General features: G+C 30.3%; 10 protein-coding genes, 1 long non-coding RNA gene and 1 other non-coding gene across 13 annotated transcripts; 6 read left to right on the top strand and 6 right to left on the bottom strand.

The window, feature by feature from the left end:
* Window positions 1-347: 347 nt before the first annotated feature.
* Window positions 348-6,937, top strand: LOC132951431 (lysosomal acid phosphatase-like). The gene is made up of 7 exons (XM_061023238.1): window positions 348-1,216; window positions 1,639-1,731; window positions 2,822-3,064; window positions 3,628-3,807; window positions 3,887-4,016; window positions 5,581-5,786; window positions 6,668-6,937. Exons 1-7 carry the CDS (start codon window positions 1,049-1,051, stop codon window positions 6,818-6,820), a joined length of 1,173 nt encoding a protein of 390 aa, XP_060879221.1. The 5' UTR covers window positions 348-1,048; the 3' UTR covers window positions 6,821-6,937.
* Window positions 6,938-7,065: 128 nt separating this feature from the next.
* On the top strand, window positions 7,066-7,947 carry LOC132951435 (transmembrane protein 80-like). The gene has a single exon (XM_061023242.1). It carries the CDS (start codon window positions 7,496-7,498, stop codon window positions 7,916-7,918), a length of 423 nt encoding a protein of 140 aa, XP_060879225.1. The 5' UTR covers window positions 7,066-7,495; the 3' UTR covers window positions 7,919-7,947.
* LOC132951430 (adenosine 3'-phospho 5'-phosphosulfate transporter 1) lies at window positions 7,921-11,047 on the bottom strand. Its single transcript, XM_061023237.1, has 8 exons — window positions 10,446-11,047; window positions 9,819-10,000; window positions 9,526-9,722; window positions 9,215-9,439; window positions 9,003-9,153; window positions 8,700-8,911; window positions 8,509-8,634; window positions 7,921-8,178 (listed from the first exon to the last, which is right to left on the bottom strand). The coding sequence occupies exons 1-8, from the start codon at window positions 10,472-10,474 to the stop codon at window positions 8,017-8,019; spliced, it is 1,284 nt and encodes a 427-aa protein (XP_060879220.1). The 5' UTR covers window positions 10,475-11,047; the 3' UTR covers window positions 7,921-8,016.
* An 819-nt stretch (window positions 11,048-11,866) lies between these two features.
* On the bottom strand, window positions 11,867-15,038 carry LOC132951433 (YEATS domain-containing protein 4). The gene is made up of 5 exons (XM_061023241.1): window positions 14,943-15,038; window positions 14,676-14,793; window positions 14,332-14,613; window positions 12,739-12,919; window positions 11,867-12,670 (listed from the first exon to the last, which is right to left on the bottom strand). Exons 2-5 carry the CDS (start codon window positions 14,703-14,705, stop codon window positions 12,498-12,500), a joined length of 666 nt encoding a protein of 221 aa, XP_060879224.1. The 5' UTR covers window positions 14,706-14,793; window positions 14,943-15,038; the 3' UTR covers window positions 11,867-12,497.
* A 2,462-nt stretch (window positions 15,039-17,500) lies between these two features.
* Window positions 17,501-19,825, bottom strand: LOC132951178 (uncharacterized). Its single transcript, XM_061022937.1, has one exon. The coding sequence runs from the start codon at window positions 19,815-19,817 to the stop codon at window positions 17,934-17,936; it is 1,884 nt and encodes a 627-aa protein (XP_060878920.1). The 5' UTR covers window positions 19,818-19,825; the 3' UTR covers window positions 17,501-17,933.
* An 8,905-nt stretch (window positions 19,826-28,730) lies between these two features.
* LOC132951177 (integrator complex subunit 3) lies at window positions 28,731-45,535 on the top strand. 2 transcript variants are annotated; one of them, XM_061022935.1, is made up of 17 exons: window positions 28,731-29,922; window positions 30,138-30,305; window positions 30,986-31,251; window positions 31,319-31,587; window positions 31,655-31,800; window positions 31,858-32,089; window positions 32,790-32,869; window positions 33,835-34,027; window positions 35,258-35,428; window positions 35,647-35,920; window positions 36,613-36,813; window positions 36,879-37,120; window positions 37,190-37,397; window positions 37,468-37,652; window positions 37,724-38,073; window positions 38,142-38,222; window positions 45,397-45,535. In XM_061022935.1, the coding sequence occupies exons 1-16, from the start codon at window positions 29,848-29,850 to the stop codon at window positions 38,214-38,216; spliced, it is 3,135 nt and encodes a 1,044-aa protein (XP_060878918.1). In that variant the 5' UTR covers window positions 28,731-29,847; the 3' UTR covers window positions 38,217-38,222; window positions 45,397-45,535. The 2 variants fall into 2 exon arrangements, with proteins under 2 accessions (XP_060878918.1, XP_060878917.1); XM_061022934.1 differs by lacking the exon at window positions 45,397-45,535 and having other exon boundaries at window positions 38,142-38,541.
* On the bottom strand, window positions 45,443-45,514 carry Trnag-ucc (transfer RNA glycine (anticodon UCC)). Its single transcript has one exon. It is a non-coding gene; the product is annotated as a tRNA-Gly (tRNA).
* A 142-nt stretch (window positions 45,536-45,677) lies between the features above and the next one.
* On the top strand, window positions 45,678-48,985 carry LOC132951179 (GATOR1 complex protein NPRL3). Its single transcript, XM_061022938.1, has 6 exons — window positions 45,678-46,443; window positions 46,827-47,048; window positions 47,107-47,281; window positions 47,342-47,506; window positions 47,592-47,759; window positions 47,829-48,985. Exons 1-6 carry the CDS (start codon window positions 45,845-45,847, stop codon window positions 48,228-48,230), a joined length of 1,731 nt encoding a protein of 576 aa, XP_060878921.1. The 5' UTR covers window positions 45,678-45,844; the 3' UTR covers window positions 48,231-48,985.
* Window positions 48,986-52,912: 3,927 nt separating this feature from the next.
* On the top strand, window positions 52,913-62,564 carry LOC132951088 (uncharacterized). The gene is made up of 4 exons (XR_009665302.1): window positions 52,913-52,958; window positions 53,204-53,339; window positions 57,305-57,978; window positions 62,089-62,564. It is a non-coding gene; the product is annotated as an uncharacterized LOC132951088 (long non-coding RNA).
* Window positions 53,330-54,693, bottom strand: LOC132951087 (uncharacterized). Its single transcript, XM_061022791.1, has one exon. The coding sequence runs from the start codon at window positions 54,077-54,079 to the stop codon at window positions 53,477-53,479; it is 603 nt and encodes a 200-aa protein (XP_060878774.1). The 5' UTR covers window positions 54,080-54,693; the 3' UTR covers window positions 53,330-53,476.
* Window positions 62,565-95,989: 33,425 nt separating the features above from the next.
* On the top strand, window positions 95,990-101,543 carry LOC132949925 (uncharacterized). Its single transcript, XM_061021049.1, has 3 exons — window positions 95,990-97,204; window positions 99,373-99,633; window positions 101,325-101,543. Exons 1-3 carry the CDS (start codon window positions 95,990-95,992, stop codon window positions 101,541-101,543), a joined length of 1,695 nt encoding a protein of 564 aa, XP_060877032.1.
* Window positions 101,544-105,322: 3,779 nt separating this feature from the next.
* Window positions 105,323-108,405, bottom strand: LOC132950366 (uncharacterized). The gene is made up of 2 exons (XM_061021787.1): window positions 107,868-108,405; window positions 105,323-106,804 (listed from the first exon to the last, which is right to left on the bottom strand). The coding sequence occupies exons 1-2, from the start codon at window positions 107,949-107,951 to the stop codon at window positions 105,494-105,496; spliced, it is 1,395 nt and encodes a 464-aa protein (XP_060877770.1). The 5' UTR covers window positions 107,952-108,405; the 3' UTR covers window positions 105,323-105,493.
* Window positions 108,406-113,145: the final 4,740 nt, after the last annotated feature.

Here is a 113,145-nt window from a genome sequence, read left to right as displayed (position 1 = left end):
TTTGGCGGAGGTTTCAAGTAGTAAATTGTATCTAGTTTATACTTGGAGCCTTGAGGGGTCAAAAGTAGAAACTTCCAGTACTTTTTGAAATAATAGGGAAAAACAAAAAATTGTTTCATGTTCCACTCACAATCAATTTTCAATCCTACTCAATGACGAGGTAAGCTTTAATAGCAGAGTAGGGGTGGTTACTTACATGCCGCTTTTTATTTTAAATCGGGCGAGATAATAATAGGTTATAAATTATAATCAGTGATGTGTAACATAGGGTCCAAGTGTTACTCAAGCAACACCTTAAATATGGGTGGGTGGGTATTGATAGAAGAAAAAAGGGAAATTTTATAGGTATGTATAACAGAACTATGAGGGGTAGGTCACCTAAAATTATTTAAAAAACACCAATTTCTTTTTATGATACACGCTACTGATTATAATAATACCTATAGTTGTAATAATATGCATTTTTCTGGAAGTTAATACCCCTTTTCTACAATATTGGGGTTGATTTTATAATAATTTATTTAAAATAAAATATTTTTGTTAATATAATCTAACAATATCAGTTTCTGTTTTAATTTTGCTTCCATTAAAAACGTGAACTCGGTGAAAATCTAAGATGAAGTTAACGTATAAACAGTAGGTACTTTTAATCATTAACAAAAATTGCTTGTCTAGTCACAGTTAGTTACCTATATTATGTTATCTGTATTTAGATTTTAGATACAGTAGATAACCTCCATCACCTGCGCCGAGTTACAAAAAGAAAAACTTACTCGGATCCAATTTACTAGACTCTATAATATAGTCCATATAGTACCTAATACAACATATCTATTGTGTAATAAATTTATCTTTTTAAATTGTGAAAATGTATGTCCTATTTTCTTCTAAGATTTGAACAAACACACAACGGTTTCCACTTATCTTAATAACGCGTAATTGATAATTGGTTTAAGTGCCGGTTTTTGTAAAAATAAAAACAATAGCCAGTTCTATACGCGAATCGGCAACGAACGTCGTATGTTACAACTTTTCGTACGTTCACGGGATGGCATTCGATCTCAAAAAGGTTGCCTTGGTCGTTGGTGTATCTTTAACTGTCATTATTGTCGTCTGCAGTGTCCAGTACGTGTTCACTGTACGATGGAAACAACAAAGTAACAACGTCGTTGAACCAGGACGATTTTCAGACCCTTCACTCAAATTCGTCACCGTAGTATGTATTTATATTTTATAGCAAAATGGTCGAAATGGTACTTCAAAAGCAAAAATATTTCAAAACTTAGTCTAAAAAATGTCAATAATGTACCTACTTCACCTAACTATTTAAAATAATCCTATACAAATTATATTTAGTTCAATATAAACGAATCAAGATAGGTACAGTGAAACTTCCATTTTAAGAAGTCACATGGACCATAAAAAATAATACTTTATAATCGTATTATAAAGAATTTCGTTAAACTTGGAATCGAATAAATTTGGTTCTAATTTAGTTTGGTTCTCAAAAGTATTTCGTTAAACAGAAAATGTTCAAGTTTGTTACATTGAAGTTTCACTGTATTAAGAATTAAACTTACTGCAGTTTGAAAAAAAAAACTATCTAAAATGTAATGCTTCTCAAATAAATGTTTAAAGCTGTTCCGCCACGGAAACAGAGCGTCCGAATTCAAATGCAACACCGACCCACACAAGAATACTTTTCCCGAAGGCAAACTGGAGTTAACTAAAGTACGTATAAATTAATCTTTGCAATATTATAAAAATGTTTACGAGCATTAATAGAAACTAAAATACATTTTTTTTATCATAATACGTCAACAACAATTTACGATTCAGATTCTGAACGAATTGAGAAATAGTTAAAATTTTTTTTTACATTTTTGTTATGATCCTACAAATAATCTTAGCATGCTGAATAGCTACAATAAAGTATTCGGGGGACGGAGTGGCCGAGTGGACTAAGGCGTCGGTTTTGACGCACACCGGCGCTGGTTCCAACCTCGGTTCACGGGCGGAATTTTTCTTTGGGCAAGTCACGGTGTCCGGAGAGAAGTGCCGCCATCCCCCACCCGGGCATGGCAGATACCCACGGGCCACAGGTGCCCACTAAAAAATCTGCCAAAACTACACACACGTGTTACACTTACAGTTGCCTCCCATACACACAAAAAACAAACAGCTAATGGCCATAGTTTCCGGACTTCATGATCAATAAAAAAATAAATAAATAAATAAAGTATTCATTTTTTATAACAGTATAGATTTTAATAATTTAAATCGATTGAAATGAATGATTGTAATTTATTAGATAAATTTATATATTTTATGCTTTGGTAAATATTTAAAACTATTGGTAAAGCTCTGTGGACTCAAACTCAACTGTCCATAAAATAATCAAAATGTATTTCATTAAAATTGGGTACAATATGCCATAAAGGTTATTTTTTTTATTTGTATTTTTTTTCCAATGTTTCCATTGTTTTGAATTAATGAAAGAATCAAAAAAGCACCAATCTATTAAAAGTAACAATACTAAATTAATTAATTTTCAATCGATAAATAAGGTAACAAAAATATTTTGAAACGCCTTTTCTACTAGAAACAATTTTAAAAAAAATGAAAAGCCAATACATTAGGTAGTTACTAGTTACCTACCTAGTAACTACCTAATTCTTTTCGAACACAATCAAAAGAGAATCCAAATTACCTTAACTCTTAAGTACCTCTTGTACCTATCAATACGATATACGAATTACTAAAGTATAGATTATAAAGCTATGTGTTAGGTATTATTTTCTAAACCAGTGTTAATCAACAGAAAGGAAAGCAAAATATGTACAAAAAAGGACAAATATTTCGACGCTTATACAATGGTTTCTTAAGTGATTTATATTTGGATAGTGAGATTTTAGTCAAAACTACCAACACAAGTCGGACGTTCATGTCAGCAGCAATGGTTTTAGCTGGAATGTATCCGCCAAAAGGCTATCAAAAATGGTCGGACTCAGAAACTGTGTGGCAACCTATTCCTATTTACGGCGATTCGCCAGATCACGGAACGGTATGTATCTTCTATAAATACTATTTGAATATATTTTACACTTTAAAAATAATAGATAAAACGACAATAGGGGCGTAGGTGTACCTAAAAATGAGATGATATGTATAAACTTATATTTTTGATGAACTATGAACATAGGTATTTTTTTAGAAATAGTATGTACTTATACTGTGTTAATTATACTTGTAAAATGAAGTATTGGCATTATAAAACCTAAAGACTAATTTACCAATTATCATCTTTGGGACTTGTCTTATTGAATCCATGCTCTTAAAGGGATGTCAGGCGTCGGCAATTTGTTTATTTTCTCTCTTGCCCACGTGCAACAAATTTTTGGTTCAGCGTCTTTGTTGACCCGCTCAATATTCCCTTAACTCCAAGGGTGCAACTTGCATGTTGAAGTACATTTTATAATAAAAATAATATTTGAATATAAAAATGACAGATTAATAATACGCAAAAGTTTATGAATAAATCAAACTTGTAAACGAAGCCTTGTTCGTATAATAATAATCCTCTCATTTCAGTAAACTATAATGATTCATTCATACCATTTTCTGCAGTTATTTAATGAGAGGGGAAAATGTCCGGTTTTTGATTCTATGGTCATCAAGTTACATAATCAATCAGACAACCTTACCGACAAAAATATAACAGCATTAATGTCGTATTTGTCTGAAAAATGCGGACAACCGATTACTCATAAGAATATAATGAAACTATATGACCTATTGTTATGTCGGGTATGTATAACATACATTTAAATATTAAATAAGTACATATAGACTAATTGTATATTGTATTATTATATTATTCCTAAAGATAGCTGATGGTTTACCACAACTGGAATGGATTGAGCCTTACCACATTGAAACAATAAAATCAATTGTTATAAATGAACAAAGTTCAAAAATGTTTTTTGAAAATTATGGATTTCAGAAAATTGTTATAGGTAAGCAAAATGTTTTATTGCAACAATCTAATATATTTATAAATATACATCCTGATATAGGAATGAAGTTAAGTACAAAGTACCTACTTATACCTACTAAATGATAAAGATTAAAATTTTATTTATCTAAATAGTGATGAATTAATAAAAATGTATAGGTACAATGTACACATCTTAAAATACACTTAAGTCTTATGACTAATGTCTTCTTACTTATATTAAGTCTTAAGGCAGTTAAAATTAGTATATACTAAAAATTAAATTGTTGTGTTCTGCAGAGTAAAGTTGTTATCATCCATTTAATACTTTAGTATAGCACTGTAGCAGTGGCGGTTTTGGAGGTGATGCAAGTGAGGCAGCGCCTCACCTAAAATGTTGAAGTAAATAATACTCAAAAAGTATATTTCTTGGCTCGCTTATAGCACATATTTCAATAATAATTTTTAACGGATTTATGATTTTATTTGAGAGAAATTCTTCTTAACGAGGTTTAAGAATATGAATTATCATTTATTATAATTATTATATTGTATATAATTTCGTGTTTATTACAAAAAATAGCGATAAACCGATAAGAAATGCACGAAATAATTATTACGAAAACAAACGCTGGTATTTCAGCCGGGGGCAATGTTCGGATGACGTCAAAATATAAGCACCGTCAAACATCACCTCTGATTTTGTACTTCAGTATACCTTGTGTACATAAATTACACACATACAGTGGCGTGGACATGATTTCTGAAAGGGGTGGATCAAAAAAAGAAAACGACATAGCTAAATGGGAGGGGAAAATTGAAAAATCCCCAACCTTCTCAAAACTTTTTACGCAGATAGAAAAATATTTAACAATAAGGAACTATTAATATAATTTGAATTGATTCAAAATTCACATCAAAGTATCAAATATAATATGGAAGATTATCACTTCAAAGCCAATGGGGGAGGGGATCTAACCCCCACGTAACCTTTTATATACGCTACTGCACACACAAGCGTATATGTACGAGAATGCACGCGAGTACGCGACTGTTAAATAAGTAGAATTGCGCATGCGCAATGATCATCGTGAGGCTCGATTTTCATCGCCTGACGCCTAATATGTATACTTAAAATAGATGCGGTACGGTGGTATATGGTCAGCAGCCTCAGCCGTACCATTGATTTTATAATATACTATAATATATTATAAAATCAATGGCCGTACACCTATGCTACAAGTTTGTTTTATTTTATACAGTTATTACTTCTAAATGTTCGTTTATAATAATTATGTTTGTATTAACTAATACCCTATCCCCACTTCCCCACCACAAATTTATCTTGAAAGGGTAGATAATTTTTGTATATATGTAATTAATAAAGAAAAATAATACATTTAAAAGAATGTAACTACCGTAATCTGCAGTTCCTTAAGATTTCTTAAAAAGTATAATTTGGAAATTGGAATCTTTCCAATATACTAATATAGGTACCTAATTTTTTAAACAATACACGTAGGTATTGGCATAACGAATTTTTAGGTTCGAAATAATAATTTGTAAATTTGTTTATTATGTTGAAGGGCCTCTGCTAAATGAAATTGGTTTGATCATGGAATCGCGTTCAAATAATTATAATAGAACAAGAAAAATGCATCTTTATTCAGGACACGATATTAGTGTAGAAATGACGATGAGCTTTCTAGGCAATACTATTAAATTGCCCGATTTTGGTGCTTCGTTGCATTTCCATTTGCATTACGACGAAATAAATGAACACACTATCAAAGTATGATACCTATTATAAATTATAATTTACCTATGTCGTACTAGACTACATTAGTAATTAATAGCAAAATTTAATAATTACAGCCAGTGGCGTATTTAGGGGGGGGGGGGCACAATTGCCCTGAGTACCATTTTTTTGGGGAGCTTTTTTTCGAAAACAGATTTACAATGATTTAGGCAGTTAAGTAAATCAATGTCAACAAAACGTTAAATTAATATCTTAATATAAACAAAGCTATCCTGTGCAATCAATCTCTATATCTGATAATATGCGCGCGTATTATTGGTTTGTCATAGAATACTTTCACAAATCACAAGACACAAGTTTTTGACGAAATTGATTTTGATTGTTTATGGTGCAACTAAAAAAAAAAAAATCTTAGATACGTGATATTTTTTAAGTTATAAATTATAAATTATTATCATTGGATGGTTTAGTCGTTTTCTATAAAAATGTACCTATATTGATTTTAACCATGATTTGAATGCAATAAGGCCACATTTCATTATGCGGCCCGATGAATTTTTCAAGAAATATTAATTTTTAATATGTTCAGTTTTAAAAATAGATAAAAAAATGAATTAATACATTTTACAATTTGTTTCGATTATTTCATTTTTCGTTGCTACTGAAAGTATTTACGATACCTGCATGATACTATTACCGTATTATATCACATGACTCATGTGTTGTAAGTTTTTTTTATGGTTGAGAAAAATTGCCACTATAAAAAAAACCGGTGGAGAAATGGGCATTAAAAAAAATGTGTACCCAGGGCAGCAAAATCCTAAATACGCCACTGATTACAGCGTACCAAACTGCAACTGAATGTGTAGGTATAACTGTATAAGTACTTACCAAAAAATTAAACTCTATTACAGATGTTCTTTTACGACCGTTGGGACAACGAAGAAGGAAAAGAAGTCTTAATACCTATTTGCGGTAACCCATGTAAATTTAAGGACTTTAAAAATCTTTTGGAAAAGAATTTCTCCGAAGAATGGGCAGAAGAGTGTCAAAAATTAGAAAGCTAATCATATTTATTTTTTTTTGTTCTCCGTATCTATTTTATAAGATTCGTTATAAATAATCTTTAATTATTTTAGATATTTTATTCTAAATAAAAACGATAATTTAAATATTTTACACAATTTTACCTGGTTTATATTACCCATGACTAAAGGTTTACCTACTATATTTAAAATTAAAATATATAATAAATTACTAAATTATTTTATTTGAAAAAATGTTAAAAATCACGTAATTTTAAAAATGGATTATCAAACGCCCTGTATTATATACCTACGCAACGAGAGTTCAGGGGTACTCAAAATTCGATGCGCAACAATAAATATAGATAAACCATAACGATAACGAACGAAAGAAACCTATCGTTTTGATTATTAATATACGTGATGCGAATACCTTAAACACTTAATTCGAAAATACACGAAAACGTGTATTATATTTAGGGTTTAGAAACGAAAAAATGTATATGAAGTTAAAAAATAATTCCCTTGTTTCGAATTGTAACATTTTGAGATACAACCCAGGCAACATTGTAGTTTATTGATTACCAGGGTCAGTCCATGTGGACGAAAATAGCCAGATAGCAATACAGTATTCGAGCGTAATAAGTTAGTAACTGTGCAGACTGCGTGTCACAGCAAACGTTTCTTGTTCATGTAAAAATAATTTTGTAATGCAAAATGGAAGCACCTCTGATGTTCGAAGTGTTAATGTACCTTAATTCCTATTACTTTGGAATGTTTTCCATGTTTGAGTTCTCACTTATATGTGCCAAATCAATAGACGATGCTCAAAAAAAGTCAGTTTCTCTAAATGAACTCGGGACTAATATGACAGTATTTGTGTTTCTTTGTCTCATTGAAGTGTTCCGCACGTTTTTATCACGCCGGGAAAATGCGGCCGACAAGGCAATATGTGTCGTCCTGTCACTCATTCTAACTGTGCCATCAGCCATAGGAGTACTGTATTTTTTGTTGTGGCAACAAAGAACTTTCCGGCTGGAAAATATTCTAGGATGCATACAACTTATGCTTCAAGCAACTCAAGTGTTCTTTGGCATTGTATCATTACTGACATTCAAAAGCAGTGATTCAACAACATGAAATTGTAATTTAAAAACAATAATTATTTGTTACTTTTTATTTGTACATAAACACAAGATATTTTTTATAAAAAATCATCAACTAGTTATTACCTTCATTTATACTTTAAATGTTGTATGATTAGGAACTTTTTTTGATTTAATACGGAAATGACAATAGCAACGTACAAAAACTGAAATGAAAACAAAAACGATTCCGAGTGCAGCCATTATACCAATAGGGTGATGGTATCTTATGCAGGAAATTACTATTGATAGACCCTGAAAAATAATACAAAATATTTTTATATTTGTATTTTAGTTCATTTATAGCATACAAATAGTTGGTAAAATTACCAAAACTAAATATAAAATATAGTCATTACAAGTACAAATATGTGAATGATATTTAGGAAATTAAATATATGTATATAAATTTAATACAGTTTACAACAGCTATAGTCTATTTTTAATTTTAAGTTTAATTAAATTTTGTATTATTATACCTAAACAAACAAATTATGTTAAAATTAAAAAAAACTTGAATAATATTTTATAAAATTAGGTTTGGTAAAATATACTTAAATATTATTAAATTATTGTTCCTTTTACTTGTCTTATGGTCATTATTATAGTCAACACGATTGGTCCAAATTTAGAAATAGTTTTATATATGAATAGTTGCCCACATGCAGAGCTTACAGACAAAACTATACAATCAGTTAAAAATGCTGGATACTAAAATAGAAAATGTGTTACTTTTTTTGTGCATACAATAATTAAAATCAATGTCAATAAAACACCTCTTTAATAAATTCATATGTTTTTTTGAATGAGCCCACTTGATACAGTGGTATAGTTGTAAGGAGTGATGATAATAATGAATTAGCAAACACCATTTGCATAGAAGTAACTTGGTATTGTGTGAACATTTTCCCTTGCCACGTTGATGTGAAGCTGTCTGTTGCTAAGTATCCTACAAGCAAGATAACTCCGGCTGCACAAGTTGTGATATCTAAAGAAAAAAAAATATAGATTACAAATCCAAAATGTTTATATGAATAAGGTAATCCCAATTAAAAATCAAAAACGACTACAGTATTTACCTGAATGTTTGTTTTCTGTAAAAAATTGAAAAATAGCCATACCAATCCAAATTCCTATTGCTGTGACATACTCGTAGTATTGGTACTTTTTACCAGACATTAATTTTCCCATTAACATAACTGGGATAATTTTACAAGTTTTTGCTAATACCTTGATAATATTTAGAATATAAAATGGTATAGTAAACATCCTTAAGATAAGTTCTGCATACCTGTGTAGGAAAACTGACATATTTGAGTGACTCATATTGACACCAAGAACTTATAATGTTGGACACAGTACAATAGCTGTATTTATATAAAGGTGGTGATTTCTTGGATCGTATGCCCTCGTTCATAAATAAAAATACACCAGATAAAACTGTAGATAAACCTCTATTCAAAAACACCAACATTTGAGAATCACGGAACTTTGATGCTTCAGTTATACCATAGGACTAATCAAAAAAACAAATCATTATTGAAGAAGAAAATTTAATCAATGATGATTACCTTAAATTATTATTAATAATGCTTCAATTACCTCAGACATCATTTTTTCTTGAATAACACCCCAAATTAAATAAGATACTTGTAAGCCTCCAAAACAGTATACAAAGGTTATTACATCTTTTCTAAAATTAGCTGGTCCATTGTAACTGGGCGATAAAGGTTGTTCTGGTTCTAAGTCATGCTTATCTCCAAACAATGTTTTTAACAATTTACTTGTTAAGTGATTATCTGTTTTGCATTAAAATAGTAATTACAATTTTAACTTAAATTCTTTAAATAATTTGAGCATGAAATTAATTTAAACAATCAACTTTAATACTTTACCTCCCAAATCTTGTTTTTTTGAAAATTTGTAAAGCCAATATCCAGGGATTAATATTAAGCAATATCCAAGACTATTGTTAATAAAAGTACTTAAAGATGATATATTTTGATTAAAATTTGATAATGCTGGTAATACATTTTGTAAAACAATTATTGTAATAATAGATACCAAAATGGAAAACCTAAAAATAATATATAATTTATAAAATTAATATTTAGGTCGTAAATATAATAGTTAACTTTAAACATTAAAACATACCACAAAGTAACTTATTTTATTCAAATATTTATCACTTACAAATTAATAATTACAAGAAAGTAAGCTTTTAAACAAATATCATAAAACTGTATTGATATACAAATTATGAAAAATTAAAATAAATAATTAAGTTTAAGTAATATTTTAATTTTGTTAACTATAAAATATTTTACATACATAATTTTTACAATATATAACATAGATTAAAACAAAATTTAATTTTTCAGTCTTAAACAAAAAAAAAAAAATTAATAAATGCAAAAAAATTAGTACCTTTTATCTAGGTAAATACTTGGTTTTCAGTACAGTACATGCTTAGTTGGGCTAATTAATATAAATTCATAACTATTTTTTCATCAAATACATACCATAATTTTATACATGAAAGAAATGCCATTGCAGATGTGATATTTTTATTGGGGAAAACGAAAAGATGGACTTATTGGTGAACAATCAATTTTCTTCATACAATAATTAACAATTTTAACTGTCAACATTATTGTATTTTTAAACATTTTAAATTGTGTGTATAAAAAGTATTGCAAAAAGTTTTATAATAATTAATTAGGTAGGTATCAAATCAAGTTTTAATTTAAGTAAAGTTAAAGTACATTTTTTAAAATCGACGAGGATGAGACATTCTTTAATTTGAATATTTAATCGATGCTATTATTATATATTAACTAATTAATTATTAACTATATTACAATTTATAATATTAAAGTTAAGTAGTAAGGTGACACTGAATAGTGAATGTTATCTTAGTCCGTGACTATGGTGTCCGTGCCATAATGTATTGATAAGGACAATCAATGCGTAATCACGGCGGCATTGATAATAATTAATGTTTACTCACAGATATATACTATAATTGAAAGGCAGTGATGAGTGGTACGGGGTTACCCCGCAAAATCATAGACCTTATACTTAGTAAAGTGCGCAAAATGTTTGTCCACTACTCCGCTTGTCAAAACTTTAAATACTTATAACTCATAAACTACTCGTCCTAAATTTGATTTTAAGTATCAAAATAATTTTAAAAAATATTCTGCTTTGGAATATGAAATTAAAACTCTATGTTGTCATTCAAAAAAGTAAAAAACTTAAAAATATATAAGGATAAAAAATATTTAATAATATGATTTTTTAATAAAGACGTTGTTTTTTTAACAACTCGAAACTATTTAAAAAACTTACGTACTTTTTGAAATTATGAGTGTTTCATGATAAAAGAGTCACCTTGTATAGTTATATAAATATATAAAACATTTTACACTAATTGGGAAATTGTTTTGATAGCTACAAATAAACCTTCCATTATTGTAATTATATATTAAATCTCAATTCGTATATTTATAAAGATTTCTCTTAATGTGGAAAAACTACTTTAATTATCGTTGTTATTAATTTAATAATAATTTGCTTTATACTAACAAAAATCACTTGCTTCTTAATTTAAATAGTGTATCTTTATGAGTGTCATTATCAAGTTAATAACTGAATAACTTATAAATATAACAAAGACGCATCATTTCAAAACTAACTCCGAACATTATCAGGTTGAGCTTTTGATCTTCCAATTTATATTCATGGACCAACTGTGGTAGAAAATTATATACATTGTATTTTTAGAATAGGTATTTGTAGTTATTTGTATAATGTTAATATGCTATGCAATACATTTATTTTCATAACCTTATTGTTTTAACAAAATATAATACTATTCACAAAATTTTATTTTACATGCATAATATATGAATTTTTTTATTAATAAATACAAACTTAAATATATTATTTAGTATTTTGAATTTTATTTTATACATAGTGTATACCGTATACCTATTACAATACATAAATCTAATATTTACAATGAGCATATTGTGTGCAATATTATAATATGTGATATGACTTGACAGTTGACATACATAAAAGGAAACGGTCAGTAAATGTTGATACTATATAATTTGTTTGGTCTATATTATCATTTCTTAACCTGGACGTTCTTCAGAAAAAATTAAACATGAATGGAACAACTAATAGGACACAGGGGGTATCATATAATATATTATTATATTGTTTTAAATTAAAAGTCGGATAAGATTTTATTTTTATTTTTCGTTTATTGTACTTGTAAGGAAGACATGAGGTCTAAACGCTTTTGTAAGATTGTGTAGTTGACAAGCTACTTTAACCGGTTTGATTTAAATCTGGGTTACATGTTAAGAAAAATATGCCTCACTGTATGTAAAATATATTATTTCATAAAGAAGTCATGAGTTATGTTTATAGTTTATACTGTTGGATATTTAAATTTAAAAATGAACACAGATTAAAATATAATAACTAGAATAAATATGTATCTAATATTTGTGTATTTGATAAAGGATGTCAATTGTCGCTATGGTTCTATTTATTTTTATTTATCGCAAAGTTGATGAACTGCATTGTGATTGCAATGCACAAATTTCATCTTTAAATTTATTTATGGTTTCTCTTAATTTTTTTAGACGTTCTTTGTACATAACTGTATGTTCTTGTACTCTTTTTCTAGATTTTATCATTTTTTCAACTGTGGTCTTCTTTATGCGTTCATCTAAAAAAAATTGTTATGTATAAAAAATTAAGGTACAAAATTAAATTAAGGATAACAAAAGTACATACAATGTAGATTTTTTTCATCAATTGAAGGATTTTTACTCAATGTATCATTTAGTATAAATTTCATGAAAGTTGATGGATCTTGAAAAATAATTTCCTCATAAAATTCTGAAAAAACTGGTTTTTCACTTAGTTCAGAGTCTTGTCCATTGCTGTACAACTTAAGTACATGATAAAGTGTAACCTATAAATTATACAAGTAAATAATTTAAGTTTTTAAATGAAAGATTTCAATTAAAAAAAAAAAACTAATTTTAAAACCATATACCATTGTAAAATATAAGTAAAAAGCAAACATTTGGAACTCGCGTCATATGTTATCTACCGAACCTGTTTGTTAGTGCTATTTGTTATCAACAATCTTTCACCCCTTAATATGTATGTGTCTGTCATCTAAATATTTCTTCATCAAAGAAGTTCATTACATGTCTTCAAAGAATTGTTCGAAAAGGTTCTTGGAGACATTGCGTGAGCTGTAAGCACTACCGTCCACCACTCTTCCATCAATTGCCGTTGCAATAAGTTGGTTGCACCACGTGTTTTATGTCGTAGGTATTTTACTTTGACATGTCTCCATGAAGATTCTATTTTTTGAGTATTGGCCCCTGTTTTCAGATCAATGAAATGTAGCTGGAGATTCACAGGTTCATGCATACTCTGTGGTCACTTAAGTTCCTCCATTCGTCCAAGTTTTGAACCCAGCTTTTACTTTACATTTAATAATGGAAAGTAACCAGGGCCATGGAGAAAAGTCAAAGACCCCAGGGACAAACTAATCCAGGCCATATTAAAAATAAGACCTGGTGGACATAGCCGGACTACGGGCCCTTTCGTAGGGCTTGGAAGTAACGGAGGAGGTCTAACAGTACAGTCCTAACACCCATGGACCCTGTACTCGTGATCCATAATTTTATATGACACTCAACACTGAAGTCGAATGTGTAAAGTGTAGGCTGTGGAGTGTATTATGTATGTTTATAATTGTATGTCAATTATACCGGCAATGTCAGTCTTTATACAACGTAGATATCAGTATATCACCCAAAACGTAGATAACATACGACACGAGTCCCAAATATTTTAATAGAAATCACTATAAAAAACATAAATTATTAAATAATAGTTATGTGTAAGTTTAATTTAACAAGAGCATCTTATATAAAAAACTTTTTAAATAATTATATTTTTCATTTAATTCAAAAATATATTAATTCAACTATTCAAGTATTCAATTCTGATACTAAATATAATTATTGTCATTTAAAAATCAAAAATAGACATTGATTTAGTGTAAAATATAAAGGTAAACAATCCAATAACATAAAAAATGATGAATCAAAACTCTCTAAATTAAAATTTGAACTTTTTTAAATAAAGAATGTTCATTATTAGAATAAAATCTGTATAAAATATGCTATTATCCATAAACTCAACTACATACTAGAAACTTTTAAATATATACATAATTTTTGCTAAATAGGTAAGATAATGAAAGAGTTTTGATAATTAATCTCCAAGTAAAAAAGTAATGTAGGTAGTCAAGTTATGGTGAATACCATATTAAATACATTTTTTTAAATCATGAATTTTTATTACTGGTCTTTCACTTGTATCTTGAAAAAATATCTTGATTACTAATTCAAATTCGCCCCAGCCTGTTTCAGAGACCTCAAATGGAGGTTTCTGCACCACTCGAGTTGGACTTTCATAGCTGTCATGCAATTTGAAATGAACTTTTTTGACCCAGGTGCCAATGTCTTCATTTACATAAGGCCTTACATATACACACCATTTGTGAGTATGACCATCTTCATGTCGTTTTTGACCAAAATATTTAGCAGTATTTCCATATATAATTGGTTTAACAATAGAAGTTCCCTAGAAACAGACAACAAATTATGTTTGAAGTATTTTACACAAAAAAACATAAGTAATCTTACCTTTACTCTAGTCAAATCATTATTCGCCATTTTTAAAGTTTAAGCAGAATGATTCACAATATTGAATGAAAAATCATTATTCTTTATTAACATGGGTATGAGACACGTAAGTCTACAACTAAAACATTCCGTATAATATTAATTATAAACGGTTTAAAATGTAAAAAATTAACTTTATATTATTTGAAATATTTGAATACAATTTTATCTTATCAGTAGACCGTATAAATAAACAACGATTTGTTTATAAAGCTGTTACCTCCTAACCTTGTTATTGGTATACCTTGGTCACGAATTAATGGTTCTATGGTATTGGTCACGGACTCGAGATATATTTCACGGTGAGCAGCAGCAGGCTGTGAAGGCGCCTTTAGTCCGTGGTATTGGTTAACAAATAATATGATATGAGCATTTTTAAATTTTTGGAGAATGGTATGAAGTTAGTAACATTTTTGGAAAGAACTACTGATCACGATTTAACACGATTTAAGATGGTAAATCGTGGGCTGTTCTTACAAATTACAATGTCCGGTTTAAAGGCCAAACTTAACAATGGCGTTTGTAAGAACGGCTCTTAAATATTTTAGACAAGTTTTAATATCGAATATGTATTATTGAATAATAATACAATTATCGATTACACCGCAGCAGCTGCTGTATAAACTATGAATTAAAATATTCGTATATTAATTCGAGGTACCTACCTATACAGTATACATTATAGTTTACTATACTATATACAACTAGTCTGTCGTACACCGTACCTAGTTTAATTCATGACTAAATAGATCTATTTAGTCATGGTTTTATTACTCTGTCTCCTTGATCGTGATATTATCTAACTTATTATCTGCTTTTTTAGAAATACCTCCCTACTATAAAATACCAAAATACTAAAATAATTCTATTATTGAGCTCATAATAATATATTAGTATAATATTATATATTATATTATAATATTATATGTTATACCATATTGGCGTATTCTAAATGCTAAATAGTTACAACTAAAGTTAGTAGGTTAGCAGTGGTGTAGCCCTTTGGGTGTTTACCCCCCCCCCCCTCCCCCACCAATTATATTTCACCCCACCTATTAAATGTATTATTTATATACGAAATCTGTAAAAAAACTTGGTTTAATTTATACTTAGCCCACTCCCCCCACCAAATACATAATCTTAGCAATGCTACTGGGTACTAGGCCTAACTATAAATTGGCAAATACTAATCAACATATTATTAATTATTATATAAAAAATCTACTTCAAAATATGAAATTTCAAATTATTATTAAAACATTGGTATCAATGCTGAAAAGTTCAGATTATAGTATTAAAAAAATACAAATGACTTTACAATGAGGTTTTTTTTAAAATTCACTGTATAGTCTATTACTTCAGCTAGACTATTGTGTATTAGAGATAGTAGATAGATAGATAGATAGATTTATTTTTAAAACGTTTTAGTTAAAATTTTGACAAAATTGAATATATAAATAAAAAAATAACAATTTTCCCTAAAACGTTTTCAATTATTTAATTGTAATTCAAAAAAGGACATGTAACTGAATTCGCTGCTGTACAGTAGGTTACAAGTGGAAGACTGTACTGAGTGTACTGGATGGTGTTACATTTAAATTCAATGATATATCATTGTATACGAAAAACGACTCCAGGACCTGAGGAGACCACGGTTTGTCAGCTTAGGATATTTTATATTATATTTAAGTTAAATTATTATTATTTGTTTATTATTATATTTGTATATAATAGTATAATTAATATAACAATACTTTAGAAGTTTCAAGTATCGACGAATAATATTTTTAAAATATAACACATAACTAAAGTCGGTCTTCCTTGTTTAAATATCTAATTTCGTCCAAATTTTAACATACAATAATTATAAAAAAAACTGTGTTTTTATATATATTACTATATTAGATTTTTTGGTTACAGAATAACCTACTTTACTTACGTTGAACTTTGTTTTAAATTATAATAATTAACGCTCATAAAAATCGTATTTGACTTTCCGGTAGAAAATTCACCGGTGTAAATTATTTTAAGTTAGAAATTCATAAAAATGTTTCTATTTAAATCTAACATTTGTAAATTTAACACAAGATTACTCATACGTTTTGTCTACTTTTACCAAAAAAAAAAAATATCTACTGGAAAGTAAAATTAAATTATGAGTGTTTTAATTATTATCAATTAAAGAATTTTTATAAGTGTTTGAATTCAAGTTTTAAGTACATTGGATATTCACTCGATGTCTCATGTAGCAATGATTTTCTATTATTTTGTTGTAATTCAAAAACGAATAACTGTAGATACTTGAAATTCATATCATATGTTTATTTTATCAATTCCTTTACACTTGATAAAATATTCAAAATATTTTAACTCGTTTTGAGCTGTTTATGGACATTTTCCATTTTTTTAATTTTACAAATGTCAATAAAAATTTTTTTTTTGTTTATTTAAAAAATATTATTCGTGGGTACTTGAAACTTCTAAAGTAAGTATAACATTATTATATACAAGTATGATAATAAACAAATAATAATAATTTAATTTAACCGGCTACCGTATTAATAATAACAATATAAATATAATAGAATATGCTGGGCTGACAAACCGTCTCTGCTCGAATTCGTTTATATGATTATACGTATAAGCCTTAGGTTACTAAGTTATGTACTTACCTGCTACCAAGCTAAAAGTCTTAACGTACCTACAAATAAAATCATAAATTGTCAATCGATTAAAAAATAATGAAAATATTTGTATAATGTAAGTATATTTGAATATGTGTTTACTGTTTAACAATATATTATATGTACCTATGGCTATATATGGCTATATGTTAGCATATACTGGATGGATTTAAATTTAAATATAAAACAGAATTATTACAAAATACAAAAGACAAAACATAGTTTAACCAAAAATATTAAATAATTATTGCTAATAATTGTATAAATTATAAAATATAATCAGAAACGCCAATAAACCTTATAGCAGTTGAGGCGTATTTATAAGTAAAAAAAAAACTATTTCTAATGCTAATTAGTATAATAATTGTTATTAATACAATCACACTTATGTATATTGATTGTAGGTAAAGTATTAAATATTTACAAACGACAAATGAGATACCTTATATAGTGACTTAAGTGAGTTATGGCAACTAGTATAATAGTATATACCTATAGGTAATCCAGCAATGTTTATAATATGTCAATTCATTTTTCAATCTTTATAGGAATAACGCCACATAGAAAGATGACAGAAAAACCTCCAGTCGTACGCTGCTTCGGCTTTTCGAATCATTAGATCAGGATTCATACTTAATGGCAGCGTGGACACAAATAGGTCGACCGCTTCTGCTGAATATCCAAAGCCCGCCAATACGTCTACTTTGCATAGGGTTTTCAGTCCATCCAATCGACATTGTTCATTAAACGTACTCCCTACGTACTCTAAACGAGCCACAGCCGTCTGAAAGCACTCCTGCCGTTCCTCCCACAATTCTCTAGTCACGCCGTCCCAACGACGATTGTATTCTTCGTCCGTCATCGACGCTTCAGTGATTATTTTTTTCCCGTTAATTCTGGTGGTTTTATTTCCAATTTGTTTTGATTTGTCGTAATCTGATGCCATGACTGGTATATCGGTATCTGATAAACTTTTCCTAATCCGGCCCGAAAATTTCCTATTTTTATTCATGTTTAAAATCTCAGTGTCCATTTTAAGTAATTTACCATCGATAACTGTGTTCGATGTACATTGGTAATTATTCATTCGGATACTATCTATGCTATTTCGTTCTGTAGTCCGTTTAACTAATGTACGCATATCCATAGTACTTTTTGTTTTGTTAAGCAATTTTAAAAACTTATTTTTTTTTAGCTTTCCCATTTCACTGAAATTGTCGTTTATTTCGACAAATTTGGAATTATTGTCATCATAGTCATCCGTTACTTTAAAATCGTGGTAATTTATTTCAGAAAACCTATACTTAATCGGATCTTCCGAAGGATTACACATTTTAATTTTAGAAGACTTCCTTTGTCTAATATCTTCTAAACAATTCAATAAACTCTGCCATGTATGCAATTTGTGATTGATAAATTTTGTGTAATCATCCAAAATTTGGGTATCAAATTCATTCTGAGTTCCTCGAAAAGCGTTTTTAAAAAAATATTTAAATTTATTTGACGATCCAAATTTAGTTGATTGCTCATTTATTCCTATGTTTGAGAACAATTTATCCTTCTCATTTAATGATTTAACAAGTTTTCGAACTTTTTGTTCCATTTCTATTGCTTCGAAATCTAGTGAATATGTATTGCAATCATTTATTTTATCACAGTTTACTTTATCAGAATTTTTATTTTCTTTGATATTTCCATCTTTAATATCTATATCTGGATTATATTTTTTAACTTTATCAACTGAGTCCAACCATTTTTTATATTTCCACAAGTCTTCTAGAGTGCATGATGTATAACCATCAAAAATTACTGGTTGTACTTTTTTAGATGGTTTGACATGTTTGCTCGTATTTTTGTAGAAAGAAAATGTTTTCAATTTTTTTTTAGTTCTTTTATTTACTCTGTTGTCAAGAATTGTTGAACTATTTTCATTAGTGATCCCATCTAAATTAATATTTATAGCTTTAGAAAATTCTTGAATACCTGGGTCATCTTCGTATTTATTTATTAAAGAATTATCATTAATCTCAGCGCATTCTTTGTTATGAACTTTGTCTGAAATAATAACATTGTTAATAGTGGCTTTTGATTCAAATTTATTGACATTTCTGTGATAACTATCGGCAAATAAAGACGACGGTGTTTGTAGTTCACTTACTGAATCAGACTGTAAACTATTGTTTACTTTGACTTGTGTTTCGTTTACTTCCCAAAATTCAAAACATAACTGTATAAGGTCTTTTTGATAATTCTCCCAACCGTCTGTAGACAAAAGCTGTGAATTGTTTAATTTAACTTTATTATCTTTATCTGAACCAAGCGGAATTAAACTACATGTTGGTGTGTTATCCGTTATAATACTGTCCATTGGAGGGGTGTCATTATGCGAAATAATCATTCTAGTATCGAAGTTATCCATACTTAAATTAAATTAAGTTTTTATCAAGAAAATAGTCAAATAAATATCATTAAATGGCATGATCGTGTATTAAAACATGTATCTATATTAAAATAATATATCATTATTGTATGGTGGAAATAATATTTTTGTTAGGTAGGTACCTACTTACTTATTTTGTGCTATTGTGAATGATTTCAGTGTACTTTTTCTTCCTACTTAATATTTTTTTTTTTTAATAAACTTTTTTCAATGTTTGCATTTGAATAATCCGTAAAGTATACCCAGTTTTTGTCTATTTCCCAATTATTATAATCAGATTTACTGCATCTCTTTTTTTTCAATGTTTTGGTTAACTCATTTGACGTTTGTAGATGTTCCTTAAAATAACTTGTGTTTAATTTTAAGATTTTATTTTCTGGTGCAAATGATGTTTCAAATTGTTTGATTTTTTCATTTAAGTTATCTTTATTTGTATTATTATTATTATATAAGCCCTCGGGATTGTCGAGTTCAAGTTTATTTGTTATTTGTATTCTTTTTGATACTATATCTTTATTCAGATTATTAAATTTGTTGACAATTTCAGTATTACTACGAGGTTTGTCTACAATGTTTGGATGTGTTCTCTTTATTGGATTATCACTAAATGATTCAAATTTTTTGATTTTTTCTAGAAAATTGTGTTTTATATTGTTTGATGATATATTATCTGTTATTAATATTGATGATGCGTCAATATTGTTTATTTTATTTTCATAATTTATCGAACTGTCCAAAGAATTTTCTAAAATCAACCGTCTTCGAATTAATTGTTTGGTTAATTGTGGGTCCATTTCCGACTATTGTAATTAATACAATGTTTATTGTGACAATGTTCCTGTACCATTATCTGTAACAGAATTAATAATAGTTAATCTGTTAATTATTATGCTAATTGCTAAATAGTAAATATATTGACGTACATCTTGTTTGGTAGGTATATATATAATATAATATGGTAAAGAAATATAAAAAGAAAACTAAGCTCAGGATACACAAGGATGAAATTCCTTTACCCCCTAGTAAACAACACCTCAACCGGCTCAGCCCTGCAGATGAATGCCCTCTTTACTGGCCAGAGTTGAGGTATTTTTCATTTTTGAAAAAAAAAACATAAAAAAACTGTTTTTGTCTGTTTAAATTAAAATCAATTATTCAAGTTTTAAACAGTATATTAAAAATTACTTAATTTTAATTTAATATGTAATTTACTTACATGCCAATATGCCGTTTACTATATAGTACCTATATGTTTCACCGTTTATGTATTACTTATTTTAAATCTTAAAAGTATTTGAAATGTATTTTAAATATTTTCTGAATGTATGTTTTATGTGGACACTATATTATGTAATTAATATTATTATTAACTAGGTATTAAGTGAAAACATTTTAAATTTGGTAATTTATTCAATAAAATTAAAAAAGATTTAAATGAAGAATGGTACCTAATAGATATAATTATTTAATAATTTAACTTTTTTTCTGAAAGAAAATTATTAATAAATTATTATTTACTATTAATATTTAATAACAACCAAAATAACACAATTTTCAATTATATTTTACACTGTTTTAAACGTTTAACATATGTTTTATTCGTTTTAAACAGTGAACAAAACGTTTAAAATAACAAACCTGATACTGGCATATATAGGTACGTCAATAATAATTGTCGGTGGATAAGCAGAGGATAGCGTTTGTCAGGATGGTGGAGACGAATAGACGATACTCGGGCTAAATGAGGCAGCGGAGCGCATCAGATAGGCAGGAGGTGGACGGGTAGGGTATATTTGTTTTTTGTGGACTGAAGGCCAGTTTTTCAGGGTGGTTAGAGGCCCCCACATATGTATAACTAATTATTGAGTGTAATTAATTGTAGGTGACTAAACGTTACGGGACCGCGGTAACTATTTTTTTTCCGTGCGCGGGTGACAGTATTGTGCTAAACAGTTCCCACCCGTTTCCGGTTTTTTTAACAGAAAAAAAAGGTACTTCAATAATAAGACCACTACCACAAACTATATACTTTTATATAGTCTGTGCCACTATACTAACTTAAGCCATGTGGCAGTGGCGTATTTACAGAGGGGATCAAGGGGATCAATCCCCCCCATAGGCTGTATATAATATGCAATATTTTTCAGAGTCCTAAGCTAACTTAAGGCTTCTAGTTTTAAAAGCGGGGCTACTGGCTAAAATAGTAAAATAGCAAAAGTACAAACAGTTCCAAAATTTGCTACAATATTGGCTAAACACAATGTAAAACAAAGGAAAACTATGGCGATTGGTGGGAGGGGGGCAAATTCCCCCTACCCCTGAATCCACCACTGATATATTATATAAAGTTCAAACTTTCAAAGTCGCCGAAATAATAAGAAACATATGATATAAATATATCTACCAACGATCAATATTTACCACCCTCGCGCTCACTTTACCATGCTATAGGTACCTACTGATTAGTAATTTATACTATTTAATTATTTAGTCAAACAGGAACCAATAGGTATATCGTATATATTACCTACTTATTATGACTAGTAATATAATAATATGTGACATACCATACAGTCATGTCATCATGTGTCGTAATCGTAAATGGTAATCTCATTGCCCGTAGGACATAGATAAAACAAACATTCAAGGTTCAGAACATAGAAAAAGATAAGAAAAAATACAAGTTCAGAACCTCTGTTTATTGGTAGGTTTTTCGTGAATCAACTATATAAAAACTATATACATACCTAGTAATATAATAAGTTAATACAAAACAGGTGGTAGGATAATATATTTAGATAACAGATAATATTTTAGTACCTATGTATATACCTAAGACTTATGTTTTTTGACTTATAATACAATATATCATGACGTAATGACGTATACATAATATTGTGTTCATATTTATATTTTTATATTATATTTGTATAGGTATCTATATTTTATACAATTAACAATTAAATATTAATTATTATTTTCATTATAATATATTATTTTATTTTGTCATAGGTACATGGTAATTACTAATGTATACGTCATGTGTTCACATTTATATTTGTATTTATATTTCTGGGCATTTTTCGGTCAACCGTTATTGATACCTACATATTATATTGTTTGTATAAACGGATAATTTATAAACATTTATTGGTAGGTACTAAGTACTAGATACTAGATAATAGATAATACCTATTACACTAATATACTTTTACAGTAGTAAATAAAATGAATAAATTAATAACATAGTCACATATAGAGTACTATAAGTATTTTACTCATGTCGTAGTACTTCCGCTGGGAGGCCTCTACAGTCTGTTTAATCTGCCTTTTTATTTTTATTTTAACCTATTGTTCTCTTGTTTGTAACAGATTATAAATCAAAAAAAAAAGTACATAGTAGGTAATTGCTAATGAGTACAATATAATCTCCAACTATTTAACATAAGTTACTGTTAGATTTTAGCCTCTAGGCATAATACTTGTGCTTATATTAATAAACCTACAGTTATTGAATTAATCAAAGACATGGTTGTTATGAAAATTAAATATCGATACCCAATAGAAAATGTTATAAGTTTATACTCACATATTACTATATTAGACCAATGATGTTTTGATAATTGAAGAAATTTTCATTCGGTACGTACCTATCTAATTGAAATATTGAATAACTGCGTTTGATGTATTTCGGTAGTGATAATAATGTAGGCACTTTTATTTTAGTAGAAAAAAATAATAGGACTTCGTAGAAACATCGTCCGAAAGTATATATTGCTATGTAATTAAGATTTCATTGCTTAAAACACTTAACAATTTTAAAAAACAATTTAAAACACTATACGTTTGAGAAAAATCAATGCATTAATAAGGAATATTGACTAATACAATAATTGATTGTTAACATTGGTAGGTTAAGTACCAATATTCGTACCTATACCTGTAGCTAGGTAAACTATATAAATTATAACTTATAGGTAAGCCACAATGTGTAAATGTGTAATGCTTGAACATAATTCATAACACGTTTATTTATGCCGATAATAGCGGTGTAGGTACCATGTAATGTTATGAAACATGTATATACCTATAGGTACGTGTATAGTTTATTTATTGATTCTATACAGGTATATTCCACAATATAATAATTGTATAAACCATCTTAATTTATTTAATCATTGTTGTCTTTGTTATTATAGTTTGTGTTTAATGCTATTTAATCGTAACACTAATATAAATATTAAATATTTTGCGATTACAAATTAATAATTACAATAGAACTTTCTAGTTTTTATGATGTATATTTTATTTTTAACGCGTTGCGCCGTTGCCTATGCATGCAGTGTTCTAAAATGTATAACGGCTGCTGTTTCATACTTTAATAATGATACTATACCTACGAATGATTTTAAATTTTCATCCAACTAATATGGTAACCTACATATTTTACAGTTGTATGTTTCAATAAAAGTTCAACATATTATTATCTAAATATAAATTTTTCTGTAATTAACGCCATTTGGCTTTGAACGAAATAAGTTTAATATATTGTGCAACAATAACAGATATTATAGTTAAATTATTTAGGTAATTAGGTATAGCGTACAGACGTACCTACATAAAGAAATAACAATAAAATATTATGTCTATAGCTACACATTTTCGTTGGCTTGTCACAATGCACATCATTACTTCATTCCAAATAAACGTTCATTTGCGGCAAAATTAGGCTGACTTACCAGTGGGTAGAAAAAACATAAATCTTAATAATTACTAATTAGTATTGATATTATATAAGAATTAAGAATACCGTGGATGCTGATTGCTGAGACGCTGAGTCGTTGTTATAAACTTGGAGTGTCCATACAACCATCTTCAATCCTAAAATGAAACGATGACCTTGCGCCTGACAGCTAATTTTTCGACCTATAACATCGTTTATAAATTATTGGCCAGTAATTGCTGGCCAAATGGGCAATATTTAAAACAGCATACCTACCTTTCCTTGCAAAATGCAGGAATCGGTTGGGTTAGGGTAACCGGTAGGTAATTATAATTATTTATAATATCCACTTACTATTGTTAATTACGACAAATGTCTTCATTCTTGAGCCTTGACAGGCATTGGTGGAAATCGGAGGGGGTTTGGATGTATGAGATCGAAACCACAGATCACATTGATGTTAACAATTATAGCCCCTTGACATTTTAATAGATTTCTACCCATGTAGACAGGTGACGTTATTTTAAGGCAATAGGTATTCCGGAATAAGTGATTTTGTATTTTATATTCATGCATGACTTTTCACATGTGAATAAAGTTTGCATCTGTGAAAATATTAAATGATCCGGTCTCGAATTTGGTTTTTAATATTTTATACCTTAATCTAAAACACCTCGACATTTAAAACTCTATTTTCAAAAAATAATTTGTAAATAATAAACATAAAATAATATTAAATACAACGTAGGTAGTACACAAAATACTGAATAAATGTATATTATGTTCTTACTTATTTTATAAAATATTATATATTATATAGGTGCAAAGTAGTAAGAACCTGATGGACTGAAACATAGTCTAGTGATATTTTTAAGGCCGGGGGGGGGGGGTAAGCTTAAATATTTATTCCGAATATAATTTATAATATAGTGAAAATATTTCTATCTCTTGTATTATCTAATTTTAAAAAGCCAGAGTGACCATTTTTCCTCTTTTTGAACGCCTATGGGTTGAAGTCCTCCTTATAATATTGACAACAGGCCTCACTTATTTGCGCTAATGAACGTGAATCAGTATGAAGAGTTTTGTTTGAATAAAATATTAAGAATTCTTTTTATGAATATTTATATATTCTGAACACTTCTATGATGAAGTATTGAAATCGTATTCTGAATACAAAAAAAATAATATTCTTTATAAGACTACAGTCTGCAGGTGTAACAGGTATATCATCGTATATGACGTGTATTACTTAATCAAATAATCATCATTCATCAAATACGAGTATACGTGATGCTTCCCATTAGGCAGCTGTTGCTAGAGGCTTCTTAATAATGAGAGGGAATAAGAGGCAAATCATAAATGGTCAGTCTTGGGTAAAATACTTTTGAAAAGCATTTGGAATAAATACTTGAATACTTATGAAAAATAGTATTCCGAATATGTATTCGAATGACGAATACTTGATAAATATAATATTCCGAATAAAGTATTTGGAATACTATACAAGTATTTCGAATACTTAAAAATATTTTTGATAAACATATGAAACGATACCAGTTATAATTTTGATATTGTATGATATTAATAGATATTACTGATTCCAAATTTCTAACTCATAAAATATAAATTTTGTATTTTTGTTTTAAATCAAATGCAAGGGAATAACATGCAAATCAAACAATTTAATTTTCATACTATAAAAGTATTCCGAATATATCACAAAATGCTTTTGGAAATAGTATTCTATAAGTATTCGGAATACTACCCAAGACTGTAAATGGTACATCTTAGTATCTTACTATCTTACATATAATACTTAAAACAGTGGAGTATCATTCCCTATATATTTTACTCTATAACTGAAGTATCTGGGTTCTGAGAAGGAATCTAAGAAAAAAAATCTCCAAAGCTGGTACCTAACTGTTGGATACAACTGTCAAAAATAATAATTAATAATAATAAAAAAATATAAAAATAGAATGATAATAATAATAATATTATTATATTATAATATTGATAAATAGGTACATATTATATTCAATTATATTGCTATATAAATATTTATTTAATTATAAAAGGGGAGGCACCCTTTAGCAATAATAGTACAGTACCAAAGTAGAATCTCAATTTTACAGATATAACAGTGAAATTATATAATATACCTAATGTTTTAAATAAGTTAATATTTTTAAAATTAATCGTTTTCTTGGTTATGAATCCTAACATCTTAAATGATTTTAAACTGAAGATTAATATAATAATATGTAATATATTAAAATTATCAATTTTATGATTATAAGTACCTAATAACATTATCTATAGACGAGAAAAAGTAATAACACTACAATTATTTATATTTAGTGGGAGGTAATTTTTACGGCTCCAAGTAACAAATTTGCCTAGATTTTACTGTAAAATTAAAGTATCAATTGGATACTTTTAATTGTCAAACATATTTAATATTTATTTATTATAATGTAACTTAAATGTCTGATCGGAAACAGTATAATTACTCGAATACGAATTCGATCTATTCATGAAAAGTTGTCCATTTGATGAAGTGGAAACGATAAATAATATACTATGTGTATCAACAAAAACATTTCCACAGTAATATAGTATATAAATATTTAAGTAATTTTATATATAATTAAGATAAATACTAATTTTAAAAAGCGAAAAATCGTACGCTCAGTAGATCACGTTAGTTAGGTATTACAAATTAGAGTGAATTGACCTCTTGTACAATTTAAATGTAAGATTATTATCTAGGCAATACCATCGGCTTTTTATTATATTTTAATTTTAAAGCGATTTATGAGTATTTCAAGATGTAGGTACCTGGTACCTATAGTTATAAAATATAAGTATTTGCTATGTGGATTTATTTCCGATTACCCTGAGAAGTGTTTAGGTACCTACTAGGTGCTCACTACTCGGAGGGCACAGCAGCAATGATACTTGAGTCCGTTGAGTGGTATCAAAATTATATTGACTGACGACTGACGGGGAGGTGACTCGACTGTAAACTTTACTGTAGTCGACTTTGAGTGCATGACAGCATGCCCCTTACACACACACACCGGTTTGACGGAGCGACTTTTGGGAGAAGTGTAAGGTGGAGGTGCCGTAATAAAGCCGATCGGTCACCCGATAGAGTGAGCTACGCTCTCACTCCACTCGCCGCCTAAAATCCATACGTGGATATGTCGCATGTCGGCGACATTGCGACAATACAAATAAAGTAACTAAATTTAACTATATTATTAAACCCTTAACTTTCCTACGACGGTACGTCGATACTTAACTATATAGAAATTAGTAGGACAGCTAGTTATATAGCAGGAATATTTATTAGGGTGTATCATTAAATATGAATTAAACTTTGAGGGAGGGGTGGTAGGTACACTGGTACGGGCAGTTGCCGGTTGGACACAATATATTATAATATTATGTACTTACACATAATTATAATTATTGTATTTCTCAATTTTAGATCATGCTAATTATTTTTTAAATCATTCCCATTCAAAATCCTTGAGCACACCTCTGGTAGGGCAGGTAACGTTGCGACTTGTGACTGCCATAAGACAGAAAAGAAAAATTATATTAGTTGTGTAGGTTATATGCGGTTTTTTCATAAACAAAAAATGATTACGATATTTCTTGTTTTATCGACCTGGGTGGGGAGGAATACAGAAATAATCAGAAACAGAACGTTCGAACAAATATTGAGGGCAGAAGAAAAGAAAATTACGACGGCTACAATATAATACAGGCAGCAACATGGGAAGGCATAGCCGCGTGTAACGTCGTACTACAACACACGTACGTTTGCGTAGTACAAGCATAGAGCCTCTATAATGATTGAACATTGGCGGCGGCGGAACATACGTCGTATGTCGTATCGTTGTCGTCCGTCTCTATTCGGCGATTCGGCCGCCGCGGCCGGAGCTCAACAACCGTAGCTTGGTGCGTCGGTCGAGGCGCTCACCGCTTGGCGCTCAGGCAGTCAGACTCAACACTCAGCAGTCGCCAGTCAGCACTCGCTATCGGGACGTGCGCGTTTTTAGTGTCGTTAAAAGTGTGCGCGCGCACATTCTCTCTCTCACAGTTCACACTGGCACAGTGCGCTATCACAAGCAGCACACTCCCCCTCACTCATTCTTTATCTCTCACCGACGGTTCGACGCGGTGTTTGTTTCTCTTTCTTTCGAAATTTCGGTTTTTTTTTTTTTTTTTATTATCACATTAACATACACAACGCACAACACACACACACGATAATATCCCACACGCGGTGTGGCCGATATCGGGCACCGTCGTAATAATAATATAGGCGCGCACACAATTTTTTTGTGGGACGCCAAAAATCCTCTCTCCTCGCGCCGCTCTCCCACTCGATAGTTCCGTCGCCTTCACTCTGGTCGTCCGCCGAGGACCGAGGAGACGTTATAATATTATTATTATTTATTATTACTATTATTATTATTATTATTATTATTATTATTATATTCATTATCGCACGCACGCTCGCACGCACTTACACACGCGCGTAAGGGTCCGGTCCGGGGCGCGCGCGACGTTATCGTGTTTCGAACTGACTACCTACGGGGAAAAAAAAAACAAATACATAAATAAACGAAAAACGTTTCAGCTAACGTTACCCCGAGTCTCGAAGCGACCCGCTGCCCGCTGGTCGCTATTTGCTGCCAGAGTGCCACAGAACAACAACAACAACAAAACAAATAAATAACCACCGTCGCCGATCGACCGTTGCTGCATTGTTCGCGCACGGCGACCGACAACGATCAACTCTCAAGACGTCCTTGGCTCGATCGTGTCACGCATGCACGTATCGCTTGTGCAGTTCTGCTTAGTGCTTGGCCGACCTGTAGTCATTACTCATTAGTCGTCTTCACTCGTCGCTCGTAGTGTCGTCAGCTGCTGGACCAGTCGCCGAGACGCAACGCGTGCGAGCGCGTCACCGAACCGAGCGACGAACACGTAGGTAGTGACTACTGACTACCTATAATAACGTCATCGAAGACGACGCATAATATCGTGGTCTGCAGGGACCACCGACCGCCCCAGCCGGAACATGGGTCTGGCCACCGAAATTCTGGTGCATGTGCGCGTCGACGATACGTGAGCGGGGCAGCGACAGCAACACGGGTGGTGTGCCGTCGATAGCGCGGGATAGGAGTTGTTGATATTATTATGGTGGCGGTAGAGGTGTTGCGCTATATTGTTGTTTGATGATAGCCGTATTGCCGTGGAACCATGGCAGCCCAGCAGCAGCAGCAGCTGAAGTTGTTCACATATTCGGTGATCGAGCGCAAGGACGAGATCGAAGAGGTAAGCGCAGTCGTCGACGATCAACCGCTCTGTCACGCCGTACCTTGCTCGCACTCTTGTACGCAATGATACTATAACAATGCCGTGCCGTGTGTGTGTGCACGACCCGCACGTCGTCGTCGTATAATATCGTACGTTGTGTGCGCGAGCCGTGTGCGTTGACCGTCGTCGTAGTATCCATCGATATCGGGTCTTTATTTTGTTTTATCCCTTAGAAATACGAACGGTGTTATCAGACCCTCCAGAGCCTAACGACTGGCCTCAACGATCGCGAGTACCATGACGCGCTCACCAGCCACATCAGCAAGGACAAGAGCCAAGAGGAAGTCATCAGTTTAGGTCTGCTGACTGCTGTGCTCCTAGATACAAAAAACGCTGACAAAGTATGTATGAGTGTGCTGTGTGCCATGTATTGTTGAAAATGCTTGTAGTGTGTACCAGATACCTATTTACTATGGGGTATTCAATTCCATTTTTTTTTACAGGCGTGTTGTATAAATATTATTCTTATGGTATTATGCGCCTCATTCATTAAATAAAATTTATACTTATCACACAGTAATTCAAAACTGTTATTGTTGTTGTTTAAACTTTATAATGTGCAAGAAAATTGTTGAACATTACCTAACTCATATTTGTACATGTCTCATTATATTACGTATTCCTAAAAGACAAATATTTAATTTGTATTCGTTTTTTTTTTCTAGAATTAAAGTATATACTAAATAACAACTGGTTCTTAATTTTGGCGGGGTTGAGTAAAAAAAAAAACTATGATATGGGCTCCTTAATATTTATAATATATAGGTCATAGCCCTTGAGTATGACATAGGTCCTATTTTTGGTGTTTAGATGCTTCAGAATTGCTACTAGTTGCTGCTTTTGATTGAAGGTACAATATTTAATGAAAAACTAATTTTATAGAAACCCGCCCAGGTAGTCTGTTTAGCACATTTTCAACTACTTGTTGACAACTTTTATTTGTACAATATTGTACAATTTATTTGTATTAATTTGTTTTTTAATAAAAATTATATTAATTCTACATTTATTCTTTTGACAGATATATAGAGATTTAACTTTGTTATCACGCGATGGTTTGCAAAGTGTTATATCTCATTTACAACAATTTACATTAGAAAAATGGAGTCGACTTCTAGAGCCTCCTCGCAAACAACTTTTGTGGCTAGTCCGCGAAATGGTACGCAACAACATTGCTGGTGTAGATAACCTTTGTTGGAACTTGATGAGAAATGCAGCAGGTGGTGACATTTCCACAACCAATATTGCACTCATTGAATATCTCCTTGATCTTTATCAAGACCATAGGTATGTTTTATATTGAATTATACATTTTAATTACATTTCATAATGTGATGTTTTTTTTTTTTTTTAGAAAATGGTTAGAGAGATTTCCTTGGTTGATAGCTTCTGTTGTGTATTCTTTTTTACGTTTTATTGAAGATCATTCTAGTTTAATTCCCCTACGCAATCGAGAAGTGGCGTTCACTATATCTTTACTACGTGATCGATTCACAGATTGCTTGGTTATTGGTCGAGATCTAATCAGATTATTACAAAATGTTTCACGTATACAGGAATTTGAAACATTGTGGAAAGATTTACTTCATAATCCTCAATCATTAAGTCCAAGTTTAACAAATGGTAGTTAATAGTTATGGATAAGAACGAAAATGGATGTGTTGTTAAAATTAATTAATTAATTTTTTAGGTATTATTCAAATATTAGAAACCCGAACATCTCGAAGATTTTTACAATCACGACTAACACCTGATATGGAACGTAAATTAGTGTTCTTTACTTCTTCAGTTCGATTCGGTCATCACAAAAGATATCAAGAATGGTTCCAAAACAAAGTAAAAAAAAATATTTATTTTATTTTCTTAAATAATATTGTTTTTATTATCTTGCAGTATTTGAATACGCCTGAAGCACAATCTCTAAGAAGTGATTTAATCCGATTTATTGTTGGACTAATACATCCTACAAATGAATTGTTGTGTTCAGACATTATACCTCGTTGGGCTGTTATTGGTTGGCTTATTACCACGTGTACATCAAATATAGCTTTGGCAAATGCCAAAATGGCTCTATTTTATGACTGGGTTTGTTATGATCCAAAACATGATAATATTATGAATATTGGTAAGTCATCAGCAGCTGTTTAAAAACTTAAGAGCATAAAACCCCGTCCAGAACCAAGAAAACTTTTGTGATTGACAATGTTCCTGATTTCCCGTCATAAGCAGTAACATAAATATTTGTCGACTACAATGTCAGGAACATGTGTTTCCGACAAATGTTTCTTGGTCTGGACCGGGCTTTACACCCAAATGTATTGTCTCTGTTTCACAAACCAAACAGCAAATCTACACACTGCATTCTTACTACAATTTTTGATAGTTAATATTAAAACAAATTACATGTTATCAAATTTGTAGAAGATAATATAAACTGTACCTGAGCACAGAGTTTTTTGTCACATTTTTATTTTAAAATTAGTTAAAAATACTTGAATAATTCTTTTATTCATATTCATATAACATGTTTTAAAACATTAGTACAAAGATAACTATGCTTAGGGCCCAGTTTATATTATCCTTTATAAATTTGATAATAGGTAAGTTTTATCTAATGTTACTTAACTGTAAATAAAATCCGGTACATGGCCAAAATATGAGGATGTAATAGCGTCCTCTTAACCATAACTGAGATCTTAATTTAATATATTACATTAAAATGTATTTTAATTATTTAAAAAACTTGATTATATCATTTATATAAAGTAACATAAATTACTTGCATTATAATTATAAAAAATGTATATATAATTTTTTTTTTACAGAACCAGCCATTTTAGTTATGCTTAACTCTTTACGTATTCATCCAACAGTAACTGCCAGTTTGCTGGACTTTTTATGCCGAGTAATTATACATTTTATAGCTTGAGTTTTTTGTAGATTCTGGTATTACTGACATTCTGTTATGTATTACTAATTAAGTTATTACCAGTGATATATTCATAATCATTTTAGGGTAATCACTCAGCGCACATATGTGTATTCAGGGGGGCATCATTAAGGGCTTAGCTCCCTCTCAAAAAAAAAAAAATGTACTACTTACTAACCTAAACTTTGCTTATGTTGGTGTATACTGTATACCCCCGCATATATGTGTACTAATTGATATATCTAGGCCCCCCATATTTTTAACCATATTTACGTCCAGCATCAGATGGAGTTGAATTTACTTTTTGTTACATAGTTCTGTTCTATTTGCTATGTGTAGAGTAAAACAAAATCAATCTCTTTGTACTATATTTGCTAAAATTATAACTATTATTATTATGGTGGGTAGGTTAGGTTAGAGTAGGTCAATAAATTGCACAGATATAATATACAAATTATCATAACTTTGCATCATCAAGCATAAAAAAATCAAGAATAAATGTATGTACAAGAAGTAACACAGCGTGGCTGTATGGAAAAGTCTGTAGTATTTTAAAGAATGGTCTAAGTCCATACAGAACATAAAATATGAGAAAAAGAAAGTTATCCAGTTAATTTTTTTTAACTTGATAATTTTATACTTATAAATATATTCCAAGACGTGATCATAATATGCATAATATTATGTATTACTTATTATTTTTTTAAAGCAACTATTTAATTTACTAATGGAACTCTAAAAAAAATTAACTTAATTTTATGTCATAGTTTTAAAGTATCCTGGATATGTTTTATATTTCTTATTAAATTTATTAGTTCATTAGAAATCTTCAAGTTGTTTCTCATGGTGGGTAGTAGTAAATTGGGCCACTTACAATAGTACATTTTATTTTATAAAATAAATATTTTTATTTGTTATATTAATTATTTTTTCATTTTCAGATTATTCCTAATTTTTATCCAGCTCAATCGGAGCGAATACGCAATGGTATTTTTGTTTCACTGAAGCAAATTCTTGATAAAAGAGTGTTAGCTTCATTAGTTCCTTTGTTTACAAATCCTCGTATAGATGGTGAACTTAGAGCCATGATACAAAATACTTTCCGGGAATTTTGTGATCCGCCTGCTGTTCAAGGTAATATATTTTTCTTATTCATGATAATTTAATTAGTTTAAACCGTAATAGTGAATGTTGTAGCTTATAGGACATTTATTATTTCTAAAAGTATTTACTTTTTTGGAAAATATAAGACATAGAATTCTAACATTTTATGTTGCTTTTTTTTCACCTCTTTAATATTTATATGTGAGCCCACTAATTTTATTTTTTTATATAATCTGAAGTAATATTGGTTTTTTAAAAAATTTGATGTAAAAATTAAATATTTATTGAGTTTACCGACAAACACAATGGTGAAATATATAAATATATAAAATGCCGAAATTGCAAATGAATTCTATATGTCAGAACTTCGCATATCTTAAATGTTCTAAAAAAATCAATTTTTTTCAATATTATAAGTTCACTGTTCAAAAAGGTAGACTAGTGGGTACAACTAAACTGTACAGTAGTTGACGAGTATGTCCTTGTAATGGATATGTTAGATTTGAATTCAATGATAAATCAAGGCATACGATAAACTTAAAATCAGATACTCATAAAAAAATATTGATACGAACCGTAAAACGTTATTTTTTTGACAAAGGTAGAAAAATTTGTTAGCAATCTTCTATTAAAATTTCTTATGTTAGCTTAAAAAACAAAAAATTTATTAATTTCAAACTGAAAAATAATTTGCTAAGTTTCGGTATTTGGATGAATTTAGTCTATAGTTGAATCTACATTTGAAGTTTCAATGCATATAAAAATCATATAGTAATCATGCCTTTGTGTCTTTAATATTTTTGAACTGTTAGTCTAGAAACTTATGAGGACGCTTGCATTACATTTTCAAGCTTTTTTACTAAGTGTAAAATTTTATTAACAATCATTTTCAAGAAAATATTTTGAAAATTTTACTACCATGCATGAAAAATGCTCATTTAAATATTTCGAAAATTGATTTTGCCTAAAAATTCCCATTGTACCTTCATTTTTCTTCCTCCACACTTCTAAATCTAATAGGAAATTTAAATTTTAACCTCCTAAATGGACCAACTACATTCACTTTTCTATCAGAAAAAAAGCTGATGTCAAAAATTGCACATTTTTACTCTACCAAATGTTAATGCCAGAAAAAAAAAACACATAATTGTAAATACAATACATTTATTCTCATCGCCCAGAATCTAAAATTAATAATTATACTGTATAATATTAAATAATAAATATATAATTCAATTAATATAGCAATTTTTATTTCAGGTGATCCGATTAAAAATGATGACATAATGGATAATTTACTTATATCACTTAAAGATGAGTTAATATCAGAAAATGATGATATCTCATTTAGTGATGAAGAAACTGAAACAAGTCCTAAGAAAAATATTATTATTGAAAATAACAGTGTACCTGCTATTAAAACAACCCCATGTATGCTAATCAATTAAAATTACAAGGTTATCCAAATTATTGAAAATTCAATTTGGATAACTTTATTTAATATGTACTCTATTCAATGTGAAATCGATCCTTGGTGAAAGATTAGTTAGTTTAGTCAGAGACTAAAACCTAACTTTTGACGCCAAGATTCTTTTTCGATTTGTTCAGAAAATATATTCGTTTTAATACTCAAATTAATTGTATTTCAGTGAAAGTTAAACTAAAAGAAAAAAGTGTACTTCCACTTGATTTGGATAAAGAAGCTTTGCAAACTTTAACTAAAGAATTGAGACTGGAGACTGAAACTTTATATTTTGAAAAAGATAATGAAAGAAAATGCGAAGCTATGGAGAAAATAGTTCAGTTAATTGTACAGGATGATGATATATATCCAGAAATGATAGCAGCATTAGGCTCTTGTATTTCGTGTTTATTGAAAAATCAAATCGAAGAAAAGATCTTGCCATCTGTACTTAATGATGAGTAAGTTATTATTGTTTATTAAGTTTTTCTAACGCCACAATATTTATAGTATATATTTGGAGACAGTTGAGTAAATATAATAGTACTAATAGGCAAAACTCTTTTTGACCAAAATCTCTGATCTTTGACCTCTTTCTTTTTGTGCAAAACTAAAAAGTTTAATATTTACTTTATTCTATACATTTAATAATGTATTAAAACCTATATAATTGTTGTCATTGATTGTTTGATTAATAATAAATAGAAACATTTTATATATGACTTATTTTTAATACTTTTCTATATTATGTATAAAATAAAGTATGAGCATGCTTATAATTGTAGAAGATATTGATAAAATATTCAAATAATTACTGACAAAAATGATATATTATTATTATTAATTTAAAATATTTTATTACCTATATGCATTTTATACAACTTATATTTTTAATAATTTGTGGTATTTATTATATTTTATTCTATGAATTGTAAAAAACAGCCATGCTCGTACTAACGTGTTATAATACGTCCATGAAATAAATTACTTTATACATCATACAATATTTTGTGCAAATATATCTTTAAAAAACCTTTAATTTAATTTTAGTTAATTTATTATTTGTTTTTATTTATCCATACCTTAAAACCATACATTTATTATATAATTTAATACATACTAATCATTTTTTATTTTATATTAAATTTTATAGTGCATTGGAAGACAGTATTGGAAAACCAATATTTGTTATGTTCCGTAGTCTAACCCAATTTGCTGAAGAAGACTCACGAAGGTTACAACTTTTTTCTTTGCTAGCTGAAATGAGAACACACCAAACCAGAATTGGATATTTATTGCTCTATTATTTGCAAGTGAGCAGCTTAATAAACAACAATGCTGATCGGAAAGTTAAGTAAGTTTAAAATTTAAACATAAATTAATGCGATAATAATATTAACTTAAATGTTTTATTTTAAGTGGTATCAAGTCTCACGTATACAAAGAATTTTGTGAAACTCAAGAAGTTGAGTTGAATGAATGTTTATTAAGTGATCTTCAGTTATGCCAAGAAGATGATGCATCAATGTTTTGTTGGTTAATCCCGGCTGTTTATGATCAGTTTTCAAAGATTGTTGTTGGAAATGAAGATTTCTTACATTTAGTGGTATCTACTATTGATGGCTCACAAATACAAGAAATAATTTGTCTAATTTTACAAGGTAACATTTTTTTTTTGAACACTTGAAAAATATTTTTTTATTAATTAATTTCTTATAATTATTTACTAGGTAAATTAAGCATGTTTCGATCTGACGCAGTACCATCATTAGCAACTAGTTCATTGGATTGGGAAACAATGGAACAATATTTTTTTTGGCAATTGGTGTCTGCCCATGACATTGATATTAAAGTGATATTATCAAATATCACAAAATTAGACTACAATAATCACCCTGAAACCCTAACTAGTATTTTGCTCACGCTAAAAAAAGAAAAGTAAGTTTATTTTATTTTAAATGCATTACATAAAAAATTAATTATTAATATCATCTAATTTATTTTTTAGGCCCACTTTAGATTTATTGAAACCTATACTATGTAGAGAAATTAAACCTTTAAATGACCAATTTGTTATATCTGTGATATCTAGTTGGTATTTGGAACATGGAGATAATGTAGCTAATCTTGTTTCTCAACTTTTAATTAGTAGATGTCCAGTTGTGTCTCCAACCAAACGAAAACGTGGACAAGGTAATTTACTTTTTCATACATAGCTGATTGTTATAAGCTTTTTTGTTATTATATAATTAATTATATTACAGGACAGGGTTTAGGTTCTAGAGGAGGAGTTGCGCCACCCAGTGCTGAGCGAATACTTGGTCACATGGAACGCATTCGAAGTCGGGGTACTTGTCCTGTACTGTTTCGCGCTGAAGGCATGCAAAAAGCTTTGCAAATTGCACAAGCTGCATGTACAGATACACAGCGTATGTTGTTTAGCAACCTTTTTCAGTTGCTCGAAGAAGATGAACCACATACACCAACGACCAATAGAAATTCAACAAGTGGTAAACGTGGTCGCAAAGCAGCTCCTACGTTTGGTAATAGTAACAAAAAAAATGCTAAGTCTGTGATAAAAGACCTTTCAGACAGCTCTGAAGAGTCTAGTGAAGTAAGTCAACCATTTTGTAGAATGTATTTGTTCATTTAAGTATTTATGTGATTTATGTATTCTTTTAGGAGGAAGAAGTTATAAAACCACGACAGACAAAAAAACGGAGAAAAATAAATGCAGTCGCCTCTGAAAGCGATTGATATAAGGTATCTTTACTCCAGGGTAGAATTATTTATACTCTACCATAAGTTATTATACAGTGCTAAACAGACACAGATGTTTTCCACAGTTTAATTCCTCCCCCCCAATTTTAATTTAATTGTAATAATGTTAAAAACAAATTTATATATATGTGTGTGTGTATATATATATATATATACAAAAAAAATCGGTGAAAAATTATTTTCTTAAATTGTTAATCGATTAACATGTTAATACAGTGTAGTTCATTATTTTTATTGTTTGTAATGTGACTGTTTTTGTAAATACTAATATTTTTAACTGAATATATTTAAATGAATTACATTTTTTCATCTTTCATAACCATACATTTTTGTATATCCTAAACAAACAACCTATCACTGATATAGTTAAGTAATGGTTGTAATTGGGTGAGAAGGATCTTTTGTTACTAAATAAGAGTTTATATTCTCGGCTAAAGAAATTTAACTGGTTTTTCAAATCGTGCAAAATAATCTTATTAGATCATAGCAATAAAATTAACATTTTCTCACAATTAATCAAATTTTAAAGTACATTTAAATGTTTAAATATTTTCTCTGGGTATCTATAGTTAATATTTAATACTTCTTTTCTTATCTATAAAAAATAAATAAATAACATTTTTAGCGTAAATTTAACAATTCTTTTTTTTGTGATATTAGTATAATGTTAAAAAAAATAAATAAAAAAGTGAAATGCAGGAATTTGCTGGTGTTTTTAGGTATATAATGTACTGAAAAAAATTATTCTGGGCAGAGATTTGGTCCAACCTAAGTATTCAAGAATTTGTTAAAACATATTCTTTTTTACTATTTGTTCACCGGTTTTTTTTATATGTATTTTGGCAATTTTTCTCAACAAATCAAACTAAAAAAATATTATGTTTTAAGAACAAACTTAATTTACCATGGCACAGCATATCACTTTTTTACTGTTACTATAAGTATTTTCCTGAAATAGCAAGTATATAACATTTTAAACTATTAAGAAATATTCTACAGTTCTACACCTACATTTAAAATTCCACATTATAAAACTCGCAGAGTATGTTACTATTCTTTGATTTTGTGCATTATTTTCACCACCATATGGTTAGTTAATAGCTGTATTATTAAAAACAGTTAAAACCATTAATAACAATAACAATTTATAGTTGTAATTATAATAGATAAATTTAAAAGGGGTACAAGATCCTTGGCAGATATGTGATAGTTTGCCATTTGGGCTCTAACCAAAATATTGAATACTACAAAGCAAAACTGAAACAACCCAAACTATTGTTATATCAAAACATCTGTTGTGATACAAATAATTTAATGTGTTTTAGGTATATCTTTTAGAATTGTTTTTAGTAATAAAGTAGAAAATAGTGAAAATATAATTGATTGCACAACTTATACAACTGGAGAAAATTGAAATGTTAGGTTAGGTTAGAAAAAAACTGGGGAGTTTTGACAAATTACATGGGATGAACACAGTGCTGGGTAAACAGTCTGTGCATTGCACGGGGGCTCTGTTGCTTTGGAATAGTAGGGTATTATGTGTATTAGAATTTAAAGTATCATAAATTACATAAACATAATAGCACAAATGCATAGCCAGAATGTTTTTAGAGGGGAGGGTGGATTTTAATATCACGTCTGGGGGGCTTTATACACTCCCTATTGTAGTAATTAATCTTCATATTAATTATATCAAGTATAAAATAGAACATAAAATATAAAATCATATTTTGTAGAAATCTGAATTATATAGTACATATATTATTTTCCATAAATACAGCCAATGGGGGTCTTTCCACACCCTAAACACCCCTCTGGCTACGCTACTGTAATAACATAGTATCGCATACAGATGACTAGATAATGTATTAGAACTATGATATATTATCTACATTATTTGGACAGCTAAAAATGTATTTAAAATTGTAAACATTGTAATTAATAATAAACCAATCCTTTAATGCCATTATTAATTCCCCAAAATGACCTTTTCACCCTGCCATCCAAAGTTCAAGATGCGCCGCACTGTGTAGACATTGCTTTGTTATTCATGGTTCTACCTATTTTTTATTTTTTTATTGTTGTGTCTGTCATCACTTTTTAGGACAGTAAAAATGCTTGGATATTCTTCAACAGTATCTCTTCTGATAGGAAAGTGAATATTAGCATTCTGATACAAATCTCTAGCATTTTCTGTACACCGTAACATTTTCCAAATATTTTGAACTGTTTACGGACAGTTTCCATTTTTTTTTAGTATATCAATACAATTTTATTTATTGGTTAAAAAAAGCTTGAAAATTTAATAGAAGGCTCCTAGTATAATGTTTCAAAGACAGATGAAAAAAATTAAAACTCCATAGTCACATTTTACAAAATACGTAAATTTCACGAAAATGTGCATATTATTTTGAGTTAGAAATTCATAAAAATGTTCCTATTTAAATCCAAGATTAAAATATGTAATATAAGATTGTCTATCTTTATCAACAAAAAAAATGTCTACGAGCAAATCAAATCAAATTTTTATGAGCGTTTGAAGTTCATATTTTTAAAAGATTGGATATTCACTCGATATCTCATGTAACGATTTTGTTATTTTGTTATTTCGTTCAAAAACGAATAACTGTAGATACGTACAAATTCCACTGAATGTTTATATTTTCATTTCCTATACACCATACAACTTTGAAAATATTTTGACTCTTTTTGAGCTGCTTACTAGCATTGTCAGTTTTCAATTTTATTTAGTTTTTTTTCTATAATTGTCAATAAAATTTTATTTGTTGGGTAAAAATGCGTGAAAATTTAATACATAGGCACAATTTTTTTTTATAAGTATTTAAAGTTCAAATTTTGACAAAATGTAATAATTATTTTGTAGTTAAAAATGTATAAAATGTTCAATTTTTATACCTAAGGATTGAAAATTTAAAACAAAGTTCCACGTAAATAGGTTATATATAAATTACTTTATTCACAATAATATCATCAAATATATACTTATAGTAATACCATAGGCTGACTGATCGTCATCGATCAGAATCGTTTTTCTTATACAATTATATTATATCATTGAATTTAAATTTAACACCATCCATTACAGTGACCCACTTGTACCCTACTGTACAGCAGAGCGACATCCACATGCCCAATTTTTTTTTTATATTAATTATATTTTTATAAAATAATATAACAATTAACAATGGGTGTATAACTACCCTATGCTACCGATAACTGCCGCTGCTATGACTCCTACTCACTATGACTAGATTATGTATTATAATAGTAGTAATGTATAAACATTTAGAATATGATTTAAGACTAAGGAAGAGGTCATACCACTTAATACTGCAGTAAAAAAGAACAAAATGTATGAGCACTTACGCACTTAAAAACCCTAAAATATGCACTCAACTTTTTTTCCTAGTAGGTAGCTTAATTAGTAAATATAAAAATAAATAAAATAAGAACAACGTAATATAAGACACGGACAAATGACAATACATGATCGTATTCAGTGAAGTCTTAACGAGTATACGCACTCAAAAATGCTCACAACAACTATATGCATAGACCGTGGAGGGTTTCAAATGGTTTTCGAACTGATAAGTTTTGATAAGCGTTGTATAAAAGAAAATAATATGCTCCATAAATCAAGGTTTAATAAATAAATAATATGTCAAAAAAAAGCAAAAAAATAATACCTACATCAAAATATGCGTGTGAAGTTGGCCCCCCAATACTGACAATACTTTGCAAATTAATTTCACTGGTTGTTTATATTAGCATTTTCTATACAGGATAAAATTTTCAAAATATTTTTTTTTAGTTTTGAACTGTTAATGGACATTTTCAGTTTACAATTTTTTTCAGTTTTTTTTATTTTTAATGACTACCTACAATTTTTTACAACATTGTATATTTACTCGAATTCTCATGTAGCGATTTTCTTATTATTGTGTAATTCAAAAACGAATAACTATAGACACATGAAAATTTCACTGAATGTTTATATTCTCATTGTTTATACACCATATATAATGTTGAAAATATTTTGACTTGTTTTGAGCTATTTATAGACAATTTCAAATTTCAATTTTTTTTATATTTCTATATCAATATAATTTTATTTGCAAATTCTAAAAACTAATTTGTAATTGTTTGCAATTAATTTGGAAAATATTGACATATTTCACGAATCGATTGGACAAAGTCGGGGGGCTGGCAAAAATACTTGTAAAATTCGCCAAAAATAAAATATTAATTTGAAAATTCTAAAGTTGGCCACCCGTAACGGGTTTTCGCTTATAATATGTTAATGAGTTATTTGCAAATTCTAAAAACCAATTTGCAATTATTTGCAATTAATTTGCAAAATATTGACATATTTCACGAATCGGTCGGACAATGTCGGGGGGCCAACTTCACAAACATCATCAAAATAGCTAAGTATGCAACATAAAATTACAGATTTGGATTTTTGATGATATGAAGCAAATTTGTTTGTATGCTGATGTTGTTAGCTGATCTTTTTTTGTGGTTGCGCAAAACAAATATACAAATGCTGGAAGTCCTCAGTCCTAACTCTTAATTATGACCATAGATGACATTTTTTTATATATTTAGTATTTGTAATAACCAGTATAGTAGGTGGAGGTATTTAAATACAAAATATATTTGCATTTTTTTTTGTTACCTACATCATAGAAGAAATAAGTGCGGTCAACATTTGACTGTCATAAGCATTAAGTATCACTTACTACCTATTAATCATCCATTAGTATATAGTATTGTATACGAAAACGCGTGGTGCATATTTGTTGTATTTTGCATGTTTCTTCATATTGGATAATTCAATATTTGTCTATCAGTGGCGGATAGTCTAATATTTTTTTACCGGGAAGTAATTTGAATAAGGGCCCCGAAATTTTATTTTGATATAACAATACAATACAAAACTATATATAAAAAGTAATATAGGTACTCTTAGTACAGATTTGGGAACGATTTTGGTTTAGCAACTTTTCGATTTAAAATTTTTTTTTCAAAACGTGTATCTAATAAGATGCTTTTTAAGAATGTAAAAAAAAAGCCCGAACAAACTTCGTTTTGAAGTTATTGATGGAAAACTTCAAAAACTAAATATTTTCGTAACGCGCATTTAAAAAAAAAATACTTAAAATTGAATATCGCTCGGACCAAAAAATCGAAAATATCCCCCGATTTGCTTATCGTATGTAAAACCACCTTAGGCAAGCCTCAGAAGTCAGAATTAAACAAAGTTCTTAAAAAGCACATAATGTGATAACGTTGCCACTAGCTCGCTGCAGCGCTGCGCTCGTACAAAAAAATATCGAAAAAACACCAAACACGAGTTCCTCCGAGCAGCATTAAAGTAGTGTTATAATCGCAAACTTTGGATGACTATAACATCTAAAATAATGGTTTCTGCAAAAAAAAAATTCAAACAGTTTCAAAATTAGCGTAAAAAACCACACATTTTGTAAAAAAAAATTTAAAAACTATAAAAGCATATAACCACCGCATTGCAGGTACATTATATAGTACAGCTTTAATCTACCGATATTAAATACGGTTTTCTATAAATCTAATTTAAAAATAAATCTCAATATTCCCAATGATACAGCCGATACGGGGAACAAAAATAAATATTGTTTATAGCTAAATGATTATGGTATTTTTCTTGTAGAGTGGTTAAAAATATTAAATTAGTCAATTTGCATATTTATTAAAATTATTTTCAATCTTCATTACACAAGGTTCAGTACTTGATAAATGGTCTTAGGGCCCCCATACATCAACACAGGATAGGGCCTACCGGGAAAATCATTGTTGCCCATACTTCATAGTTCATTAGTTGGGCGGTACTCTTTTCGCCCAAAAATGACCTTTCGCTTTTCGACCAAATATTTTAAAACTGCTTTCCCTTTTTGCCCAAGAATATTATATAGCACTTTTCAGCCACATTTTTATAATACAAACTTTGAGAAACACTATATCTACAATGGGCCGCTCAATATTTTAATCTTATCTTTATAATATTTGGAAACTATATAAGTATATAATAGTATATATATATATAAAGTTGATTTTGAATTAGCTATTCATAAAGCTATAGAAAATGTCTGGCCGAATACAACAATAATTGGATGCCGGTTTCACTTAACTCAATCATGGTGGAGAAATATTCGAGCTACTATCTGACTGTCCAGTAAATGACAAATTAACAAATTACTGTGACTATTTAACCGATACTTACATATCTGAAGATAGTTTATTTCCACCGAGTATTTGGGCATCTAATACGTCGGAATTAATAAGAACAACCAACGCGTGTGAATCTTTTCATTCTTTTTTTAACAAAAGTTTTAATCATATTTCTCCACCAATAAGTGCCTGGTTAAGTGTTATAAATGAAATTCAAACCGAGGTCTACATTAAATAGTATTCATTTACAAAGGTGTCCCAAAGATAAAAAAATTATAGATCGACAGCGAAAAAATGAGGAAAAAATACAGCAGGAATCCAAACAGAAACAATTAATCGTTATGGTTTGATTAAATCAGTGTCATTTAACTATTCTATCTAATACTACAATACTAACAAATAGGTAATAATATTTTGACGATTTATATTTTTGATAAAAACTTACTTACATTATATAAAAATTATATAAATGTGCAATTAACAAACACAATACATTTTTGGAGGGTAATAAAAGCTCCCTCCTCGTGATACTCTCCGGGTAATGCTAAATGGCTTTATAAAACTAATTTACCTAAATAAATAATTTAAATATAACAAATTTATTATTATGTTAGATATAATTTAAAGTAAGTGTTTTCCTAAGTGTGTGTTATGAAAATGTGGCTGAAAAGTGCTATATAATATTCTTGGGCAAAAAGGGAAAGTAGTTTTAAAATATTTGGGCGAACGGGGTCTTGCCCCATTAGTTCATATTATTATCACCTACTTAATTTTAAGAAATTGCAAGTTGGTTATGTTCATGATTTATGATGAATTGTTGTGTTTATTTTAAGTTTAAAGTTTTAAACTGTAGGTACCAAACAGAGCAAAAAATATATTATACTTTAAAAAGTACTTGTACTATAAAGTATTGAACATTTTCCAGTGTCAATACAAAAATTAACGATATGGAAAAAAATGCAAAAAATTACTGCGATGGCCGGGAATCGAACCCGGATCAACTGCTTGGAAGGCAACTATGCTGACCATTACACCACCAACGCAAGTTGAGAAGAACAGTAGAAGGTGCTGTATATAAATAGATATCACTGTAGTGTATTGCCATGTTTTTGTTTTCAAAAATGATGATAAGAATAATATGGAAACATGTTGAATGTTGTCATGTTGATAACGGAATCCGGTTGACGTCCGACGACGGTACCATACTACCATTCATTAACCATTATTAAATTTAATAATCAATATATATTTATGCATAATACATTAATACCTTTAATTATTCCGCCGGTAAAAATGTCAATCCGATTACTGAGGATAACGTAAAACGACTTATTTCTTTTTTAATTGTCCCTTCGGAAATATTATAATCCAAAATGGCTGCAAACCCGGGACCGGCACATTCAACGTCGTCGGCCCCATTCCGTTTGACCGATTCGGAAACGAATCCGATGTGCATTTATCTGGTGAAAAACGACAGTAAGGGTGACAAATTGTTGTTCCGTTACCCGTTCCACAGTGTCGGTGGACCTGTCAAGGTGAGCCTGAACGATCACAAACGTTCCCTGCACAAAGACTCAGGATTGGTAAAGACAGTGCGACCGCACGATCTCACTATCTTTACGGACGACGTTATATCCAGCTTGTTCGCCGTCAAGATGGAGCTGTGCGACCGCAAGTTTGAACTAAAAGTGAACAATGTTCGATTCATCGGTCACCCAATGCAGCTGGTGACTGGCGGGAGTGATGATGGCAGCGAAGGCGGCAACAAAAAACCACAGAGCCCATCTATTATAATGATCAACATTGTTTTTGCGCTAGATGCATTTGCCCGCCGTCAAATATCCAATTGTTACTACGATCTGAGCAAAGTATTAGGCGTTGCTCTGCGTCATGAAGAAAAGCGTTGCGGGTATCTATCCTCGCAAATAAAAGATATGCTCTACATACATGATACCTTGGCCATGAGTACAAAGTAATATATCTTACACATAATCTGTATGTAATTAATTTATACTGTTAATATAAATTCATGATACCACTACGTGATGATGGGATTCAGAAATTATTTTTTTATTTCAAGTAAAAATCTATTTCAATAACAAAGTGTCAATGTACTTAAAAGCCTTTTCAAATACTTAACATCAACTTTAATATAATTTGAGGAACTCAAGAAGTTATGATGTAGCTATCAATTGCTGTTTAATGTTGTATGTACAGGATAAAATTGTTATTGAAATATCTATTTATTTGTATATATTATTTTTCTAGACTGGTATCTACTTGAAATAAAAATAATTAGATACCCACTAATTACTATTGTTTATGAATTTAAGTATTGATTATTTTTCCTTTTAGTGAATGTGACCTAGACTCATCTGTTGATAATAAACATTTCATAAGTATCCTCGAGAACAGTTCATTGGCACAGGATTTGAAATCTGTGTTTGAAGGTGTTGTTACCAATGGTTTAATCAAGTTAAAAGTGAATGACTGGGTAGATGTCAGCTTCTGTTTGCCACACAAGGTCCATCATTTCTATAGAGACGGACAATACTTTGAACCAGAATCTATTAACAAGTGGGAGCATGTTTGATTTGATGATGTGAATCAGTACTAGTATGTTTTGTGCTTGAAGGTGTTTAAAAGGACTTAGACCATATCATGGTTTGCTGTTGATGGCTGACCGTAAAGTTCTGTTGGACAGCTTGCCACAAGATTCTAGTCCATCAATTGTTCGACTAATCAATATGTATAATCCTGTCAAAAGTTTAGAAACCTTATCTGCTGATTCGGATCTTACCTTGGCTCAGGTAAGACATAACTGTCAATTTGTCTGTTTTAAATATTATTGTAATTCAATATGTTAACAGGTATTTAATATAGCTGGACATTTGATTTATTGGGGTGACGCAATTGTAATATTTCCATTATCCGAAACAAACATGTATGCCATTGCTCCTAACGTTCCAACTGAACGCAACAATAAATTTTCCAAAAAATTTGAAAAGAAGTTTCCTGGACAAAAATTATTGGAGGTAATTGGTTTTTTCCAAATAATTTTACCTTGTATAACTTATATCTAGTAATTTAATGTTATTAACATATTACATTTATAATTAGGTAATGAGTGAATTTTCCTTTCCAACATCGTTGCAGTATAAAATGTGTCCAATTGAAGATAAAAGTAGTGGCTCAACAACAATCCAAATACTAATTTGGTTGTTACAGCACAAAATCTTATTACAATATCATACATACATGTTTTTTATGCCATCCAGTAAAGGACTTGTAAATATTATTATACGTTTTCTAGTTAATATTGTTCTGAAATACCTATATATGTATATGTTTTTGTAGGGTTATTATAATGATGAATCAGAATTTCATGACTACAATAATAAACACCAGTCTGAAGCACCAATGACTACATACCAGACACTATCTGAAAATTGGCTGCAGTTGTCATCAGGGGGATACAGTTCTTCCATGTCAAGTGCTGAAGAAATGTTTCACAGTTTGGACGAAGATGAACAAATAGCATTGATGCATATACCTGCATCAGCAAATCCTGACGATTTTCGTTTATTAATGAGATTGTTAAAACAAGGTTATCTTTCTGGAGAACATCATTTAGAAGAGATAATGTATTTAGAAAATATCAGGCGATCAGAATTACTAAAATTGTTGGATAAGTTCAAAGATGTACTAGTTACTGTTGAAATGGAAGATCCAATAATTAGTAATTTTTATTCTCATTAAGGAAAAAAAAATATCTTAAGTTTTGAAAACTGTTTAGCTGTGCAAAATCCGGAACAAAAAAAATAACGTCTTCAAGTTAAAGATTTTTTTTATATTTTTATAAATAAAATTAAAACGATTAGATTTACTAATATTTAAAATTTAAATTTAAATTTGGGGAATAATAAATGTTTAATTATTTATTTTATTAGACCGAAAATAAAATAAAAATATTTGTTTGTTAGTTAACACGTTATATTGTTTTTGTATTAAATATTAATATAGCATTGCGAGTTGAACAAATTTTATATTTTTATAAAATAATCATGAATAATACCTGTATCATAATTTTTATCACAATCAGTTTTTAAAATACAATTAAATTGTTATTTTTCATGTATATATTATTAGTTCTTAATTCTATATTTCTTGACTCAACAAAAGTGTCTGCAAGAAAATAAAGAGAATTTAAGAGAAAAGTTTGGATCGTGTAGTGGTTACATTTAGGGCTGTGTGATAGTATCGATTAATCGTTTTTAATAATTGATATTATTTATCAAACAGAATACTATATACTATACAAATCGATACTATCGGTAATAACAATAAGGGATATTGTACCCCATTATTGAGTAATACACTAATACAGTAATACGGTTCATAGACCATAGTAGTGTTAAGATTTTTAAGCATCTAAATTAATCAAACATGGTTTTGTTTGAAACATTTAAAACAAATGATTTAAATAACATTAAAAAAAAAACAGTTTTTTAAAACAGAAAAATTCAAAAATATTATTTATATTATAATTTAACTTATTAATACCAAATTGTATACTTTGCCACTAACATCTGTTCCTATTAAAATATTTTATTTGAAAAATAACTTAAAAGTATATACCTACGAGCCTACTTATTAAGGCAAACAATGAAATACAGCGATACAGCAGGCTAGATAAAACTAATTTTGTTTTATATCTAGGTTTGTAATGTCGACTCGTTCACTTGGTTATTTATAATTGGATACTTTATTTATCATATCACAATATTATTAAGTTTGTTTTAAAAAAAATAATAATTGTCAAAAAAGTTGTACTTAATATGACTGGTAGGTGGGTGGGTGCCGGGTGGTATTAACTATTCTTGAACCACCAACTGAAAAATGTCAAAACGCTTCTGCAATCAACTATCGACCACTAGAAATGACTATCACACAGTCCTAGTTACATTCATACATTGAGACAATAAGACAAAAGGTTGAAAAGGAGAGACAGTAAGACCGCATGGTCAGTGGCGTATTTAGGGGAGCAACTGCCCCGGGGCGTCGTTGCTAGAGGTTAAATTGTTTTCAAAGTGAAGTTATAACAAAAAAAATTATTTATTTTTTCATTTTATTGGGTTTGTTGAGAAATTATATTAGTGATAACTGATAACTGATAAGTGACAACATGTATATATATTTTTATTATATATTTTACATTTCTTTAGGTACATATTTATATATATAATGTATTTTATTATATTGTCATATGTACTTGTCAATTTAGTAAAAAAAAGGCTAAAATCTAAAATTATAATTTGTTTTATTTTATTATAAAGGTTGACTTTTTTATTAGGAATAAATGGAGTGGTAATGGTAAAATAAAAGTGTTATCTAAAAGTCTAAACTAAACTAGTGGAAGCATAAGACTAGTGTAACAAGGGGGAAATTTACACATATTGTGGTATCACTTTTAACGGAGAGAAAAAATAAATTTTCTAATTAGAGGGGGCTTAAAATTTTTTGTGACAATGACTTGTAGTAACGTAAAAATAACATAAATATAAAAACGACTCCTGTCGATAATTATATTAAAATGAAAACTGAGAAAAAAAGGGGCGACAAAATCGCAAATAGGCCTCTGCGTGCGGTCTTCGTCACGAGGTCTTATTGTCCGTTTCCCGTAAAAATAATATGAAACTGCGTGTCTGCTTCACTAGAAATTAAAGTTCAGTCCATCACGTCCGAAAGCTGCTAAAATGACTACCCATAATATATATACCTCGCCGCCAATGTGGTTTTTTCGCCGACATCTAACAATAGCAGACACCCCACTATAAAGCATTGGACACAAAACCATCAAAAACCGGTATCACTGTACCAGGAATATGGTATACAGGTAGTTTATTAGGTAGCATATTATGAGAAAATATCGTTATTATTTATTAGTGTCGGTCATGATGAGGTACCTATACAACTATACCAATCCGTTCTGAAGTGTGGCGTAGACACGACGTAGTGCAGTGATGGTCAAACGGTAGGTATAGGGTGGGGGGAAACTCGCATGACCTTTTTTTAATACTTAATAACAATAATATATAATGTATAATATTATATTGCCAACATTCAGTATTTCAGTAATTTAATATTTTAGTTATATAAGTGTACCTATAATACTTAAAACCGTAGAATGATATTTTTATATTAAAAATTTTGAAATTTATTACCTAGGTCAGAGTTTCTCGACCCTGTGGTACGCTATAGTGGTACTCGCAAATTAACAATATAAAAATAACTTATTACTATGACTAATAGAGACTATCACAAAAAAAGCTGCAAACACCATGTTTGACAAAATTTATACTACGATGAGAACTGAGAAGCTGTATTTTTTCATACTGATAATATTATGATGTCCTAATGGTTGTATACAATATTATTGTAGTTAATCGGGTAATTTGGATTCCAATTTGCAATAAATCAGTTTTACTATGAAGTATGAACCGCGAATGTGGGTATCGATTTCATATTAGTATTTTGTATTTATTGTACTAGCCAATACGTGGACGGTATGTTAAAAAATTATGTATTCATTATTATGTATTATATTATTTATATCTTATAATTTTAATACATGATTGAAAAATCTAAGTTAATTAAAATGCACACTTCAAAATCGCAGGGCTTATAATATATTTTTGAACCGTGGGGCCCTGGGCAACTACCCCTTCCCTATTTAAAGTGAAATGAAATTTAATCAGGGCTTTAATCCGACCTGCAAAAAGTTAGATAAAAGAAAATCATTGCTATCAATATTATCAGAATAATATTGAATTATTTTGAGTATTACGATGTATAAAAATAAAGTTTTGGACAAGTATAATTTATTACCTTGTTCCTATAAATTTATAAATATTTAAAATTTTAGAAAAAGGTTGTTTTTTTAACGACTTAAAATCACGTAGAAAAAATATTTGCAAGAACTTTAAAAGTTTTTGAAATAATTAGTGTCTTCCGTTAAAATTAATATTTAATATCGAATTGTCATCCATCGGGTGTACTCACTTTGAACAGTTTGAACCAGCTATAAAGATAATATTTTACTTGTATTGATAATATATTACGCCCTATAATTATAGTGGGCTCAGTATTTGCAGTTCTTACAACATAATATATTTATTAGCTAAGATAATATAATATAATGTAGTATGTACTTACCTACATAGTATTAATAACAATACAAGCAGAATGAACGCCACTGAGCAAGATTGACGAGGATTCTAAATGAAAAAAACCATATTCTAAAATAGAACCAAATACTATAAATATCAATATGGGACAGTCAATGTTAAAATGCTGCGACATAGGATCCCCCCAAAATCGTAGTGGTTGCCTATATGAGAAATCCTTCGGCGTTGTCGAACCAATGATAAAGACTTACAAGTTACAATATGTTTGAAGGTAGGCAACCCATACGTTTTCGGGGGGACAAAATGTGTCAGGAGCGTTTAAATACAGGAATGCACCGCTCATAGTGCGCATGCGCAAAATGGTATCGTCTGCATAACATAGATATTAGATAACATGTTGATTATTGATTATCAGTGATTTAAGCGGCAAACTAAAATTTTGAATAAATACGATATTATGGTGTGGTATTCAAAACTTACCAATTCTTACCCAAACAGGTTTTAGCTATCTTTATGATGCTATTTTATTTAAGGTCACTGGTAAAACACATTTTACCTGACACAGTAACACGCTTATGACATAGGAATTTAGAGTATTTAGACATGTTCTATTTCCAACACATTGATTGAAGTAAGATAATAAAAACGTAATAGGTGGGAATTTCTGAATATGATATACTAAAATTCCATTTATATTAGTTAGTGTAAAACTTTTTTGTACTTTACGATATATTATATCTTTTTACAAATATTACTATTGACTAAAACTATTATATTTCTATATTATTAAAAAATGTTGTACCTACCATAGACTAAATGTACCAAATTGTATCAGTATAACTCAGTTAAAACTTAAAATATACTAAATTCGCAAATTGCAATATTAATAATTTTATTTAAGTTCAATAGGTATAATATCACATTATCAGTTATCACTGAGTTATCAGTTACTATAGTTATGCGGACGATACCATATTGCGCATGCGCACTATGAGCGGTGCATTCCTGTATTTAAACGCTCCTAATGTGTCACGGTTTTTAATCGAACTGCAGCCCCGTATAATTCTTATCTATAGTATTTGATAGAACAAACTAGATAAAAATATAAATTTAATAATTGCAAATCCACGGAGATCAATATTACACGTCATATCATTATTCATTCTTTCCATGATATCGCAGTGTTTTTGGTTTTTTTCGATGAAGGTACCCTTTGTTGATAAAATTTTTTTTCTTTGGTCAAAAATCTTGATAATTTAATACAGTTCCTCGTGAGATTTTACACTGGTTAAAAAAAACCGTAAGTATACCTGAACATAATACATACAATTTCCACAAAAAAAAAACCAAATATTATATAACATAACACACAATAATTGTATTCAAGTTAATTTACATAATATACAATTTACATATACATTATTACAGCAGCATAGCCATAATTTATAATTATTTAGATACCTAGGTATACATTTTTTACACAATATGCCCCCTGTTCGGGGTTACAATTAGATCCACTAACTTCAACTCATATTATGGTTATAGGTGAAAAGGTGCTAGTGGAGGGAAGCAGTAACCGCTAACATACATAGGCGACCACCACAGTGGATCTATGATATAGACGGAGCGACTGGCGTCCGGTTAACACAACAGGTGTTCGGTCGGATACTAAAGTGAAAAGGTGCAACGTTTAATTAAACTTATTACTATAAAAAAGTGTGGTCTGAACTCGGTACGAGCGCTTTAACGGTGTGGGGAGCGAAGGGGGTGTTTGAAATCCGGTGCCCAAATACTTTTTTTAAAACCATATAAACTCATCTATACGTCTGCGTGGTCAATCTCACCACAACAGAACATTAGCCTCACGAATTTCTTGGTCCGGCTCCACAGTGAACGGCGCGGACGACTATGTGTCACTGCAGTTACCGCTGGATCCGTCCCCGCATCACTACGGCCACCGCGGGTAACCGTATCCATTACCACAAGCCCCACGCCGTCGGATAACGGCATCTCGATCCCGCTATCTTCTACAGGGGAAGCTAGTGTCATCAATGTGGCATCGATGGAAACTGGTAACTCCACGGACGTAATTTGTGGCAACCCAACCTCGGGAGCATCGCCCTCAGAAGTTGTACCCACGGCCATATTGAGCAATGACAGACATCTCTTCTTCAGCGGCAAACTATGGAAATCGCAGCTTTCTGACGGTTCCTGTTTATTTTCTTGGAGATCGTTGACAACCGGTAGTATTATATTGGGCGTTGATTTCCATCTGAACTCTGATGATTTGGCTGCGGGATTTCTCCGCACGGTCATGTTAGGTAACGAAATAAACCGTTTGTGCAGCGGCAAACTATTGAAATCGCAACTATCTAACGGTTTGGGTCTATTTGACCGAAGATCGTCAAAAATCTGTTGCATAATTTCGTTCGTGGACACTGGATAACGGAAGCTGTAGGAGCTTAGCCAGACTTGGGTAAAATACTTTTTAAAAGTATTTCAAATACAATAAAAGATAAAGTTATTTCATATAACCATAACAACAATTTATATCCATGATAATTTAAAAATCCTGTTTAATAAAACAGTTAACAGTTATAATAATATAAAATATTATCTTAGGCATTATCTTATAGTCGTGGTAGAAAAAAATAACGTTAATATTATGATTTTAATATGTTTGTACTTAATTACAAAATAGATTATTTATAACAGGTGCTAAAGGGTGGTGTTATACCTTATACCCCCTTCAAATACCCCCATTGTATACGTCACTGGACATGCAACAGCCTACGGGTAGTAGGTGGCCAGTGTGAACATGCGTCGTTCAGCGCTACTCTTAAAATTGTAAATGTTTGCCTCCCTATTAAAAACTGGAATGACGCCTCAGGGGGTGGTTAAAAGGTCATAATGTCCACTTATGATTTATTACAATAACGTGCAACATGCCAATGAATAATATCAAAATTGCAATCAGCAAAATCCTTTTGTTATTTATGGTTATCAGTTTTAATAAGTCAGTAAATCGACCAATTATCAGATATGAGAATAGTGTTAGTTCAGTTAAGAATATTGTCTATGTGCTTTCGTCAGTTATTTTATATTTTAATTTTAAAACGAGTTATAAGTACATTATTCTTATTTGTTAACTATTAAAGTTTAAAAATTATCATAAGTCACTTTTAAATAAAAAATAATAGAAAACCGATGAGAGAATACTGCAGATAATATTCTTACCTTTAACTCTAAGTTTGATATTAAGTTAACTTGCTATAAAGTGACAGATGTAAAAACACCTAAAGGATTCTTAGGCAGCTGAACGCAAATTACCTGTAATATGCTGTAGGTAACTGTAAGACAGCCACGGCGAGATGATAAAAAACCTTGTAGTACATAAAATTCAAACATTTTTTTTATTTTATCACCAAACGTTTGAAAATCTGATACAAAATTCACAGTAAAATGAATTTACTGGAAATTAAATACAAATTTCAGTTTTAAGTCACAATCGTTTTTGATGTGATTTTAAAGTTCAAACTTTGAAGCCATTGCATATTTATGCAATTTTTTGTTATCACTGTTGTCTATTTTTAATTTTTTGTTCTTGCAATAAGCCATGCAAATGGCCAAACATCAATGACGTATAATGGTATAATTAACATTAACATTATACCTAGGTATACCTAATACATTATACATATAAAGTCAGTTTTACGTTTGGGTTTTACGTTTGGCCTACTCATCCTAATTTTTCTAAACGGCATTATATTTTATTAGGTAAAAAGTCCATTTTTCTATTTTCATATGACTTTATGTTTTATATTTAATCGCAGTAAGTAGGTAGGTACATATAATATCATAGGTACGGTTATAATACGTATTAATTAATCAAACATTCTATATGTAGATTTTATATCTCATGCGAGGTATATATAACATATAAACGATGTGTCATTAAAAATATATAAAAATACTGGCTCGTCTTATATAGGTAGTATATATAGGTACACAATACACATCTGTGTAGGTACTTGTACTGCTGGCTACAGGTCTGCATCGGTGCAGCAACCACTGCGGTAGTCCAATGTTTCATATAATATTATATTATATTGTCGACACTCGACGTTGTAGACTCGGTAGTTTTCAATAAAATGTGTACGCGGTAATATTAAAATACGCGTATCTATATGCCTTATTATATATTAATATTGTTGCGTGGTTTACACGCATGCGAAATAATTTCACTTGAGCACGCGATGCTCGACACGGCCGACCCTACACATAAACGCGTATATTATAATATGTTTTTATTTAATATCTCATATTATATATTCACTATTCACACACACACACACACACACACACACACACACAGACACTCACACTCACACATGGTTATTAGTATAATATACTCGTTGTCATTAATATAATATAAATGTATTATATTTTATTGTATTTTTGAACGCTGATATACGCAATACGCGTGATTTCCCTACACAAATATATTATTATAGTTTATGCATAGGCATATATAGGTAGGTATTGTATGTACATAATATTGTAATTTATAATAATAATAATATGTGCGACCAACAGTTATATAATGGACAATACGAGTGTCACGTACCATACGACAATTATAATATACTAATAATATTCTGCTGCAGTAGTGCCTACATGGATACATTTATACTGCTACAGTATACCTATATAATGCGTATAATAAGTACTTACTGTAAATTAATGTAGGTAGGTACACGTTATTATAAGCGCATTTAACGTTTTTTACTCAATGGCTAATAATATAATGATAAAAGTTTATATAAATGCCCATCATGCATGTCGTTATGCTGTATTATTGCGTGTACACGCACGAGTAGGTATCTGCAGCTGAATATGCTTGCTATTATAATATACTATTATTAACGTTGTCATAATATTGTACTTATATACTTGATAATGTATTCAATGTGTATATCACGGGCTGTGTGGTGGTGTGTATATGACTATTTAAAGCTTATAGGTGTTCATTATAATATTATACTACCGTGTCTGCCTGAAATCTGAATACCTGCGGATAGACTTTACCGTATGGCGTGTAATTTGTAATCGTGCTGCAGGTGAAATGTACAGGTATATATACAGCAGGCTACCTATATTATTATACCTAATATGCCTATAATACCACAACAGCTTGTCGCGTTTTAATAGTGCCACATTTTCAGTGGTGTCACTATAAATAGTGAGATATTATGCGACTAATGTGAGGGTGTGTTTTTGCAGTTTCCCACGATTTTTTTAATAGGTACCTCTATGTAAATGCAAACTATAATACGTATTATGTAGGTGGAGGTATGTACCATTTATACTATAGAAATAACGCACTATAAATGTTGTTAGTTTCGTTCTTAGTAAGGGTGATTCTCCTCCCATCACTCGTATTTTTTTTACTAAGCTAATTATAATAATTAATCTATATTCATAATAATTTGGTCGTCGGTAATTTTTTTATATTATTATTGTAATTTACCAACGCAAAAAATATTAAAGTATGTGTTTGACAAAGTCCAACGGTATTTTTTTCAACTATTGTATATAACAACACGAAAAACGTTTAATTTTGTATTCAATTTTTTATATTTGTAGGTTTTAGAAACTTTCAGCTGGCGTCAAGACGACCATATTACATTAATAATTACGGACGATTCTCGACGGTCATATTATGTATGCATAGTCAGCGGCTGCACAGCGACTCTTCGACTTTCGAATCGTCCAGTACCAGAGCAGCTGATCGATTGTAATATATTTGTGTCGGCTGGGAACCGAACAATTCCACGTAGACCCGTCGGTGATTATACCCACCGAGGTCCGAGGCTCTCGTCGTGTGGTATCCGAAAACGGTGGTCATGTATTACAAATGAAAGCTTTCAAGCGGGTGTCTTCAACAGTCATCTTCCGTCTGACCAGATGATCTCTTTATATTATAAACGCGAAGTTTAGTTGTCACTGCCGCCGAATTCCCAACTTAGTACTTTTGGATTTGCATCTTCCATGTTGTGACGAGACGTATATTAGCCATTTGGCCATATAGGATAACGTTCGAATCTGGAAGTTCCCGAAAGCCCCAGCCCGTCGCACCTAACCATCAATTCTACGACTTAACGTGATGGTACTATAATGGTAGCCTGCCACCTGCGATTACAGCGTTTACTGTAGGATATTACACACTTAAGACGTCCCTAACGAATGGAATCTACAAATCAACCATGTTCGAGAATATTAGATGTCTATATTTCCATAAATATAAAATATTATATTAAGTAAGTACCAATATAGTTGTTATTTTGTTTTCCCGCTTAATTTATCAAGATGCAAGGCTAATTAAAATTTTTATACGGTTTTATTAAAGGTGTATCAAGTTAATTCTTAATTCTGTAAGTCATATCGTGGTACCTATATCTCTAATGGTTTATCGTTTATTGAACTATTTGTAAAAAAAATCTTTACAAAAATAACGCGTTAAATCAACAATAATTAAACACAGAAACGAAATGAATGTTTAGTAACCAATTCATCATTATTTTGGCGTGCCAACGAATTTACTGATCCAGGGGTAGCGCTGGAGATAATTTCCCCTCTCCACCTCGTTCACAAAAAAAATAGTATAATTTTCATTTATTATTAAAAACAGAATCGCAAAAATATTTTTAATTAAGTGCCCCCCTCCGTACACAGATTCTGGATCCGCCCTTAGAATAAGAACGGACGTATAAGAATTTCTTATAGAATTTAATTTATAATTATTTAATTTATTATACTATAATATTGAAACATTGTAGGCCCTTATGACAATAAAAAATTATTGTCATCTAGAAAAAAGTTTAGTGTTGCCACCGAATTTACGTAATTTGGTAATGTTTACCGACCGATTTTGTTTTGTATCGTTTTGAAATACGACTATAATTGTATGTGAAAATTGCAGGTCTCTGTAGATTGAGACGAGTATAATCAGTTATTATTAATAGGTAATGAATTAGTTATAATTTTTAAATTTTTTGTGTTTAGATAATTGTCATTTGGTGGTCTAAGAGTCTTGAAATAGCGATCATTCTCAACTATTCCAAAATTATAATATGTCTACGAAATCTGTCTTAACTCTTAACTTATTTACTTATACATATATCCATATAGTGCAATATAATTTATTATTAGAAGACGGAGTGGCCGAGCGGACTAAGGTGTCGGTTTCGACGCGCACCGACTCCGGTTCAAAACCTCGGCCTAGGGCGGCATTGTTCTTCGGGCAAGTCACGGTGTCCGAAGAGAAGTGCCGCCATCCCCCACCCGAGCCCACTAAAAAATCTGCCAAACTGTGTAAACGTGTTTAAACCTACAGTACCCTCCCACACAGTTAAAAAAACCACCCAATGGCCTAAATTGCCGCGGGTTAATTTATAAAAAAAAAAAATCATTTTTAAGCCCCGTGTATGTATAATGTACACACACACACACACACACACACACACACACACACGCACGCACGCACGCACACACATATATATGTTTAATGTTTATATACTTTTTAATATTAAGGGAAAAAAATCAACAAACGTTTTAGAATTCATAAGGTTAAAATAAGTTTTCTATGGATATATAAAACCTAACATATGGGTAATAACGTATGTAGTGTTGTACCTACTCGTATAATAATATTATACAAACGGGTAGGAAGTATAAAAATGTCGATCGGGTTCGCCGCAGTAGAACATTATAATAATATTATATATTATGTGTGAGTGTTGTGTTGTGTTGTCGTTGTGTGTCATGTGCAGCAGTGGCCATTGAGCATATTGTGCGAGCGCACGTAGACGATTGGAAATCGCGATAATACGACGACGCGACTACTACGACGTCGTCCGAGGCGGTGGCAGCCGTGCTATGATATAGCTGCAGCAGTGGTGATCACCTCGTCCTGGGCTCCGGCGCGCCACAGGGTTTCTGCCTCCGTTGATTGGGCACCGTTCATTTTTCATTTATTGGCACGCGGGCTGCCGGTTGTTAAAAACATTAATTTCACACGCGCTATATACCTACCCATGTTATTATAACTGTAGCGCGGTCGCAAGATTCATGACTGCGAAACTCGACACACACACACACACATCACACATAATATATATATTATAAGGTGTATGATATTTTTATTAGTGGCTTTTATCTCCCTCCCGTAATATACAAATATGTTATAAAAAATATATATAATATAATATATACCTACACATTTCGCATCGAGTGGCACACCCCCAGCCCGACTGCAGTGCCGCCGTCGTCCCCGTACCTACGAGTAAACACATCGCGAATTATTAACTGCCGGGCTCGGCACTCGGTGGATTGTTGCTTTTTTTATTTATTTATTTTTTCATTACGCGAAAAAACGCGCTTATAGTTCGATCGGCGACCGGTTGTGAGTACATGTATTATGCCTATATAGTCACCGTATATACAATATACACGTTATCATATTTATTATTAGTTAATATCGGTAAATGGCGGTTTAGTGGACATATATAATAAGAAAATGGCAGAGATAAGCGCTCTCTTCTCTTGTTTTGTTATGTTTCTATATAAGTGCGCCTCACTAGTCACTACTTTCAATATTTCTTTACTGCCGCAACTGACAAGACTGATCATTTTCAAAATTTTTTTGACTCAAATCTACTTTTGTATAATTCTTAAATTGCATTTGACGGTTAGCATTTAGGTATTAGTGCAGGAGAATCTGGTGCTTTTTTCCTGCTATAACTCAATCTCTTATAATCTAATTAATGGTTTAGTATGCAATTTACAGATATAATATATAATTTGTGACTTTTATATTATACTCTTATAACTTCTAGTGCTATATACTGCAAGTGTTCGAGTTCCAGAAATAACATCATGACGATGGTTAAAATGTTATATACTTTAATATGTAATAGCGTCTTCGCATTGCCAAAATGAATTTATCATGTAACAGTGAAAATATGTATTAACATAGTTACATATATATCTTAAGCCCTACTGATAACCATTAAACCGTCAATGCTAAAGAGTAAAGAGTTATGTTTACATACGTCTATGGTGCATTTTTTAGAAATGGATTTCCATTCACTGTTGTATTTACAATGTTTACAGAAGTTTTTCAACACTATATAAAGACAGGTTGTAAAAACGTTTTTGAGGAATCAACAACTATAACAAGGATTTTTTTTTTAGATCATTAGGAATTGCTTTGATGACAATATTCATTGTTACCTAACATTAAATATAGATGAATTTGTTAATATTAAAAAAAAAAAATTACAAAAATTAATTTTACATAATATATTTTATAATATAACAATATATACTTAAATATTTATAAAATAAAACTGCACAATCTCTATTTTTATTGTTTGTTTCCTAATTATAACCACACGGCTCCCTAAAAAATTTCTATAGGTTAGGTTAGGTTCTATATGTTAGTGCTTAACTATAGTGGTAAATTGACCCATATACTGAAAACAATATTCATAAATACACTCCACTGCTACAGTAGTATACTATACGAGTATGTTGGGAGTTTGGAATATATAAACAAATGATTTTCGTTTTTTTAGTAGTTGCGTTTATTTTTATTTCTATTCTTAGTAGACTGATAAAAACCATTTTTCGGCGGTATGTATATAGTATTATACCTGCGTAGTATGTAATATTATTATTTGCCACGGTAGTCGTGAAACAGCGGGTTACCGTGTCCTTAATAATTTTGGCGTCATAAATTTTGCCAGACGAGTAAGAAAAAAATCTTTGCAGCACTCGAATTTGCGTATTATTACCTATACCACTCGTCACATTAAAAAAAAACCTTACAGACGGCAACCATTAAACGAGCGACGAACGTCTATATTAATTTTAATGATTTATGAATCGTTTGCAGTTGGCGTATTCAAACATTGTGTATCGTTCGATATATAAAGTGGGGCGATTTATGTTCAGACAATATGAAAGACAATACTGAATAAAATTATTATATATCAAAATCAGCAGTATGTATATAGGTATTCCGATATGATTTATGTTTAATATGCGTAGGTTAGGTTATATACTTATGTCTTATACCTAGGTATTATGTTGGATCGTTTTATGATTATACTTAAATACCGCAAATGGAATATAGTATTATGTGCATTTTAAAGTTAACAATTTTAGATCAGTATTGAAAGTACTCGAATTTTCATTGCTAGGTATTTCAGTTTATTCTCGGCTCCTTTGTACGACATTACCTACTGGAACGGGTATATTATTTTCGTACAAAATTTTTTTGGCTAGTACCGGATGTAATATCAGCAGTATAGACTAGTAACGAGCAAAAGTTTTTTTTTAATTTATACATTTCTCTTCGTTTCCAGACGCGTTTGCGCCGATCCGCGATCAACTGCAGTAGGTGCCTAACAATAATCGACGTCGGGCCAATCAACAGCGAAGGCAGCCAATGGTGTCTGATGGAATAAAATATCATCCAGGGAAAAAAACAATCTCCCCTCTGGCCGCTGTACCTACACTTTTATACGTACCTTCCATATATATAATAATTATATACACCGACGTAACGAGCGCGATCAAAGATGAAGACGAAGAAATATTGTTTTTTTTTAACTGCGAATGCTGATTATTTGAAATTTATTTATAATCTCCGGATAATGGCGTCCATGCCACTTTTTAATAGACTGCAGCAGGCGAAGATTAATGTGTGTGCAAATATAGGCAAAATAACCAATAAATGAAAATAAAAAAAGGAAATGAGAGTAAGGTAAAACGATAACATTGTTTATAACTTATAAGTGTTATTAGTGCACAGTGTTATAGTCTTGATTGTCATTGGACCGAGTGGGCATTCGTAGAAGGCGGAGGGACATTGTTTTTTTTTTCGAAAACCAGGTACTCTTGTTGGTAGGTACTTACTACTTAGCAGTGGCGTTTAATTAGGAACTTGATGTGGGGGAAGGGGGGGGGGGGGTGATCATACGTTTTTAGCAAACATGAATGGTCATTACCAATACATTGATCAAAATGTTAGTAGTAAAAAAAAGTATCTATCCTCCTAATCCCCCCTATATACGCCCCTGCTACTAATTAGTGTATTAACCCATTAGAGCACAGTGTTCTACGACGTACGCCGTACAGCATATGTTATAATATATTAACTTTGAAGTTCAAATGCTCAATATACAATTTCGAGGGATTCGTGCACTATTACCTAATATGCGCAAATAGAGAGGATATACTGTAGGAGGATTTAGTTAGGTACTATACTTACGCAATACCCATGTACATGAAATCGGCGGCACATTATACGATATAATATAACTATACTGCTATACCTATATAACAGGGGTGGCGAACCTATGGCACGCGTGCCAGAAGTGGCACGTTGACCAAATTTAAGTGGCACGCAAATATTATTCATCTTAAAAAAAAATATTATATTTTAAAACTTTAGTATGAGAAATTTTAAGAATTAAATTTATAAGTTTGTAATAAAATGTGTTTATAAATGTTATAATAAATAATATTTATGATTTTTGTACTCTTATTGCTACGATAGAAGTACAAAGTACCCAACATTCGATTACGAAGTTTATTTTAAATTTACCGATACCGCGACCGGTTGCGACCGGTTGAAAATTGAAATCAACGAAAAATTCTAAATTAGATGAAAATATAAACAATTTTTAAGTATCATAAAATTAACAATTCAGCAGTTCAATAACAAGTTTAGAGATTTTAAAAAGTTTGAATGTAATATTAAGTTCCTCAAATGCCCTGATACTTGCAATTACGATGAATTAGATTTACATTATTTTGAATGGATGAATATAAATAAGTACATTTGAATTTGAGTTAATTGATCTTCAATCCTGTAATACGTGGAAACAAAAATTCATTGACTTAAGACAACCTAATCGAAGAAATAGAAATCAACCGACTTCAAGCAAACATAGTAAAAAAATGCAGATACTGAAATTCTTAAAGTCTGGAATCCGTTTCCAAACATATTTAATACATTAAAAAAAGTTGCTCATTCTATCCTATCGATTTTTTCGTCAACTTATACTTGTGAAAGTTTATTCTCCATAATGAATTTAATAAAAACGAAGCAGAGAAATACATTAATCGATGAAACTAGTGCTGCTTGTGTTTCACTGAAAACTACCAACTATACTCCAGATATTAAAATGTCGTCTTCTAAAAACTAACATCAGAAATCACATTAATAAATGAAATAAAACTTTACATATATATTATTTATTTATTATTTATTTATTAAATTATATAGTATATACCTAATAAAATGTGTGTAATTATTGCATGCTTTTTCTTTTCATCTTACCTAGTAAAATTCATTTTTTTTGTTGGTGGCACGCGAACATATTTCAAAAAACTTGATTTTAAATTTTGGCACTTGACCCAAAAAAGGTTCGCCACCCCTGCTATATAAGATATACACCTATGTCCTGAACATACTTACTACTTTATATTATTGTCGGGTTGAACATCGTTGAATTAGCATTATTATATTATATTTGGTTATTTTATGCAGTTTCTCGTTGTAGTAATTTAACCTTCACACTTATCGCACCATTAATATTATTATTATACCTACAACTGCACGTGTCTCATAAATGTACCTATGCAACACATACTAATAATATGTATAAATGTAAAATATAGTTTTCTCTACTATTCAATTTAAACGGATAACTTCTACGAATATTATATAGCGGCAGTTTAACAATATAGCATAATATTATTATTAATTTTGTTGTATAAAATATACTTATATATAAAGGTATTGTTGACTACAGTATTATACATATTTAAATATACTTTATACACAGATTGAAAGATGTATTATATTGTTATATATAAGTACGCATAGTCATACAGATTATGAAATATTTTCATTTTCTTGTGATGGCGTGTTTTCTTAATAGAAAATAAGAATGTCAGCAAATCATTTTTATTATATTATATTCTTATATTTCATAACATGAATGTTTCAGAATGTTTTCATAATTCCATTTCTACATTTTCGCGTTGTTTACCCAATAAAATTGAATTATATATTTTATAGGGCATTTTAGTTTGACATTTATAGGCCTAATAAATTGAACATTACATTTAACAAATTATCGTTACAATTTAGCTAACAAGAAGGCCATTAGAAGCAATTTTCCTATCGGCGTGTTAGTAACCAGCTAACACTGCTATTGCTAGGCGTAATTGCCCATGTTTTTTTTTTTATTAAGTACCTGTGCAATTATTAATCAATACGTTCGAAGAATTTTTCATTTTTAACAATACTCCTCTTTAAATCACAAAATGACTATCTACATTTAATAGTATAAGAATCTTGTCCATTATAAAATGACGTATATAATCTAACAAAATACGACATATTTTACTACAGTTTTAAATTTTTTTTAAACATTTTAAAATTAAAATTAATTTTTTTTAAATTTCAGTTAGTATACCTAACCTAGTCTATACCTAAACCGATTAAATCTATTGATATTTTTCAACATAATAATCTAGAGTATAAGTTATTGTCATAGTTCAAAACACTATTGTCAGTATTTTTTTAAAATGTTATAAAGACCATATAGTGATACAAGACGTAGTGTCTACATTATATTATATTAATATATAATACGTATCTACTACCTACTATATACGGTTCTACCTATTATACGGACTTCTGCGGCGGCTTAAAACCATAACGTTGTTGTGTTGTCCGCCTCCAACAGGACATTTATATCGTGTTTTCGTGTAATAATAATAAAGCGACAACGGTGGCGACACGAATATTTTCGATACGGCTGCGGCGAGGGTACCTATATAATAATAAACATTATACATGTTATTGCGTGGGATGCATCCGAGTGAATTGTGGACCAATTTGTAGGCAATTATAGAAAAAATGTGTATAATATGTATTATTATTGTCACCATATAGGTAGTCAGAGGTCGGCGGCTAGCAGTGATTGTCATCGTTGAGTGCTGACATTACATAACGTGTCCGAAGAAAAAATTATATTTAAATGCAGGCCTCGGGAGAAGCAATGGTAGGTATAATAGGTACATACATTTTCATATTATTATGTGCCAAATATTTAAAATCATAATTATTGGCGAAGGGCCATGGATAAAATCTTAACATTTGTATCGATTTATCTACAATACAGGTATACCTATGGTTAACATATTTGGTGTGTATAATAGATAGGTACTATAATATATAGATAAATTATATCATTATACACGGTTTGTTTTTTGTGATGTATAGTTCAACGATTGTAGTGGAGTCCATTATTTATTTATTGCTCAAGCAATCAGATCTGTTTATTTCATACGATTTAGGGCACCTAACCTAACCTATACTAACTAGTAAATAGACATCGTCTCAATACCACTGCGATGGTTTGTAGGGTCGGGGGGGGGGCATGACGGTGCAGTTACGCCCACGACCATTTTTCTGTGGGGGCAAAAGTATTATTTTGCACCCACAGAACAGTCAAAAATATCATATTATATTATATTTTATAGCTATAACACAATTGATACACCTAATGCAATTTTAATAATGGATCACTTCAATATTTTGTATTCGAATTACTCAATTAAATTGGCATACTATACAACAAATTAAATTCATTTGTAGAATCAAATGATTTATGAAGCGAGATCAAAATATTAAATATGTTATTTATAAATCATGAATAAAATAAAATTATAAGAAGATAAACTATATTAAATCTAAAGATATACAGACAAGATTCCCAAATTACACAATTATATAATTAATTGTACTCATATGTAATTTATATACATTTATAAACGGAAAAATTAATGTTATTCCTTGTAATGCCGAAATGAGTTTAATATAAGTGGTACTTGGTCCTTTCGCCATGTGATTTTATGATTGGTATAATGTTTAGATGACATAATATTTTAATATGAAATTTTAATTTGATAAAACTGCGTTATTACTAATTTGTAGATTTGTGAATATTACGATGAACGTGCACACCCAGTACCCACACGAGTTTCTACAAAGTATATTTGGTATATATATAGCCCGAATATAGGATATGTCAAACATTCATTTATTGCTATGCGATAATAAAATCGGTTGGTCATCTCCGAGATAACGGTTTTCTGTAACAGTACCTACATAAGTTAGTTAATCATGCATGTAAATATATAATGTATAATAATATACGTATATTATACGTGGATCATGGATGATATTCTGCCACTGTCCCACGAACGATGTACCTATAGTACCTACTGCTCGCAATATAGTCGCCCGCGACCGCGTTGATTTACAATATGTATAATATTGTGTAATATCGCGAGTGTGTATTTTTTTTCGTAATTATTTTCATCCGAGTTATAACGCTCACATTCGCGCATTGCAGTATACCTATACACCATTTATACTGCAGCAGAGTGTAGAGACAGAGTATGTTTAGAGTTCGTGTCAAAATCCCTATCGCATATAGTCGTCGGTATAGTGTGTATATATGTGTACAAATGTACAATATACGTAAGTACAACACGGGTAGAATATAATATATATTATATACCAGTATATATATATATATATATATATCGTATAGCAAACAGCCTTATAACGAGATCCGGATGAGATCGCGTAACGATCAATTATTATTATTAGAGAATATAGTATATATATATGTGTATGTAATGTATGTGTATTATATATATAGTGACGGTGGTACGTCGTCGATCCGACGAATGGGGCATAGTGGTCGCGCGTATAAATTACCGCCAAGACAGTCTATGGGAAAGCATACCGGTCGCGACCGTGATGATACGGCTGCGGTAACCTGCCTACATAATAATAATATAATATATTGTAATTTGTAAATATGCACCATTTTCCCGGTGATGCAGCCGGTGTCTGTTCGCTTTCCGATCTCCGGCCGAAAATCTCACCTCGTGCGAGGCTAAGGAGACTTCAAGCTAATTATTCGAGTTCCACACTGCACGCAACGCCAAAGCCGACGCCATTACCGTATTTAAGATTTTCCCATCTGCAAGTACAATAAAAATGCCTGGTCGCCTCATAATTTTGTTTCGTCTCTCGTCATTCATTTTTCTTGTTCATCGTTCTGAAAGTTCTCTTATTTTATAATCTACGGCAAGTGACAGTATTAGTCTTCCCTATATATATAGGTATCTAATATATAGTATTTAACCGTATATTAATATTAAAATATATAAACTATAAAATGAAATGAAAAATAAAAACTAAAACGACAAATACATAGTTCTAACTTCTAAGTTCTAACCATCAGAGTTCCTCGACTGATTATATTTTGGATACATGTATAAAACCGCATGCAAACGTCGAAAAAGCTTTTTGTACTTGATACATATTTTGGTATTTGCGATCAGCCCCATTTGTGCATAACACTTCCCCGTGGCCACTCCGCATCAATTTGGTTTAGTACCTACTATTATTATTATAACTGCAGTAGGTATATAAAAATATATAGTCGGACGTGATGACGATATTGTAACAATTATTGTTACTTTTTACAATCCCATATCGGGCGGCGAGTTCCCCCGCGGTTGACCGAACGGGGTCGCGCGAGCGCGAGTAATATTTCACCTCGAGCCGCCGCCGCCGTTTGACGGATTACGTGTCAGCTCGGGATAAGATCAGAACGGGCAAGTGCCCCGGACGTTTTGCTATTATTGTTGTTGTTATCTCACACTGCAGTGCTCGTGTACCCGTACAGAAACTCGCGCGTTGCAGTCTAATGAAATATTGTCAGCGACGGCGCTGGACTACCGGTCGTCGGAATTCGATAATGGTTTTCTCGCGCCGCCGTGTCGAACCCACGCCGGGGGAGTAGGAAATAAAAATTATTTATACACTTTATATACTCATACAACACACATACACACGTGTGTGTGTGTGTGTGTGTGCGTATATGTGTGCGCACGACATACCATTCGGACCGATTTAAATGTGGTTCGCGACGGGTGGCCCTCCCTTCCGCCGCCGCGGTCACTGCAGCCGTACCCATTGTTGCCCTGTACAGATTACCATTACATTATTTTAATATTTACCGATTGTCGAGTCTGCAGTCAGAAAAACGCAGGATCCCCCCACCCCCACGAGCCCCGCACACCACGCCTATCGTCGACGATGCGCGTCGGAAATTTGATCGAAATATTATATGTACATAATATTAAATAGATACCTGCATTATGATGTACCTAAATATATAAAATATAATAATATAATATTATGTGTGTCACTCGAACTGCGTTTAGAAGAAGTCTTAGAACTCTATAGGTACTATCCAACTACAGTCCACGGTATAGTTTATAATCTGAATACAATATATCTTTATATATAGTAGCTGCAGGTCTTATAATAATTTCAAGATAACCCTTTTTTGTCTGATACCTAGCATAAATGTATAGGTAATAGTGTTATTTTTTGTTTATCTCAAGACTTAGAAATTGAGAGTATCTTCCTTTAGATAAAATCACGATAAAATTAATTTTGTATAATTTCAAATTTGTTACAAATTATAATTTACATTTTATGGTTCTTATATATATTTCCTCATTTTCATGTTTTTATTACAAAATTAAACATACATAGACAATTGATAAATTGTATTCTGCGGTTGAAAAAGTTAACTTCAGCAATGTAATAATATATTAAAGCTTGTAGAGAATGTAGACTAAAATATAATGTACTTATTTAATGTTCATGTAAATTTAGTATTTTAATAAAATAAAATAATTTAATTTTAAATTTTTTCTGAAAATATGCCGGAGTAAAATAATTCTTGTTGTCCAAAAATAGTTAATTAGTAAATTTGAAAAAAAATTGTTTTTTTTCAATTGGCAGTAGGGAATTATTTATTAAAATATTCTAGAGTTAAAAGGTACTTGATTAAATTATATAAATAGTGATTTAACTATAGGTACCTACTTACCTAATTAGTTAGTTAATACTTAATAGTAATTAATACAGTAGAACCTCGATTATCCGAACATCTGTTGTATACGAACCCTCTATTATCTAAAATTCCGAACTACAATAAAATTAGAGTATTCGAACGTTTGTGAGACTTAGCTGCAGAAAAGCGCGTTGCAGCTTGTCATCAAATGAAAATGGATAATTTTGTCAAAAAAATATCATAAATATATATGTTTAATATAATAATAAATATGTAATACATAATAATGTATAACAGTATGTATATAATATTGAATGTTTTAAAAAAAAAAATTGTTTTTTTAAACAATTTCCAGTATCCGAATTTTAGCGTACCTATCCGAACTAGGCGCGGTCCCAATTAGTTAGGATAATACTAACATTTTACTAACATTTTAATATATTATCATTCTTTAATCTTAAATAGTTTTTTAATATAGGCACTATTGTAATTCTAAAACTTATAATATATTTTCAGCGTTATGATTGTTCCCTTCAACAACGTCTACTAACTACCGGTCCCTTTTTTATTTTCTGAAAAATTAAGAAGTAATAAAGTAATTATTATTAAAGAGTAATGGACAAATAATTACTTGATTACTTCTTACTTTTTTTATAAGTCATTAAATAAATACAAATTAAGTACACTGTACACAAATCGTGTACTTTTATAAATAAAATTATATTAATTATTAATATTAATTTAAATTTGGCAGGTTATTTAAAAAAATATATAAATTATAATACAATACTATTATAATATATTGTATTATAATGTGTGAATTCGTTAATATATTTAAATTTATTTGAATAATATGATTGCCTAATGTAACTATACGTGTCAAATTGTCCAATTATTGCCAATCAAGACAACCATTAATTTTATTTCAAAGAAAAAAACCTGTTTGTAGCGTAGGACGACTTTATAAATTAATTAATCATCACAATTAGTAAAAAAAAGTACGTTAGAGTATCAACTTTCAGTTATGATTTTGTAAACATATAACATTGTACCTATACATTTAAAATTATATTGTGATATTGTGTGATCAATTATGATTTATGATTATGAATAATAAATTTAATTAGGCATTATTAGTATTAACTAGTATAATTAGACACTAGTGATTATTTTAAAAATCTATTAAAAATTCCCTTAAAAATGTGTATGTTGTATAATACAACTTATATTGTTATCTGTTGTGCTAATCTTTCTGAAATTTTATCCTGGACAAGCCTCTGAACGCATCTAAGTTAACTGATCTGGCATCGCATAGAGTCTTTTTCGAATTTAATGATTTATTGACTATCGCTTAATCAAATGTAAAACTACAATACAACGCTGACTTGCAAGACGATTGTCCGTCATTTCTCTGTATGGCGTATATTTAAGTCTTATATTTGTAAATGTTTCTATTTTATAAATAACACATGTACCTAACTAACCATACAAATAGTCGTAATAAAAACTGGCTCAGGTTAAAGTTTAAATAATTTAAATTAGGTTTGTAAAATTAAATAATAATACAATAATAACTATATTTTTTTTTATGTAGGTGATGGAATTCGAAATAGCGTAGCTGCATAGGTAATAATGAAATAGCAATAACGATTTCATATTGAATTAAAATAGCTTTTTCATGCTAAGTAGGTAGGTGAAATTGTATGGACTGGTTTTGCGTGGGATCTGTCCTCACTCCTCGCCGTGGAGAATCTTCATTTAGAATAAATAATACGTGTCCATAATTTTTCAACAGACACCATTTTATTTGATGATTGATTCACTTAAATATTATTAAACCTTATCGAAATACACATGTTTTATATATTACATAAATGTACATAAGTAGTTTTTAATACAAGGATTTATCATGGGCACGTGCGTCGCGTTTATTATCGATGCAAGTGTATAAAATTATAGAAAATTGGCCTCTTCATCTCTATCAAAGAATCTATAACTACCTTCCATGTTTCATATTCATTTTATTTAAAATGTATACTATTAATGCTGTACTAAATTATTTTTAGTTTTTATTTGATAATTTCCTATTTATTGAGTTTTTAATTTTCTATACAGCAGACGCTTTTAAACGTATTTAATTTAATAACATTAAACATCATGGACATTTCTATTGTTATAGAATATCTTTTTTGAAGATTATTCACGTTGGAAATTTAATATTCTTAATATTTAATAAGAGTTGAAAGTTATTTGTTTTAAATAACCGTTGATATAATAGGTATTAGGTACCATAAACTTAAATAATGTCAATCTATGAATAAATGTAGTTCTTATATAATTTAAACTATAGTCAAAGTACTTTCTATTTATTATAATTAAAAAAAATTGTTTTGACTTTTGGTTTTGAAGCGAATTCTCGTAGTCGATTTATGCATTCGAAACATGAAATTCTAACGTTAATTTCGTTTTTTTTGACTGCTGTACTCTTACAATATTATATTATATTTTACACAGTATACAAATATAAATAATATTATATACGATACATATCGCAATTTTCCAAAATTGATGTGTAATGAGTAATGACATTACAGATCAATACATCATACAGTGATTAATAATAATACATAATATTACTATTTAATTATAATAATGTACACCTATTATATAGTACATAAAGCCACGGTAGGCTGATAGTGGCTATACATCACGGTACAGACTATAGGGCAGTAATGACGAATTATGTGGCTCTGTGCAGGAGTGCAGGAGACGGTTCGTGACGTACGTATTTACATTGCAACGATGTCTATATAGCGTCTACACGTGTAATATTAATATACATTTTGTGCTTGTATAATTACTATTGAATTTAACACTACGTGCGCATAACGTTTTCATCACGACTGCGGTGTTGGGCAACCGTTTTGGATTCTGAATTTCTAAGATCTCGGTGTAACCTGGTCATGAATCATGCACTGCACGAGTTAATTACTATCACTTATCAGTGCTAAACGTTTCGCATTCTACAGTGGCCGTTTGTCGAACCGACACGAAGGAGTTGTCATCGTTGTTTCTCGTGTTCGTATGTACCATGGTATTATGTACGTAAATGGGCGTGGTTAGGTAGGGTCGGGGAGTAAGTTTTGATGGCATCTGATTGTATGAGTCTAATTCTTTGGGATTTAACAAATGCACTCGTTATATGTGGAAAAAAAAGAACAAGAGAATACATTGCGATAGGGAGAAAATATCGTTTTGCGAATGCGTTAACCGCATAAACGTGATCTCCCAACGGTTCTTTTCCGTACACGACGACAACAACGACGACGACGAAAAGAACTATATAGTCTATAAACTCCCTACGTCCTATAGGTACTGCGTCTTATAACATTGGCATAAAAAAAAAAATATTGAACGCAGAAGTTTGTATGTACCTATACATACTACATACTATATACCATAAATATTATACATGCACACGTTTGGTGCACAGTTTGTGCATCATACTGCATGCATCACCTGTGGCCTTAATTTTGTGTGCTGGAAAATAATTTTAATGCGTGAATGAATGCTCATGCGACCAAAATCAAGCAAAAAAAAGGTGGATAAGTGGATGTCGCTCTGCTGTACGGTAGGTTACAAGTGGGTCACTGTAATGGATGGTGTTAAATTTGAATTCAATGATATAATATCATTGTATAAGAAAAACGATTCTGAGCGAAAACGGTCAGTCACCCTATGATATTACCAAGTATATTTGATGATATTATTGTGAATAAAGTAATTTATATATAACCTATTAACGTGGAGCCTTGTTTTAAATTTTCAATCCTTAGCCATAAAAGTTAAACATTTTATAAATTTTTAACCACAAAATAATTAATAAATTATAAATTTGATAAATGTTGTCAAAATTTGAACTTTAAATGCTTATAAAAAAAAATTGTGCAAATGTATTTTTAATATTTTTCAACTGCTATTAAAACGATATATCAGGAGTCTAATATTAAATTTTCACGCTTTTTTACCCAACAAATAAAAATTTATTGATATTTATAGAAAAAAAAACTAAAAAAATTGAAAACTGACAATGTCCGTAAACAGCTCAAATAGAGTCAAAATATTTTCAAAATTGTATGGTGTATAGAAAATGCTAATATAAACATTCAGTGAAATTTTCAAGTATCTACAGTCATTCGTTTTTTAATTACAATAAAATAAAAAAATCGTTACATGAGAAATCGAGTAAATATCAAATGTTGTAAAAATATAAATTTCAGACGCTCATAAAAATTTAATTTAAGTTTCTTCTAGACATTTTTTTTTTGATAAAGGTAGACAAACTTATGAGTAATCTTATATTACATTTTCAAATCTTAGATTTAAAAAGAAAAATTTTTATGAATTCTCATCAAAATAATTTGCTATTTTTCGTGATTTTTCCGTATTTTGTCAAAATTTGAACTTTAAATGCTTATAATTAAAAACTGTGATTAAGGATTTTTAATTTTTTTCATCTGCCTTTGAAACAATAAACTAGGAGCCTTCTATTAAATTTTCAAGCTTTTTTACTCAATAGATAAAATTTTATTGATATTTATAGAAAAAAAAACTAAAAAAATTGAAAACTGACAATGGCTGTAAACAGCTCAAAAAGAGTCAAAATATTTGGAAAATTTTATGGTGTATAGAAAATGCTAATATAAACAACCAGTGAAAATTTCATGCATCTACGGTCATTTGTTTTAGAGTTACACCAATAACCAAAATCGATTTTGTTAAAAATCGATTTTGCGTAAAAATTCCCGTTTTTCCTTAATTTTTCTTTTGTTTTTCACATCGCTTTTGAAAACTACTGGGAAATTAAAATTTTGACCTCCCCAATGCACCAACGATATTCACTTTCCCATCGAACAAGATACTGAAGTCGAAAATCGAAGCATTATTTCGACTACTTATCGTGTACACAGACACAAAAATAAAAAAATAAAAAAAAAAACACACATCATTGTAAAATCAATACATTCATCGTTTCACTCAGAATCTAAAATTATATTATATCAAATCCATTTTTTTCTTTATCGCGATACGAGAGAACAAAATACGATTAACAACATATTATAATGTCTAGTTTAGAAAAGGTAATAAAACAAATACAAGTTTATTAGTAATTTATGACTTATATGTATTGTCTAAATATATATTTATGTCGAGTTGGAGAGTTAAAAATATATTAAAGAAGGAATAAACCACCAGTGAATAATATATACATATTATATGCACTGCACGCCTATGTTTAGTATGATGTGCATTATGTTATGGGTATATTATATTATACTTATCTATGGGTATAATATTAATATTTAATATGATATTATATTAGCCAACTACAGACCGCACGTGTATTACGTTCGTATACCGTATACGTATATAAAGCTTGTATACTATTTGTATACTTGTTACATTTACTTTCCATTTGACCCGGACACCCGGGGAATCAGTAAAAAAAAATACGTTTTGAGTGAATACAGTGTTAGATAATTTACAGTGATTATAATATTATTATTGAACGTCATAAACTCATAAGTACGATAAACTATAATATTATGCATTCTATATTCTAAACTGATGTATTTTAATACAGGTCTGATGTAGGTACCTATGTAATAAATATCTTATTTTTATGATTGAATTGTCATAATAATTGGTTGATGTGTAGACATGCATAAGTTCATTATAATATTATACAAGTTGAATTTGACAGGGCATGACGTCTGGTTTTATAACATGCACTACACGTGCTTATTTTAATACGTTTTTAAATCGATCAGTTTTTAATACATATGCGTGTACAATATTATAATATTATGTTGTGTATTAAATATATTAATAATAAAAAAAAATTGTAATAACAGCGGCACGACAGTGTGGCTTAGAATTTTAGACAATGGACACTCGAAAATAATTTATTAAGTCTCATCATAGTGTAGAATGTTTGTTAGAAATTAGTTTATTCCAAATAAGACGTAGGAGGGAAACGTTTTATGACTGTGAATGCCTATAATATGCATAATACCATAATATGAGTTCAATAATATAGTATAGTTTTCGTCATTGGTAATTATACGGTCCATAATCGATAAAATATATGGGTACCCAGGTCTTCTTGAATTTTTATTAGAAATCTATAAGTACCGGTATTTATTTTTATTACCTTTAAGTTACGAATGTATTATTGGAAAAAAAACGTTACAATTTAATGCGTTGTCATTTGTGTCTACGTTTATATAGTCATCTCTTTTTGGTCGTTAGAATTATATTTAACGGCGCTAACTTTCCGTGTCTATTTAGACAAAATTCAGTATCACGTTCAACCATAAAGAGTACCTACATTGAATAATTTAATAAATTCACATATATTCATGTTTTTCAATCAGTCCTCACTACTCAGCCAATAGGTATCAACCATTATATATTTTATTTTATGTTTATCTGGATTCTAGAACCAATGTAGATGTATAGGTACAGCAATTTGTTTTAATAATATAGTGTCACGAAGACGCGAACTCCAAGGTGTCACGTTATAAACTTATAAACGAGTTTCTGATTGTTAAAATGTTTTGAAAGGTTAAATTACGTCTCTGGTAGGTACGTTAATTTAAATGTCAAAATAATAGCTCCCAAATGAAAATATCGATATGTGTTTTGTGGTAATAGTAACTCTGTAAGATTTCGAATCAAATTAAATTAAAGTAAATATTTCATAATAAAAAAAACCAACTAATTTTAAATGTACACTTTTTGTGAAGTGTAAAAAATAATATTAAATTTAAAAACAACCAAATGGACAGCATTCTCATATCATTGCATTACAATATACCTACCTCAAATTACAAAAATATTGATATGTATTACAATTTACATGTCACTATAGCAATGCCTATTTTTTGTAATAATTTTGTTATTATTCTAACTACTCACTTTTTAGTACAAAATATAGTATAGGGTGTCACCCTTTTATCCAATTCATTTCATAAATTGTACCTAATTTTTTATTAATTAAATAATATAAATCTGCCATAAATTAGTTTCACACCTAAAATCCTTATAAATTCGTACTACTCATAACGACTTTCATATTTTAATTAGTACCTATAATTGCAAGTGGTTGTCGTGTGCAATAAAATTAATCAATTACACAAAATATAAAATTTGAAAAATAATAACTATTTTAATTAATTACGTCGATATATTATATACGTATAGGTACATAATATGTATGTATTGAAGTATTGAACATTCACTAAAATACAGTTTTATCGGCTAATTTTGATACATCATTAATTTTAACAATTTATTGCACTGCATATTGTATTAATTAGGCTACATAACTAACCGGCATTACTCACAATTTTTCAGTGAACAAAATATATGTAGGAATTTTAGTTCATTATTTTATGTTTATGTACAATAATATGATTCGATATATTATATCGGTAGCACTTAATTGTTATAAGAATACCTAACTACCATTTGTAGGTATACCATTGAATCCAGTCCAATTATAAATTAAACATTTCGAATACCATTGATTCAAATAGGTATATAATTTAAATTTTACCAATAAAACATAAGTGGTTTTAATATTTTAAACTTTATTTTCATACTGAAACTGTAAAAGTATTTAACTATTTAAGCATTGTTAGTTGATTATGAAAATAATATAATTACATAAAAAATAATGGTCTGGTTGTATTCATGGAAAATAATAATATATAGAACAATATCCCGTTCAATATGCAGCTCCTTTATGAGTTATACGAATGGGGCATAACGATAAAATAATAATAAAATACTTATATACGGTGCCCCCTGCCGGCTGCCACGCGTCGTCTTGTCGTTTATTATTATTTTTTAAACCATCTCCGCATAATATAGTTAGTTGCCCACCGCAACACGTCGACCGAGTAGTCGATTAAGTAATATTGTATATCGGGTTTCGTGACCAAAACGTCGGAGGTCTAGATTAAGTCATCAGGCGGACACGGTCGTGACGTATGCCATCAGAATCCGACGGCTCACCGAAATAATGATACAGCGATAATAGAATAATAAAAATACATATATCCGTAGTAATCCGTGTGCATCAATAGAGATTACCGCAGCCCGTACGCTGTTGTTTCCCTGGCGGAAATTAAATGGTAGGTTACAGTAAACAATTAGTACGTTGGCGCTCTGGGGCAGGAAGATACGCCCAAGGTTTATATGGGAATTTGTGCTTGGGGTCGGCCGGGGTCAGGAATAAAAACGAAATAAAAAAAAACGACCCAAAAAACCGCCTTGGGGACCGGACGTTTTTTTCATCATATTCACGAATTATTATTACATTCCGGCCCGTGTTATATTGTTGGTGTTTTTTTTTTTTTTTTGTTCTCAATGAAACCGAGACCGGACTGACAAAATTCGACGCTGTGGGTATCATCATCTCTTGGGCCTAGATAATATTTTAATGTCCGTGCCCGATAACGATCATCCCATACAAAAATATAAAACCGTTGACCACATATGAAGTCAAAGTCCCACAAGACGAAACGGATCGGTAATAGGTTTTATTTTTCCTTAACAATAGCCCCGCCCTGCCAGCGTTCACAGCGACGCCAGTTTATTAATTTTACTTGGCATTCAGACGTGTCATACCCACGATTATTAAATTCGTTGTTTTGCTTTCTCTCTTCAATATATATATATATACATATTATATTATTTTTTTAAACAGTTCGATTGAATATCATTCGGAAACATTCATACCTATAACCTATTATCGAGTCTCCTATAATAATAATTATAATAATAATATAGGTAGTATGCATATATTGCATATTTAATATTATAAGACGCGTATATAGGTACACTTAAACGTAAATAACTGACAAAATCTGCTAGAAGAGGATAAAAAATAATTTATAATTTAAAAATGATTAGGTACTCTTGTAACGATAGAGTTTTGTATTTTAATATCTACTATTTAGGTAGAAAAATAGTATTTATGTTTAATACATACGTTTTGAAAAGTATGGTTTGGCTCGATTTAATATTTCTAGTAGTTTGTATAGGTAATAAGAATAATTGGATTTCTACAGAATATACTAAATCGACAATTTTTTTGCCAAAAAAAAATAATAATGCTACGGTAACAACTATTGACTCATTCATTTTAAATATCTTTTTTTGTTTTTATTACACACATGTGTATAATTTATTTGTCAGTTAAAATATATGTTTTAAACATCCATTCATATTTTATCCATATTTTATAACCATGAATTACATTACAATAGTTGTTTAATATGTGATTTCAATTCTAAAGTCATCGTATTTTGTGTCTTATTATGCATTTTTTATTTCATTCAAATGTTCTAACCACAATATACTAAAACTATCTTATAAATAATTATTTTTAATAAAAAAATAGAATAAAACCATCTTATTTTCTTATGTTTTAGTTGCTACCAAAGGTTGTTTATTCCGAAATATTTTTTTTTCTATGTACCATCGGTTGTTTCAACGTGTAGATAATCACATACTATAATATTACCACGTTGTACCTACTGAATTTGCTCTATATTTTTGTTTACATAATTATACAACTAAAGAATTACTATTTTGTATTAAAATTTGTGTTAAATAATTTATTTGATTTATTTGACATAATAATAAATAACATAAATAATAACATAATATTATATACTCATCCCAGAATAAAGTGAAAAGAAAATTGTTTTTATTAAATTTTTATAAAAAAGAATATTTTTATTAGTATTAATATAAAAAAGGTGGGTAAGTGGATGTCGCTCTGCTGTATAGTAGGTTACAAGTGGGTTACTGTAATGCAGTGTTTCTCAACCGGTGTGTCGCTGAGCAAGTCCAAATGTGTCGCGTGAAGTACTAAAATTAAATGACAAAATGTCCAAACATCATTAACACTATTAATTATTTTCAAAAATTCATAGGTATTTGATATAATTTCCATGATGAATAAAAATAGATTATCAGCTATCGACATAAAATAAATTGTATTATTATCGTTGGGTTATTATTATTATCGTAATTTTGAATGATTAATCGCGTTCGAATCGCCTATAGTGTGTAATCCCCTCAATCGATAAATGTTGGTTTTTCGATATTTTCGTTTATTTTTAAACAGTGAATACGTATAGTATATTTATACTGAAAACATGCACCGTATCTTTAACTCGCTTTATTTGTATGCTCAGTTGTCATTTATTTCTATAGTCGAATAGACCTATTTTCTTAATTTACCAACAATAATAATTTTTTGCTACTAATTAAAATAAAATGGATACATTTTTGATTAAAAAAATACGAGTAGTAAGAGAGAATACAGATGAAGACGATTTGGAAACAGAAAAAAACTCATCATCTTCTGTAAATGCATCGTCAAGTTTTAAAGAAAAATCAGAAAATCCTTCTAAAAAATTCAAAGGTAAATATCGTCAATACAATGAAAATTATTTAAAATTAGGATTTTTTTGGGTCGGCGACGAACATTGTCCTATTCCTTATTGTTTCATTTGTGATGAAAAAATAGTTTAGAAACCACACATCTTTCATTAAAAGAGGAAGAAGAACTTGCTGAATTAAAAAAACTATCGCACTCTTCAAATGAAATTTAATGAGCTCGAGCTAGGTCAATTTTGGATTTACACAAAAAAAGAATATCCGAGTTTAACAAAATTGGCTCATTCCGTAACATCATATTTGTGCGAGGTAGCTTTTTCTGCTTTGAACGAAATTAAAAACAAAAAAAGGGAAAGATTAATTAATGTCGAAGAGGAGTTAAGAGTCGCCTTACCGAAGATTTCACCACGGATTGATACATTATGTAAGAAATATCAGTCACAAATTTCTCATTAAAATGCCGTTTTATATTATATTTTTCTTTGTTGTTTTTAAGTTTATATATTATTAAATAATTATAAATATTTAATACTACCTATTATTCTTATTTTTTTTTTACTATGTGTCGCAAAGTATGAAATATTTTAATAGTGTGTCGCCATTATACAAAGGTTGAGAAACACTGCAGTGTAATGGATGGTGTTCAATTTGAATTCAGTGATATAATATCATTGTATAAGAAAAACGATTCTGAGCGAAAACGGCCAGTCAGCCTATGATATTACCAAGTATATTTGATGATATTATTGTGAATAAACTAATTTATATATAACCTATTTACGTGGAGCCTTGTTTTAAATTTTCAATCCTTAGCTATAAAAGTTAAACATTTTATAAATTTTTAACTAGGTACAAAATAATTATTAAATTTAAAATTTGATACATTTTGTCAAAATTTAAACTTTAAATGCTTATAAAAAAAAATTGTGGCCATGTATTTTTAATATTTTTCAATTACTATTATAACAATATATCAGGAGCCTTGCATTACATTTTCACACTTTTTTATCCAACAAATAAAATTTTATTGATATTTGTAGAAAAAAAAACTAAAAAAATTGATAACTGACAATGTCCGTAAACAGCTCAAAAAGGGTCAAATTATTATTAAAATTTTATCGTGTATAGAAAATTCTAATATAAACATTCAGTGAAATTTTCAAGTATCTACTATCTACAGTCATACGTTTTTTAATTACAACAAAATAAGAAAATCGTTACATGAGAAATCGAGTGAATATCAAATGTTGTAAAAATATGAATTTCAAACGCTCATAAAAATTTAATTTGACTTTCTTGTAGACATTTTTTTTTCAAATCATAGTCAACATTAATAACAATAATACATATTGCACATAGTCAATAGACAATAATATACGAATTTTTAAAAATAATTATGAATAGTACACGTTTTTTTTTTCAAATAATAATCAATCATACAATTTTTTTTTTCAAATCGTAGTCAATATTAAATAATATCAATAATACACATTGCACAATATAGCCAATATATACTTTTGGCCCTTGTGGCCTTGTCTACAACCATTCGTTTCCCTCTTTCGCTTGGCGTAAACTCCATTTTTCTTAGTTAAACTAATTAAAACAATTAAGCTAAACAAAATACAAACGACAATATTTGGTATAGGTATGTAATGTATAACGTTATTTGACACAGAATAAATATACAAATCGTAATATCAGAAACTATCCTCGTTAAAATATTAGGTATAATAATATTATATCAATACCTACCTACCTAATAATAATGGTCTTTATAAAAATTAACGCGCTCGAAATTTTTCTAATGCTGCGGGCCGACGAGAAAGATAAACATACTAGCTGGCTAGTAGGTAATACACGTTGTCGTCTGGGAGATTTTCTCGGAGATCGGTCTCTGCGTTGGAACATTTGTATTAAGCTCATTACCAATTCTCAATTAAATCCTAACGTACACGTTCATATTGTCTTCATTCAAAAAATAAAAGATGGCAATTAACTATTATAACATCGATCGCGACGCGGTAAACGTCATATTGCTCGAAATCTTAGAAGACACTGTAGTCAACAAAATGGAAGGCACTTACGCTGACGAAAGCGACGAATACCTCGTGCGTTCAGTTACTCTTCTTCTGTCTGCCATTGATACGGGCGCAACTACTGTAAGTGGCGACGATCAGACCCCGGAGTCGGAGCCTGAAGGACAAAATCCGATTCTTGGAGGCGCAGATAGAAAAGAGTTCAACGAAAACGTCGAGGAGTCTGTCTCTTTGCACAGTGATGGATTGCCGAGCGGCGATGCGCTGTCATCTGCAGCAGAGTCGGAGCTTACTCCGATCCCAGAGACAGCACCACTCGGCAACAACAACACGGTCCAGGAAGACGACAATTCGAACATTTCGGAAGTAGAAGAGGACCATTCCGTATTTCTGACGACCAGTTGTACGTCGTCGTGTGGGGACGCGCCGTCCTCGGGAGTCGGGGCCTGTCGATCCCACTCCGACTCCCGAGGGTGGACCGCACGACGACGTTTTGGATGAGAACGACGGACAGGATGACGGCGACGGAATGGGGGGCAGGATGCGAGAAAGAGCACGGACGGTGCGCGGCGGTAAGTCACCCGCGCATGTTCTCCGACCACCCGCGGCGCGACGGGTTCGCTGGCGTAGCGCGCTCGGTCGTCGTTAACGCGCGAGACCCTCTGGCGGCTCGGCGAGCGCCCGACTGCAGTTATGGTCACGTGGAGCGACGGTGACGGAAGACGGCGACGACACGGCGGCTATAGTAGAGGTACCGGCGCGGGCAACGATTCCGCCCCGCCGGTACACCGACCGGTACGGCGGCGATGGCGACTCGGTACGACGACAGCGGTGGAGACTTCGGCACGGGGTGAGTGGTATGGAGATTTGCGTGCAGGAACACGGGGACGTCAGCGGAGCTGGACTCGCGGAAACTTAACTGTTTCACAGGGTCTGGCGGCGTGCGAAGACGCGACCAAAGAGACAACGCCAGGGCAAAAATTACCGAGAGTCAAGGTTCGCGTTGTGGTCCGCTGACTCTCGCCTTTTCGCCCAGCGGTAATCCCACATAGGTCTCTTCGCTTGTCCCCACCGGTTCCGCAGCACAAAATCTCACTTCGCTCGCTCCGCGTCTTGTTCTTCGCTGTCCGTCAGCCGAGTCGTCGCGCCGTCGACCATCGACGCGCACGACATCGCGCACTAGCCACCGTCCGTCGCCGTCAACCGTGGCCGTCTCGGTCTGGCCTCACCGGCTGAGCAAGGTCGTCAAGCGTCAGAGCAAACGCGTCAGTGACACTCGTCAACCCACGGAACAGGTCGGAGAACGTGCAGAGGTGACCAGTGGCCACATTGCATTTCCGCACCAATTCGCCATCTCGCATCCTCCCCCCCCCCTTGTTTATTGTGTCTCATGTCCGTCGTGGGTATATATTTGTTTTCTTTAAATTTCATTAAATTATCCCTAATTGTAAAATTGTTCACATATTATTGTAAATTTCGATTTTTTTCCCTTTTATTATCATGAACATAATTATTATGTAAAATATTATATTTATAGCCCATGTGCTATTTTTTTTGAAAATGATTGCCTATACATTTTCGTACCATTTTTGGTTTATAATTAATAAACATATTTTGATGTGAACAAAAAAATATTGTTTCTTTTTTTTCGTTTTGTTGAGTGTATAATCAATTGTTACAGATTTAACGACTAAAAAATCGTTAAAATATATATTTTAAATAAAAAAAATCGGTAGTCAATTATACAGAGTAGACCTGCAGTATAAACGCTACACGGATATTATAATATGTTCCAAGAAATATTTAAGACATCAAACCCTAAAGGCGACAACAACTGCTGAACAAATCATAAAATAACGCATTACATCGGCGGATACGACATGGATAGTTATATTAACCATACAATAATAATAATATAGGTAATATGCATTGTATATAGAACGTGCGAACGTCAATATAGTCGAATAGTTAATACAAAATAATATTTAAAAAAATTCAAAATTGTATTTTACATAGGTAAAATAATAATATAATTTTCATATAATATAATAGTTGCATATGTCAAAAAATAATATTGTTTGAAAACGTTTCAGTTTAGGTTTGAACCATTGAACCCTCGTGTATACACGCATGTACCAATACCATATTTTCTACATAATTATTGACTCGAGTTGTAATATCCTAATCCGAACAAAACTTGGTACCTATCTTTTGTACAAATTGTACTAGGAAATCACTTTTTGACAGTATGTGAGTTTTGACAGTTGTACAATAATATATTAATTATAGGCATTGCTAAAAAAATAGGTGGTTCGACCTTTATCGATAGTGAAAAATGAAATAAATTTCTGTAGCACGTATGTAACATAAATACATGATAATAATATGAATATAGCGTCTACGCTAAGTGTCAATAAAAAAAATAATAATAATAATAGTATGATTATGTGATATTAAATATAATCATTCATCGAGACATATTATAACACTTTTAAATCTATAGGCTCATAAAAATAACTTTATTATGAGTTACAATTTACAAGTGTCTTTGGAAACTGAAAATGTTCCTAAACAGTTCAAAACAAATCAACATATTTTTAAAATTTTATTGTGTATAGAAAATGCAAATATGAACAACCAGTGAAAATTGCATGTATATACGTTCATTTGTTTTAGAGTTACACCTAAAACCAAAATCGATTTTCTCGAATACAGATTATGCGTAAAAATTCCCGTTTTTCCTTAATTTTTTTTTTGTTTTTCACGGCGCTTTTGAAAACTACTGGGAAATTTTTACTTTTGATCCCCCAAAGTACCAACTAAATTCACTTTCCTATCAGAAAAGATATTGTTGAAGAAAATCTAAGCATTTTCACTGTCCTAAAAGGTGATGACAGACACACAAAAAAAAAAAACTCAGAATCTAATAAATTACAAAAAAGTTCCTATTAATAAATAATAATAATTTATTATATATTTATGTTATTTGTACCTGAGAATTCTAATCAAAAGTATTCACACATTTTAATTTATTGGTAAATACGTTTTCAATAGAAACGCGGTCGTTAACTTTATCGAGTACGGAGTAAATTATTCACACTTTATAATATTGGTTTATTTTTATCTTCAGCATTTCACGAGTCTATAATATGGTAATGGTATTGAGTAAATTTCATCTCTGAAGTCAAATAAATTTTATATCGGAATATCGAATAATTTTCGACTAATTGGCGTTGTATGGAAAAACGATTTATTGATCAAGTCGAGTTCTCGAGTAAATAACATTGGAATATTATATTACATCTAGGAGGTATACGCTATCCGTATCACGAACATGATAGCGTGTACGGTTAAATATTTTGTCGAAAAAGAAAACACCACCATGTGATTATAATTCTGTGGCCATATCGTTTCGATATAATCGATGCGATAATTGATAATAATTGATTGACGCCGTCGCGCTTGTAATTGAATACGAAATGTTGGCTATTGACACGCAACAAGTTGCAGCGCCGGTAGGTCGTACTATGACGGGCGTGTCGTTGTAATTACATGGTAATTATGTTATACAATAATATTCGGAGCCGAGTCGATAAAAATATATACATATAGTAAAAACTATATAGTAACATATGTCGTGTCCGTGTGTGTCTCTGTGTGCAGTACAATATTCCCACGAGATCGCCGTTTGACCGTATGTGTACACAAATTAGCAAGACATACCTACTATATATATAATATATTATATTATGGGTATCCGATATTATATTAGTATATCATCTCAAGGCGTAGAAGAGCCTCATTAAATTTTTTTAAAAAAACTTGGTTGGAAGGAAAAAACAACTGGAATAGTGTGCATAGATCATTTCGTTATCGAATGTTTCAATTATTAAAGAATATAATAGTAATAGTAGGTATATACACGTATATTGTATACAGTCGTCGGTGTGACCTACGGGGCCTCGAATCTTCACTATGCGGTCCGATGATTTAACAATATTATTTTATTTCGGTGATATTTATTAGGTGTTTGTTTTTGAAGGCACCTATGTAGCCGAGTCGGATGTACGTTCGCGCTTTTTCCTCGAGGGCTGATATCGCACGGCTACGTGTACAAAACGTGTTGGGGCTTGTGTTTACACTGTAAATATTATAATATGTAAGCGTGTACAATAATAATATATCACATTACTTATTGTATTTCAATTATGATTTCCAAAACAAACATTCTCAACAACGGCTCGGGGGCAATGCGCTGTGAAATCCCATAGAGTGTTTTGTAACCAATTATCGTCCGTCGTAAATTAAATAAACTTTAATCAATTATTATTATTATTAATATTAATATTATTATATTGGACGGTGACTATTATAATATCATCGTCGTCTTCACTCTTCAGTCGCGGGGGTATAGAAATAGAAGTCATTTGGATTTTATTAGGTAAAATAATTTTTGTAGTTAGGTTTTGATATTTTGAAAAACTTTATACATTTATAACTTACAAATTACAATATAACTATATACAAGTATAAATAGGTAATATACTTACACTATGTTATTTTGGTTATTATACATTAATTAATAATCATACCTATTCGGCTATTCATTACGTCATAATATTATTACCTACTTAATCTATTATAAAATAAACATTACGAATCCGGAATGACTAAACCTATTGTTTTTTGTTATACTACTATGTGTTACCAGTTACTTGTATAGTTAAATATTATTACTAAGCCTATAAAGAAAATTGTTTGTGTATATATTTTGTTTTAAGTATAAACATTAACACTATATAACCTTAACTTTATAAATTTATAATACATTAAATCATAATACTATAATAGAACCTATAAAGTATTTATCGTTTGAGGATAAAATAATTATGCAATACATAAAATTGTGAAATATCGTATAATATAGAGTATAGACAAGGTATGAATGTATAATATAGTTGGGTGGTTATAATATAGCTTATATAAAGTTCAACAAGACCCAACCTTGCTCTTTGTAACTACTAACTAGTATGTGTATCTACTATATAGTGTATTATAGATTATAATATTAAACTAATCATTTCATACGTATTAGTGTATTACGTGTATGGTATGATCATAGTATAACAACCATATTCACTATAAGGTAATCGATTGTCATTTCTTATTCAGCTTTATTTCGACTTTAACTTGTAAGTAATAATACTATGTAGTTCTTATAGATACAAAAGACTCTTGACTACTTTATTACAAGTTAACATAACAATGCCGATAAAAATAAAATATTAACAAATTAATACACTCAATAAATTAGTACAAAATTTGTATAATTGAATTATATATAATATACACTGTGGCCCAGTGGCGGCTTGAACTTTTTTTTTCTTGACTCACATTTAATATTTTTACACCAACCACCCTAAAAAATTTTTCACTGCTCTCCAAAAGGTGAATTCATAGTTTTTTAGTGGATAAGTTATGCCAGTTATAGGTATTTAATTGGTATACACAGTAAATATTATATAACCCTGTATCACCCCTGAACCAATTAATAATTGCACTCATATTACATATCAATATATGCATTACATTTAGAAAATATTATGTAATAATACATTATATTCTAAATGTTAAGTATTAAATGTAATATTTCAACAATAATCTAAACTAAAAATTTTATTTAATGATATTAATTTAAAAAAAAATTCATGTGATACCAGTTTGTACTTTGTATGCACTAACCTGTAGTTATTGACAATTTCAAGATAATTTCTTATTTCTTACTTATTTTAACGGTTTAAAGTCAATTGTGAAAATTGAGTGAATATAATACAGTTAATTAATGTGGATACATTATTAATATAACCATGAATCATGATCCTCATGAGAAAAAAAGTTAACCTGCTCCAACTTAGTAAATTTGAATATTTTTTATTGAAATAATTACATTAAATTGGAATTCTTTTAAAATAAAAGTAAATAACTTATATTATGTTATGATATTACTATTTATTCATTTTATTTGAACATAAGGTGTGATTTTAGTAAATCTGAAGAACAACCAAATCTATTTATAGCTTCTTCAATATTAATATCTATATCCTTTTCACAACTTAAAAGAATAAGACTTTCAAGTCGTTATTCACCCATTGTTGAGCGTAGTCTCGTCTTTCACTTTTATTTTTGTTAATAAAGTATAAAATTCGTCAGTATGACAGACAAATCTCGTAGTGTTCTTTCGTTCTATAACTAATTGCTACAAATCTTTCCAAAACTCTACACCAACTATTATAACTAACGTTAATGTTGGCTGTTACTGTACGACTTACGCTGATACACATGTAGTCCATATAGAGCTGAACATTATATTTCTAATTGAATTACCAACTTTTAAAAATTCTTCAAACTAACTTTCACAACCACAGGACACCCACCCACCCACCCATTAATATTTCTATGAATCACATGATTCAAATATACCTCTTTCGAGCCGCCACTGCTGTGGCCTATGGGTACCTCGTACCTATAATACTGTAGTTTTGATTTGTTATCGCCCTGGCCCCTGTTACGGATCGTAAAATATTATCATTTATATCGTAAGTAATTCGTAACTCTGCCCGCTGTCTGGCTCTGGACAAACGGAAACGCTATGTACTTTGTATACATATAATAATATAATATATAAGCTGATATAAGCTGTGCGTGTAATGAACATTGAACAGCATTAATTGTTTTAAAATAATTAAAATAACACATTCAAAAAGGACATTAAAAAAATATACTATAATATTATATTTTGAAATCAAGTTGATAAAAAATATAGGTATACCACACAGGGTCACCGAACCAACTGATTTATAGTGTTTAGTACTTATATAAGAAATCAAATATAACCATGGTATATAATGCATTTTTGTGTGTCAAATATTATATTATTAAAATCTAAAATTTATTTTAATTTATTAATCTAATTACAAAAAAAAAAATGAACATATATAAATAAAAATAATATAGTTAACTAATATATTTATTTATTGATCCTGTAGATATAAATTAAAAAATGTCATTGTGTATAGTTTTGTATACAGTTTGTAAGAGTATAATGGTTTAGCAGCGTTATATTTTTGAAAAAATGTTCCTATTAAATAATATAATTTTTCGCGCAATTGTGCTAAGATATTATTTATATCAAAAAAAAAATATGTATTTCTTTAGATGAGAAATTATCATATTATATTAAAAAGAAATTTAAAATCGGATCAAAATGAAAATGAAATAATTATATTAATATTGACATTTTAAAAGCTGAAAAAAAATTAATTATAATAACAACTATATTTATAAAAATTGTTTACCATTATAATAATGTTATCATAAATTATTATAACAACAAAATACATAAACAAATAGGCACTATAGGTATGCGTGCGCTGGTTCAAGACCTATATAGTGCCGTGACTGAGGTCTCACGGCAATGTAAGTGGGTGCCCGTGGACCGATAGAAACTAAGCAATGTCAAAAAGAGCACGTATATACATAATAATAATATAAGTATAATAATAATATAAAAGTATATTATAACCAAAGTGAACACGAAGCAGGCGGCGTAATAAGGATACGGTTTGGAGACAAGCAATAAACGATTATTTACGTGCTCCTCAAGTCACAATGTATAATGAAAAATCATATTAAACTTGCATTTTAAATTATAATAATATTGTTATACGAATGCCGCTCCTCACTTGCATATTATACACAGTATTATGTAGGACGGCTGCTATAGACGACGCACGATACGATGCTAAAATTCCCAAGTGGTTGTCATCTCACCGCGGTATATTATATAGGAGAAAAAAATGCGATGATCATAATATTATGGATTTATGGGAAACAACTACCACGTCGATGGTGAGAAGCAACTAAATAATAAACATAATAATATTGTATTGTGAACTATAATATTATAAAGAACAACTAAAAAGTCATATAGTTTTCTTTATAAATCGTGCGTTCTATTTTCCCATCTATATGATAAAAAACTCATTAATAATGTATAAACTATGTTATTGTCTATATAGCCATTGTAGCTACGGTAACCTATAATAGCTTATATTATGTTTCCGGTATATAATTATTTTATTGAATGTAGATTAAACGCCTTACCAACGCCACATTAGATAATAAAATGGTCAAAAGACAATAACAAAAACCGCGATATGGTCATATTATTATACCCAAGTACGCGTATTTAAATATTGACAAGTCCCGTATAATACCTACGGATAAAAACGTTTAATGTAATATTAATTCAGCAACAAAGTTACACGAACAACATTTTTAAATTACATGACAGCTAAAACGTTTTTCCGTCGAATTCGTGTGTATAAAATTAATCAATACGTTCCTTATACCATTATTATTATTATTATGTATATTTTCTTTCGATAAAACTAATAAAATATCCGTTCGAGTTAAAAAATATGTACGAGGCATACAGCACATTGCATGATAAACAATATAAGAGTTAACTGAAACAGAGAGATGCACGCAATATAATATGCGAACAGCGAAAACGAGTCTGGTAAAATCGAGATGCTTGTAAAATATTCGACATAGTATAATAATATTACACTATCGAACGTTAGAACGACTCACATATAATATGCATCGATAAAAACGTAGTGGGACAGCTGTCGGCGGCGCGGACGCATAAACTCGATATTCGCATGTCGCAAAATCGCAACGTCTATGAAAATAACCTTTGTCACTTAAACCATATCGTCCAAAATGTATCATGTGGAATGAAATCGTGGATTATTTATGAATTATGAGTATATTTGCAAGATCTTTTCCGAAAAAAATTCAGAAGTGTCCCCCGATGTTCGATATCAGCCACAAGCCACAAGCCCACAACATCGTCGCCAAATTCACAACCGTATAGTGTATACCTACTACAGTACTACCTACCAGTTAAAATGTACTATACGGAACCAACAGGATATACATAATATTATATATTTATATATACGAAAAACGTTGATTGACAACGCTGAACGCAACAAAACCACAAGCTAGTATGTAGATTACAGAGGACCAGGTCACCAGGACATTTTTTCCCCATGGGAGGAGGCAAAAAGACGTATAGGTCTCATCTTGATGATTATCCGTTATTCGTATCCGTGCATGTATGTAGTATAGGGTTTGTAGGGTCAAAAAAATGTTTGTATTTTAATCGCGCGCATTTGCATTTATATTTGTGATATTAAAATATTTTGGACGATATGGTGTCTATTTAGTTTATGCCCATATGCGATATGCTATAATCTATATTGTTATATAAAATACATACGAAAATAACATTTGGGCGTTAGCATGTCTGCGTGTATAATAATAATACTAATATAATATAATGTCCTCCTGTTGTGTTATAGTCGTTTAACGTCATTTTGTATAAACGTCGCTGCTCTCCGGCGACGTGACACGACTGCAACTGCACGCGAAACTAAATATTATTTGTGTGATGAACGACGACTGTATCGTGCGACATTGAGATAAATTATATGTATGCTATTCGACATTCGTAAAAATTAAATGGAGCAATAAGAGCATAATATAGTTTCAAATAGTAATATTATATATATTTTATAACAATAATTTTGTGTTCACTGTACGTTATTATTTCTGTTTACCTACTCTTGAAGTTCGTGTGGTACGATAGTACGGTACCTATACCTGAAGCTACCTACTATAATATAATAAATACATTTCTATAGTAATAAGACAGTGGATTTTATCTCTCCGCGGGGCACGAGAGCTGGGTTCGTGTGCACACGAATCTAGGATAATACGAATATCGTAACCTATCAAACAGATTATTCGTCGAGTTTTGGCTAAGTATTTAAATTGTACACACTACACGTATAATATGATGGTGTTGCATTTTTGCCTAGTGTTATAATGTTATATACAGTATAATCAGGGCTGGATTGGTTAGGCGAGCTACCGAGGAAATCCTAACCTAACCTAACCGAGGAAATGGGCCGCTTAAAGTTTGGGCTGGTCGTGTGAGTGTGAGTGAAAATAAATTCATGTTTAAAATACAATTGGGCCACTTATAAGCTCGTAATAATTATAGACGTAATTTTGAGCTTCTAAATATGTAAATGGGCTGCTTAGAAGTAAAAATCTCGATGGGCCGATACAGACCAATCCGGCCCTGAGTATAATATATACTAGGTAGTAGGTAGGTTACCTAGTTGGCTACGTTTATGTACTTTCGTACTGTACATAGGTGTATCATTATGTGTTAATTTAAAGAGACCAGATATTTATTTCGTGAAAGCGGGACACAGATATCGCATACCTACCCAAAATCTGAGAAAGGGATGAGCATATTATACAAATAGGAGGGGGTAGGAATAGTGGGGTTCCGCAGCCTGCAGGTGAGGAGAGCTGAAGTACTTATAAAATACAAGTTAAAACCATAGTAATAATTTTAGGTCATACAACTAATAATTTCCTAATAAATAAATCTTTTAAAATATACAACTCTTTATTAGAACAGCGCCTTGTGTCTTTACAACATTAAAATAAAAATAAAGTAAACTACGCATACCTATATAGAAATTAGTAAGTACTTACATGTTAATGTTAATCAGTGTTAATTAAGTATTTAATTATTTTTGTGATAAACTGTGAAAATTAAGATTACATTGAAATTGTGAAATCGGAACGTTTAATATTAAAACCGGCACATTTATTTTACAATTTATCAGGACACCCGTGACCCATTATACTGATATATTGGTAGGTAATACTGCCTAAGTTGGGAAGTCTGGTCACACTACATTGTAAGTAATATTATACATTAATGTATGTCCAACTGGTCGATTTTCGTATTTGTCGAATATATAATATTATGCGTTTGTGTATATAATATAGATTTATGTATAACAATACACTGTACGGCTATAGTGTACATGATATATTGTGTAACGGTGACTATATTATTATGTATAATAATACTCGGTCCGATGAATTTTCTAAAATATTATTATTATAATATTATAATATATTATAAGTTATAGTATTATATAGGTATGAAGATATAGTAGTCTGGCCGGGGCAATTATCGGGAAAAAGAAAACCCGGTCCCGCCGCACCTGTTGTTTGCGGGACGACCATTAAAAATAAGAACGAGAACAACACAGCACCGACGACGACTTGTCGAACACCTCTGTTAACGTCCTGCCCGCGCGCTGGACACGACACATCCGAACACGATAAAGCTTTATTACACACACGCGCGCCGCGTCGTACAATATCGGAAATGGCGTCCTATCTTCCCAAACATGTACCTATACCTATATAATAATATGTATATTATTATTATTATACCATCGTTACCCGCTTGTATTTTATTGTTTGGCGCCCGCCGCCGATCACCGTGTGCCGGTAAATTATTATCATACATATACCTATGGAAGGCATTTATTTATATGGTATATACTATATTATACTTATGCGTGTAATCTCGAGAAAAATTCTCTCTTTTTTTTTCGGTGTGAATGTGTTCGATTCTTTCTTTATTAATATTATTCACACAAATACCGTCGGTCGGAGCACCATAAAACGTCGCCCGAACCAGATAACGCTATTAGAGGACCATATCGTCGGGCTCGCGCGAGCTAGCGCGCCGGCTAATTAGTTAGGTCGGTCGTCGTGTTCTCCACTTGCCGCCGCGGCAAAGGTGACACACAACACACACACACACACACACACACACACACACACACACACACACACACATCAACACACCAGTACGCCACACTCGTACTCACGAGCGACCGGTTTTCGGCCACTGCAGCCGTTAATCAAGTGCCGCGACGCTGCAGCTCACGCGTATAGCACAACCACGAAGACTGAATAGTGAGAGAATAATATAAAAAGAAAAAAATCCGAACACAAGGACGAGCTTTGTATTCAACAACTAATATTTACATATATATATAATATATATTATATTATATTGTACGGGATTTGTTACTCGTTATTATATTAATTTCACGTTTATTCATACACTCGGACTCGGTCTCCGAGATGATTGCCAACGGATTGTCAACTGGTATGTTATTATACCTACTTACGAAGGTCCGGAGACAAATTCAATGGATGGTACCGTACAGGTACCACTAATTAAATTGATGCTAACGATAATGGAATCGTGATGTCGCTCGGTGTGGAATCTTTTTATAGTTTGTATTATGTATGGGTACCGTGATTTTCGTTGGTTTGCTGCTATTATTACATGTATAAAAAAATATTGACATTATTAAATAATAATCGTTCTTAATTTATTTTCAGCTATAGTGGTAATTAAAAAAGTGATTTACGAGATTTTTATTTTTGTTAAAAACTGGTATCGAAAATGGGTCGTAGATGAATTATATCACTAAAATATAAATTTTGAACTACAAAAATCATTTCCTAGAAATAATCGCAGTTTGAAAGGTTGTTTACCATTTGTAGGTTCAACGTTTTGTATTTGTTATTAATATTTTTGTAATATTTTAATTACATTAATATAATAATAATATAATATATCATACGGGCAACTTTGGCATCAAATATTTGCCTGAGTAAATAAGTACCTCCTATTGGTAGGTATTAATGGCATTGACTAATTATTCCTAATGCACAAGTATGTTGTCTTGTGTACCTATAATTATTAAGTATAATAGATAATTGTATACCTGTTATAAAGTTCATCAATAATTGTCTGTCGCGTGTGCATCGGCAAATGTCTTTATTTTTTTTTTTGTCTTCTATCTATAATAATGGTTAGTAAGTACCCATGGAATTTAATTATTTTCCAATTCTTATAACGAGTTCACATAAAGCAATTCTTGTAACGACGATAAGCCGATTTTACGATTGTGAATTTTATGTGAATATGTGATGGTTATAAGAACGTAGGTTTATTGCTGATGCCACGATGCGGTTATTTCCAATTATACATCAATGCTGAAAAATTTATTTTCATCTTATCATCATAAACTAATGTTGCGGGAGTAAAAAAAAAACTGTGGCGCGAAAAATGCTGACTGTCGACATTGTTTTATTGTTGATAAATTTCATATTTTAATAACACGAGCAATGGACGAGGTCGCAATCACATTGTTTCGAGTCCGGTTATCACTGCGGGTGACCGTCTACACCCCATACCACTAACTTAACACAGCTTATAGAAAACAATTGGACGTGGGCGGATAAAACTGTTGTCAAATTTCATAGTTTTTTTTATTTTGCAGTAAATCCTATACCGGCTATATACCATAATATTTTAAATGTATTACATTATGAAATCATGTTATCATTGTAAGGAAGTCGTTACGTCAATATGATTTTTATGTTTTTGATAATATAATAATGATATATTATACAATATGCAATTTCATACAAATACAGGATGACACTATTATAATGAGTGTCTTGTATTAAATGGATCACTCCGTAGAATCTATTACGTATAATTCATTGTCATAGTAATTAATAATTAAACCCTGCATTTTTTGAATAAAGTAAGATCAATAAATATAATATTTGCATTTCATATTTTTATTTTATACTTATTTGTAAGTATATTATATATTTGTTTTAATTTAATACATATACGTAAATTATTTATAACTCAAAAATGTTTAGTTTTAATTAAATTTGTTTTAGAAATATTCACTGTCAAAAAAAATATGTTGATTTCTTAAAAACACAAGGTTTTTTTTATGGTGAAACCAACAAAAGTTATGGGAACAAATTGTATGATAAGGGAATCACTATTGAAATGTATAAATAGTTGCAAACAGTTAAAATTACAAAAAATTAAAAGTAAAAATGATAAAATTCGATTATTAAAAACTAAAATGTCTGTATTAAACGTTCAAAAAAGAATTAAAAATTATGAAGCCGGTGAAAACGAAAAATCTTGTAACTATAAACCAGTTGATTTGTCAAAAAGAATCATAGCTAACAAGAAAGTGAAACACTGCAAAATTAAAACTAATGAACAATTTCAGTGTCCAAACAATATGGAACCTGAAAAAAAAACTAAAAAAATTCCATCAAAAATTTTTAGTCGAAAATTTTCAAAGTATAAAGATGTTCAACAAAAGTTAAAAGCTAAATTCAAATCTAATTACAATAGTAGTGGCAAATTTGATCAAAGCTCAACTAAATATAAAGCATACGTAAATAAAAATAAAAATAAGAAAAATAAATCATTTTTGAAATATTCTATGTGTAGTTTTGGTTTTAATAGAAAAATATTAAAAAAAAAACGTACTGTGTGTCCAGAACTTCCAGGGAAAGGGACTTACAATCATCGGTTTGCGTATGATGACGCATTGCAGTTACAACGGAAAGGTATTGAGGTAGACGTACTATATAAAGTGAAAAATAAAACTGACTCTATTTATGTCATAAATGGAGAATTTCTATGGACGAAGAATAAACGATCATCCAAAAAACCTAAAGCAGTTATAAATACTGCAGATAAAATAAGACAAGAGCAAAAACTTACTGAGTCGCTAATATCATTATCATTACAAGAAAAGGCTGAATTGGCTAAAATGCTGAAAGAAAATGCACAGAAAAAAAGATTAGCTAAAATGGTTTTGTTACAGAAAGCAGAAGTTGAAAGAGAAAAAAAACTAAGACTTGATGAATTTATAAGGAAACGAGATTTGGAAAATATAGAGAAGGACCTTCGTGCTAAGGAGTTAAGCAAAACAGAAAAATTATTGAAAAAAAAAGCAAAGGATGAAAAAAGAAATCAAAAAGAAATGGAAATAGATATTGCAAAATATAATGCTGAAATGGAAAAATTAAGACGACTGAAATTGCAACAAAATATTGCGTCAATAAATAACAATAATGATGATATGAATACCACACATAATGAACAAGTAATAAACCAGAAAAATGGCTACGATGGACTTAAGGTATAATACAGTTATTTAAATAAGTTTTTAATATTTTAATAATATAGAATTATAATACCTACACAAACACACAATATACACTGCTATAATACCAATGGGTAATTCCCTCACTCACGCGTTATCAGTTAGTTATAAAATAACTATCCATCTTAAATGTTACTTATCCAAAACTGATTTTAGATGTTGTAAAAATTATAAAAAAAGAAAAACATGTTGAGTTAGTCAGTTGTACTCACAGTATATTTTTTATGTTTAAAATCTAAACGCTTTTCGTCTGTATTATATTGTAAAGAAAAAATTTTAAAATATTCCATATTTTTAATAATAATTATAATATAGTTGCATAATTTGTATTCAATGGTATCATACAAATTATAAACAAAAAAATATTCGATTCAGGCTAAACAAAATTCATGCGTGAGCCACCTTAAATACAGGGGTTGAACAAAGAAGCTAAAAACAATCTCCTATAGGCTCTGCAGGGAATCCAATTGATGGAACTCTTGTTTTTTATTGAAGTTGACCGAGTATAGTTTCTGAGATTAGCCGTTGGCAACAGTTACTTGCGTTCATTATGGTAGCGCGTTTTCGTTCGTTTGCACGAAATTCCTACAGTCGTACATTTTCTTGTCGCGTCATCAAAAAAAGTCATTCGTTCGTGTCTCATACTATAAATAAAAGTAGTTAGGTACTTATCTAGTTATATAGTACCTTTATAGTTTAAATTATAATCAGTGGCGTGCTCAGGAATTTCTGGGTAAGCCGGGGAGGGAGGGTTGGCCACACATTTTTATAAAGTTCGAGGGGTGGAAGGGTTAAACGCCATGACCCGGGACCCCGGCACGCCTTTGATTATTATAATATATAGTTTTTATTTTAACCCCGATACCGGATGAACGTTCAAATTAATTCGAAATAATGAAATATACGAAATACAATAAATTATATAATTTGTTATTACTTATTACACGCGGATTTATTATTGTATTGAGTAGGTACCTACTTGTTTTAAAATTAATTATACTTTGTATTAATGTATTGTTTATGAGATGTTTAATATTAGTTTGATTTTAAAATGTTTTGACTTGTTAAATTTTAAAAATTGTTGTATACAAATTGTAATTTAAGTTATTACTTGAATTACTTAAGTAATCATATCTAAATAAATATAAAGTCAAGGTCTTAATCTTAAAAGATTTAAATTTTCGAGATCCTTTAAACATTATTAAAATTGTTGTGAATATGAATACTGTTATGCAAAATGTTGTTGAAAAATACCTAAATAAAAACCATTTTTAGTAGTGTAGGTACTTAAAGCTTATGAATTGTGTTTTTCGATAACTTAACTTTTATTAATCATCTTTGATCACAATCACCATAAACATATGTCTTTTTTTAGGTATGGACCAGTTGCGCCTAAAATAAAATTTGTATTTTAGGGTCAGTGTACCAATTGCGGTGCTTATATTTTAGGTCAGTATACCAATTGTGCTGATATACTTTAGGTATGTTTATATAAAGTATAAACTAGCCATTAGGTATATTATAATTAATGTAGGTACTAACTATTATTGACGTTCATTGCATAACAATTGAAAAATTTATGAACAAATCGTTTTTATTAAATCTGAAAAAAGCTATTTATTTATATATTATGAATAATTTTTAATTATACACTGGAAATATACTGTAATATATAATAATATTATAATAGTGGTTTATTTAATTGGAATTATAATATGTTTCCGTATATTAGATTATAATACATGTATTATTAATGTTCATGTTCATTATATTTCAATAAAAATATTGTTATAATATGTGCAATTGAATAAAATGAATATTAAGTACCCTGAAAATTACCGAGTGCAATTATTGAAATTATATCGACACAGAAAATGACCGAGGGCAATGGACATATTTAAAAAGGTCATTTTAAGCGCAATTGGTAAACTCCTCCTTATTCGCCTAACCGTGGCATAGGGGTGCACCACTTTCGTAAAGATTGCCTCTATTATATTTTATACCTACCTACTATAATATTACTCTATACTCTATTATATTATAATATAATGATTTATTATAGGTACAATAACATTTTATGATTCATTTTGTAATATATAATACCTATTGCTTTATAGTGGACATTATTTTTATTATTTCTTTAGGTCATTACTGATTCAAACATTATTAATGATATCGGACGATGGGCATTACAGAATGATGGCATCTTTAACATGTCATGGTTAAAAATTGTAGCTCGTCGGATTGATTCTTTGGATGGGCGAGTAGATACAATATTCAAGAATAAATGGATGCAGATTGCCATTGATAAAGTGGTCGATGTAATGACAGAGAAAAAACTGATGTCTGATTTTTATAAAAAAGATTTAAGTCACCGAAAATTGTTGTGCAATAAAAGTGTCCAGGTGAAGTTTACCTTAATTTATATAATAACTCATAAGTTAGTACTTAGGTACCTAACGTGTTTAAAAAAAAAAACAAAATTATTTATATTATTACCTATATTAAATGTAAAGAAAAAAGTATTCTATTTCTTTAAGTATAAAAAAAGGAGAAATATTTATTTCGGGTAGGTAGTGAACGAATTAAACGATTAAGGTTAATAGTTGCTTGTAGCTATACCAATTAACAAGTTATTTGTGAACAAAAATTACAAAATATATATTAATTATTATGGTTATATAATTTAGGTAGGTATTAAATATATATGAACATATTTATATTGATAATAATGTTATAATACATCTTTATATAATCTCCGGAAAAACTTTTTCGGTTTGAACTAAAAATATGTTTTGTATATAGAAAAAATTATCACTCAATAACAGCTGACGTTATTAATGCATATATTTCAGACATAAATAATTGTTCAGGTTATATCGTCATAAATTTAACCGTCTCCAGACCACTACGCGCTACTCCGCACATCGATTGTAATATATTATACATTTATATCGGCAGCAGTTGAATATAGGAGTGAGTACCTAATATATATACCTTACTCTGTCGATAAGAACTTCCGGTAGAGTTATTCCATATTTGTATAGTTTAAGGCGAATGGTCGTGAAAAATAAAAATATAATTTAAGATAAAAATAATTTATAAATTTTATTTATTTTTGTTTTTATTGAATATACAGGCCGGAGCCTTTTTGAATAAATTGAATAGGCATTGAAATATAATTTTTAATTTCCGTTTTATAGGGATTACAAAAGAAAATTTTATTTTACAATTTTTGAATGAAAAATAAAATAACAATACGAAATAGATTATAGGTACCTTTGGCTAATTAGTACTTATAATTTATGTAAACGATAATCAAATAATATATTTTATACGATAGTCGATAATAATGAAATGATAAATGTAATTTTGATATATAATAAGAATAATATTATCCAAAATTCAATTAATTACAAAAAATTATATTCGTTTAAATACGTTTACACTCTGTTAGTTATTAATTATTATAGTTTATTATTATTATTATTATTATTATCATACATTGATATTTTCAATGGTGTCGTATAATAGAACGTCTATACACTTTACTTCTATAGTTCTACAGTACCTACCTAATAAGATCAAATATTGAAAATATTCAAATGTTAAAATTATATTAATATTTTGAGACTAGTCTTCGTTAATTTTTTATATGGGTTCAACAATAAACGTTGTAGTTATAACTTATAATATGTCATGTAATAGATTTTATAAAGATTAAATCATCAATAAATAAAATTGAATACATTTAGTTTCATGGAGTAATGTACAAAATGTACAATATTTCTATTTTCTTATATTTTACGAAATAAGATAATTATCTAAAAATGTATTTTGTGGAGTGGATAATTCTGTTGTAATTCTTTCGTACCGAGACAAAGTTTACCACTCAAATTATAAAATGGATTTTAGGAGCATTATAGTGTGTACTCAAAACCCATGTTTTCTTTATATATCTACATACGCTATATTTAGGATTTGTGATGGTGATTGAAATTCGAATGGGTGGCTAAAATTTATTGTATAACCAATACAATGGCTCAGAGTATAAAATAATAATAGATTTCGTTTGTATTGTTTATATTGTGTACAGGTATCCCCTAGTTTTGTAATAAAAAATAAAAGAATGATGAAATGCCACAAACGTCATACTTCAATCAGCATTCGCAAGTCTCCTAAGTTCTCCGGTTGTCCGGGTGATGGTCAAGGCGTTAGGAAACTGCACAAGGTGATTAAAACAGAAGGCAGCTATTTTCAAGTGATCAGCGTGGATGCCTTTGGGTCATATTGGTGCAAGGAGTGGATGAATTAAATTTGGAATCGTGTGGGTAAACCGGAAGTAACGGAAATAATATTATAATATGCTGCTATTCTAATTTTGAATGACCGTTGTGTTTAATAAATTATAATACTCGTCAGATATTATATGTTTTATTACGCTAAAACAAATCGACCTGAGCCTATTCTCAGGTTTGTACACGATCAGTACATTTTATTTATCTACGAGTATACCTAAGTAGAGTAAATATAATAAATAAATATAAATATGATAAATATAATATATTAATATATTATAATATGATATATTGATATACCTATTGGCTATTATTTATTATATTATCTATCCACCAGCCTGGTAGATGACACCTAACCTACCATACTATAATTATACTCTGAAAAGTCTGATCTAAAGGGTAGGTATCTACTATATAGTTACAACCAGGCACGTATATAGGGCGGGTCGGGGGTTCCCCCTCCCCCGAAAACTACTATGAACCCCTCTAATGTTAATGGCCGGTAACTTATTGACCTTAATTAAGCTGGTTACACACTGAGCGGGTTGTCCGCGCGGGGTCGCGGTTTTTATCCGTGGTGGATAACCACCAACAACTAAACATTATTGGCATATTCATATACATATTTGTGTGTGATTTTAAAAAAAAAGCAGAACAAATGAATTATATATATAATGATTTAAAATTCTTTAAATATTATAACCTTCGTTTAAATATTATTCGTCTTACATGGCTACAGGCTACATGTACAAACAAAAATATAGAAGAGATAGTTTTTGAAATAGGTAGGAATATAAATGGGGACATCTTGAGTGTCTCGTTTTTAATTTTTACCTTTTTCATAGAACGAGTGCGTCCACCTTATTGACAAATTATATCCAGTTGCCTAAGTGCACCCACAGTGAAGTGATCAGTTACCAAATTAAATTGAATAGCCCAAGTGCGTATAAAACTCAAACTTGAAAATGGGTCATAAAATAAAATAAATAATAAGAAGCAATAAGCATATATTTTTAGGGAGTAAGCTACATCTACTTGTGGAGTCAATGGGTGCACCCTAAGTTCAGAAATGAACTATGGAATGCACCCGGGTTACGTAAACAAATATGACCTTTTTTCTAGGGACGCACTCGGGAGATATCTTATTCCGGGCGCACACATTAAATAAGTGTCATTTGTCAGACTTGTGTAAAACACTTTTTAAAAGTATTTCAAATACATATTCCGAATATTTATGATAATAATATTCCTAAGTATTTGGAATACTTCACTTTTTTTTAGTAGATTTAGATTCCAATAGCAAAAATATTATTTTTTCAATTCTGTGTTTACAAATGAACATTATTATAACCTCGATAATACACACCTATCTGGCTATCTATTAGTTATAAATTATATTCAAATAAATATAGTTAATAAGTAATAATTAGAAATATATAAGAGTATACTAATATAAGAAAAAAAATATTCCGAATACTGTACTCAGAATACTTGTAAAAAGTATTTAAAAGGTATTCGAAATACTTTTGGGACGCACACAGGAAAATTCTACATCAATTACGACACTTATTATACTAATAATTATAGTCATTAGTCAGTATTGCTGTATTTGGCGTATTGGTGTTAAATGTAGACATTTGAATGCATACAAATTACAAATATACAATAGACGTATAAGGAGTAAGGACGACATATGAATAAAACAATAAACACATTCTATACAGTTCAGTGGTTGGAATTGTATAACATTGGCTTTACTCACTGAACAGTATTATATTATACACTTCAGTGGCTTTACCTGATTAATAATATAATATCAGATATTTATATGTCGAGATTTAGACAAGCTGACTGTATTGTCTAATGTCTAGTGTTCAAAAAATAATGATAAAATAAACATCCCTACATTATAGCATCTCAAAATTCCAATAAATGTATAGAGCGTCATTCTCTAGTGAGGCGATGGTAACTAAGGGTGCACTTTTTAAATTAAACTGGTTTCGCCCACAAAATTAATAAAACAACAGGTAGGTACAATAGTATTGTAATAAAATTTACATATAAATGCTCCATAAGGTAGAACTGTTTTGTTCGAAGTACAATTTATTAATGACGATGAAATGTTCATTTTATTTTTTAAAAATATCGATCTTGAATCTTAAATAATAAAACAGATACGTGGCCAGGATATAAGAATTGAAGACAGACCCAATTATAAGAAAAAATTGTACTTACACGTGCATACACATTTTTTTAAGGGAATTTTTAATATATTTTTTAATATTTACAGTTAATCATAATATTCACCGATATAATATAGTTATAAGACATAGGCAGTAGGCACACCTCATAAAACGGAAACATTCACTCGCGGACTCTATTAGTCTCTTGGCTCACGACTCAACGCAGTTATATTCATATTTCAATGTTCGGTTATGTTTTTTTGTTTTAACCTGTTGGCTGTTAATTCAAAAAATAAATTTATAATATCTTGTTTTTAATTTAAAATGCTTATTTTGAGTACCATATTATAGTGGTTCAAACCCACGCCTGGACAGTGGACACACCTCTATTACATAAACCTATAACCGATAATATCGGAATTCCGATACCCCAATATTGCCAACATCGGTTCGCGCCGATTAGCACCCCCCTCGATAACCATTGACCACTCAGTATTAAAATTCTCAACAAATGTCAACGAAATTTTCTTTCCCAGAATTTTAAACAAATCATAACCACAGATCTGTGATCATCTGATGATCTGCTGATCTGTAAAATTGCATGTCTCACTGCTTCAACAGTTCAGGCGACAATCGTTTTTAAGTGACGCTTGTTTTTTGTCTACTCTGCGTAGTATTCAATAATTATTCATTTATTCAATCCAAATTAATTAACAGCTACTGCTCCTACACAACGAATCCAGTCAACAAATCTGGACGTACGGAATATGATACGTTTGAGTGTTTGACACCGGTTGGATTCACTGAAACCTGTTGCATACACTGGAAGTGGTCTTTTAGAACCCTACAAATGATTTTACATTTGGACATTTGGACATTTAGTATTTATTTTAATAATATTAAAATTAAGGTAAATATTTTCATAAGTTTTTAATACTAGTACGAATTTTTTTGTATGATAATTGATAATATATGAAGTAGACAACTTGCTTATAAGTATATATTTTTACTCAGTTTAGGTAGATATTTCAGTTGCAAGTATGAGACAATTGACTGTGTATGTGGAGAGTTTACAATGCTACAGCTGGCTAATTGTTATTCAGAAAAGGCGGAATGTGGAATAATAAGTTCAAAAATTGTATTCAAATTTTGTTATCCAAACATTTACAATTTCATTGGAGGCCTTCAAATGATAAATGCCATGACAACTCTTAAAGTTCTCAAATCAAATACCAACATGAATTTCCATCATCAAACAATCTATTACTGTGAATGTATACTCTGTTCAAAATAAGACGATGACCCGGCGGCCGAGTTGTGCGCATGGGCGTGGCTTTTGTTCTATAGTAGCACCAAACGCGACTCCGCCGACGGGAGCACCAATTAGTCTAGTATCGACTGTTGATGAGTTAAAATAATTTAAAATACATTATGCGTTTTGTTTGTATGTCTCTGCCGCGGTCGCCAGGCGGTTTACGAACACTGTAATATAATATTTTAATGTATATTTTTTATCATATACTTAGACCATGATATTAAGTAAACATAATTGAAATATTAATTTGTTTATTAACAATAGGGTAATATAAATATAAAAAAAAAATACGTATACGTAATTCATAAATTAAAACTATTTTTGTTTATATTATTTTTTAAACACAATATAATTGTATTTAATATATATATTATAAATCTCTAAAACGATCGTCAAAATAATTATCACAAATGTGTATACAAAATAAATTACATAATAAATTAAAACAATTTTTACAAATTATATACAATTAAAAATCGGAAGAATCGGAAGTCTCGCCTGTTATTGTGAGTACGCAGGGTTCCAAGTTGTCAATAATTTCGTCCATATTTCGGTCGACTTCGGTCATTTTCTCCTCCTCCTTTATCACGTGTTGAATGAAATTTTGCCAGTTTTCACTGGTAACACGTTCAATTGCAGTGTTTAAGAGAACTCTAACGTCATCAATTTTGAATGTCGTATTATTTTGTTTAACATAGGTTTTCACCATTGCCCATGCTAATTCAATTGGGTTTAGCTCACAGTGGTAAGGTGGTAATCTTAATACTGTGTGCCCGGCGTCTTTTGCCATGTTGTCGACAACATATGACGTATACTTGGATTTTATTTCTCTGACCTTTGTGAGCAATTGTGGTTTAAACATTGGCCTATCAATAACAACACCTTTTGATTTCAACCACAATAAAATGTCGTCCTTTTTTGATGAAGATGTCGGTATTTTTTCAGTCTTTACTGAATGGTATGGGGCGTTGTCCATCACAATGACCGAGTTTTGTTCGAGACGAGGAATTATTGACTGAAACCATTCATGAAAATGGTCACCATTCATTTCATCATGATAATCGCCACTATTTTTCTTCGACAGAAAACATAAAAGGCCACCTTCTAAAAAGCCTTTATGCGACCCAATGTGCAACACAATCAATCGTTTACCCGTACCTGTCGGGTTCTTCGCACCAGTTGTCAGACCTCTGTTGAACGCATCATGTTTTGACTGAATGGTTTTGTCGACCCATAATTTCTCAACACAATCACCTGCATTTACCCAGGTTTCGTCAAGGTAGTATACCGTGCGACCTTCTTCTCGGTATTTACGAATGTCGTAGATGTAGTTTTGACGCCAAACAAGCAAGTCTTCCCTCTCTGTTAAAACGCTGCATCTCTTCCTTTTAGTGAAGACGAAGTCTAATTTTTTTATAATTGTATACAACGTGGTACGTTTGTAATTGGGAAGCGCTGGATCGTCATTCACTGCTTCCAAAATTTTGTCGATCGTAGGTAATTCTTTTCTTAACCAAAAACTATGTACCTTTTGACGTAACGCATTTCGATCTAAATCGTCAATCTTTTCGAACAGGCACTTCTTACTGCGTTTCTTATCAGGAGATTTGACACTTCCGGTAGTCTTATATTCAGAAATGATTTTACGCACTGAATTCAAGCCAATGCCCAATGTTTTCGAAATTTCAGCCATCATTATCTTGTACTGCATATCTGGGTTTTTCATTGTTAAGTCCTTGTATAAATTGACAATCATCATTTTTTGACGACTCAGTATCACCTAAAATTAAAATAAAAAATATTTTAAAAAAAGTTCGGTAAGTGGATGTCGCTCTGCTGTACAGTAGGTTACAAGTGGGTCACTGTAATGGATTAAATGAATATACTATCATTGTATAAGAAAAACGATTCTGAGCGAAAACGGTCAGTCAGCCTATGATATTACCAAGTATATTGAATGATATTATTGTAAATAAAGTAGTTTATATATAACCTATTTACGTGGAACCTTGTTTTAAATTTTCAATCCTTAGCTATAAAGTTGAAAATTTTATAAATTTTTAAATACAAAATAATTATTCAATTTTAAATTTGATAAATTTTGTCAAAATTCGATCTTTAAATGCTTATAAAAAAAATGTTGCCTATGTATTTTTATAATTTATGAATGGGAGTTAGAACAACTTATGTGGACCCTTCTATTAAATTTTCAAGTATTTTGTCCCAGCTTAATTTTTTTTATTAACATTTATAAAAAAAAAATCAAAGAAAATCGATTATTTCAAATGCCTATAAATAGATTAAAAATTAGTGAAATATTTTGAAAATAAAACTGTATAAAGAAAATGTAAATTTAAACAACTGGTAAAATTTTCAAGTTTCTACGACTTATACTTTTTGAATAATAACAAATATCAAAAATCGTTTGGGGCTAAACCGTTATTTAACGCGGTTTTGTAAAAATTTAACTTTCAAACACTCCTAAAAATTTTTTGTCTTAGTCCGGTAGAGTTTTTTTTACAGATATTTAAAGAAAAACTTATGGAGAACCTTGTACCAAATTTTAAAAACTTAGTTCTAAAAGAAAAAAATTTTATGATTTTTCAACCACAAAATTACTTGCAAATTTTCGCAATTTTGACATACTTCGTATAAATTTGAACTTTAAGCACTTATAAAAAAAAATTGTGACTAACGATTTTGGATTTTTTTTTATCACTATGAGAACAACTTATAAGAAACCTTGTATTAAATTTTCAAAATTTTCTAGTCAACCAAAAAATTTTTATCGTTATTTAAAAAAAAATACTTAGAAAAATTGAAAATTTCAATTGTCTACTCACTTTTCCTGGTACATTTATTCTTTTTGGTGAAATAGTATCGTCCATATTCTCCATTTCAGGAACCTCATCTAAACGATCACTCATTGTAAATTGATTTACGTAAAATTTGTAAACAACGTAATAAAAAAAATAAAAAAATAGTATGGTATAGTTATTACACAGAGACAAATATAAGCAAATACGGTGGTGTTACAACAGAGATCACAGCACAAATGCGTTGTATCAGTGAAATGTACAATGTAAGATAGTGCTGCCGACGCACATCCTGCAGGGGGATATCAAGCAGGTGTTCTTTTAGTTGTTCTTTTTGTCCTCTAAGGGACGCACATTCCAATAAAACCCACCAAATAATGCACAACGCACATACGCACATTCGCCAGCGCCGTATGCATGACGCACGCACGCACATCCACTTCACGCGGCGTGCACATCCCACCAGAGCCTCGGTCACGTGATCGATGCTCATGGGTGGAGTCTGACCGCCGCCCGACAAAAACTGGTCGCCGCCGGGTCATCGTCTTATTTTGAACAGAGTATAGACTGAACAACTTAGGTTGGTATATATTTCATTGAAAATTACTTATGTAGTTAATTAATTAAGTTATTATACATTTTTCTGTAGTATATAAATAAATAACCCATTATTATATAATGTAAAAATGTTTTTATACTAAACCGAACGGTTATAATCTTTGTTATAACTGTATTGCTCCATAACTCAATTAGTAGTATTTATAAGTATATTAATATAGTAGTATTAAATATTAGTATAATGATATATTATTATCATATTCAAATAAATATAAAATGTATGAAATGATCAGTGGCGTGAGTCATGACTAAATAAACAGGCATGATCACCAAAAAACCAATTTTTCCTATCACTGCGCATTTTCCCCCCAGACTTGGCAGTAACAGTAAAATTCCTATATAATAAATTGTTGTGGGAATAACATTTTTCTCCATGATATTAGTTTTTATTTCAAGTCTGGGGAAGTATAAAATATGCGTGCAGTTATCTAGCGATCATGCCTGTTTATTTACTATTTAGTCATGATCAGTGCTAAATGTCCTCTTCGGGTTAATCACGACAAATTATAGTGGTATGTCCATAGATAAAATATGGGTATGTCAGCAACTCGTGATACGCATGTCTGTGACGTAAGCATTTCTCCAACAGGTTGACCGTCGGAGTGGTGGTGGAGTCTTCGGCGGCGGCTGCTATTGCGGCAGTGACGGCAGTGGACCAATGAGAGAAAAGCTTACGTCACAGTACATGGCTGGGCGGAGGGTGGGTGCGCGATTTGTTTCTAAACCGGTAATATTGCTGACATACCTGTATAATTTGTCATGGCCTCATGGGGTTAATACCACCGAATATATATCATATGGTAGGAGTATCAAATGTCATAATTTTAATGTAGAATACAATATATTTTATTCCATAGGATCAAATGGTTAGTAAATAGTAATAGTTTCAAGTTTCAAAAGCTCAATAATTTAATTTGCATAGAATTATAAACAATTGACTTACATAAAGCTGGATTAGCAGATTCAGGTAGGTATATACTATTATATGTTCTTAAATTGTTATTTTTATTATTGAAATAATTAAAATGTATTTTTGTCATTCTTAATTTGTAGTTTGTGACAAGATTTTGATATCATAATGAAAAACACTTTTTGGAGATATTTGGAGAATCCGTTCATTTATGAAATTATTCTTCATTCAACTGTTATTTAAATTCATTGTAAACAATTTAATTTACTCAGTAAGTCCAGTTATATATAGCATAAGTGAGTAAATATAAACATTTTAGTTTTTACATTTCTAATTACTATTTTAGATGTTTTAGATGTTATTTTAAATTCAATGGAGACATTCAAATGAGTAATATTTCATTAAAATAAAATATATATATTATTGCTGAATATATCTAACTTATTAAACCAATAAGTTATTTTGCATGTTCATTATTGAGTAAGTTTTTCTATAAAAGTATACAAATATTAAGTTTTTTATATAATACTCTGTAGTAGTGTAGTCCATTATATATAAACTAACTTATCCCGTGCACTTTGTTGCCAGTAAAAAAAGAAAACTCTTAAAATAATATGATATGAGTTATTTTGGGTGTAATTCAACTCAGCCACCCAACTGTCAGATCGTGGACAAAGTTCAACTCCTCCACCTTGGCAAGTAATGTTGTACATGATCAAGCCCGGATTAAGACCTTCAGGGGCCCAGGGGCCAATACACTTTTGTGGTCCCCCATCAATAAAAACAATTCTTTAAAATTATAAAAGTAGGTGGTAGTGGTGTCGTATGCTATCTACGCACTGAATACTAGTGTCGTATGCTATAATACCTTCTAGGAGATCGTCAACCTAGAGAAGAAATTGTAGAATCAGGATCTAGCAGTTCTGATACTGATACTGAATTAACTAATCGAAATTACGGTGTACGCGTACAGGGGCCGTGGGTGTTTGGAATGTGTTGTAGACGTGATAATATAGTGGAACGTCGATTGTTTATCGTTCAAAAAAGAGACCGCGCCACTTTGCTTCCAATTATTAAAAGAGAAATTGAGCCAGGGACGACCATTTTTTACAGCTGTTTAAACGATCATGGCTATATCCACAATACCGTAAATCATAAAATTAATTTCATTGATCCACAAACAGGAGCTGAAACTCAAACTATGGAATGTTATTGGCGACATATAAGGGTGAAATATGGTATAAAATCGTATGGTGCCACTAATTTGCTGGAAAGGCAGCTTAAAGAAGAATGGTGGCGCTGCATAAACACAACAAATACGTTCGAAACATTTTTTATTGATATGAAAAATACTTTTCAACTTTAATTGTGCGTAGATAGCATACGACATAATTTATACGTAAATAGCAATGTGTAGATAACATTCAGTGCGTAGATAGCATACGACACCGCTACCAAGTAGGTATACAATAAAACAAATTTAAACCTTTTTATTTAAATATGATAATAATAATAATAATAAATGATAATATATGATAATTAATAAGAATAAAAATATTAAAAACATAGAATAAAAACATTTAAAAATGCTCTCTCTGCAGTACAATTAGCAACATGAATGGTAAGATATATTCTTAAAGCAATATGAATGTTAGGGAAAATATTAATAACATTACATTCAGTTATCCATTCAAATATCTTGAGTACATCACTTCCATCAAATGTTGGTTTTAACTGATCCCAAAACTGCTTGAAATGTACTATTTCATACTTTATTGAATCATCAACATCATCTTTATATACACTAATGAATTTGTTAACACTTTCCTCAACATCAATAGTAGACTCAACATGTAGTCTAGTTAAGAATAAAAAATTTTCAACTACTACACTATATGCATTTATTCTTTTGTCCAGTTCTGAGCAAAATTGATAAACTATTACATGATGGGTTTCAACCTGAAATTTATCAATACCACTAAGTGCAGTTAAAGTTTTATTGTTACCATCAGGACATTTTTATATAATTTTTCTTTTATTTTTATCTTTATATAATAAATGATACTTATTTGGGAGCAAAACTCTCCAACCCAATGTTCAAGGACCATGTTTGAATCCCTTAAACTTGAAACAACATTTTTTAAACTTTTCAACAAATTCACAGCTTTTAAAATATCATTGCTTTTGCTTTGTAAATCAATAGATACTTTATTACAATGTTGTGATGTGTCATTCCAAAATAGACACAAATAGCCCGTTTCTTTTTTCAACATTTTTTTCAACAACACCTTTGCATTATATTTTGTATCCCCATTTTCATTTTTGCTATCAGATATTTCAAAAAGTACAGTTAATATAGTTTTATAATTAATAGTGAGTGCACGGCAAGCCTCAGAATGGCATGCCTATCTTGTGTCACTTAAAGATTCCCTATACACACAAACCTGGCTATGACGCTATGTGTCTCCACTTGCCATGCTATAGGTGGTAAACACGGTCGACGGGCCCCATCGCATGTTAGTTCAAACAAGAAAAAAAATTAAAAATAAAAATATTCTTGTAGATACTATAAAAAGTGAAAATTATCACTCGATGTAATTTTAAGCCGAGAAGACTATGGGCCCTTTACACACGTGGGCCCCAGGGACTTCCCCCCCCCCCCTTAATCCGGGCTTGTACATGATTAGCCCGAATAACCAATGGCAACCAATAATAAATACAAACTTTTTTCTACAAATTATTTCTCCTATTACCAATATCAACCATTATATTGTATGTATGTATACAATTTATAATTACACGTACAATTTTATATGGTACACAATAAACATGTTCTTTTTATTTATATTTGTGAGAAAAAATCATTCTTTGTTACTAACAATTAATAATTTTTGTATTCTACTTTAGCCTCAAATTATAAAGTAATGTAATAAATGAGCTTTTTTAAGTCATAAATTATATTAATACTTATAATTTCATAGTTAAAAAACAGCAATGCAATGCATGATGTCAAAAAAATTAATTAATATAATTATTTCAAAGAGCTTACTTTTTAAACATTTTGTACTTCGTAGCTAAGCTACTTGTGAAGAAATTTAATTTTACTTTTTATTCTCGGATAATTTTATCAGAATTTAAATCATTGGATATTTGTATTGATATCCATAACCATAAATTAAATATAATAGATTCTGACTTATCTTAATTCAACAAATTTCACAAATGATATTGCATATACACCTGTGAACAAACTATTCTTTCTGTTGCAGATATCCAGAGTTTCACTAGACATTTCAAATTAACACTGTTAGTATTATTTCTTTTGTCTGTCATAATAATTTCAACGTACAACGCGAATAAAGTTAAAGTAACTGACACTCACAAGTAAAGTAGCTAATGGAGACTGACTAAACTGATATTGTTTGGTGCAATGACATTCATAAACCTTCTTATCATTAGTTTGATAATCTTATTATTTAATACCTTGACAATGTACTTCATTAACATTTTTAAGTAACAAACAACACAGTTTTTACACACTTTATTTTTTCTATACATTTTTGTATCAGTATCAGCCAGGCATACCAAAGGCCCTTGGAGTATTTTATAAGGGGCCATACTTAAAAGTACAAAAGCTTTGAAAAATTAATCCAAATATTATTATAATATATTCATTATAAAATAACTATTAAACAATTAATTTAAAATACATTTTTTATTTTATTAAAAAAAAAAAAAAATATTACAGGTACCTATAAAAATATTTTTCTTACAAAA

This window comes from Metopolophium dirhodum, chromosome 8 (genome assembly GCF_019925205.1).
Source record: "Metopolophium dirhodum isolate CAU chromosome 8, ASM1992520v1, whole genome shotgun sequence".
Lineage (NCBI taxonomy): Eukaryota > Metazoa > Arthropoda > Insecta > Hemiptera > Aphididae > Metopolophium > Metopolophium dirhodum.
The sequence above is the reverse complement of the archived record's forward strand: the minus strand, read 5'-3'. Positions and strand labels throughout refer to the sequence as shown.

What these genes read in the sequence shown, in the direction of transcription:
- LOC132951435 (XM_061023242.1), top strand. Translation starts at nt 7,496, where the DNA reads ATGGAAGCACCTCTGATGTTCGAAGTGTTAATGTACCTTAATTCCTAT.
- LOC132951087 (XM_061022791.1), bottom strand. Translation starts at nt 54,079, where the DNA reads ATGCAACAGATTTTTGACGATCTTCGGTCAAATAGACCCAAACCGTTA.
- LOC132951431 (XM_061023238.1), top strand. Translation starts at nt 1,049, where the DNA reads ATGGCATTCGATCTCAAAAAGGTTGCCTTGGTCGTTGGTGTATCTTTA. An exon ending in GCAAACTGGAGTTAACTAAA is followed by an intron (nt 1,732 to 2,821) that starts GTACGTATAAAT and finishes GTTAATCAACAG; the next exon opens with AAAGGAAAGCAAAATATGTA. An exon ending in ATTCGCCAGATCACGGAACG is followed by an intron (nt 3,065 to 3,627) that starts GTATGTATCTTC and finishes CATTTTCTGCAG; the next exon opens with TTATTTAATGAGAGGGGAAA.
- LOC132951179 (XM_061022938.1), top strand. Translation starts at nt 45,845, where the DNA reads ATGGCTGCAAACCCGGGACCGGCACATTCAACGTCGTCGGCCCCATTC. An exon ending in ACCTTGGCCATGAGTACAAA is followed by an intron (nt 46,444 to 46,826) that starts GTAATATATCTT and finishes TTTTCCTTTTAG; the next exon opens with TGAATGTGACCTAGACTCAT. An exon ending in CTGGACAAAAATTATTGGAG is followed by an intron (nt 47,507 to 47,591) that starts GTAATTGGTTTT and finishes ATTTATAATTAG; the next exon opens with GTAATGAGTGAATTTTCCTT.
- LOC132951177 (XM_061022935.1), top strand. Translation starts at nt 29,848, where the DNA reads ATGGCAGCCCAGCAGCAGCAGCAGCTGAAGTTGTTCACATATTCGGTG. An exon ending in AAGTCCAAGTTTAACAAATG is followed by an intron (nt 31,588 to 31,654) that starts GTAGTTAATAGT and finishes TTAATTTTTTAG; the next exon opens with GTATTATTCAAATATTAGAA. An exon ending in CCATCTGTACTTAATGATGA is followed by an intron (nt 35,921 to 36,612) that starts GTAAGTTATTAT and finishes TAAATTTTATAG; the next exon opens with TGCATTGGAAGACAGTATTG.
- LOC132951178 (XM_061022937.1), bottom strand. Translation starts at nt 19,817, where the DNA reads ATGGATAACTTCGATACTAGAATGATTATTTCGCATAATGACACCCCT.
- LOC132950366 (XM_061021787.1), bottom strand. Translation starts at nt 107,951, where the DNA reads ATGAGTGATCGTTTAGATGAGGTTCCTGAAATGGAGAATATGGACGAT. An exon ending in GAATAAATGTACCAGGAAAA is followed by an intron (nt 106,805 to 107,867) that starts GTGAGTAGACAA and finishes TTTTAATTTTAG; the next exon opens with GTGATACTGAGTCGTCAAAA.
- LOC132951430 (XM_061023237.1), bottom strand. Translation starts at nt 10,474, where the DNA reads ATGGCATTTCTTTCATGTATAAAATTATG. An exon ending in AAAAAAACAAGATTTGGGAG is followed by an intron (nt 9,723 to 9,818) that starts GTAAAGTATTAA and finishes AATGCAAAACAG; the next exon opens with ATAATCACTTAACAAGTAAA. An exon ending in TACAGAAAACAAACATTCAG is followed by an intron (nt 8,912 to 9,002) that starts GTAAATACTGTA and finishes TTTTTTCTTTAG; the next exon opens with ATATCACAACTTGTGCAGCC.
- LOC132949925 (XM_061021049.1), top strand. Translation starts at nt 95,990, where the DNA reads ATGGTGAAACCAACAAAAGTTATGGGAACAAATTGTATGATAAGGGAA. An exon ending in ATGGCTACGATGGACTTAAG is followed by an intron (nt 97,205 to 99,372) that starts GTATAATACAGT and finishes TTATTTCTTTAG; the next exon opens with GTCATTACTGATTCAAACAT. An exon ending in TGTGCAATAAAAGTGTCCAG is followed by an intron (nt 99,634 to 101,324) that starts GTGAAGTTTACC and finishes TATTGTGTACAG; the next exon opens with GTATCCCCTAGTTTTGTAAT.
- LOC132951433 (XM_061023241.1), bottom strand. Translation starts at nt 14,705, where the DNA reads ATGGCGAATAATGATTTGACTAGAGTAAAG. An exon ending in AAGATACAAGTGAAAGACCA is followed by an intron (nt 12,920 to 14,331) that starts GTAATAAAAATT and finishes TATAATTTATAG; the next exon opens with GTTACACTTTATCATGTACT. An exon ending in TGATGAAAAAAATCTACATT is followed by an intron (nt 12,671 to 12,738) that starts GTATGTACTTTT and finishes AATTTTTTTTAG; the next exon opens with ATGAACGCATAAAGAAGACC.